General features: G+C 48.3%; 4 protein-coding genes across 7 annotated transcripts in view; 3 read left to right on the top strand and 1 right to left on the bottom strand.

Annotated features, from left to right (window-relative positions):
- Positions 1-15,160: 15,160 nt before the first annotated feature.
- SGK2 (serum/glucocorticoid regulated kinase 2) lies at positions 15,161-27,765 on the top strand (the record flags this gene model as incomplete). 3 transcript variants are annotated; one of them, XM_079945528.1, is made up of 12 exons in its annotated part: positions 15,161-15,196; positions 15,848-15,897; positions 16,403-16,460; positions 16,667-16,750; positions 17,651-17,779; positions 18,860-18,972; positions 19,268-19,304; positions 20,334-20,420; positions 22,829-22,924; positions 23,617-23,772; positions 25,583-25,672; positions 27,267-27,765. In XM_079945528.1, the coding sequence occupies 12 exons, from the start codon at positions 15,161-15,163 to the stop codon at positions 27,429-27,431; spliced, it is 1,101 nt and encodes a 366-aa protein (XP_079801654.1). In that variant the 3' UTR covers positions 27,432-27,765. The 3 variants fall into 3 exon arrangements, with proteins under 3 accessions (XP_079801654.1, XP_079801653.1, XP_079801655.1); XM_079945527.1 differs by having other exon boundaries at positions 17,648-17,779; XM_079945529.1 differs by lacking the exon at positions 20,334-20,420 and having other exon boundaries at positions 17,648-17,779.
- A 3,327-nt stretch (positions 27,766-31,092) lies between these two features.
- IFT52 (intraflagellar transport 52) lies at positions 31,093-66,018 on the top strand. Of its 2 annotated transcripts, XM_079945006.1 has the most exons (14): positions 31,093-31,265; positions 34,023-34,147; positions 34,823-34,910; positions 39,341-39,470; positions 39,764-39,839; positions 40,902-40,973; positions 45,015-45,141; positions 48,481-48,567; positions 49,863-49,931; positions 54,051-54,205; positions 58,111-58,198; positions 59,208-59,316; positions 61,408-61,553; positions 63,343-66,018. In XM_079945006.1, exons 1-14 carry the CDS (start codon positions 31,245-31,247, stop codon positions 63,388-63,390), a joined length of 1,341 nt encoding a protein of 446 aa, XP_079801132.1. In that variant the 5' UTR covers positions 31,093-31,244; the 3' UTR covers positions 63,391-66,018. The 2 variants fall into 2 exon arrangements, with proteins under 2 accessions (XP_079801132.1, XP_079801133.1); XM_079945007.1 differs by lacking the exons at positions 31,093-31,265; positions 34,023-34,147; positions 34,823-34,910; positions 39,341-39,470; positions 45,015-45,141 and having other exon boundaries at positions 39,785-39,839.
- Positions 66,019-74,788: 8,770 nt separating this feature from the next.
- On the top strand, positions 74,789-102,973 carry MYBL2 (MYB proto-oncogene like 2). The gene is made up of 14 exons (XM_079946165.1): positions 74,789-74,999; positions 78,690-78,783; positions 83,084-83,155; positions 84,043-84,135; positions 84,322-84,542; positions 86,547-86,709; positions 89,881-90,168; positions 92,890-93,309; positions 95,374-95,513; positions 96,990-97,089; positions 98,871-98,984; positions 100,312-100,416; positions 101,714-101,860; positions 102,442-102,973. The coding sequence occupies exons 1-14, from the start codon at positions 74,980-74,982 to the stop codon at positions 102,568-102,570; spliced, it is 2,106 nt and encodes a 701-aa protein (XP_079802291.1). The 5' UTR covers positions 74,789-74,979; the 3' UTR covers positions 102,571-102,973.
- A 7,706-nt stretch (positions 102,974-110,679) lies between these two features.
- The window catches only part of GTSF1L (gametocyte specific factor 1 like), a gene marked incomplete at its 3' end in the record, with an annotated part of 607 nt that continues 2 nt past the window's right edge, over positions 110,680-111,284 (bottom strand). Inside the window, 2 exon segments of the mRNA XM_079945213.1 lie at positions 110,680-110,712; positions 110,714-111,284. The exon segment at positions 110,714-111,284 is cut by the window's right edge and continues 2 nt beyond it. Of these exon segments, the coding sequence (XP_079801339.1) occupies positions 110,680-110,712; positions 110,714-111,145 (465 nt within the window). The 5' untranslated portion in view covers positions 111,146-111,284.

Below are 111,284 nucleotides of genomic sequence, written 5' to 3'. Positions count from 1 at the left end.
TTTTCATGATCCAACGTCCAGAAAACACAAGATGAATATTGTGCCATCACTGAAGAGAATAAAGCATTCTGTTTGCTATTAGGGGTCCTAAAGAACCTGATTTTTATTCTATTTTAAAGATAAAAAACAAAGGATAAAGATAAATGGGTATACTTGTCAACACTGAGAAATGTAAACAGTGGGAACCCCCTGAAAACAGTGTGAAAATGGCCTGATCCTTGACAGTTTATAAATGGTCAAGGGCAGAAAATTCAATGCAGCCTCTGGTTTTTAAAATAACCTCAGATTTGGGGGTGGGGAAATGTCAAGCTGAACAGTTAGAATTTCTTTTTTTTTTTTTTTAACATCTTTATTGGGGTATAATTGCTTTACAATGGTGTGTTAGTTTCTGCTTTATAACAAAGTGAATCAGTTATACATATACATATGTTCCCATATCTCTTCCCTCTTGCGTCTCCCTCCCTCCCACCCTCCCTATCCCACCCCTCCAGGCTGTCACAAAGCACCAAGCCAATATCCCTGTGCCATGCGGCTGCTTCCCACTAGCTATCTACCTTACTACGTTTGTTAGTGTGTATATGTCCATGACTCTCTCTCGCCCTGTCACAGCTCACCCTAGAATTTCTTCAGGTTCCCAGAGATAGTATGAGCTGATGGGAAAGTGGCAGAAAAATTCAATCACATCAACGCCTTTCTGTCAGCGTCCTTAATTCCTCTGCCCCACTGCTTTAGCCAGACTACTTGGCTAGAATACCAGCCATGGAGCTGTCCAAGAGCCCATCGTCTCCACACCTTAACCAGGAACTTATCTTACCGAGTCGATTTGTGCCACGGTTGACTGATGGTCGCTGGCTTCAGTGTCAACCCTTAGGGCTGCCCAGGAAGCAGCTGGAATTTGGAGGGCGGGTGGTGGATTAGGCTTGACTTCCCTTTTCATGCTCCTCAAACCTCCTACCCCATCACCTTCCTAGTTGTCTCAATAGATGTCCTCACCATCCATGTCACAGAGAAAATGGGGGTCCTCAGAAGGAATACCCCACCTTCCAGCCACCTCATCTTCCAGTCCCCTCCTACCTACATCCATCCTTCCTTCTTTCCTACTATCATAGCGGAATAATTGATCCTTCCATTTGTCCAAAGTTAATCGCCTACCAGCCATGGCTGCTATAAAAGGAAAAGAGGGGCTTCCCTGGTGGCGCAGTGGTTGAGAGTCCGCCTGCCAATGCAGGGGACGCGGGTTCGTGCCCCGGTCCGGGAAGATCCCACATGCCGCGGAGTGGCTGGGCCCGTGAGCCATGGCTGCTGAGCCTGCGCGTCCGGAGCCTGTGCTCCGCAGCGGGAGAGGCCGCAACAGTGAGAGGCCCGCGTACCGCAAAAAAAAAAAAAGGAAAAGAAACATTGAGTGATGAGTAGGGACTTTTGGAAATTTCAAACGTGATTGCAGAGATAATTCAATACAAGGGTTGAAAGATAAAGTTGATATTGCTGCAAAAGTGGAATAAAAAAAGAGATGAAAATGGGAAAGAATAAGAAAATTAGAGGACTAACTAGAAGTCCAATATACAACTAACAGGAATGCCATTAAGAGAGAACAGAGAAAACAAATTATATGAAACAAAAACAAACTTAAAAAAGAAAAAGGAAATTTCACAGACAGACAAATTAAAAAACCACACTGAATGCCCAGCACAATGGATGTAAAAGGAATGATACCAAGCCTCATTACGGTGAGATGTCAGAATAATGAGAACAAAGAGAAGATCTAAAAGCTTCCAGAGGGAATAAGACAGGTCACATCCAAAGGAACATGAATTATAGTAGCACCGAACGTCTCAATAGCTATGCTGGAAGCAAGAGAAAGGAGCAATGTCTTCATAATTCCAAAGGAAAATTATTTCTACCCTAGAATTCTGTACCCAGCCAAGCTATCGGTCAAATATGAAAGCAGAACATTTTCAGACGTACAAGGTTTCAAACTTTACTTCCTATGCACCTTTCCTCAGGAAGCCACTGGAGGGTGTGTTCCGTCAAAATGAGAGAGTATATAAAAAAGGAGGAAGATCCCAGGAATGCAAGGATATGTCTTTTCAACATAAGAAAATCAATCTATATAATATGCCACCTTACTAGAATGAAGGGGGAAAACATATGATCATCTGAATTGATGCAGAAAAGGCATTTGACAAAAATCCAACACCTTTTCACAATAAAAACTGTCAGAAAACTAAGAATAGAAGGGAACCTCCTCAACATGACAAATGGAAAGAATTAATATTCGGGGGTAGGAAGACAATATTGTTAAGACGTCAATACTACCCAAAGTGATCTATAGGGTCAGTGCAAACCCTAGCAAAATTCCAACGGCCTTTTTTGCAGGAATGTAAAATCTGCTTCTCATGTTTGTATGGAATTGTGAGGGGCTCCCAAAAGCCAAAACAATCTTGCAAAGGAACAAAGTTGGAGGACTCACACTTCGTGATTTCAAAACTGACTGCAAAGCTAATGTAATCAACGTGTATGATACTGACATAAAGGCAGACCTAAAGACCAATTGAATAGAACTGTGAGTCCAGAAATAAACCCATACATTTATGGCCAATTGATATTTTTAATAAATTTATTTATTTTTATTTTTGGCTGTGTTGGGTCTTCGTTGCCGCATGTGGGCTTTCTCTAGTTGCAGCGTGCAGGCTTTCTCTATTTGCAGCACGCGGGGGCTACTCTTCGTTGCAGTGCGCGGGCTTCTCATTGCAGTGGCTTCTCTTGTTGCGGAGCATGGGCTCTAGGCGTGCAGGCTCAGTAGTTGTGGCGCACGGGCTTAGTTCCTCCGCAGTATGTGGGATCTTCCCGGACCAGGGCTCAAACCCATGTCCCTTGCATCAGCCGGCACATTCTTAACCACAGCGCCACCACGGAAGCCCCAGCCAATTGATTTTTGATAAAGAGTGTCAGGTCCATTCAATAGGGATGAGAACAGGACAATAGGATTTCCACATGGGAAAAAAGTGAAGTTGGATGCCTACCTTACACTATATAAAAAATAGAGCTAAAACCATAAAACCCTTAGAAGAAAACATAGAGGTAAATCTTTATGACCTTGGAATTGACAATGGATTCTAGATGTGACACCAAAAGTACAAGCAACAAAAGAAAAAAAATAGATAAGTTGAAATTCATCAAAATTAAAAACTTTGGGGACTTCCCTGGTGGCGCAGTGGTTAAGAATCTGCCTGCCAATGCGGGAGACAGGTTCGAGCCCTGGTCCGGGAAGATCCCACATGCTGCGGAGCAACTAAGCCCGTGTGCCACAACTACTGAGCCTGTGCTCCAGAGCCCACAAGCCACAATTACTGAAGACCACGTGCCTAGAACCCATGCTCCGCAACAAAAGAAGCCACCGCAATAAGCCCGCACACCGCAACGAAGACCCAACGCAGCCAAAAATAAATAAATAAATAAATTTATTTTTAAAAATTAAAAACTTTTGTCTATCAAAGGACATTATCAAAAAGGTGAGAAGAAAACCTGCAGGGAGAGAATAGGTGCAAATTTTATATCTGACAATAGTTTAATAACCAGAATATATAAAGAATTCCTAAAACTAAACAACAAAAAGACAAGCGACCCAAATAAAAAGTGGCAGAGGACTTGACTAGACATTTCTCCAAAGAAGATACATTGACACAAATGGCTAATAAACACATGGGAAGATGTTCAACATCATTAGTCATTGCAAAAATGCAAATCAAAACCACAATGAGAGGGCTTCCCTGGTGGCGCAGTGGTTGAGAGTCCGCCTGCTGATGCAGGGGACGCAGGTTCGTGCCCCGGTCCGGGAAGATCCCACATGCCGCGGAGCGGCTGGGCCCGTGAGCCATGGCCGCTGAGCCTGCGCGTCCGGAGCCTGTGCTCCACAACGGGAGAGGCCACAACAGGGAGAGGCCCGCGTACCGTGGGAAAAAAGGAAAAAAAAAAAAACAAAACACAATGAGATACCATGTCACATTCACTAGGATGCCTTAATCGAAAAAAAAAAAAGAAAAATAATAATTGTTGGCAAGGATGTGGAGAAACTGCTGGTCGGAATGTAAAGTGGTGCAGCCACCATGAAAACTTTGGCTCTTCAAGGAGAAGTTTGGTTCCTCAAAAAGCTAAATATAGAATTACCATATTACCCAGCAATTTCATTCCTAAGTATATACACTTAAAAGATTTGAAAACGGATTATTTGTATGCCAGTGTTCATTGAAGCATTATTCACAATGGCCAAAAGGTAGAAGCAACCCAAGTGTCCACTGACAGATGAATAGGTAGACAAAATATAGATGAATAGGTAGACAAAAACTGGTATATCCATCCATACAATGGAATATTATTCAACCATAAAATGGGCTAAGCAACATGGATGAACATTTTGCTAAGTGATATAAGTCAGGTACAAAAGGACAAATATTGTATGACTCCACTTATATGAAGTATCTAGAATAGGCAATAGAGACAGAAAGTAGATTAGAGGTTACCAGGGGCTGTGGTGAAGGGGGAATTGGGAGTTACTGCTTAATAGCTACAGAGTTTCTCTTTGGGGTGATGAAAAAGTTTTGGAAATAGATAATGATGGTGGATGTACAACAGTGTGAAAGGACTTAATGGTACTGAATTGTCCACTTCATAATGGTTAAAATGGCAAATTTTATTTATGTAGATTTGACCACAATTTTAAAGATTAAAAAAAAAAAGAAAGAGGACACAGAGAAAGAAAAGTAAATACCATATGCTAACACATATATATGGAATCTAAAAAAAAACCAAAAGGTTCTGAAGAACCTAGGGGTAGGACAGGAATAAAGACGCAGACATAGAGGGTGGACTTGAGGACACGGGGAGGGGGAAGGGTAAGCTGGGATGAAGTGAGAGAGTGGCATGGACTTATATATACTACCAAATGTAAAATAGATAGCTAGTGGGAAGCAGCCGCATAGCACAGGGAGATAAGCTTAGTGCTTTGTGACCACCTAGAGTGGTGGGATAGGGAGGGTGGGAGGGAGACGCAAGAGGGAGGAAATATGGGGATATAGGTATATGTATAGCTGATTCACTTTGTTATAAAGCAGAAACTAAGACACCATTGTAAAGCAATTATACTCCAATAAAGATGTTAAAAAAAATAAAGAGGACAACATAGGATCCAGGAAATAGGACCTCCAACAAGGAGAGGGACAAAAAGGGAACTTCCCTGGCGGTCCCGTGGTTAAGACTCTGTGCTTCCACTGCAGCGGGCACAGGTTCGATCCCTGGTCAGGGAACTAAGATCCTGCATGCCACGCGGCATGGCCAAAAAAATTTAATTTAATTTAATTTTTTTAAAAAGGAGAGGGACAAAGGGAATTTCTAGAGTGATGGGAAAGGAAGGGCCAAGTTGTCAACTGAGCAGCTGCCCAGATGAGGACAGAAGGATGAAAGTCTCCAGGAAGGATGAGAAAAAAACAACCAAACAAACTGAAATCGATATATTATTGTATTAGGAGGCTATTTTCAACTCTATCAGAGTTTGAGAGAGAATTTATATACATGTGTGTATGTATGCAGAGGTATATGTTCAATATTTCAAGCCATCGAATGAGGCAATTACTAATTAACTTTAGGAAAAGCAGAAGTGTGTATTTGGATGAGCGAGATCTAAATATTGTAAGAAGGAAGTGAGAGAGTGGCATGGACTTATATATACTACCAAATGTAAAATAGCTAGCTAGTGGGAAGCAGCCGCATAGCACAGGGAGATAAGCTTGGTGCTTTGTGACCACCTAGAGGGGTGGAATAAGGAGGGTGGGAGGGAGACGCAAGAGGGAGGAGATCTGGGGATATATGTAAATGTATAGCTGATTCACTGTGTTATAAAGCAGAAACTAACACAGCATTGTAAAGCAATTATACTCCAATAAAGGTGTTAGAAAAAGAAAAAGAAAAAGAAGGAAGCCACTTGAGAATTTCTAAAAATGACAGATGGAGGAATCGCAGTATAATCATGCTATTTAGACACGTGGACGTGATTACCAAAGGAAGCAACTAAATCGTGTTCCTTGTCGGTGAGGAATGAGACAAGGAACTGAAGTTTTTCATTATCCACCTCATAGTCCAGCTTGATTTTTAAAATTTTGTACATTTATCACTTTCTAAAAATCTTTTTTCCTAAGAGAAAACTGGAGGGCTCATCTCTGGCCTGTCTGTGAACGATGTTGGCCCAAGCGTCCTGCGCCCAGCCCACTTGGGTAACAGGCTTTTCAGTCCAATGCCTGTTATTCCCTCGGCCTATGGATGAATCTGCAGGTGTGAGAGGGTGTGTGCAAGTGTGGGGTATTGGTGGGAGTAGGGACAGGGGACCAGATAAAGCACAGAAAAGTGGGCTGAGGAATGTCAAGGTGGAGGGAATATTCACGGAGGTGGGTTCCTATTGGTTCAGGCTCTCGTTTCCCCTTCTCATCCCTGAGAACAAACCTTTGACCTTCACACCCAAACTACAGAATCCAGCCAGCTGAGAGAGAAGAGACAGGGAGATTGGAAGGGGAAAGAAGAAGGAAGATGAAGATGGGAAGGGATTGCCTTACTGCAGTGGCATCAGGGCAGGGGTGGCCTTGGCTATTTTCTGCAGTATTTTGAGGGCAATGGGCAAGTTTAAGCACTGCCGATAGCCATGTCAGTTGGTACAGCTCGTTACGGTAATTTGGTAGATAGGTCAAAATTAACCCAGCACTCCCACTTGCGGGAGTTTATCAGACGGAAACACTTGCCCAAGGTCACAGGATATTAACACAAAGATGTTCTCTGCGGCCCCGCTTAGAATTACTGTGATTTTGGTAACAGTTTGAATGTCCATCAGCAAAGGAAGAGTGAATAGGAAATAGGAATGGGAAATTAATCCCACAATATACAATGTGATACAGATGTTTTTTAAAATGTTGTATGTGTTGACATGGAAAGCTGTGTGTGAGGGGAAGAAAGTGAGTTGCTGAACAATAGGTATGGTGCGGCCCATTTCTCTGGGGGGAAAATTGGTGCGATATGTAGATGAGGGCGCAGACAAAAGTCTGGAAGGAGAATCGCCGTTTTGTTAACAGCAGTTACCCCTGGCGATGAGATGGAAGGTGGGTTGGAGGAGAAGCTTACACTGTTTATTTCAAAGTCTTCGGTATGTTGGAATTGTTCCCTACAGTTTATGCAACACCATTATGTGGGTTGTTTTTTTTTTTTTTAACTGGCTTTGCGAGTGTGTGGGAGGAGGGATGTAGGGGAGGAGGAGCTTGGCAGAGCACGCGCAGCTCTGTCCAGAAAGGGGCAGGACCCGGGGCTCTGCCCTGGTTTGCTTGGTGCCCTTGGCCAGCCACCACTTCTCTCGGGGCAGGAGCCAGACACCTGCCGCTGTGTGTTGGCAGAGGCTGGGAATGAGGTGTGCAGGGTTCCTCCAGAGCACATTAGAGCAGCCAGTTTCTAAGGCACTAGAATGACTGGGAAATTGTTGACATTTTAATAAAAAGGCAGCGAAGGAGGCAGCATGGCAGTCAGACTCTTGAGTTGCCTGCTAAGAAGGGGGCACTGAGCGGAGGTTTTCTCACCTGTCCAGCAGGCCAGGCCCTACACCTTCCCTGAGTTAGAACCCTTGGTCTGGGCAGCTTCAGATTAAGCAGGAGAAAGCCTGGGGCGAGCTGAGCCCTGGTGCCTGAGCCTCAGTTCTCCAAAAAGCCGAGCGGGGCATGGGTCTCAACTCAGCCATGGTTCTCCTCCCAGGACGGCGCCCAGGCAGTGCAAGACCAGGTGAGCTCTGTGCCCTGGCTTTGGGTCAACACAAGAGAGTGCCAGAGATATCAGGTGATGAGGCTGGCTCCCCGCAGGGAATGAGCTGCCCCTCCCTGGATGGATCCACGATTGGGCTAATCCCAGAGGCGGGTCGTCCCCATCAGGGAGAGCTGTGCAAGACAAGCCCTTTCCATGGTCAGCTCTCCAGGCTCTAAGAGAAAGGGAAAGTGACTCCGCTGATGGAATCAGGGAAGGCTATGTGGGAGAGTCAGCATCTGAGCTGGAGTTGGAGGTGGGGGTCGGTGGAGGGGGGCGGAGGGAAGATTTCAGAGAGTGAAATGTGACAGTGTTAAAGGGACTTCAGAGCTCCCCCCTGTAAGGCAGAACACACACCGTCATCACCGATTCACATGAGGCTCAGGGAGCTGGCGTCGCTTGCCCAAGGTCACACAACTTAAGCTGTGCTGTACCTTTTTCAAAAGGGTCCCCAGGGCAGGGCCCCGTGGAGGAGCCAGTGGGGGCAGCCAGCATCGTGATTCAGGTCCAGCGGTTAATTAGTAACTGGAAAGCCCTGCAGCCAGTTCCCAGCCAGCAGGACTGGGAGGTTGAACTTCAGCTGGTTTGGGAGCCTGAGCGAGTGGGTGACAGGTCGCTCCTGACCAGGAAGGTTGTTCGGCAAGTCAGGGTTGGGTTTCAGGTCAGAGGGACCATGCAGAGAGGCCGGAAGGCAGAGCTGGGCACGGGACTGCTGCACAGGACCTGAGCTGGGATCCAGCCTTCTCAGGTGAGCGGCTCAGCCGTGAGCAGGGCACCTGCCTGCCGGCCTGTTGGTCTACCAAACTGGGGAACTAGTTACCTAGCTAATTTCCTTTCTAACTACCCTATGGACTTCTTTCCTTCCTAACACCCTCCTTGCTAACTCCCTTCCTTCATTTTTTCTATAATTTCCCTCCTCCCTTCCTTTTTCTTCTTCTTCTTTTTTTTTTTTTTTTGTGGGATCTTTAGTTCCCCGACCAGAGATCGAACCCACACCCCCTGCAGTGGAAGCGCGGAGTCTTAACCACTGGACCGCCGGGGAAGTCCCCCTCCATCCCTTCTTTGCTCCTTTCCTTCCTTCCCTCTCAACTAATTCTCTGCCTTCTCAGCTGCCTAATTTTCTTCCTTCCTCACTAACCCATTTCATCCTAACTTCCTTCCCACTAACTTCATTCCTTTCTTTTCTAAATTCCTAACTTCTTCCTGAAATTCCAGGCCATGGGCTTTGGAGTCAGACTGCCTGGGTTCAAAACCCAGTTATATCATTTACTACCTAGATGTCTCAGTCAAGTCACTTCGCCTCTCCATGCCTGTTTCCTCCTCTTTAAAACAGCAATGATGATAGTTCCTAACCCATGGCACTGCAGGAACAAAATAAGACCCAGTTGGTATGCACTGTCATTGGTATGTCATTGCTAGGCACTGGGCAGGCAGGCTTATAAAAGGAATAAATGACAGTAGAGTGAAGACAGTGTAATAACAGAAGTGGACCCAAGGAAGGGAGCTAGGGTTCATGGCACTGGGGGTGGTCTGGCGGGGCTTCTGGGGAAGGCGGGCGAGGACAGGTGCAAAGGTTAGCTGAGCAGACCAGATTGGTCAGGGGAGTGTTCCAAGAAGAGGGAGCTGTGTGACACCACCCGCACTCCCACCGCATTCAGCAGGTCCAGGGAGATGGGGGCAGGTGAGTCTAGGCTGGGGCAAGTTAGGGGGAGGAACAGGCTGGAGGGTTCACGGAGGAGCTTGGACTACCCCCCCCCCAGGAGTTTGCAGGGGTCTCTGTAGGTCTGAAGAGTCGGGGGGAAAAGTATCGATGTTCATTCAGCCTCTGGCCAGAAAAATCAGAGGGCAGTGGTACCAGGAGAGAAAGATGCTGAGAGTTTGCTCAGGTGTGGGAGTCACAGTCAAGGTGATGGGAGAGTGTGTTTGGGGGCAGCAAGCATGTCAAAGCTCCCACCAGGACTTAGTACCTAAGTATTAAGTGAACAGCAACACTTTGAGAATTTTTACACAGCGGTACAAAGATAAAAAGGAACGTAACCCACTGTCACCTTGGGTCATGTCCCTCCAGCCGTTTTTTTGATGGTTATTTGCATGTCTATACTTTCCTTACAAAGATGGTATTCCTGGTCACCTACCATTTGGAAACCTGCTTTTTGCCTTGACGTTGTATCACATGTATGTTCCCGTTTTGATTCACATAAGCTTGTATACCATTTTTTAAATAAATTTATTTATTTTATTTATTTATTTTTGGCTGCGTTGGGTCTTCGTTGCTGCGGGCTTTCTCTAGTTGTAGTGAGCGGGGGCGACTCTTCATTGCAGTGCGCAGGCTTCTCATTGCGGTGGCTTCTCTTGTTGTGGAGCACGGGCTCTAGGCGCACGGGCTTCAGTAATTGTGGCTTGCGGGCTCTAGAGTACAGGCTCAGTAGCTGTGGCGCACAGGTTTAGTTGCTCCACAGCATGTGGGATCTTCCCGGACCAGGGCTCGAACCTGTGTCCCCTGCATTGGCAGGAGTATTCTTAACCACTGTACCACCAGGGAAGCCCTCGTATACCATTTTTTAGCTGGGTAATTTTCCATTTTTTGTATGTACTATAATTTATCTTATCAGTTCATCCCTTGATTCATCAGTCAAATAGGTACTGAGCACCAGCCATATTCCAGGTTCTGATCTAGATGCTGGAGATTCAACAGTGAACAAGAAGAGTCTTTGCACTTACAGAGCCGATGTTCTAGTTCAAGACAGAAAATAAACAATTAAAGAGTTGCAGGATAAGGTGTCAGAGAGTGATGTCTTACACCGGATGGGGAACCGGTGGGACTTGTATTGCGGTGTGGCCAACCATCCTGGTTTGCCCAGGACTGTACTGGTTTAAGCACTGAAAGTCTCACATCCCAGGAAACCCCTAGGTCTAAGACAAACTGGGACAATCAGTTATGCACAATCAGAAAAGTCCTCTCTGAGAGGTGACATTTGAGCAGAGACTTCTGTGATGTTAGTGGAAGCCAGCCATGCAGACATCTGGGGGAAGAATTCTAAGCAGAGGGAAACGTAAGTGCAAGGGACAGGAGGCTAGAGGGAGCTCTGTGTGTTTGAGGAACAGCAAAAAGGCCAGACAGGTCCTAGCGTAGTGAGAGGGAGGGCCTGGAGACCCAGGTGGAGACGGAGATGGGAGCCGGTTCACATGGAATCTTGTTGACTGTGGTAAAGACTTTGGATCTGAATCCTAAGTGTGGTGGGAAGAACAATGGAGTTTTTGAGCAACAAAGTCACGTGATCTGATTTCCAGTTTTAAAGAGTCACTCTGGCTTTGGTGAAGAAAGATTCTAGAGGCTCAAGATAGAAATAGGGACACAGGCATATATACAATGGAATATTACTCAGCCATAAAAAGGAATGATATAGTGTCATTTGCAGAGACGTGGATGGACCTAGAGAGTGTCACACAGAGTGAAGTAAGTCAGAAAGAGAAAAACAAACATTGTGTAATATCGCTTATATGCTGAATCTAGAAAAATAGTACAGATTAACTTATTGGCAAAGTAGAAATAGAATTACAGATGTAGAGAACAAACTTATGGATACCAAGGAGGGAAGAGAGGGGTGGGACGAATTGGGAGATTGGGATTGACATATATATACTACTATGTATAAAATAAATAAGTAATGAGAACCTACTGTTTACTCAATGATCTGTGCTGACCTAAATGGGAAGGAAATCCAAAAAGGAGGGGATATATGTATACATATGACTGATTCACTTTGCTGTAGAGCGGAAACTAACCCAACATTGTAAAGCAACTCTACTCCAATAAAAATAATTAATTTAAAAAAAAAGAAATAGGGACACAGTAGGGATGCTAGGGCAATAATCCATGCAAGTGATGATGGTGGCTCAGGACAGGGTGGTTGCAGTAGTTTCTGGATATATTTTGAAGGTGGAGTCTAATGGGATTTCATGGAATGGAGGAGGGAGGAGGGTGCAGAGTTTCTAGAATGAATTCTGAGTTGGTGGCTTGAACTTTTGAGTAAGTGGTAGTATCATTACTGAGATGGATGTCAGAGGGAGGAGTAGTCTGGGGCAGAGTGGAAGGAATAGACTTTCCTTTTGGACATGTTAAGAGTGAAGCACCTCTAGGCATCTAACTAGTGAAGTGTCGGAGAAGCCAGAGTCAGGAGAGAAGCAGAACTAGAGAGATGAGTTTGGAAATCGTGGCGTTTAGTCGACACTTAAAACCATGAAACTGGTTGTGGTCAACTGGGGAACAAGTATAGATAGAGGCCGGGCCAGTGTTTCAGGGTAAAAAAGAGGGGAATCCAGTGGAAGATCTGAAGAAAGAGCAATCCACGAGGCAGGAGGGAAACCGGGAGATCCTAAAGCCAGCTGCGAAAAACAGGTTATGTCCTCAGAGACACTGACTTAGATGAGGACAAAGAATCCATCGCTGGCTCTGCCACAGGAGGTCATTGGTCCACTCTTCTGGAGGCATGATGGGATGACAGCCTCTTTGGAATGGGTTCAAGAGAGAAAAGGAGGGGGAGTGGGGACCAAGTCCAGACAACTCTCAAGGACTTTAACTGAGAAGCGAACATAGATAGCAGTGGGACAGTCTCTCAAGAGGGATGTAAGTTCCAAAGAGGGCGCTATTCCAGCCGGCGGGTATTCTGAAGTGCCCTACTGTGGGACACTGAGGTTATTATTATTTTTATTATTGTTTTCCTGTTCTAAGCAGTGCTCCTAAATGAAGCCTGCATCAGTGTCTCGTCATTGAAAAGAAATGTCCTTGTTCTAGGCATTTGTTTTGCCAACATGATATCCTGTCCATCTGTGTATTGGTTCAACATTTCTGTTCTTAAAAAATGGAGAGCTCTGATACTGTTCTTGGGTTTTCCTCGTATGACACCCCCGCTTCAGAGCCCACAGAGAACCCCCAAGGCCACTGGGCTTAGGTCCCTCCCTGACCAGCCGCCTCGGCCCCAGCTGCACAGATACCCATGCTGTGGTGAACTACAGAGGTCTGGGTGTGGCATGTGGTAACCACATAGAAAGTTCCAGAAGGGCAGGAGCTTAGTCAGGCCCTGTCAACTCCTTCATTCCCCAGAACGCCCCATGTAACCTCCGCGAGAGAGAGGAAGGGACCCTGTGAGTACCTGATTATCGCACCAGGCAGCAAGGCCTTCATGCACCAGGGTGCCACCGGGACCCTGCTTCCTGGCTCTTACACAGCCAACCAGCCCTGCCCTGGAGACAGCGGCCAGAGCCCCGGAGGGCCGGCAGGGAAAGGCCCAGAGGGCCAGGTGTTCAGCAAAGACCAAGGCCACGCTGACTGAGCCAGACACCCGGGCTCTGAAACACCTGCAGGTTCTTGGGAGGCAAAGGGCTCTCGGCTGCCACGGTGAGGTCTCTGGAACCTCATCTTCAGCCCTAGATGGTCTGTACCAGGCCTTGGTAGGCCCTGGGGAACATGTCTCCTCATAGACAGGCCCCCTACACACCCACACACACACACATATACAGCACACACACACAATTTACTGATATACACCAATATGAACACAGACACACAATGACGACTGTCACACACAGGTATCACACAGACTCACACTTATACACATACAGCACGTTAACATATATAGAGGTACACACTGCCATGTCCACACACTACACTACACAGAGACTCATTGAAGCACATCTCCACACAGTGAGAACAGAGAGTCACAGATGTACGGACACACCGACAAAATTATACAAACGTGGTCACATGGATGCACAAATACCCTGACATACAGGGACACACTGATACACCAGACAGACAGACACACTGACACACATTTCTGCACGAAACACCTGCACACACACTCCTTGCCCCACACTCTCACACGCATTCTAACAAGCCCCAGCATCGCCCGGGCTCTCTGGCAGCTGTCACTCACCGCCTTCCACCCACACCCCCCAGGGGGAGGCGATGTCCCCGAGGGAACAGAGGTCTTCGGTCCCTTCTTAAGCGCCGCTGGCTCCCGCGTGACATCAACAGCCCCCTTGCTGCAGCCGGGAGTTCCGAGCTGGGTGCCGGGGCCGGGCCGGCGCCAGGCACAGACACTTCGGCCCTTGTTGGGAGAACAGAGAGAGGCTCTCTTGTCCACTGACCATCCTCCGGCTCCAACCACTGGTTCTCCCCGCGGCCTCTCCTCAGGCTGTGCAGGTACGTGGGGCTGGGGAGGCCGGGGCCTGGCAGAGGGGCTGTCAGGGCCAGGCCAGGGGGGCGTGTGGGCTGTCTGCGGGAGCACAGACACGGGGCACTGGCTGAAGCCAGGCCGCACTCCCTATCTGGGCAGCTCTGTGGCTCAGGGCTCCACAGGGCTGGGCCATTCCCTCGCTTCCCCTGTGGTCCCTTTCTCAGCTCCCAAGAAGGCCAGGGGGTGATTGCTCCAGGGACCTCCTTATAAAGGCGGCTGGTCTCTACTGCAGCCCAGGTCCCACAGTAGGCCAAAGCTGTGGTCCTGGCATGCACAGTGCCCAGCAGCCTGCACGAGCAACTGGGTTCTCAGGTGAGATCTCGGTTCTTGGCCTTGACCTTCCAAGCAGGGATAGGGCTCTGGGGTCCTGGGCACGCTGAGCCAGGGCCTGGACATACCGGCCTCCCCCACCTTGCAGGCTGGGGGCAGGGAAGACATATGCTCCTGGCCACATAGACCATTGGTCACACTCTCCACTGTTTCATCTCAAATAGACATAGGTCAGTGGGTCTGTCCATGGCTCTGGCCCAAGGTCCCCAGGGCAGCTGCCCTTCCAGGGACATTAGGCAGAAGTCTCTGTGGCAGAGAGATAATAGTCAGCACAGAGCCCAGCCCGGGGCTGTCCACAGGGATCCAGGGGAGCCCAGCCTGCCCCTCACAAGATGTGGGAACCTAGGCAAGTCCCTTTCTGGGCCTCAGACTTCCCACCAGTGAAATGGGGGGAAGGGTTCAGACTTCATGCTCTGCAAGTCTCCTTCCAGCCTTGGCCACCCCAGATATCCAGAGTTGCCCTGGCTCACAGGGATCTTGCTGCCCTGGCCGTCCTCAACCCTTGAAAGGACTCAGCCTAGGAGGGGCCACCGCTGACCATCCTCCCTCTCCCTCCTGAGATGTTTGATGGGAGAGGCTGGGTCCAGGGGATATCATTTCTTGTCCCACGAAGGGGTTGCTGACCTCGGGCAGGTGTCTGGGTTGGGGAAGGGTGGAGAGGGCAGCGGTGCCTAAGGCCCCAGACAGGTGACACTAATTCCCCAACATCAGCTCTCTCATCCTGTTTCTCCTTGTGTCCCCAGAGCCCACCTGATCACTGTTACAAGATGGACTCTAGCCCGGCTGGGACCCCCAGTCTGCAGGTGAGTGGGTCTTGGTTCCCCCACCCACCACCAGGGGGCTCACTTCCTCCCAAGGCTGAGGAAAGCCCTGGAAGTCCCAGTCAGCCGCGTGGGCGGTCCCAGGACTGGGGGTGCCCGCAGGGGTCACTCTGAGCCCACAGAACTGGGACGTTTACAGGGTAAAGAGAGAAGAGACTTGGGCAAGGGCTTCAAGAAGTAAATGGGGTGGGAAATCATGGGATTGGCCCTGAGGACACCTGCGTTCTCATGCCAGTGGGGCATCCTGGAAGTCCTCGGATGGCTCTTCTCTGGGCTTCAGTTTCCTCACGCTCACATTTGGTACAACGGCCAGCAGCCTCCCAAGGCTGTTGTGTGAAGCAGGTGAGATGGTGGGTGGGTTGGCAGGTGGAGGGAAAGAAGGAAGGAAGGGAAGGAGGGAGGGAGGAGGGAGGGGGAGGGAGGGGAAGGGAGGGGGAGGGAGGGGAAGGGAGGGGGAGGGAGGGAGGCAGGGAAGGAGGGAGGAGGGAGGGAGGGAGGGACGAGGGAGGGAGGGAGGGAAGAAGCCTAATAGAGATACTGGAAAAGGAGCAGGACTTGGACCAGGGGAAAGAGAGGGAGCCAAGGACTAGGAACCCTCTGATTTTAATCACTTCTTTCTTTAAATGTCTCTAGCCCTCAAGGGCCAATGGGAATATCAACCTGGGGCCTTCGGCCAACCCAAAGTGAGTTCTCATCTCTCATATAACTTTCCTCCCTGGCTCCCCTCATACCTGGCTCCCCCCTCACCTTGGGAATATAATCCAATTCTCTGGCCCAGCGTCAAGATCCTCTGCCATCTGGGCCTAGGACCGGCGCCTAGCTTCATCTCCCACTAATTCCCCAGCCTCTGCCCATGCTGAGCTCTGTGGCTGAAGTATCCCCCAAAGTCTGCATTACTAGCAGCTCCCCACCCTCAAGGCCCTTCTCAGTCTTCGGAGGTCAGATTCCTTTGCCTTCTATGCTGTTGTGTCTGGTTTTCTCCCGGCCTTGTCTGTTCTTACACGATTGTGAGATCCCCAGGGGCAGGGGCCAGCCTTATAAGACCCTCCCGGCTGGGAGAACGTGGCGTTCTTAGAAAGCTCCCTGCCTTCTCCAGCTTCAAAGTTAAAAAGAAGCTCTGATTTGAACTAAAGCATCAAGTTTCCCAAGCTTGCAAATGCTGACCCGTGTTCCTCCCTCGTCCCCCAGTGCCCGGCCCACCGACTTCGACTTCCTCAAGGTCATTGGCAAAGGAAACTACGGGAAGGTGAGTGACCCGTGAGCATGGAAGGCCTGCGTCTCCCCTTCTCTGGCCTCTTCTGCCCCCTGCTGTTACCTGCACATGCAGAGAGGGAGCTTACAACCTGCAGAATCATGGGCGCAGGGCAGGGGCTGGAGGCCTGCACTGCCATCGAGAAATACAAAGCCTGGAGGCGTAGTCACCACGGGTTCTGCATTTGTCTTTCTGCTCAGGTCCTACTGGCCAAGCACAAGTCCGACGGGATGTTCTACGCAGTGAAGGTGCTACAGAAAAAGTCCATCTTAAAGAAGAAAGAGGTACCAGGGCTTGGGCCCAGGCATCTCCTCTCCTGCTTCTTGACGGCCCCCCGCCCCCAGCCTCAGGTGGCTTCCAAAGATGCGTCGCAACTCTGGGCGCAGAGGTGGCCCAGCAGGGGGGCCAGGTGGTGCCTGGGATGCTGACCCTTCTCCAGGAAGGCAGGCTAACCGCCTTACCCCAAGGGCCTGCAGGTGACCCGGCCCGGCTCTCTGCTTTCCCCTAAAGATTCAGGGCTCCGTGGTGGACCAGTCCTCTGCTCTGTCAGGTGCTGGCCTCCCCATCTGTGCAACGTGGGGATCACACTTCCGGCTCTCCAAAGGCGCTTCAAGCTACAGCCAACGGGGAGTTCTAGATACTTTGGCTGACTTGAGTCTCTTAACACCAGCTCCATGAGAAGGACAGAGCGGGCCCTGAGAGAGAACTGGATGTCAAGTTGGAGGACTCAGGAGAGGGAATTAATGTTAACAAGGACATCGAAGGGAAGGTGTCCTTCAGAAAGCTGAAGGAGGTGGCCTTGCAGCTGGCCTTGAAGCTAGGATTTTGATGGTCTGCAAACGGCATCCAGGCAGGGGGACAGCAACCAAGGCTGAATGTGGATAACGCTCAGCTTCTCCCTCTGCAGGATTGTCCTTGGGACTCATTTATGCGGTATTAACATAGCTTTGCTTACTGTCCCGGGGAGGGGGCGGGGCATTTGGATCCAGGGCTGGAGGTGCACCCACGTGGACTGGTCAGGGATGAGGTAGACCGCAGAGTCCTGGATACTAAGCGAGGAGCCTGGGCTTGGCTCCGAGGGCAGTGAGGAGTCACGGTGGGTGTTTGAGCAGGGGCACGAGAAGGTCCTGGGTGAGGTGGCCGTGTAGGCGGTGACGCGGCCCGTCTGTGTGACTCTGCAGCAGAGCCACATCATGGCGGAGCGCAGCGTGCTCCTGAAGAACGTGTGCCACCCCTTCCTCGTGGGCCTGCGCTACTCCTTCCAGACGCCGGAGAAGCTCTACTTTGTGCTGGACTATGTCAACGGGGGAGAGGTGGGTATAGGTCCACCTGGCGCCTTCCCTGCCCGGCCCTCAGCAGGAGTTTTCCATCCCACATGCTCATGGTGCCCCAGGTTCTGGAACAATCTCCCCTCATCCTTACAACAGACCCATTCTGCAGCTGAAAAAAACCGAGGCTCGGGCAGGTAACTCACTTGCTCAAGGCCACTCAGCCTGTACCCGGCAGAGCCAGGATTTGAAGGCAGGTCCATCGAACTCCCAGCCATCATCATGACTTGACTTCCAAGCGGACCTGCCCAGAATCCCTTCAGTGGACCTGGGAAAAGTCAATGTTAGAGGAGCTCTGTGGTCAGTATTTCTAATGCCCCCATCTTACACCAAAGACCACTGCATGGGAGTGACCAGTCCCTGTGGGAATGATCTGAGGCCACCTGGTGCCCCAGAAGCACAGCTGGGATAAGCTGGGCTCCCTCTTCTGCCTCTCTGATCAAGATGACAAGATGGCCCTTCTCAGTGACCCCAGATTTAACCTGTGTGACCTCGTGCTCCTTAGCCTGATGCCAAGAGGGAAGTTTTTGTCCTGCATCCCTAAATTCCCCGGTGGAGGTAAAGGGCTTTCTTTGCCAGCCAAATAGACCAAAGCAACTGGCCCGGGAGCAGATCTAACCTAGGCTCAGTCTGACCATCATAATCATTTTATCACCTGGGTTGGAGGAAAAGCACATCTTTGGCGCACCCGGGTTCACATCACAGCTCTGCCAATTACAGTACGTGACCTTGGGCAAGCCACCTGACTGCTCTGACTCTTCCAGTTTCCTTTTCTGTGAAACTGGCCTCCTACTTGATACCTGGAAGGTAGTCAGGAAGATTAAAGGAGATTAGAGATGTGAGAGGGTCTGGTTGGAGCCTGAAACTCAGTAGGTGGTCCACCCCTGCTAATTCATCTTTCCTGCTGACACTTTGCCCGCTCTGTGGGGCAGGGACCGGCATGCCCTTCCTTGTATGAGGACATTGCAGCTTAGAGAGTGGGTCACTTGGCCAGCTGCCCCCCACCCCACTCTCGAGGAGCTGGAGCCCCCCAGGAACCCGCTCACCTGTCTCCTCCCCCTCCAGCTCTTCTTCCACCTGCAGCGGGAGCGCCGGTTCCTGGAGCCCCGGGCCCGGTTTTACGCCGCCGAGGTGGCCAGCGCCATTGGCTACCTGCACTCTCTCAACATCATTTACAGGTGAGGCCTGCCTGTGGCTCAGAGCTAGGCCTGGCCCTTCTGCCCCAACAGCCAGGCGTCGTACGAACCCCCAGACCCTGCTGAAATCCTGGCGAACCTGGTCCTCTGTCTGAGGAGGAGGGCCCGCCAGCGAGTGGGGGCCCCCTCCTTCCTGAGATTGAGTGCCCATCCTCCTCGGGCTCTCCCTGTGCATCTCGGCATCTCCATGAAGATTCCTCTTGCAGGACCCCGGTCCCCAGCTCATGTCACTAAGCAGCTGTGACATCACAGTGCCCTTTTCTCTCGTTTTCTGCAGGGACCTGAAACCAGAGAACATTCTTTTGGACGGCCAGGTTGGTGGGTATGTGTGTGCGCGTGTGTGCTGTGTGCCCATGAGTGTGTGTGCACGCATTGTGCATGCGTGCATGTGGCTAGGGACGCATTCAAGTATGTGTGTGCATGTGTGCCTATGCCTGTATACACACATATATGTACACGCATATGCGTTATGTGTACACGTGGCTACGTATCCATGTGCGTGTACGTGTATACGGGGTGGGGGGCAGGGGTGGAGTCATGTGGAGGCTCGAGGATTTTGTAGTCCTTCCGTGGCATAGACTGTGTTCCCTGGAAATAGACTCTGAGATGGGCTACTGGGTGCAGAAGCTTCCTGGGGGACACTCTCAAGAGATCCACGTTTAAGGGGCTGAGGAGGCAGGACTGGGCAGAGGAAGCAGCTCGCCTGCCTTGTGGTTGCAAGTGAGGCGTCCTCAGCTGATCGTACAGGGGTGGGTGGGCCTGAGCTGGGATGACTCTTTGAACTGTTCCAAACTGAGGCAAGGAGGCTGGGCATCTGTGCCCCTACACTGACCAGTCATTGGATGGGGATTGCCCCTTGAGTGGGGGCATGACTTTGGATGAGGGCAATGGCCCAGCATGGGGGGATGCGTGGGACAGCTCCTAAAGAGGGGATCTGGACAGAGCCCCGCAGCATCCACTCACTGCTCTACCAACCACCCTCTCGCTCAGCTGCCACAAGGCATGCTTTCTGGGTCCCCAGCCCTCTGTTAAGGGGGCTGCTGCCACTAGGCCCCTCCAGCGAGAACATTCTGGAACTGCTGCTGTTGTAGGTTGTCGATCTGAGTTTGTGATGAGCTGGGGGTAGACAGTGCAATGCCATCTCCCCACCTGGCCCCTGTGCTGCTCTTAGCATCCAGGTTAGAAGCACTGAGTCTCTGAGTGGAGCCGCCAGCTCGTGCCTTTGCCAGGGACATCAGACCCCACAGCCGCTGCCCCAGATGTGGCATCTGGGCTTTGGGGATAAACCTGGGTATACCTTTGGCTCAGACCACCCTCCCACCCCTGCCCTCCCTCCTCTATAGGGACACGTGGTGCTGACGGATTTTGGCCTCTGCAAGGAAGGGGTAGAGCCTGAGGAGACCACGTCCACGTTTTGTGGCACCCCAGAGGTAAGCTAAACCTCCTGGGAGGCGCAAGGCCGGGAGTGGATGAGGCCACAGCTCCTGATTAGGGCCACCAGCTTATATCAGAGGGACTCACTTCTTCCACCCAAGCACTTCCCCGAGCCGGCTGTACACTCAGCCTTGGTTCCCTCCTCCGTGTCATGGGGGCACCAGCTCTAGGGGCTGCTGGGACCCGGCTGGTGAAACCCTGCAGTAGTGCTGTCCGATAGAAATAGAAACAGAAATGCAAACCATATATGCAATTTAAAATTTTCCAGCAAGCACATTTAAAAAGAAAAAAGAAAGAGGAGAAATCAATTTTAGTAATATATTTTATTTAACCCAACACAGGCAAAGTAGTATCATGTCAACATACAATCCACATAAAATTGTTGAAATACTTTATTCTTTTTTTTCCTAACTAAGTCTTTGATCTGGTATGCCTTTTATACTTATGGTCCCTCTCAGCTCAGCTCAGCCACATTTCAAATGTTCGGCAGCCATGCGTGGCTAGTGGCTACTGTATTGGACAGCACTGCCCTACAGGGTGAAGTCCATGTGCCACAGGAGGCCCTGGCCTGACAGTTAAGATCAAGGTTTGCAAGGGTGAAGACACTGGTCTACCTCCTTCTTCCAGCCACCAAGATCCTGGAGGGTTAAAATTTGCGAGTTTCAGCAGTAATTCACATACATCTCTCTGTCCTGCCAAGGCCTCCCTGCAGCTTTGGGGTTAAAAACCTTTCCTTAAACTCCTTGGACCTTGGGTCCAAAGGGTTTCCCAGCTGCTTAGACAGATGTCTGGATTGGGGGTGGGGGACTGAGGCTGCAGGGCTGGCAAGTCCTCCCGAACTGGCATGGGACAGGAGCTTAGCTTTTGTTTTTCTCCATGTGCTTGAGAATCTGGGTCTCAGATTTCAGCTGTCTCCTCAATTTGGTTTTAGGGGAGCTGATGGACAGACGGCCTCTCTAAGCAGGAGCTATTGTCTGTGTTTGGGTATGGCAGGGTGTCCTCAGACAGAACTGGCCTCCCAAAGCCTAAAAGCCCAGCCGTCCCTTCCTTGGACACTGCTGAGGCGAGGAGGGGATACGGCACCTTGGATTGTGTCGGAGACATGTGGCCCTGACGAGTGTCTTCCATGACTCAGCCACTGCCATGGTGCTGGGAGCACAGACAGGAGTAACCACAGTTGCTCCCATTGTTCAAGGGGTAACACATATGTTAGCATGTGTCCTTAACACAGCCCCTAGAGAGGGATTCTGCAGTCCCATTATGTGGATGAGGAAACCAAGGTTCTAGGAGGTTCAATGACCTGCTTGTGACCACACACCCAGTAGGGCTCAGGTCTGCGTAATTCCCTGCCCCTCTCCGCACGCACAGTCTCTCGAAGTGGCTTTGTCTGTTGCTGAGACCCCTTTCCTCAGTGGCAGAGACACCAGGCTAAGAGGCCACTAAGCCCTCGGGTTTGGCAGGAAGCACAGCTCTGCCTCAGGTTCTCTCCTTGCGCAAGGCACGCATTCAGCTGTCAGGAGGAACACAAGTGCCACCTCCTCTTTCCTGACTCCTTTCCATTCATCTGTTACTAAGATTTCCAGAGCAAGTATGTGCCACACTGACTTACACTTTATCCGTTAGTCTTCCCACTGCCCCGGGAGTATTCCCAGGGCTTTCCTAGTCCCAAGACACTGATTGGATGCTTTTGAGCAAATTCGATAAAGGCACCCACTTTGAGCAGACTAATTAGAAAAAGTTCCCCCTTTAAATATATGTCAGTTGGGACTTCCCTGGTGGCACAGTGGTTAAGAATCCACCTGCCAATGCAGGGGACATGGATTCGAGCCCTGGTCCGGGAAGATCCCACACGCCACGTAACAACTAAGCCCACGTGCCACAACTACTGAAGCCTGCACACCTAGAGTCTGTGCTCCACAACAGGAGAAGCCACTGCAATGAGAAGCCCTGCACCACAGCAAAGAGTAGCCCCCACTTACTGCAGCTAGAGAAAGCCTGAGCAGCAACAAAGACCCAACATGGCCAAAAATAAATAAATAAAATTTAAAAATAAATATATGTCAGTTGTCAGATGCACCCCTATACTAGGGTTATGGCTTGGTAAGTTGATCATAGCCAGGCTTGCAGCCCCTTTTACCCCTTTGGTTGGTACTTTCGTGTGATGCACAACACATACAACTGTACAGGGCAGTCCTGCCTGATCTCCTCTATGTCCCTAGCACACTGGCAAAGAGCCCCACGCAAATCAGGTCTTTGACAAATGGATGCTGAATAAACATAGGCACAGACAAGTAAATATCACAGCAGGATCAACCCCTGTTGAGCTTTTCCTCCAAGTGCCTTGCTTACAAATGGGGAGACGGAGGCTGAGTGTCTTTCAGATAAATGTATTTCCCCTCAACAGTACCTGGCTCCAGAAGTGCTTCGTAAAGAGCCTTATGATCGGGCAGTGGATTGGTGGTCCTTGGGGGCCGTTCTCTACGAGATGCTGCACGGCCTGGTGAGTGGGGTATAGCGGACTCTGGAAGAGATGGGGGTGGATCTGTCCCTTGTGTGGCCTCCTCAGGCTCCTTGAGGAACTGAATGAGCCATCACTCCTGTCCAAGCTGAAAAAAGATGATGCCAAAGTGAACACAAGGATTAGATATATTTTTTCAATAAAGTCAGTTCCGCACTTTACAGTATACCGTCTCACGTTACTCCTGTGGTGCCTCATGACAAGGAAACTGAGACCCGGAAAGGTCACAGTGCTGGCAGGTTGTGGAACCAGCCCCTGGACCCAATCCTAGGCTGCCTGCTCTTCTCATCTGAAAAATTACAACCTGTCTCAAAGGATGGTTGTGAGGCTGGGATGAAATGATGACAGGAAACTGTTAACTTTGCAAAGTGCAAAGTCGTTGCACAAGCTGGATTAAGAGACATGGGATAGAGGAGGCACCTGGGGGGTCCACAAGCCTCACACTGGTGGGGAGAGACTTCTCGGCCTTCCCAACAGCCTGTGCACTGTGCTGGATGCCCTTAGGTCTCTGTCTCTCTCCAATCTGCCATGTGAGCCATCGCAGAGACACAGGTCTGGCTGAATCCTTCCAGCTGCCCACTTTGCTCCAAGTGTCCCTGAGAACTGTGCCCACTTTAGCATGGATGGTCCTCCCGTCTCTCTCTCTCTCTCTCTCTCTCTCTCTCTCTCACCAGCCGCCCTTCTACAGCCAAGATTTGTCCCAGATGTATGAGAACATTCTGAACCAGCCGCTACGGATCCCTGGGGGCCGGACAGTGGCCGCCTGCGACCTCCTGCAAGCCTTGCTTCACAAGGACCAGAGGCAGCGGCTGGGCTCCCAAACAGACTTTGTAAGTGACCTGCTAGCGGAGCACTGGCCCCTCGTGGGGCTCTCAGCTTCCTGCAGAGGCAACCCAGAAGCAGTGACATGCATCCAGCTATTTTCTAAACCCAGGCACTGCTAATTCACGCATTTGGAGATGCACAGCTGCCTACTTATTTCCTTCATTCTAACGCTTTTATTCAACCAGTATTTATGGAGCACCTCGTATGTGCCAGGCATTGAGCTAAATGCTAGGGATTCATTAGACTGGGTCTCTGCCCTTATTAAGTTTATGAGGGGAAGGCAGGCAGACGAACACAAATTATTACAGAGTGTGACAGTACGATGAGAGGCCAGACAGGAATTCAGGCAGGGCTTTACTGGGACTTGTGCTATACAGCACGAGGGGGCAAAAGAAAAGTAACAGGTGCCCTTGCTTGCTCTCTGAGGGGGGTGGACTCATTCCTTAAATGGGGTGAGAGTAGGGGCAGATCTCTGGGTCGGGCAGGATGGGTGGCTTAGGTTGTCTGCCCACCCCCTTGGTGGTGGTGTGTGCAGGGCTCATGCCCGGTGTCCTGCTTTTGCTCCCAGCACCTCAGAAGTGGCAGTTGGTTTTTGGCCTTTTTGTATCTTATGGTTCATAATTTGTCCCAACTGTGCATGCTCCCTAGAAATTTGCTCTTCTAGCGTAGAAGTTGAGATGCATGGATTGTGAGACAGACTACATGGGTTCCTATCCCTCCTCTACCAATTACTAGGTGCAGGACCCTGGGCACATGGCTAACCTCTCTCTGTGCGCCTGTTTCCCCATCTGTAATAACAGCACCCAGCTCATAGCTCTTATGAAGATTAAATAATATATACAAACACCTAGGCCAGTGTCTAGCACGTAGTGCTTTTACAAACTGCCCTATATGCCAGATACTGTGAAGTGTAACAACATTTAGGGCATTTGCCTACCCATCCCTGGACAGCTTAAACAACAGGGCTTTCATGAAGACAGGTCCCCTCCTTCCCAGAGGAAATTTGCATCTTAAAAAATATGTATGATTTTTAAAATAAGGTATACATTTCCATAGATCAAAACCCAAAGGATATTCAGAAAAAGTCCCTCCAGCCACTGAGTTTTTTAAATTTGGGGGCAATGAGTGTTACCAGTTTCTTGGGTGTTCGTCTGGAAATAGTTTGGATCTGGCTTTGTAGCAACCCCCCGGGGGGTTTGATATGGAGCCAGAGAATCATTCTTTGAGAAACACAGGTAGAGAGAGGGTCCTGCTGGAACAGGTGGAAGTTCGTGCCAGCACTGGTTTGGATTAGGAGAGAAGTGGTGAATCACGCCCAGGGCTGAATCCTAAATTCCGGATCTTTGGGAAACTGCAGCTTGTCTTGGGGCTTTATTTCCCAAATCTTCCATAGTGAGTCGATTTGCTCTATTTCTCTGGTTAGAATTCTGGAAGAGTCAGGATGCACTGAAGCAGAATGGGGGACAGGGGGTCCCCAAGATCCCCTGGGGCCCCCAAGAGCAGGTCCTGCTGTCTTGTTCACTGACATACCTCTACAGCCTAGTATGGTACAGAGTAGGTGCTCACTAAATAGCTGTGGAATAAACAACTGCTACGAGGAGAAGGCTGGAGTTCGAGATAATGGCGAAGGGGAGAAGTCTAACTGCAGACACTCCTTTGTCCCAGGAAACCAGCCAGAACGGCAAGTTACCTTCCTGGTAAAGAGTTTAGGGCTTGACAACCAGTTGCCAATAGAGTTGGAGCTCCGAGGCATGTGAGGTGGGGTGGGAACGCCAATGGAAAGGGCTACTTCCGATCAGCACCTTCTTCCTGCAGCTTGAGATAAAGAACCATGTATTCTTCAGCCCCATAAACTGGGACGACTTGTACCACAAGAGGCTGACTCCACCCTTCAACCCTAATGTGGTAAGAGGTCTTCACATTCTAGATTCTGGAATCCCAGGGCTGATGGAAGCTTGGAGGGTATCTGGGGAGGGTATCTGAGCCCGCTGTCTTTCTACAGATGGGAGAACCAAGGGTCCAAGAGGCTCAGTGATTTGTCCAAGGCCACCCCATAAGTTAGAGGCAGAATTGGGTCTAGAGCCCAGAAGTCCTGGCCGCCAGTTCAGCTCTGTGTGAGGAGCCAGGCTGCACTTCTTTACTTTTAGCACCAATAACCCTCATCGCAGAGCTCTTTACAGTTTTTAAACCGCTGTGTCACGGAGCACCCCCAGACAGAGCCAAGCCCTGTAAAGATTTTCTCTCTCTGTTTAGCTTTTTTCCTTATAATAACAATGGCATGTATTCTTTCTAGAAAGTGTGTAAAACAGACGTTTAAAGCATCAAGGAGAAAAAGCTTATTATCTCACTACCCAAGAGAAAGCACCACTGGCATGTTTCCTTCAAGTCTTTTCTATGTTTTTTACATAGGTCACACTTCATATATATAAATATCATCTCTCCCCTCTTTCTTTTTGCTAAAAACTAAGTCATTATTTCCCTAAGTCATATAAGACATTATAAGTATGATTTTAAGTGGCTGTATAATATTTCAGCCCTATGTTGACAACATAACTTATTCTACCACATTCCTAATGGTGAACTTTAGGTTATTACCATTTTTTCTTTATCATAACGGACTGATGAATAGCTTTAAGTGCATATCTATGCCCAAGTTGTGATTATTTCCTTAAGATGGATTCCAATTGGGGAATTACCAAGTCAAAGAATGTGAATGTATTTTTACTTATTTATTTATTATTGAGATATAGTTGACTTACAGTATTACATTAGTTTCAGGTGTACAACATAGTAATTTGATATTTTTATACATTATACTCCATACGAAGTTATTATAAAGTATCACTATATTCCCTGTTCTGTCCATTATATCCTTGTAACTTATTTTATACCTAGTAGTTTGTACCTCTTAATCCCCTTCACCTATTTTGCCCTTCCTCCCACCCCTCTCCCCTCTGGGAACCACTAGTTTGTTCTCTGTACTGTATCTGTTGTGAACTTTTTTTTTTTTTTTTTGCGCGGTACGCGGGCCACTCTCACTGTTGTGAGAGGCTCCGGACACGCAGGCTCAGCCGCCATGGCTCACGGGCCCAGCCGCTCCGCGGCATGTGGGATCTTCCCGGACCGGGGCACGAACCCGTGTCCCCTGCATCGGCAGGCGGACTCTCAACCACTGCACCACCAGGGAAGCCCTGTTGTGCACAGTTTTTATGTCCTTGATTCATACTGCATTTATGTCACAATCTACTTCCTACCAGCAGCGTCTGGAGGGTTGGTGTGGAGCAGGTAGGGTGCTGGGGTGGGGGATGGAGGAATTGATAGATTGTTATTGGACCTCATGGAGTACAATGACCAATGTAAATGCATAAATAAGTGACAATTAAGTAAGGATGCCCGTGGGGCACTCAGAGGGGAGCATTAACATCTCTCTCATGGCTGTGGGCTCCTTTGACAGCTCTGACCCCAGTGTTCCCTTCTTATCATTGGCTTATATTCACAGGCAGGACCTGCTGACTTGAAACACTTTGACCCAGAGTTCACCCAAGAAGCTGTGTCAAAGTCCATTGGCTGCACTCCCGACACTATGGCCAGCAGTTCTGGGGCCTCAAGTGCCTTCCTGGGATTTTCCTATGCACCAGAGGATGATGCCGTCTTAGATTGCTAGAAGAGAAGCACCTGTGAAACCACTGAAGCCAGCTTGTATCTGTAAGAATTACATTCAGCTGCTAGTCACAGTGACCCAGAGTAACGATGGCTTAAATAAGACTTTTTTTCCCAGCCAATAAAAGAAGGGTGATGTTAGGTGGTCCAGGGCTGGTATGACAGGTTATCAGAGGCTTTCTGTATTTCTGCTCTGCCGTCCTTGGCAAGTGGCTTCTACTATTAGGATTATTATATTATCATAAGGTGGTGCTGGAGCTCTAACCACTGCTTCTGTGTCCTGGGCAGGGAAAAAGGAGGAAATGGCAAAAGGGCACCTTTATAGAGCTTCCCCAGAAGCCCCACCCAATGACTTCTGCTTGCATCTCAGTAGCTGTCCACCCTACCTGTAATGGAGGTTGGGATATATGTCTGATTAACTGGGCACATTACTCCCCACAATAACACAGGGGTCCAACACTAAGAGAGAAGGGGGAAATGTTGGGTAGGCAACCAGCACCTCTTTACCAGAGGGTCTCTTGGTGTTTGGAGTTTGATCTCAATGTGTAAAATGACGGAGATGTAACAAGCCTATAGGGTATCACCCAACACCCTCTTATTTTTCTATGTCGATGATGTCTTTCTTTGGGTGGGTGGATTGCACATTTGTTAGGTTTGTCTGCCTGGCATCTGAACCTCTTGCTATATTCAGGGAATCTCCTGTTTTATGAGCCATAATGAGAGGCAATAACTACCTCCACTTACAGTAGCTGAAAATACTAGATACTAACTTTCCCAGCCCACCCTGCGGCTCGGGCCAGGCATGTGGCCTCAGGATGCACCTGTGCCAGATTTTTGACTCAAGGAAGGAACTGGGAGCTCTCTTTCATGTGGTAGCTGCGGTAACAACACCCACAAAACGGAGCTCCTGGTGTAGAAGTGGCAACGATATAGCAATTGGTACTTATTGGCAGCATCAGTTTCCTCATCAGATCAGCGCTGCAGCATCATTCCTGTCATTCCTGGGAATCCTCGAGTCTTATTCTCTAGTTTTCCCAATGATTTTGAGAGATTCTGATCCTGTTAACCACTCCTTCTTTGCTTAACTGGTCAAAGTCAGCTTGAGAACATTTGCCTATGCTGAACCAGTTTCTGTGCTAGACTTTTTCAAGTCTCAGTTTTCATCAAAACAACCCCAAGGGAGCAACTATCCCCTTTTTACCAATGAAGAAACAGAAGTTGTACCTTGCCTGGAGGTCACATAGCTAACAAGGGCCAGAGCTGGGACTTGGAGCCATATAAGCTGACTCTGGGGCTCTCACAGGTAACCTTTGTGCTGGTCTGCCTCTCACTCTGTTAGATCCAAGCAGAATGACTTTCAAAATCTCTAAGGAGAGCCAAGCCGGGTTATGGGAAACGGGGTCTCGAAGAGGAGGCATTCAACTGGATGCTCATCGTCTGAGCCTGGCTGCCAAGTTCATGCTATGCTCTACCTCACATACCTCTGTATGTTTGGCAGGTCTAGGGCCATAGGGAGCCCAGGCTGGGGCTGGTACAGTCCTGGGGATTAGCCATTTCTAAAAGCAATACTGATTGGACGGAATGTGAGCATATAACACCCCATGAGTCCAGGACACCCTGCACTTATCTGATGGATCACTCTGCCTTATTTCAGTGCAACAAAAGTCTTTTTCACAAGCTTGTGGTTCATCACCTACGTCATGGTGGTCTCATTAGCTTTCTGATTTGTGAACAAGAGAAGAACTTTCTTACCATCAGTGTGTGCTGGTGATTTTACTGCCTTTTCCTCTTAACTCAGTCCCACTCTTTGCCTTACATTTTTGTTTATCCAGCCCCCTGCCCCAGGAATTATGGGGGATGAAGCTGGAAGACCATGGAAAACACACCAATGACACTGACACTGACCTACTGGGGATCAAAGCTGAGTCAAGAAGAGCTACTATTATCCTCTGATATGTGCTGTGAATTCTGAGCGAAACACTATGATTTCCATCTTAATAGCGTCTGCTAATAGACAAATGTGAACTGTGATGAGGGCGAAGCCAAAATCCCAACTTCCCAAAGCAAAAAGCAACAGAGCGTAGTTGTCAGAAATGTGATAGTATTGTCAAAGTATACAACCTTCTATGGGTTGTGAAACACGTAATGGTTCTATCTGCTCTAAGACTGTAACATCACAAAATTTTCACCAGGATAGAAAATAAAAATGATAAATTATGAATCTTGAATTGATCTGTTCAATATCAGAACAGATATGTTCACACCTCGGTTTCCTGAGCACATTCTGAGCTGCATGTGCATTATCTACAATCCTCACAATAAGCCAGCATTTAGAAATTATTAACCTGACTTTACAGGTAAGAAACTTTCACTCAGAGATAGTAAGCAACTTGCCCAAGGTCACCCAGATGGTACAAGGCACAGCCAGGAACTGAACTTGGTGGCAGCTGGTTCTAAGGCCCTTGCTCTGTCTACAACCTCCAACAGCGGAAGAAGTGCTCTGGGCAGCTACTTTTTTGGTCTTCTGGCAAAGCCTGACTGCAAACTGTATTCACCCAATTTGGTACCAAAAGACAGCATCCTCAGGAAGAGAAATCACAATCACTCTCTTCTTCACTTTTTAACTTTGCAGTCATAGTAGTTGTGAAAAAGCAACAGGAGTAGTGTGTGTGTGTGTGTGTGTGTTTTAAGACCCTAAAACTCCGACTACTCTGTACCCAATGAAGACTGTAACAAAAATTCTAAAGTCTCTGCTCACATCGGTTTGAGCCAGCGAGACAGCTGCATTGCACACACGTCCACGCTCCCTCAGGGCAGGCACTGAGCCCTCCCCTGGGGAGAAGGGTTGCCTGTTTGTGGTTATCGGCGTCTTGTTTCTCATTTTCACGGCGACAACAGGGCAAACCATACTTGGCGATGGCTCTTCCGCATAAGCAGTTCCTTCTGCCCAAATGCCCTTCCCCAACCCTTGCCTTAATGAACCATTCTTCTCTCACTTTTCTGCTCAACGGGGACCCCTGTCTGCCCAGCTTCGGCCTCTCACAGCTCCCTTAAAACAGTTTATATTTTTATTTTTTGGTAGAATCTGGTCAGGTCTAACTCGCCGCCAGGGGATGCCCAGAGGCTGGTTCACCTGGGCGTGGCACTGTTGCGCTCAGAGATGCGGGGCTAATCAAACAGAAAGAATTATCTCATATTCCCATCCTCACCACTACACCTGCCCACTCTCCTCCTGGAGGGCCTCCCCGGCCTCCCAGGGCGCTGAAACCCCCCTATAACGCGCGCAGTGCCTCGAGTCCCGCGTTTTAAAAAGGGCGACAGCGACCCACAACCGCAGCCGCAGCCTCAGCCGCAAAGCCCCGCCCCGCATCGGGCCACCGCTCTGCGCCTGCGCCCTTGGGATCAAGGCTGGGCCTTCCGCAAGCTCCGTCGGAAGCCTCCACTAGTCTCTTCCCTTAGGGACGAAGTTTGGGCCCTTGTGCCTATCATTTTTATCAGGCTTTAATGAGACTGGGTATTAAAGGAGAAAATGAAATGAGTTTATCTTTGGCCTAAAGTTAATCCACATTCTATTTGGATTTACCCCTCATCTAAAATAATGGTACAGTCCCACATTAGTCCCGCCCCCTGCCCCCACCCATACTTCTCCCTCCTCGCTAGCTAGGTAAATCGGCCTCTTCCGTCCTGTCGTCATCACGTCGCTCCGGAGGTAGTTCCACGCTCGGGTCCACGCCCTTCCAACGCGCAGCTTCACCTGCGCAGTTGCTAAGCGGCCTTGGATACCTGGCCGCGGGATGCTGGGCGGCGTCAGGTGAAGATGGTGGCCACTGGGCCTCAGGTAAGACGGACTCCGACCGTGGTGGGCCGGCCGAGGTGTTGGGAATTGGCGAGGGCCTCGCCGGACTGTCCTCGAGGCCGCTGGGCCCGTCTTAGAGAAAATCGAGGTCCGCTAGGGTAAAGTAAAAGTGGGGGGGGGGGCGCAGATATAGGCCCAGATCCCAGACCTCAGACTGGGCTCGAATCTAACTCGCCTTCGGCTGGGAGATGTTTAGTCATCCTGCTCAGTCATCCTTTAGTCATCCTTGTCCAAAGAGCATTGGACAAGAAACCATAATGTGACATCCTAGTTCCATCCCCTTTTTCTAGGAATCCTGCTCTTAGGAATCTGTCCTATGGCAAAAATAATTAATGGCAGAAGCAGAAATATGTACATTTCAGTAGGATCTACGATGGCAAAAAATTGAAAAGATGCTCATGAAGATTGAGTTTATTATGGCGTAACCACGCAACCACTAATCTAATCAGAAGGCAGAATACGATGTTGTATGTACACACTGTGAAAATAAGCATAGGCATGGATGGAATGGAACATGAAAAGATAGCTGTGGTGGGATCATGGGGGGATTTTTTTTTTTTAAGTGACAAAATGATTTGAAAGTTCAGCCTAAAAAATAAATATGTGGGACTAACGAGAAAAATTCTAAAACTTAAGAGTAATAAGAGAGATTAGCTCGTATCAGCACCACCAAGTATTATAACATACATATTATAAACCTGTAGTAATTAAAATAGTATGGAATTGGGCAGGAACTTACAGGCAGATAGAATATATAGAATTCATGATTTCAGTTTTTAGGGATTTATTATATAGGCAAGGTGGTATTTTAAATTAGCATAGAAGGGATGGATTGGTGTCAGGCAGCTTGCTAGTAATTAAAACAATAACAAAATTAAAGCACCAAAACAAAGTCCAGATGGACTAAAATTTAAGTCTTAAAAATTTTGACATCATAAAAGTACTAGGAGAAAGCATTGTTGGATGTATTTATAGTCTTAGCATGGTAAAAACTCTTCTAAAGGGCTTCCCTGGTGGCTCAGTGGTTAAGAACCTGCCTGCCAATGCAGGGGACACAGGTTCAAGCCCTGGTCCGGGAAGATCCCACATGCCATGGAGCAACTAAGCCCGTGCACCACAACTACTGAGCTCATGTGCTGCAACTACTGAAGCCCACGCACCTAGAGCCCGTGCTCTGCAACAAGAGAAACCACCGCAATGAGAAGCCAGCTCACTGCAAAGAAGAGTAGCCCCCACTTGCCGCAGCTAGAGGAAGCCCACGTGCAGCAACGAAGGCCCAACGCAGCCAAAAATAAATAAATAAATAAATAAAAACCCTTCTAAATATGTCATGCAATCCAGAAGCCAGAAAGGAAAAGATTAATGCTTTCGACTCTATAAAATTTTAAACTTTCTGTGTGGCCTGCAAAATTCAAGCAAACTAAACCAAAAAAACTACCAGCAGCTAAGTCTAAAGACAAATAAACTTATGGAAGTCTTTATTTAATGATCAATTAGAAAAATTTTAAACCCAATAGCAGAGTATATGAACAAGAAAATCAGAAGAAATACAAGTGGCCAATATAAACAGTGAAAGATGGCCATCTTACTAATTTCAAAGTGCAAATTAAAATAATAAGGATTTTTTTTTGCCTGTCTTATTAGCAGAGATTAAAAAAATTAAAAATAAGATTGTGTGGAAACAACTATATTAGCATTAGTGGAAGTAAAAATTAGTACAATATTTTGGAGGGCAATTTGGAAATAATTTACTTAGCTATTCAACAGGTAGGAATTTATTCTATAGATATGCAAAGTGCACAAAAACATCATGTTCAAAGATGATGTTTGTAGTATTCTTTTACTAGCAAAAATTTTGGGGAAAAAACATGTCAATCAGTATATGAGTGGTTACATAAATTTCAGTACATCCACAAAATGGAATGCTGTGCAGCAGTTAAAAAGAAAGTGGTAGATCCATATATAGTGACATGGAAAGATGTGAAAGATACAGGTTAGGTGAAAAAAGTGTGTTGCAGAATAGTGCATATGGTCCTATTTAGTAAATAAAACTATAAGTTACCATATGTATAAAGAGAATTTAGAAAACTATACCCCACACTTAACAATAGTTAGCCGTGAGGAATCAGGTTGGAAATATGGTTCCCCACACTGTAGTGTGATGGCAGGGCAGGGCCATGGAAGTGGGCTGATGGGAAGCCCAGGGTTTGCCTTGGGTTTCTGCAGCCATAATTTCAGCCTTTGAATTGTAGGGAAATTGTAGCTAAGTTGCAGCTGTGTACCTTTTTTTAAAATAGATTTATTTAATTAATTAATTTGTTTAATTTTTGGCTCCGTTGGGTCTTCATTGCTGCGCGCGAGCTTCCTCTAGTTGCGGCAAGTAGGGGCTACTCTTCATTGCGGTGCGCCGGTTTCTCATTGCGGTGGCTTCTCTTGTTGTGGAGCACGGGCTCTAGGTGTATGGGCTTCAGTAGTTGTGGCTCGCAGGCTCTAGAGCACGGGCTCAGTAGTTGTGGTGCACAGGCTTAGTTGCTCCGCGGCATGTGGGATCTTCCCAGACCAGGGCTTGAACCCGTGTTCCCTGCGTTGGCAGGCGGATTCTTAACCACTGCGCCACCAGGGAAGCCCACCTTTTCTTAATGAATTATAAGAAGTAGACTATTGGTTCCTTTTAGGGTCTTTCTTTTGGAATATTGTTTATTGTTTCCCTTTTCTCTGATCCCTTCTTTTTTCCATAAGGTGACCATGGAGAAAGAGCTTCGGAGCACCATTCTTTTCAATGCATACAAAAAGGAAGTATTTACCACCAGCAATGGCTATAAATCCATGCAGAAAAGACTTCGGAGTAATTGGAAGATTCAGAGGTGACCGAGTGAATTGTTTTCCCTTCTAAGTGATAATAACAGCCTGCTTATAACACTGAAAAGTCTTTATTTTCTTATGTAAAATAGATTGTTTAGGTGGGAGGAATTCCATTTAAAGGTCGTTCAGAAAAAAATAAATGATTATTAAAACATATCTTTCAAAACTTGGCAATTAGCATATTACTAAGTGGTCCCCCCAAATCACAAATCAAGTAATTATTCCAGTTATACATATGCAAGTTTTTAAGAGGTTAGAGGCTTTCCCCATATTTTAACTTGGGTCAGTACTTTAGGGAAAGGAAAAATGAAAATATCTGTGTGTGTGTGTTTGTGTGTGTGTGTGTGTGTGGTTTTTCTTAATGGGTAAAGGATGTGTAATCATACAAGCTAATGGTAGAGCTGATTGAATTAGTAGTTGGAGGACTTCTTTATGCTCTAGTGTGGTTTAATTTGGACACCTTGGCTTATAGGTAGTGCTTGAGCGCAGGCTGATGACTGGGGCAGACCTATTAGAGGGGATTCTCACTTTGGGAGAGAGGCTGGACCAGGTACCTCTAAATCCCTTCATTTCTGTGCCTCTGTAGCCTCTGATTCCATACAGTCTAGATGCTAAAATAGCTCATAAATTGGTTTAAATAATGGATCTAACACTTGCTTTTAAAATCATATTTCTAGCTTAAAAGATGAAATTACATCTGAGAAGTTAACTGGGGTGAAGCTGTGGATTACAGCGGGGCCAAGGGAAAAATTTACTGCAGCTGAGGTAAGAAATATCCATAAAGAAGAAATGTAGTGAGATAGTTAGGAGCATGGGCTCTGAAATCCCGGGCTTAAATCCCTTTTCACCACTTGACTGCCTTAAGGTGGTCACTTCGTCTCTTTCTTCATCATAGAGTTGTTGTGATGATTAACTGAGTTAATGCATGATAAGTGCCAGACACTTAAGTGCAGGCTAACTCAATATTAACCATACTTCTTTGCCATGTTTTTGCTTTAAAAATAGGAAAATTCCATTTAAAATTAAGCTGTTTTTTATTCTGTTTCATGGACAAAGAATCATTAAGTGTAAAACCCAAACAAAAATAACAAGTGTTGGGCTTCCCTGATGGCGCAGTGGCTGAGAGTCCGCCTGCCGATGCAGGGGACACGGGTTTGTGCCCCGGTCCGGGAAGATCCCACATGCTGCGGAGCGGCTCCGCAACAGAAGAGGCCACAACGGTGAGAGGCCCATGTACCGCAAAAATAATAATAAATAAATAACAAGTATTGGCAAAGATGTGGAGAAATGGGAACCCTTGTGCACTATCGGTGGAAAGGTAAAATGGTGCAGCCACTATGGAAAACAGTATGGCGGTTCCTGAAAAAATTAATAATAGAATTATATGATCCAGCAATCCCACTTCTGGATATATATATTCAAAAGAATGGAAAGCAGCGTCTCAAAGAGGTGTTTGTACACCCATGTTCATCACAGCATTATTCACAGTAGCCAAAAGGTAGAAGCAATGCAGGTGTCCACCAACAGATGATAAATAAAATGGGATCAATACATCAATGAATTATTACTCAGTCTTAAGAAAGAAGGCAGTTCCGGTACTTGCCGCGACATGCATGACTCTTGAGGACATTATGCTAAGTGAAATAAGCCAGTTACAAAAGGGCAAACGCTGTATGGTACCATTCATATGGTGTACCTAGATTAATCAAATTCATAGAAAGTTAAAGTGGTGGTTGCCAGGACCTAGAGGGAGGAGGGAGACGGAGTTATTTTGTAATGGGTATGAAGGTTTTGTTCTGCAAGGTGAAGAGTTCTGTAGATTGTTTGTACAACATTGTGAATGTACTGAACTTTACTGAACTGTACACTTAAAAGTAGTTAAGAGGGGAGATTGTATATTATGTATATTTTACCACAGTTAAAAAAGCAAAAAACCCAGAACATAGCAAGAGTCTTTCTCACAGAGACTTGGAAGTGCTTGGTGTTCAGGGAGGGTTGTGAGGAGGAGGGAGGGAGTAGAGGCAGGGCGGGGCTGGTGTGGTCCTTAGACTTAGGTGTCCAAGGTCTCCTTCTCTTACTTTGGGTGAGGCCACGGGGAGGGGTCCACAGGGGAGCATTCCTGTTGTCCTTTTTTTTAGATATTGGGGGTAGGAGTTTATTAATTAATTTATTTATTTTTGCTGCGTTGGGTCTTCGTTTCTGTGCGAGGGCTTTCTCTAGTTGTGGCAAGCGGGGGCCACTCTTCATCGCGGTCCGCGGGCCCCTCACTATCGCGGCTTCTCTTGTTGCAGAGCACAGGCTCCAGACGCCCAGGCTCAGTAGTTGCGGCTCACGGGCCTAGTTGCTCCGCGGCATGCCGGATCTTCCCAGACCAGGGCTCGAACCCGTGTCCCCTGCATTGGCAGGCAGATTCTCAACCACTGTGCCACCAGGGAAGCCCCTGTTGTCCTTTTTTTTCTCAACCTGACTGCAAGGCCACCCTCTCATCTGGGAGGGGCATGGAGGGAGACATAACTATTTAATCAGGTTAATTGAGAGGAGGAGCAGGGATTATCACCGGGAATGTGGAGGTGACCAGCCACTCCTACCCCATGAGACCCCTCGGAAAGTACACACAGCGGGCAGTGGCCTGCAAAGGCATGCTGTTGGGCTTTGGTCCCACACTCTGATAGTTTCTCTTCCACCTCCCTTCTCCAGCTAGGGAGGAAAGAGAGGTGTCCCCGTCTGGGCCAAGGAGCAAGCAGCCTCAGGAAAGCCGGGGCATCCAGAGAGGGCCAGAGACCCATGCCTGGGCCTTCTTCCAAGAGGAGATGAGCGCCAGGCCAAACCTTTTTTCAGGCTTTCAGGGATGGGCAGCAGTGGCTTCCAAAAGACAAGGGTCCCTGGAGCGGCAGATTTTGTTCTTTGGAACTTTAGCCTAATGTTCTGTCACCAGACCAGACCAGCCCCTGGCACCATGTTTTCTCTTTAGAGTTGGAGTGAGGCGGGAAGGAAAGGGAGAAAAGCGTTTAGCTTCTGCCTAAGAACCAACATCCTCTTGTGTTTTTATGCTTCCACTGGGCTGATTGTAGTGGTCAGCAGAGGTCTTCATCCAGGGCAGAGATCACCGCCTTCCTGGTCATCGTTGCTGGTCCCTGAGGACTCGTAAAGGTTCAGTTCACACCTCAAGGGCTATGTGATCCCTCTTTGATGTTGTCCTCCAGAAACTTCTGTGACAGAACAGACATCATATGTCTGACATTAGATGCAAGAATCAAGCTAGAGGCGAGGCTGAATTCACAGTCTTCCCCTGTTTCCCACCTCACCTCCACTGGCTCATCACACTCGCTTAGTGGTGGTATTCAGTTATCTCCAGCAGCCCACGCCATGCTTCCCAACCCCGTCAGATCAAGGGCCACCTTATTACAAATGCCCCTTTATCATACTGAATTGAAAAGCATAGATAATATAACTCATCACCATTTGAAAAAAAAGTTGATGCTCTAACTATATTAAAGGGAGATGATTTATTAAAAAAATACGAATTTCAAATTGTAAATGTATGGGCATATATACTCTAGAAGAATATGTATGTTTTAGTATGTTAATCCTTGAACTTACATGCAGTTAGAACACTTCTTTACATTTGCCATTTTGAAACAAAGGCTAAATGTAAATCTGAGTATACAGAATCACTGTGAATGGGACAGCCTGTTGTGTGGAGTCCAGAATCAGTGAAGTTTTGTCTCATTTGGGAGCAAGCCGTCTTGGCGATGTTAACTGTTGCACTGTATTTTCTATATTTAGGGGATTGGGGGAGAGAAGCAAATCCAGGTTGTGTGCAAGAGGAAGAGGGCCGTGCTGTAGCAGAGCTGCTTTGGGACAGTGGTTTCCCAAGTGGGATGCGTGTGATGAACCACTGGGGTGCCAGAAGGAAATTATTCATATCTTTATCATCCTTAAAAATGTCCTTTTGGGGAGTTTTTGTTTTGTTTTTGGCCACGCCGCGCGGCTTGCAAGATCTTAGTTCCCCAACCAGGGATTAAACCCGGGCCCTCGGCAGTGAAAGCGCAGAGTCCTAACCACTGGACTGCCAGGGAATTCCCTGGGGAGAGTATTTTGTAATGATATAAATATACATACTTTCTATACATATTGGAGCGCACATTCAAATTTTTTCCTGATGCGGTGCTTGAAGAAAGTTGAGAGACTGTTGGTCTAGACCGCCCACCCCAGGTGTTCTTAGGCTAGGTCAACAAAATCAGCCCTAGATTTTCTTCTCTCCCCAGCTTTGTGAAAGCAAGAGAGCTTTCCAAGAGATAGGTAGACAGCATGCCTTTCTTATGTGGTTTGATCAGTCAGTGACTTGAACAGAATTTGTCCCTGAGAGATGGTATGAAATGCCTTTATCCTGATATCCTTGGCTGGCAGTGAGGAAAAGTATGATCTCTATCAATAGTTTTCAAACAGGGATGGCTTTGCTCACTCCACACCCCGTCCCCCAACCCCAGGGGACATTTGGCAACATCTGGAGACATTTTTGATTGTCCGGAGAGGGTAGGTACAACTAGCATCTAGTAGGTAAAGACCAGGGATGCTGCTGATTGGAGGAGACCTGTGAGCTTCCTTTAGCTAATAGTTTTCCACTTTTAGTTTGCTGTCCAGATAGTCAGCTTGGAAAATGTCATTTCAGTTTGAGTATTTTGGAACTTTATACTAAAGACAAGTGTGGAAATCCTACACAGAGAGTAAATTTTATATTATCTTAATATAGATTTACATTTAAGTGCCTTTATAGATTTGAAGTTGTTTCTTTTTCATCTAGTTAAGGTCTTTTTTTTTTTTTTTTTGGCTGTGTTGGGTCTTCGTTGCTGCGTGCAAGCTTTCTCTAGTTGCAGCAGGCGGGGGCTGCTCTTCATTGCGGTGCACAGGCTTCTCATTGCGGTGGCTTCTCTTGTTGCAGAGCACGGACTCTAGGGCACACGGGCTTCAGTAGTTGTGGCGTGTGGGCTCAGTAGTTGTGGCGCATGGGCTTAGTTGCTCCATGGCATGTGGGATCTTCTCGGACCAGGGCTCGAACCCGTGTCCCCTGCATTGGCAGGCGGATTCTTAACCACTCTGCCACCAGGGAAGTCCCTAGTTAAGGTCTTATTCATAGTAGTTTGGATAAAAGTCTTCAAGGTATATTCATAGATTGTTTCTTTTTCTTTGTGTAGTTTGAAGTCCTGAAGAAGTACCTTGATGGCGGTGGAGATATCCTTGTAATGCTAGGAGAGGGTGGGGAATCCAGATTTGACACCAACATTAACTTTCTCCTAGAAGAATATGGAATCATGGTTAATAACGGTAATTATTATTGTTGTTTTAATAGAGGCAGTAATTTCCTGTTTATTATTTATATCGCAGTCCTCTGGGCCTAACAGTACAGTGGAAAAAGCCCTGGGCTGTGAGGGTGCATGGTCCAGGATTCTGGCCTCACCGGCAGTCTGAATTTTCTAGTGCTAGGCTTCTTCCATTTATAAAATGAGAGAGATTGGAATATAGTTCCAGGATTCCTTTCAGGTCAAAATTTGTATGTGTCTATAATATCAAACTTACTTCTAATCTAAGAAACGCCTTCCTCTCTTTTTCCCTTAAAGATGCTGTGGTTAGAAATGTATATTATAAGTATTTCCATCCTAAAGAAGCTCTAGTTTCCAATGGAGTCTTGAATAGGTAAGCATATTGAAAACAGAAATGACTTTGCCAATGACTCTCCCCTTTCCTACGTGACTCTTCCCTTCTCCCTCTCACACATTCTTTTCTCTGGCCCTTTTTCCTTTCTTGCCTTTTCTAAAAATTTTATTATATCATAGTTTATTTTATTATATTACTTCTCATCCATCAAATTGCATTCCTCCCATCTTTTGAAACCTTACTCCACATCACCTTTTTGACGATTAGAATATATTCAGTTGCAAGTAAAGAAAACCCTATTTGGATGGGATTAAACAATACAGAGACTTTATTGATTCATGTCATTGAAAAGTCGAGAACTAGGGCAGGCTTTGGGTATGGATTGACTATAATATTCATAAGGTCATCAGGGCTCCAGTTCCATTTCTCTGCAGTTCTCTTGGCTCTGCTCTCCTGTTGTGGGGGAGCTGACTAGTTTTAACAGTTCCCAAATTTGTATCCTCATGCCACACCATTTAGGGCAAGAGCATATGCCTTGGTCCCAGCATTCCCAGCAATAGTAGACCTGGGGTTTGCTGTGACAGAAGGCATAGAATGCCCTGGTGGCACACTTATGTCATATTCTCCACCCCCCGGAACCTAGGATGAAGTCAGTTTTTTCTCATCCATTGGATCCTAAAACATAAATTAAGAGCTTTGAGAAAGTGAGAAATGAATGCATGAGGGGGCAACAACAGGGGCCTTCTGGGAGCTTTTCCCTATATTCCAAATGATTCATTCCACACTTGAACTTGCCAGGTACTCTGCTCGGTCTGAAGATAGAGAGTCTAGGACACAGGACTAGAATGCGGGTCTAGTACATATATGGACCTTTCCCTCAGGACTCAAGAAAGAGGAACTGATTCTTATATTTTCATGTTCACTTTTGCAGGCTTCCCAATAGAGCTGTAGGTGTGTAGGAGTACCTTTATTTGATTTTTAAGAATGGTATTTTGAACAAGTCTGCACAATACTTGTATCTAATTCATAGTTACTATTAATGAATGGATTGTGAAATTCCTAAAATTTTTTGTTTACTAGATTTTAATTTTTTTCTTCAAGGGAAATTAGCCGAGCTGCAGGGAAGGCAGTGCCTGGAATCATTGAAGAGGAGAGCAGTGGAAACAATGCCCAGTGAGTGTTTTCTGAGGCCACCTGAAGAGGGCGTATTTGCCATTTGAAGAGTTTTCTTTTTCAAAGCGAAGCATTTTCATTTCTGATTACAAAAGTAATTCTCACCAAAAACCAGATTGATCAGTTCAAAAGGAAGAAAATAGAAGTCCTCCGGCGTAAATCCATGCCCCTCTCCCCAAAGATAATCCTTCTTAACAGTATTTAGATTTTTTTCGGGAATTCTCTGGCGGTCCAGCGGTTAGGACTCCGTGCTTCCACTGCAGGGGGCATGGGTTCAATCCCTGGTCAAGGAACTAAGATCCTGCATGCCGCACTGTGTGGCCAAAAAAAAAAAAAAAAAAAGGTATTCAGATTTTTAAATTTTTTTTCATATATAAAAATAGAGTTAGGTACTTTATCCTTTTTATGACTGGATTAAACTGGATGTATCCTAATCTACTCAATCTCCTATTATTGAACATTTAGGTAGTTTATAATATTTTGGTTTAATAATACCACCTAACATTCATTGAGCACTTACTGTGTCACAGGCATGTATTATTACCTCATTTAATCCTCACAACAACCTATAAGGTTGTTGACAAGATAACAGTTTAATTGCCCAAGCTCACTTGACTAGTAAGTGTCAGAACTGAGTTTCAAACCTAGGCAGTCTGCTCTAGGGCCTGTACTCTTAACTTCTTTTCCTTACTGTTATTATAAACAGTTTTATATTATCATAAATAACAAAGCACAAAGTAAATGTCTTTGTATGTACAATTTGTGCACTTAATGCTAATATCTTAGTAGGCCAGATTCTTAGCATTGCCAAATGCGATGCATTGCCAAGTCACCCTCCAGGCTTTTGTAACATTTACAGTCCCTGTGAACAGGCCCCTTTTCCCTCTCTTGCCAGCATGGAATATTCTGTTGAAAATGATACCACTTTATTTTAACTTGCAATTCTTTTTTCTTTTCTTTAATAAGTTTATTTATTTTTATTTATTTTATTTTTGGCTGCGTTGGGTCTTTGTTGCTGTTCGTGGGCTTTCTCTAGTTGCGGAGAGCGGGGGCTACTCTCCGTTGCGGTGCGCGGGCTTCTCATTGCGGTGGCTTCTCTTGTTGGGAGCACAGCCTCTAGGCACGTGGGCTCTAGAGCGCAGGCTCAGTAGTTGTGGTGAACGGGATTAGTTGCTCCGCGGTATGTGGGATCTTCCTGGGCCAGGGCTCGAACCCATGTCCCCTGCGTTGGCAGGCGGATTCTTAACCACTGCGCCACCAGGGAAGCCCCAATTCTTTGATTATTATGAATGGGATGGCTTTTAAAGTCTACTGGCTGATTGTATTTATTCTGTGAATTTCCTGCTCACTGCTTTTTTGCCTGTTTTTCTATTAATAGTTTGTCTTTTCTTATTCAATTATAAGACCTCCATGTGTTGCAAATGTTTTTCCCAGTTTACCTTTTTACTTTGGGGTATTTTGCCCCATAGAAGTTGAATGTTTTTATATAATTAAAGCATATTACAAAGCTCTAGTAGTTAGAATAATGTGATACTAATACAGAAATAGTGAAAAATAAATTAAAAAATTAGAATCAGATCCAAAATATGTGGAAGGTAGGGGTTATTAGTTTATAGTTAAAGTGACATTTCAAATTATTGGGGAATGAATGGTATAATTTTTTTTTTTTTTTTTTTTTTTTTTGCGGTACGCGGGCCTCTCACTGTGTGGCCTCTCCCATTGCGGAGCACAGGCTCCAGACGCGCAGGCTCAGTGGCCATGGCTCATGGGCCCAGCCGCTCCGCGGCATGTGGGATCTTCCCGGACCGGGGCACGAACCCATGTCCCCTGCATTGGCAGGCGGACTCTCAACCACTGTGCCACCAGGGAAGCCCTGGTATAATTTTGGCTAATCATTTGGAAAAACATTTCCATTTTCATGCCACGCCCCAAAATATATTTCAGATGGATTAAATCTTTAAATATTAAAAATGAAACCATAAAAAGCACTAAAAGAAACTATAGGTGAATGTTTTGTAATCTTAGAGTACAAAAGACCTTTCTTAGTATGAAACCAAGGTAAAGTCATAAAGAGGAAAATGTATAGCAACATATATCATAAGTTGACATTTTTGACATTCAAGAATCACAATCTGATTCTTGGTGAATAAGTGAAAGAACTGTGGACTTGGAGTTAGAAGGATTTAGAAGTTCCTGACTTCATGCCTTACTTGCAGCGTGACCCAGGGCAAAGTAACTCTTAGCTTCAGTTGCCATATCTGTGTAATGGGGACAGTATTAATCTTACAAAGTTCTTGGGAAACTCCAGTGTGGCAGTACGTGTGGAAGTGCTCTGTAAGATAGAGGGCATTGTACCTTACCTGTGATGTGACCATCATTACTTCCTCAGTAGTTGTCGTGAAGGGCAGATGGCAGGTTGCTAATTTCCTGGGTCATCCCGGAAGCAGCACAGTGTCTTGGGAGGCTTTGAGGTGGGATAAGCAGTCCTGCTTTGTGCTTTGAAATATCTTGACCTAATGGAGTCTCAAGCTCTCATTTAGCCCCATTTTTTATCATGTCCCTTTTTCCCTCTCTTACTCAGCCGAAGCCGCACTGACTTTGTTCTAATTCCTTAAGTATGCCAAGCTCTGTCTCACCTTAGGGCCTTCACATGTCTGCTCCCTCTTCCAGGAATATACTCTCCCAGCTAATCTTACTCATTCACACTTGGTTAGAAAAACTCCTGTATTTGTTTTGGGGGTGGGTGTTTAACCTTATGCTTAAAGTCTTATCAAAATGTCAGTCTGATTGATTTCTTAGTAATAATGAAAGAAATAGAGGAGTGTAAATAATAGCTTGACAATTTCTGTCATATAATCATTCTACCTTCCTCCTTAAGAATGATCTCCCTTGAGTGCATTTGGGGAAGGTGTGGGGAAGAATGTGCCCTGACACCCACAGAACTGTTTCTCCCACTTACCTTTTCTTCCTCCTTGGCAACTGCTCATTTTTTTCTGTTCTTGTCCTGGAAATCATGGGCTGCACCCCCCTTACTGGGATACTACTGGGGTAGGGGCGGAAGGAGGAGAATGGGGAACATGGGGCAGGTACCACTTCTCAACCACGATGAGACACAGAAATCATAGCGGTAGGTGAGACTTTACTGAAGGGATGGGGAAAACTAACACTGGAAGGAAATAATTTAAAACTTAAGCTAAAAAGAATGGTCTAAGAGAAAGGAAAATTAAAATCTTCATAAGGAACTCGTCATGGATATTCCCTCTGCCCATTCCCCCTCCCCCCTGCCCCGGTTTCCAGTTGTATGCTTTGGTTTTAAGATTCTTGTTTCTCCTTTCTGAGGACACTTCCTTCAAACAAATACCTTTGCAGAGCTCCATTTTTCTTTCACTAAAACCCTAGCCCCTCCTGCAGGGGTTGACCTCCTCTAGGTCTGCACCCCACCCTTATCCCCTCCATCCCACACCCTTTCTAGGAGTACATTGCCCCAAGTACTGATTCACTCAAGACACTCGCAGTCTTTGCTAGGACAGTGGAGAGTAGAGGAGGGACTCCAAAGCAGGTCTGTGTAAAAGTGTCCAATGTGGGATAAATATATGCCTCTATTGATAAATATAAGCACTCAACAGGTAGCATACCCTTCTGATGACAGATACTCATTCTTAGAGATAACATCAGTCAAATTTATAAGGGAGAGGAAAGTATTTACATCTAAGACATTGTTACACAGAGCAGGCTCATGTATGGCTCTGGTTCAGTTCTTAGATGAGGCCCCCTCTTCTTCCTCTTCCTCCGCTGGGGCTACTTTAGTTCTTCCAGTTACAGTCATTTACACGTACGATTGTAAATTGTTAATTTATACTCACATTTCTTAAAATGCTTTATTAAACCTGTAGCTAGAGTGATACTAATTTTAAATTAACAAACCAAAGCTTATAGAATATTTTCTGTTTGTTTGTGACTTGCTCAAGAAACACTGAGATTACCTTCAAAAATTTTTTATTCATTAAAAAAAAACCTTGAATATTTCTTTATTTCTTTCAGGGCTCTCACCTTTGTCTATCCTTTTGGTGCCACATTGAGTGTCATGAAACCAGCAGTGGCTGTTCTGTCCACAGGCTCTGTCTGTTTCCCACTTAACAGACCCATCCTGGCTTTCTATCACTCGAAGGTACAGCCTTTCTTAGATAAGGGTGGATATGTAATTTTTATTACTGAAATAGGAAGAACTACTTTAGTTTCCATGGGGTTTCATATATTTTCTCTTTTTTTTTTTGGCTGCGCCACTATGTGGGATCTTAGTTCCCTGACCAGGGATTGAACTCATGCCCCCTGCAGTGGAAGCTTGGAGTCCTAACCACCGGACCACCAGGGAACTCCCATATTTTCTCATTGGTCTTCACAATAGTCCTGTGAAGTAGGATTTCAATGAACTACCTTTTACTTATGGGGAAACAGTGGATTGTCCAGTCATTGATGGAATCAAGACTATACCTAGCTCTTATTCTAGATCCAAAGCCTTTCCACTGTAGCATGAGGCCACTGTAGTATAACTGTCTCTGACTACCAGCTCTCACCCTCAGTATAAGAGAATCCATTCAGAGAAAGGTTGAGTTAGCAACCTATACCACAGTGCACAGAATTGTGCTGCTGGTATTTTAGTGTGTCCCAGGAAAACATGCCAGAAGACTAGTTGTTCAATTCTCATCCTGGAAACCCCACAAAATGTGGGAACAGGTGGTCCCAGAGGACACAGCCGTCCTCATTATCACCCCACGTATCCACTGCCTTTTAATTCATGTTTGCTGAATTCACCTTCATCTGTCTACCAAGACTTGGAATTCACCAGCTGACCTCTCAGTTTTTCTCCAGAGACTTGCATGTCTCTAGCTACACAAGATTCTGTTTTTCTTTGTGGGACCTAAGTATTACTTTTCCCTCTCATATTTAAAAGCTCTGACGTCATTTTTATTAGGAAGTAAATAAATGTCTACGCTGTGTTTGAAAGATGATATGTAGACAAAATTGGTATAGCTATTAATGCTAGTTAGTCTCTTCTAAACAGCAGGAAATACTGTTTTAAAATTAAACTGTTATTGGACTTCCCTGGTGGTCTAGTGATTAAGACTCTGTGCTTCCACACACAGAACTAAGAACACACAGAACTTAGTCCGGGAACTAAGATCCCGCATGCCCCACGGCACGGCCAAAAAAACCCAAATTAACATGTTGTTAAATGATTCAAGACGTGGAAATAACTGTTTACATTAAATGTCTGTTTATAGGCACAAAAGTAATGAGACACCATCTTAAGGGGCCTCTGGTAGTATAATACTAGAACTGTTATAATTATTTGATTTTCTAACTGTGCACAGAGATTTTACCTGGCTTAATCAGTGGATTTTTATGGGGCATCTGTTGGGTACAGAATTCTGTGCTAAGTGTGGTGATTCTTCTAGAATGCATGAGATTATCATGTGCTCATTGCCTAGCTATTTAAAGCCCATTTTCTCCTCCCGATAGGCTTTCAGTCCTGCCTTATAAACACAATCTTTCAGAGACGTTGTTGCCTGTCACTCTTGTTGGTGAGATGAAGCAGTGATCCCAGGGAGAGGCTCCATCTGGAACCCATAGCAGCGCCAGGCTAGCACCGGGGCATTCTGCCTCCTTGCCCAGGGCCATTGCCTTCCTTGAGCTTATCATGGTCCTTTCTAGGTCTTTGGTTTACTGGGATAGACTCATTAACATTGAAGGAGCAAATTGGTCCTTGAGTAGACATACTCTTATTTAATTGGAACAAATTATAGACAGATGCTGGAAAAGGAAGCTGAAGACAATGGTAGAATCAGTCAGGACAGAATAAAAGGATTAAAGGACGATGTATAATCTATTTGAAATAAATGAGGTAGGGAAAAGAAAATACAGTTGACTCTTGAGCAGTGCAGGGGTTTGAGGTGCCAGCCCTCCGCACAGTGGAAAATCGTGTGTTACAGAGTCAGTCCTCTGTATATGCGGTTGTGCATCTGCGAATTCAACCAACCACGGATCGCGTAGTACAGTACTCTTTACTATTGAAAAAATTTCGCTAGTAAGTGAGCCCATGCAGTTCAAACCCATGTTGTTCAAGGGTCAACTGTATACTAAGGAAAAGATAATGTAAATCTGACTGTGAGTAGAGGTGTAGGTATTTACTCACCTACAGGATTTCAGATCGCAGCCCAGTTCATTCAGTCACGTCCCTGCTATTTCTATAGAATTCCACCCAATTCACTTCCTATTCTCAGTAACCTATCTGTTTGCAGTGGTTATGGTATAGTAATCGTATTATTTTTCCTCTGAAGCATTTGCTTTTAACGTGGGACAGGTCAGAGTTTGTTTTGCAAATTTTGTTTTATTTACAGAATTTGTGCATTTGTAGCTCAGCAACTCTGCTTAGGTGTCATTCTTTCCCAGTGTGGTTGCAGTTGTGCCTGTTCTCTGTATGCGATGTTGCTAGAAAATCTGATTTCATTTTGTGTTTTTAATATTGCACTGTTTGTTTTCTCATTACAAAAATAATATATGCTCATTGTAGAAAGTTTTTTAAATGCAGAGATGCACTGCTCTGAGGCAGCCCAGGCTGACGTTCTGATCATTTTCTCCCACTTTTGCTTGTGCCTCATTTCTGTTTACTTGCCTCACAGGCTTTAAGCTCCAATAGCTGTACAATTGATGGTACACTTTTTTTTTAGCCTAATGTTATGACAGAAGCATTTTCCCATATTATTGAGAAACCTTTCTAATATATAATTTAACAACTGGGGGAGGTTCCATTATTCTTAACCGTATTTCTGTGGGTGGACATTTGGATTTGTTTCTAATCTTTTGTGATTATGACTATAAAGTTGTGCAGAGTTTTTGGTATATTTTATACTGCTTTGTTGCGTTTGTTGACAGTTTCAGCAACGTTGTGTCAAAGAAGTTACTTCACTAAACCTGACCAACACTGTTTATAGTCATGTTTTTCTTATTAATCTGATAGGAAAAAGTACTTTGTTTTGTTTTTTTAAAATTACTAATATTAAAGTTTTTATTATTAACCAGTTGTTTCTTTTGTGAATTTTTCATGCTTGTGGCTTGGTTTTCTGTTTGGATCTTAAATACTGTTTTTTGGTATTCATAAATGTCTAAATCTTTATAGATTATCTATGGATTTGTCTGTTTTTTCCTTTAAGATTATGATATTCATTTATAATTTCACTAACAATGGGAAAATACTGTCGAACGAATTCACACTGCTTTCTGTTAATGTCAAATTGAAGGGTAAAGAAGTGTCTGAATTGAGAAGCAGGTTGCAATATAGGCGTTGTGGTAATTGACATTTCTAGACCATTAAAATACGCAAGTGAATTGGCACTTCTTAGTATATAAGACATTTGCTCACGTGGTTGTAATGATAAGTGTTTGGGGACTGAAATGCACGTGGTACATTTTGGGATCTGAATATCTGACACTGCTTTGTCATCAACAGAACCAAGGTGGGAAACTGGCAGTGCTTGGCTCATGTCACATGTTCAGTGACCAATATTTGGATAAAGAAGAAAACAGCAAAATCATGGTAAGCTCTTCTCTTTCATCTAATGAATAATATGTATGATTTTCCTGTCATTAAAAAAAAAAAGTACTGCTGCGTTCATCTAGTCATTTAAAACCAGCTATTCAGAACCCATTATACACCAGGCACTAAGGATACAAAGATGATTCAGGCATAGTCTCTGCTCTAAAAAAGTATATAGGACCCTGAGAGAGAATGTGAGAGACAGAGAAGTAAATCCAGAAGGACGTGGCGAGTGTTTCTAAGCACACCACCCTGGGCTGGGAGCCACCCTGGAGAAGTGGGGAGGAGCAGACCCAAGCCGGGCCTCCCGTATAGCCTAGGAACTCAAACTTTCTTCGAAAAGCCACGGGGAGCCCTTGTAGAGTGTCCAGAGCCTTGGGCATAGTCAGATCTGTGAATGCAGAAGATGGAAGGGAGAGGGCAATCTGGAGCCAGTTAGGCTGGCAGAGAAGGAGCAAGGACCTGAATGAAGGCAGGGAAGGTGTCAGTGGGGGGAGGGGCTGGCCAGCACAGTGGGATTTAGGAGGGGTTATGATAGGACTGTCCCTGATTGAGGCGGGGAAGGAGGGAAAGGCATGGCAAGTGCAAAGGAAACATGTCCTATGAAGGGTGACGGGGTGCAGGCCAGAGCTGGATGTTGGCGTGATGCCGGTGACTCACTCAACCAGAGGGAGAAGGTCCCACTGAGCTTTCTCATTAATGAAATAAGTTCCTTCAGCCTTAAGGATTATTGTCTTATTGAGAGATTGATTTAAGATCTCGTTTCTGGGAATTCCTTGGCGGTCTGGTGGTTAGGACTCTGCACTTTCACTGCCGAGGGCTTGGTTTCAGTCCCTGGTTGGGGAACTAAGATCCCACAAGCTGTGAGCTGCGGCCAAAAAAAAAAAAAAGGATCTTGTTTCTGTAGAATCTACACGAAGTTCCAGCGTCTTTATCACATTCTGGGGGCATCTTATTATATTGTACTTTTTAAGTCCAGACTGTCATCAGCACATTACACAGGGATTGTTTCAGAACGATGAACAAATTTTAATAAATTCTGGCTGGTGATTAAAGGTTAGAGTGCCCTAAGATAAATGATAAATTTCCAATAATAAAAATGGCACTAGGGTAAGGAAGACTTTTCAGTTTTCATATTATTTCACCAAGATAAGGGTGGCTACACTTTTTCAAATCACTGGTGGGTATTCTCTTTCCCTTTATCATTTTTCCTGATTGGTTTAATTCCCTAGTCCTGCCCTCAGCTTTCTCAAATAACCAAATGGGTAATTCTGTGTTTACTTTTTTTAATTTAGGATGTTGTTTTCCAGTGGCTCACAACAGGAGACATCCACCTAAACCAGATTGATGCTGAGGACCCAGAGGTAGGAGGTTGTGAATCATTAAAAAAAAACTTTGAAATGAAAAATGGGTCCAGCTTCTCAGCACCACTTCTAACAGTTCCAAAGGAATATCTATCTCTTACTTTATCTGTTAGACAGATGGCAAGAAGTGATGCTTTTTAAATTTATTTATTTATTTTTGGCTCTGTTGGGTCTTCGTTTCTGTGCGAGGGCTTTCTCTAGTTGTGGCAAGCAGGGGCCGCTCTTCATCGCAGTGCGCAGGCCTCTCACAATCGTGGCCTCTCTTGTTATGGAGCACAGGCTCCAGATGCGCAGGCTCAGTAGTTGTGGTTCACAGGCCCAGTTGCTCCGCGGCATGTGGGATCTTCCCAGACCAGGGCTCGAACCCGTGTCCCCTGTATTAGCAGGCAGATTCTCAACCACTGCGCCACCAGGGAAGCCCAAGGAGTGATGCTTTTTGGCAAGACGAAGGCCATGTTGTAAAAAAATAATAAATCAATGAATTATATAATTCGTCATAGAGTTCAGTGGGGTGGGAGCCTCTCTCTGTATATGTAATAATTGGAATTTAATTTATGCCTTCTGGCCCAAACTTTCAGAGTCAGTATCTGTAGAGAAATACTTCTTTCAAAAATATGAAGGGTAAAAAACTAATTTTTTCATGAAGAAACAAAGATCATCAGAATTTAAGTTTTAAACTCTCATTTTGTTGCCTTTAGGAATAACAATCCTAAGGGCATTATGATAATACTTATCAGACAAATAAGAGTGGTGAGACCAGCACTGGACTAGGAACCAGTAACTACATTCTGGGTCCCACTCCACCATGAGCCCTGGGACCTTAAGCAGGTTATTTCGGACCTTTTTCATCTTAGTTTTCTCATTAGTTTTGGGAACACTAATACCTGTGTTCTTTGTCTCACAGGATAATTGTGAGGCCTAAATGAATAGATGTAAATTTACTTGTTAAACTAAAGGCTGTAAAAAGGGCTATATATCTATCAAGACGTTAAAAAAAAACTCTTGTATTTATTATCTACCAAGCACTGTATATCACATACTTCCACATAAATCATCCTGTTTAAACCTCACCACAGCCCTGGGAGGTAGATGGTCTGATTCTCATTTTACAGATGAGGAAACTGAATTCTTCAGGATTGTAATATGCCCAAAGAGCAAGCAATTACAGAGCTGGGACTCAAACCCAGGTCTCCTAATTCAAAGTCTACTCGTTCTTCCTTTAGTTCTGTGTTTCTTAAACTCTGAAATGTCAGGAAAGTGATTTCTTGGCGATAGGTAGCAGGAGGTGGGCAGAGGCCATCAGAAATGGCTGCCCGCTGACTGCTCCTGCCCTCAGCTGAGGACTGACTTCTCTGGGAAACCCAGGGGCTGACTAGGGTTAGCAAACGCGAGCGCCCTATGTCTAAAATACTCCCTTACCTGGAAACATTAAGTGTGGAGCTATTTTGCTTAAATTTCTCCTAAAAAGTGATGTTCGCCCCCAAAACAGAAGAATTGGGGTACAGCCAGGAATTCGCTTTTCAGGTCTCACAGGACCCAACTCTGAGTGGACGGCATCTTTGACAGCCGCCAATCCTACTTAGAGTGTCGTGGGTCGAGGGAAGCAGCACTAAGAGGTGCTGCATCTGCTCCTGTCCTGTGTGGCCACTTTGCTCCTGCTAAGTTTCTGTCATTCCTGTTTTCTAGCTGAGGAAGCTGAAGTAAGTAAATTCTTCAAGGTTCCCACTTCGATTAATACCTGCTCAAGCCATTCTTAATGCCCACTTCAGGCTGATTCCGGAGCCTGAGCCTTTTCTACTGCTCTGTTGTTCACACTCCACCACGTGTGACACTGGGCTGGTTCCAAAGGGAAGAAGCATCAGTAGAAACCAGAGGAGGGGAGTGTTGTTAAGGCCTTTCTCTAAAACCGTGCAGTTTCGTATATCTTCCAGTTGTGAGACCTGGTGAAAAACATTCTTTGTATTGTAAGGCTTTGGAAAGTAAAACACTGGACCCGGTAACATTGTACAGTAAGAAATTCTGAAAATCTAAACTTCCTGTGATTTCACATCAGATCTTATTATGTTGGAATGGGTTTCAAACCCAGACAATAGCCCAGTTTCAAATGATATTTAATAAAATAATAGTCTGATAAAGAGCTGAAGGAATTTACATAACAAGTTTTAACCTCAAAATCTGCCAGGAAGTCATGAAAACCAGTGGTCTTGGGAGCACTCTTTTTATTTATTTTTATTTATTTATTTATTTTAACATCTTTATTGGGGTATAATTGCTTTACAGTGGTGTGTTAGTTTCTGCTTTATAACAAAGTGAATCAGCTATACATATATCCCCACATCTCCTCCCTCTTGCGTCTCCCTCTCACCCTCCCTATCCCACCCCTCAAGGTGGTCACAAAGCGCCAAGCTGATCTCCCTGGGGAGCACTCTTTTTATGTTTCTGTCTGGACATCTAAGTCCTTGCTACTTGTCTGAACCAGGATTTTGTAGCAGGCTTCTGTGCGGAGCTAAGAATCAGCCACGGGACCTTTGGGATTGCTGGGCCCATACTTACCTCTGTGCCGTGACCCGAGTGTGTGTTCTGCCGTAGTCAGCGCCCTTGTTACTGCTCTCACCTTCATCCCTGTCCTGTTAGAGGGCTGAAGCCTCTACAACAGCCAGATAGTGCTAGGAAGGGCATTGATTTGTTGACGCTTCTCCCTTGTTTCTTGTCTAAAAAAAAAGTTTGAGAATTGGGGGAGTTTTCGACACTTGGGATATAGGGAAAAGTGAGCCTGTTTGTCTTGACGTCTCATTTCCGTCACGCTCAGGCACGTTTCCCCAAGTGCTGGCTCTGGAGAATGTGGAACAGTATGTTGTGGGTGACTTCAGAGACCAGTTTTTAAAACTATCACCAAGTTGGCCTTGTTAGAAGTCAAGGCTAAATGCAGTTCAAAGGGAAATTAGGAATACACAGACTCCTGGTTGCCAGCATGCATTTATTTAAACTTCAATTTATTGCTCGACTAGGTAATGCCTTCACATAGTTTGGAATTCAAAAGCATACGCAATGAACAGTCTTCCTTCTGTCTTTGCCCAGCCACTTGGTTCCCCTCCGCAGTGACAGCAGTCTTAGCAGTTTCTTGTATGTTCTTCCAGAGAGGTTTTATATAGAGATGGATACGCATATGTGTGTGCTCTCCTTCCCCCTTGTTTTACCCAAATGGTGCTGTGTACGCTTTGTATATACACTGTCTAGCAGCTTGCTTTTCACAGTTACCAGGATGTCTTGGAGGTTTTTCTGTACGTATTCATAAAGAGCTTTCTTTCGATTGTTTTTTGTTTTGTTTTTTGAAAACTGAATTTTCCATTATTTGTACTGTGGTATATTTAACCAGTCTCCTATTGATGGTTATTTAGGTTTTCCCGGTCTTTTACTGTTACCAGCAGACAGTACATGTCATCATTAAGGGTTCTCAGCAGTGCTGCAGGCATGTCCTTGGCTAGGTGAGAAGGGCTGGGGTCTAGTGTCCAAGGAGGGGTTGTCTGTGCTGGGGTCACAGGTGGTTCGAACACAGGACAGGAGAGAAAGCAGAGTGTACGGCCCAGATGCTAGTGGGTGGAGAGAGGATAGATGTTGAAATGGTAGCTTGTGGACTTTCTTTTATGATTGTGTCTTTTTTCTCACTGATGTAGAAAATAAGATCATCAGCTAAAATTAAGAGATAGAAAATCATATTAGATGGTTGAAGTGACAGAAGGAAAGTGTTGCCTACGAGAATGGGAAAAGGGAATGAACTTGAGAATTTAGTTGATGGCTGAGCACTCAAGATCAGTGTGTAATGAAAAGGAGACCAGTCAGCAGGGTTGTGCGTTTCTCCAGCCATATTCAGCTGTGTGCGGACCAGCATGAATCATTGCAGAGCTGGGTTTTGTCAGCGTTGGGGATTACCCAGGTGACCTTTGTCCTTCTTTCCACCGAGAGTGGCTTATTTAAGCTTTAGTTGTCAGTGATCATGAACAGTGAGATGTCTTAGCAAGAGAGTAGAAATATTGCAAATTTAGACCTGAGGCGCTGGAGACCAGACAGAGTAAATTCTTGCCCCTGCTATGCTGAAAGGAACCCTCTTGTGGCTTTCAGATTTCCGACTACATGATGCTGCCCGACACGGCCACCCTGTCCGAGCGGCTGCGAGTGTGTCTCCAGGAGGGCGATGAGAACCCTCGGGACTTCACCACGCTCTTCGACCTGTCCATCTACCAGCTGGATACCACTTCCCTCCCCAAGGTCATCAAGTCAGTACCTCGGCTCTCTCAGCTGCTCTGCACGCCATTGAGTGTTCGGTTTGAAAACACTAGCCTGGGGGCGGGAGTTAGGGGCACGGCAATTGCGGTGTGCAAAACGTGTTCTCAGACCTGTGAGGAGGTTGGCCGAGACAGCTGGGAGTTTGGGGCGGGGCTCAATACAGAGGAAACTGCTAGCAGTTGTCAGTTCCTGCTGTGTTCCAGGCTCTGTATTGGACATTTAGAGAAACCAACTTGTTCCGGTTTGCCCAGGACATTCCTGGTCTGAGCACAGGGAGTCCCACGTCCCAGAGACCCCCCTCAGTAAACCGAGGTGGGCAGTCACCCTGTAAGCACTCCACACTGTCCCTTCATTTAATACTTTCAGTGGTCCTCTGAGTTACCTGCCTCACTTCCAGCTGAGGAAACTGAGGTTTAGAGAGGGAAAGGATTCTCCCACGGTGGGAGCAGGGATCTCAAGCCAGGCCTGAGTGTCTTTCAGGCCAGTCCTTGACTCTGTTTCATGCCGGCTTTGTTGGTGGTGTTCTGCATCCCTAACAACAGGGGCAGGGCCTAACACTTTTTGAGCATCTCTGGCCTGGCACAGGATCTACATCTGGATAAACCAAAGGCTGAAGGCACAGCTACAGATGATTGTCTAACGTCCTGGCCCTGTACTTATGTTCAAGGTCATCAAGCACTCACAGAGCTCTGACTGTGCTGAGCACCGTACCTAAAGTGTATGGTTTTATGGAGGAGACAGACAAAAGCTGTGATGCAAGGTTAATCTAATGCTAAATGTGAAATGTAAAACTGGAGGCCATGGCATAGTGAGGAAAGAGAATTCGATTCTGACTGGGGTGAGCAGGGAAGGCTTTAAGAAAGAGGTGCCGTTTTAGCCAGGCATTGAGGATTTCAAAAAACATTTCTGGGTGACTTATGTCTGCTTGGCCCTCTGATGGATGGCGCACTTTAAGGGGTGAGAGGATTTCAGGAGATGGTTTGGGGTGTTGGGAGAGAACATTCTGCAGGGAGGTTGCTTTCTGAGCAAAGGCAGGGTATGTCCAGGCAAGGAAGTTCATTCCTAGTTGCCATTTGAACTGCATTTAGCCTTGACTCCTAACAAGTACCGTGTTAATTTTTTTATGTACGTTGCTTTATCATGTACTAATCACAATACAGTTATTATCCCTGTTTTACGTATGAGGACACTGAGGCACAGAAAAAGTAAGCGAGTTGCTTAAGGTCACGCGGCTAGGTTTTGGTGGCACCTGAATTTGCATCCAGCCGCTCCTAACCCTGAACCTGGGAAGAAATTATCTGGAGATTTATTACTGTAGGAAGTTAGAGAGTCTCTGAAAAAGAGGACAACACTGACACCCCCAGAGCTGCCGAGGCATCTCTGTCACCCCCTCACCACCTGCAGCCTGCGGGTGGCAGCCAGGTTGTAAGTCCTGCCTGCACATTTGGCTCTTCATTTGCACTTTGGTTTTGAGCTCTGATGTTCTCCTTCTAACTCAGGGCTTTTCTTAGGATAACAAAAGTTCCATCAGGCAGCTCCACTGGCTGCTTCCAGTCCGACCGGCTTCTGCCGTTTTGACTTGCTTCTCTCCTGATGCAGGTGGGCCAGGCCATCACGACCATTCTTCAGTGTTGAATGAGGGACCGATTGGAACTGTCTGCTATTTTAGTGTCGGCAGAGTCAGGTGGTGGATGTTTCAGAGGCTTGGACGGCTCCTTTAATTGTATTTGTCTTTCATACCACAGCAAAGGGCAGGAGTTACTGGTTTACAGTTTCTGTATGGAGCTCTTAGGTATTTTTATTCACATGTAACAACTTTTGAATGCAGTTTCTCTTTTTGAGTAAAAATTGCATTCGTCATTAAATATTTATGTCAGCTGTAGGGTATTGCTCTGAAGTGACTTCATTTGTCCAGCCGGTCTTTATTGATGCCTGTGGGGTGCGAGGTAGAGACAAACAGTGTGGCGGTCCCTGCCCTCAGAGTTCATGGTGGAATGCAGAGTGAGACATGGGCGGTGAAAATGCACCACCAGAGGTCAGGCCAGAGTATTCTGGAATATAGAGCAGCCCCATTTCACAGATTTGTGTGTAGCAGTGGCATTTATTCTTGCCCTTTTCCCATATTGATCATCTTTCTGAATTAGGTTTTGCTTGCTTTTAAGATTAGCTTCTCCACCCATTCCCCACCGCCATCAAGTACATGTTGGCTACTAGTAGGAGGACGATTTGGGCAGGTGGTGAGCCGAGTGGAGAAAGGGAAGACTTAATGGAATTTATTTTATTACTTACACAGGGCTTCAGCACACTCAGCTCTACCTAGGGACAGAAAACAGAATGTCATGGCTAGAATGACCAAGGCCAGGACTTGGCATCAGGGTTCTTTGTGTGTGGGTACTAGAACCTTTAGCTTAGAACTGCCTCTAATTCTGCCATCTGGGTAGACTGAGTCGTGGGGCTTCTGGTTGGCAGGGATTAGCCAGGTCTGAGTTCTTGACCTTGCCTTTGTTGCTTCCTAAGCACATGACCTTGGGGAGCTACTTCAACTCTATACCTCTGTTTCCTCTTCTGGAAGAGATTACACCCACTGTCCAGGGCTGTTTTGAGGATTACATTAAGTAAGTGCCTCCCACAGGGTCAGGCACAGCACGTGGCATGTGGTAGATGCTCAAGAAAAATTATTTCTCTTCTCTCCGTGGGGATCATCTGCTCATTGCTAGGATAGACGCTCCCCAAGCATCTTGGACTAGTGGAGGTGGTGGCGGCATAAGCTCAGCTAGCCATCTTTCTGCGGTCATAGACCTGTCTCCTTTCTCAGAGCACCCCTACAGAGAAACAGTCATGAACTTTGTCCACACCCCTTGGCATTTGCTTGCTTAGATGAATTTTGAAAGGCCACAGATGAGCACACAATTTAAGTTGGGTGAGTGAGTATATTTTAATTTGCCTCATTCCCAGAGGAGGTCACAGAGCTTGTACAATCTATACCCCGATGCAGAAGGTCAAATTAAGGTTTGGGAGGACGGAGGCAAAGGGGAAGCCGCAATAAAAAAACTACCGTGGGGGAAGGTCAGCCCTTGACTCCATTAACTCCTTCGTGCCGTTCTCACTCCGCCACAGCTGCTCTGGCTGCCCTGCTGTTCCGTGAAAATGTCTCGCTCCCCTTTCCCTCTTCTTGCTCTGGCCTCTGCCTGGGACGCCTCTGAGGGAGACTGCCTGACCTGCCCCTCCCCTCACTCAGGGCTGCTCTGGCAAAGCCCCACTCCCTGCCCCTTCCCTGTCTCTGTCCCTCTCTCCAGATTTGCTTTTCTTCCTAATGCTTATTAATCCCTGGCATCTTGGCTTTTGTTTATTGTGTGTCTCTCTTCCGCTAGAATGTCAGTCCCATGAGGGCCTGCCTTGGTCTCTTTTTTCCCCTGCTGCCGTACTCCTGGCAGATAAAACTGCCTGGTACACAGTAGGTGTTCAGTAGATGTTTGTGGAGTGAATGAGCACACAGAAGTGCATATCCTGTGGATCTGTTCAGTCGCCAGAAGCAGACTTCAGATTTGACTCCTGTCTCTTGATGGTGAAAACAAATAAGGAAACACAGTGAGTTACAAGATTCACGGTGTCCAGTGGGTAAAAATTAAAAGCCTATTTAGGAGAAGCCTGACAGGAAACTTGAATGAACTTTCCCTTCAGTTCTCAATAAAGTCATGCCGTCTGTTGCAGTAGAGAAGATTCCTGAAAGGATCATTACGTTATGTGTAACAATACATTTTGTGTGATTTTTATTTTTTTTGCCAAAGTGCTGAGCCTCCTGATCGTTGGAGACGAGCACCGTGAGATCAGTTAGACATGCTTTGCATCAGTGTCTCATCTTGATTCCTGCTTTTTTATCTTCTTCTTAACACAGGGCTCACGAACAGCTAAACGTGAAACATGAACCTCTCCAGCTCATCCAACCTCAGTTTGAGACGCCGCTGCCAGCCCTTCAGCCAGCGGTCAGTGGGTGTGTGGGGGGCATCCTGCCGCGGAGCCCCACTGTTTGCCCCTCCCTCACCAGCTGGCCTCGTGTGGGGCTGGCTTCCTCATGGGGTCATGTTTCTCTGGCTCAAAACATGCATAGAGACCAAACCTGTTAGTATTCTACAGGGACTTCCATTTGGTGTAGTTCCCAACTGAGGAATCACGGGTGTGGACCTCTCTGGCTGTTAAACGTTTCCTGTCTTGTGGGGTTGAAGGGCATGTATGAGAACACCTGGCTGAAAAGGAGGAAGAGCTTTGTGCTAGAAAGCTTTGAGCTCTCCAGGCAACGGGCACTCAGATTCACAGCACAGTTCTAAGAGCCCAGGGGACAGTCATGTGTCTATAGGTTATTTTTCAACATTCTAGTCCAGTGTGAGTTCCACTTGCCTTCAAAATTGTCTTATCCCACCACATTCTGGAAGGTTATGAGCCAGTTGGCTTCACCTTGGTAACCTGAAAATCGGCCACAGTGGAAGTGTTTACAAAACAGGAAATGACAAATGCTACAGATGAGGCCTCTTGTTTTGAGTGATAGCTCAACATTTATCAGCACACCACTGCCTCATACCTGCAAATTCTGGCTATAGGTTCAGCACTTTCTACATTAATCTACATCTGTTTCCCCAATTTCTGTCCCTGAAGAACTCATCATCAGATGAGAAACGACTCATGCAGTCAAGTGTTCAACACAAATTTGCACAAAATGCAAATAAGCCGGATAAGCCCCAAGCTGTGTGTCCTTGCATGAGTTGGTACATGCAAGGGCGCTGGTACATCAGCTTGGCGAGTTTGGTGGCTTGCTTGGAGCTGGTTCTACTGGGTTGCTTGCACTGGGCCGCCGTCTTGCTTGCCGTGGCCTCATGGGTTAGGGCGGAAGGAGGTGATGGGCGCTGGGCGGTTCTTCGTCTTATTTTCCTTACATCTCATCACCGTCAGTTATGGCTTTGGATGCGCTCTTTCATGAAAGACTTTATTGCCTTTTAGGTTTTCCCTCCTAGCTTCAGGGAATTATCACCCCCTCCGCTGGAGCTGTTTGACTTAGATGAGACGTTCTCCTCTGAGAAGGCCCGGCTTGCTCAGATCACCAATAAGTGTGAGTGTGGTCAAATTCTTGTTTGTTTTCTTTTGTGAGTTTTATTAAGTTGTGAATTTCTGAGGTTTGCCGTGAAAGAAAGCGTAGCGTTTGTTTAGGGAGAACAGAATGTGAATGGAAGTATAAAAGCACAGTTTTTGTTTATTTCATGTGAATGATGTGGCTTGTTTCCCTAGGGGTCAGTTAGCTCAGTGAGCTAGAACATGGTGCCAGGCAGAGGCCAGGGTCTCAGCTTTAATTCCTGTGTGTCTTTAGTTCTGACCTGTTGGGTGACCCCAGGATGAATTCTGACTCTGGCTGCCTCTTAGCAAACCTAGGCCATTGGTCACAGGAGCCGTTGAATAAAAAAATTCAGTCAGGGCCAAGAGAATTACAGAGACTTCAAATTGGAAGGGATTCTAGAGAGAGTCAAGTGTGCCCACCCTGACCCGTGGGTGAGGAAATGAGGCTCCGGGCTGCACAGCTGCAGGGTGAGTGGTGGTCCCGACTCTCAGCCCCGTGCTCCTCCTGACATGCCCTTCCTCCAGCACAGCAGGTGGGCCTGCACACATGGATTCGGAGACAGAAAATTGAGGCAGTGACCCCACTCCTGGGAATCTAACCTAGGGAGATAAATGAAGGTACACAGATGACTACGACATTACTTATTAAAAAATAAAATACGGTTGGCCTTAGTGTTCACTCACAGGGAAATGGTAGTAAATTGCACCACATTCAATCAGTGGGACAATATGTAGTCATTATAAAAGAGGCTTACAAAGGCCAGGGGGTGACACTGAGATTCCTAAATGAAGAAAGCAGATATAAAACTGCACTTAGAGTAGGATCCCAACTATGTGAACATCTATATGTGCTCAAAGACCAGAAAGGAATGTGCAAAAATGAAAATAGTTCAATGTCAGACACCTTTACTGCATCTCTGTTCCATGCCAGGCATTGTGGTAGGTGCTAGGCAATCAGAAATTAGCAAGACCTAGTAATTAGTCCAGTGGGAATAATAGACCTGTGAAGGATCAGACCCTTTGACCATGCGTTTCTGTTTCTAGTGGTTTATCCTGCAGAAATCCTAGTAGAAACGCATAACAGAAAAGATATAGAGATATTAATTGTAGCATTCAAAAAGTAGACAACAATAGTCTAATAGTCTATCAGTAGGAGAATTGGTTTAAAAAAATATGAGACAAAGTGGAATATTATACATCTGTTAAAAGAAAGACGTGGAGCATAAGCTTTGACTGGAATGTCCATGTTACATTGTTAACTGATGACAGCAACTTACAGAACTATTATAGTTTGATCCCCTGTTTTTACACATATGTAGACATGTAGACATACATGGCAGTAATTACCCTAGGAAGTATTGGTGGGGTTAGAGCTAGAGTGAGAGAACACTTCTATCATAACTTTAAAAATGCAAATCAGAGGGGAAGAAAAGAAATTACAGTATAGTGTAAGTAGGGCAGTAATGGCTGTCCATCCTTGATACAGGACTGGGGATGGTTACACAGAGAATTATGGATGATTTTTTGTTTCTTTTATTTCCTTTCCTATAATATTGCTATAGTAAATGCTATTTAAAATACCCCTGGGACTTCCCTGGCAATACAGTGGTTAAGACTCCACGCTTCCACTGCTGGGGGCGCGGGTTTGATCCCTGGTCAGGGAACTGAGATCCTGCAAGCTGCGTGGTGCAGCCAAAAAATTTTTAAATAAATAATATAAATAAAATAAAATACGCATATGTCCTTCACATAATGATCCTTGCGGCAATCAGAGAATGGTACTTTGATTCCCCGCTGGTGGGTCCTGTTCTTTGTAACGTAGGAATGCCAGATCTGGTGATAGCGAGCCAGAACCTGGCTAGCTTTATTCTAATTAGGAGTGTCACACTTTTGTCCTAATTTACAAAAACAGCACATCAGAGATCTCTACAGTTTGTCACTGTTTAAGTCCTTTGGTCACATTACCCAAGGGAGAGGTGAGTGATCTTGAGAGATGTAGGAACCTGACAGGGATACCCAAACCACAGTAAGTCTGTACTTGGGGAAGGGCAGAGTCACGGGTGAACCTAACTGCCCCAGCTGTGCTTAGGTACTGAAGAAGACCTGGAATTCTACATCAGGAAGTGTGGTGACATCCTTGGAGTCACCAGTAAACTACCAAAGGACCAGCAAGATGCCAAACATATCCTCGAGCACATCTTCTTCCAAGTGGTGGAATTCAAGAAATTGAACCAGGTACAGAACCCAGAAGGCCCACTCAAGTGGGAGTCCTTCCAGTGGTGATATCATCCATAAACTGGACTTCTCGTGTTCCATGCCATTCATTCTGCGGGCATTACACTAGCTACTAGGTGAACAAAACAGATGATGTTCCCTGCACTTCTGGGACATATATCTAGCTGGAGGAGACAGTAAACAATAAATGTAATATATAAGTAAATCACATAGGATGCTAGGAGATGATAAGCGCTATTAAAAGGTAGAGCAGGGTCAGAGGGATCAGTGTGCTGAATGTGGTGATATTAAATTAAATAGGGTGGTCAGGATAGGCCACGCTACAAAGCTGACATGGGAGCAAAGACTTGAAGGTGTTGAGGGAGTTGGCCATGGAGATAGCTGGGGGACAAGTGTCCCAGGCAGAGAGAAGACCTGTGCAGAGTCCCTAAGGCTGGGCTCTGCCTGGCTTGTTTGAGGGACAGCAGTAATGCCTGTGTGGCTGGAGATAACTGAACCAAGGATGGAGCAGCAGGACGTGAGGTCAGCACCTTATGTTAGAAATCATCTTGCCCAGGGCTGAGGACCAAGAACTTAAAAGTTATGCCTGGCCTTCATCTTGCGTATCCCTGGACAGGATTTCTAAAATTAAATGTCCAACCAAGGTTGGTAAATGGGCATTCATTTATATACTACTGATGAGAGAATAAGCTGGTTCCACTTTTATGGAGATATTTTTTATAATATCGTTCAGAAGCCCTAAATATATATATATATATACCTTTGACCCAGCAATTCTAATGCTTAGAATTTGTCTTAATAATATAATCCTGGGATTTCCCTGGTGGTCCAGTGGTTAAGACTCCACACTTCCACTGCAGGGGGCACAGATCCAATCCCTGGGCGGGGAACTAAGATCCTGCATGCCATGTGGCGTGGCCAAAATATATATACATATTCTGAATGTGTGCAGATTTACCAGTCAGGATGCTCAGTGAAGCACTGTTTTAATTGAAGAAAAACTCTCATCAGTAGGGAACAAGTACCTAGGGTGCATCCATAAGATTAAGAATGTTTAGAAGGATGTTTAAGGACTTAGGAAGACATTCATGATACAGTGAATGGGGTGGGGGGAAAGGACTATAAAACAGTATAAAGAGAATGTCCATCTTTCATACACACACACACACACACACGATTTTAGATGCTGAACAGAAAGACTGATTAGGATCTGAGCCACTACTGGTGGGAGCTGGCTCTGCTGTGTACTCATACTATAATATATGCCTCATATGTGCCGGCCTGGTGCTAGATGTCAGGGCTGTGGCGGTGAATGCTGTCGTTGCTGTCTGCCTGAGCTACGTGCAGTGAGCGAGACAGGAACATCTGGGCAATTAGAGTGCTCTGAGATCAGTACCAGGAAAGCAACTCAGAGGCAAGGTATTGGTATACCTGCTCAGCACTGAAATGTGGGATGGGGGCCAGGTAGATTCCCAGCAGTACTTACATTGGTGGCAAGGCAGGGTCAGGCCCCTAAGGCCAAGGTAAGAAGTCTGGTGTGGTGTCTGCGTCAGTACCTTCAAATGTATTTGCTCCCCATTCATCATGGTGGGTGGTGGGCTGTGGTCAAAGCCCTGTCCTGGTCATGAAAACTTAATCCTCGGGCTGGATTTAGCCGTAAAGCCCAGAGATTAGCTATGTGTCCCAATCAATGATGATTTAGAATCTCTAATCAAAGTCCAAAACAACAAAGAGTTCACATTTCAGGTTTTGAACTGAAATTCTAAAATTCTCTTATTCCCTCATCCAGGAACATGATATTGATACAAGTGAAACGGCATTCCAGAACAATTTCTGAGGACCAAGCCTCTTCAAGCATTTTCTGCCTCCAGATTCTCTCTTTATAAACTCTTTTTGAATTGTCCCTCAATTCTTTATCAAAATTGTCTATAGTCTTTCTTCTATGAGCTGTGGAAGGTCTGTGCATCTTCTATAGTGCCCAGAGAGGGATAACATTTCTAACTTCTGTAAGGTATGTTCCATTTTTTAAATTAAACCTGTTTGAATCTGTATTTTTATAATTTATGCATCAGTCTTTCATTGAAGTCTTTTCTTTCGACTCCAGTTCTAGATTTGAGTCTCTTTTATCAGAAGCATAAATAACTCTCAAGCTTATGAATACTGTACAGCTTTTGGACTAGCTCAAAAGGATAGAAAACAAACAACCCACAGTCTGTTTGCCCCACTGTACCTAATGAAAAAGGTAAAATAGTTGATAGGTATCTTCTTTACATAGCTTACTCACTCCTTCATCTCCCAGCTGCACACAGGCACAACCATTTGGAGGCTGTTGCCTTCACCCACACTTTGTCCCTCTCCTCTGAGCTCCTGCCACTCAGTTCTATCATCGTTTTAGGTTATAATGCAGGGCAAAATGTGATCATCTGTCCCAAGGACAATGGGAGAGACTGTACCTGCTTGAATGGAGCAGTTGATGTGGAAATGCACAGCATTTATGCATTGTGCAAATGTACTGGATACACTGGGAACCAGCTTTGGGGAAAGCCTGAAAGCCAGATAGAAGATTGCAAAACCACTGCCAGTGTGTAAGGGGTATGGTGCAATGGGAATAGCTTAGCTGGTGGGTTCTGTAAAGATAGAACTTTGGAAGGAAGGCCCTTAGGGGGAGTGTCATATAACTCCAAGAGGAATAACCAGAGTGCGGATTTAAGATGCTGTTGTAGGAAAGGTGGCATTCTGAAATAGATTTGGTCTGGGCGTTAGAGGTCAGGTTGGCAAGATTTTGAGCCTGACTGCCTGGGACAGTGGTGGAGTTTTTGGAAGACGGGGATTCTGAAGCGTGAGCTGTTGCAGAGCATAGGAGCCAGCTGAGACAGTGGCAATACGTGCAAGTGGTAATAACCAGTAAATAGCTAGAAATACCTAACTAAGGCTTAGGAAAGGTGTCCAGTCTCAAGACCTGAGTTGTTCACATGGAGTTGGATAATTGAAGCCAGGAAAATAGTCTGTCGAGGAATTAACATTTTTGGAAGTTCATTTTTTGAAATTTGTATTGGAGTCTAGTTGCTTTACAGTGTTGTGTTAGTTTCTGCTGTACAGCCAAGTGAATAGTTATACGTATACATATATCTCCTCTTTTTTAGATTTCCTTCCCATTTGGGTCACCACAGAGCATTCAGTAGAGTTCCCTGTGCTATAGTAGGTTCTCATTAGTTATCTATTTTATACATTTTTGGAAATTTAAAACCTTGGGGAGAAAGGCTCAAGTCACATCCTGAATTTCAAATGATTTTTTCATGTTAAGGCTCTGTAGGCTTCCATTCTCTGACACTGAAGCCCTAGTGCAGGGCTTATTCAGAGTAGCCAAGCCAGAACACAGTGTTAGGGATGGGGGAGGCCACTTTGCTCAAAGGGCAGACCTGGGGGCCAGCTGAGAACAAGCAGCTGTGGAACAGCAGGGAGTGTCATGGAAATGTATTTGGAATACATTCCAAAAATGTGCTCAACAATTACCTCCCATCCCATGTGCTCTTCTCTTACACTGTGGTTTTGGTTCTCCTGCCATTGAGAGGTGAGATCTCCGTTCCCTCCCTCTCAATCTGGCACTATGTTACTGACACTGTGACTTCTGAGGCTAGGTCATAAAAGGCTATACAGCTTCTGCCTGGTTCACTTGGGGCACTCGGAGCCTCCATACAAGTCTGCGGCCACCTGGATAGGCTACGTGGATATGCCACGTATAGATGTTCTGGCCAACAGCCAGAGGTCCCAACCTGTACGAGCATCACCTGCTAAACACGTGAATGAAGAGGACTCCAAACATGAAGTCACCCCTAGTCTGTTGAGTTGTCCTAGTTGAGTTCCCAGACATCATGGAGCAGAGACAAGCTGTCTCTGCTCTGACCTTCCTGAATTCCTGACCCACAGAATCTATGAACATAATAAAATGGCAGTTTTAAGCCATTAATTTGGAGTAAACTGTTATGCAGCAGTAGATAACAATTTTGTTATTGAGGTAACACTGGTGTATAACATTCTGTGTTTCATGTGTACATTTCTACTACTCTATTTCCTACAGTGTGCTCACCACCATAAATTTAGTTTCCATCTGTCACCACAGTTGATCCCTTTTATCCATTTTGCCCTCCCCCCTGCTTCTTCCCCTCTGGTAACCACTACTCTGTTCTTTGTATCTACGTGTTCATACCTACAATTTTATTTTTTATCTTTTTATAAATTTATTTATTTATCTTTGGCTGCGTTGGGTCTTCATTGCTGCGCGTGGGCTTTTAGTTGCAGCGAGCGAGGGCTGCTCTTTATTGTGGTGCGCGGGCTTCTCATTGCAGTGGTTTCTCTTGTTGCAAAGCATGGGCTCTAGGTGCGCGGGCTTCAGTAGTGGCACATGGGCTCAGTAGTTGTGGCTCGCAGGCTTAGTTGCTCCGCGGCATGTAGCTTCTTCCTGGACCAGGGCTCAAATCCGTGTCCGCTTCATTGGCAGGCGGATTCTTAACCACTGCGCCACCAGAGAAGTCCCATACCTACAATTTTAGAAGGAACTTTTTGGATCTGAATCTAATCCAACTTCCCTTTCCAACTGGGACACAGAGGACTAGGGAAACCTAGGTCCAGAGGAGCACTGCCTGCCTGCTAACCTGGAGCTTCTCCCCCCACACTACTGACTCGAGAAGGTTCCTCGGAGGAAGCAAGGCCTGTCCTGCCATGCGTCAGCTGCTTTTTCCCCTTCGTCTATGGGTGACTGTGGCAAGGATGTATGTTTTTCCCCAACTTCTTATGAAAAACTTGAACCATACAGAAAAGTGGTAAGAATAGTACAATAAACACCAGTACCCACCACCTACTTTCAAAAGTTAACATATTGCGATGTATACTTGATGTGTGTATAATTTTTCTTACTGAACATCTGAAATTAAACTTCAGACATTATAATACTTTACCCCTTAATATACATCAGTGTATAACTACAAATACCATTATCATACCTAATATTTAATATTTATTCAGATGTCTCCCAACTGTCCCCAAAATGTTTTATAGATGTTTTTTCAAGCCAGGATCCAGTCAAGTTTCACATATTTGATTTGTCTCTTTAGTTTCTTTAAATCCAATACACAGTCTCCCTACCTCTTTCTTTGGTTCCTTTTTCTTTCCTTTTTTTTTTTTTAAATGACATTGACTTTTTGAAGAGACTAAATTAGGTGTCCCACATTCTAGATTTATCTGATGTCTATTAACTTGTCCCTTTATCTCCTTTATTTCCTGCATACTGGAAGTTAGACATAAAAGGCTAGCTTTGAATTAAACATTTTTGGCAGGAATATTTCATAGGTGATGCTATGTATAATGTCAGATTGGTCCAGTATTAGTGAAGTTAAGTCTAAACAATTGGTTAAGATAACGAGCAGGGCTGTTTTTAAATTCAAACATGAGCCCTTTATCCCAGATGCTGTTCACCTACGTGCACATACTTTTTCTGGCACATAAACCACTTGAGATGAAAAAGTTAAGTAACTCGAACAAGTGTTTCAACTTCACTCTTTAAAAAAAAACACACACATACACACAAAACAACAATAAAGTGGTAGTACCAGTCCTAGCAGGTAGCAGCGGAAAAAAAAATAGTTGGAGACTTTGTTGAACTCAAAAAATCTCTCATCAGAGAAATGTTGGTATCAAAACGAAGAGGAGGGGGCTTCCCTGGTGGTGCAGTGGTTAAGAATCCTCCTGCCAATGCAAGGGACACAGGTTCGATCCCTGGCACGGGAAGATCCCACATGCCGTGAAGCAATTAAGCCCACGTGCCACAACTACTGAGCCCACGTGCCACAACTACTGAAGGCTGCGCACCTGGAGCCCGTGCTCCGCAACAAGAGAAGCCACGACAATGAGAAGCCTCCACTCACCACAACTAGAGAAAGCCCGCGCTCAGCAATGAAGACCCAACACAGCCATAAATAAATAAATAAATAAATAAATAAATTTATTTAAAAGAAAAACGAAGAGGAGGGACTTCCCTGGTGGCCCAGTGGTAGAGAATCCACCTTGCAATGCAGGGGACGCAAGTTCGATCCCTGGCCTGGGGAACTAAGATCCCACATGCCACAGGGCAACTAAGCCCACGGGCCACAACTACTGAGCTCTCACACCTCAACTAGAGAGTCCGCGTGCCACAAACTACAGAGCCCACGCTCTCTGGAGCCTGCACGCCACAACTAGAGAGAGAGAACCCGCACTTCCCAACTAGAACGAAGCCTGTGGGCCGCAACGAAGAGCCAGTGTGCCACAACTAAGACCCTATACAGCCAAAAATAAATAATAAGTAAATAAATATTAAAAGAAAAAAAAAGGGCTTCCCTGGTGGCGCAGTGGTTGAGAGTCTGCCTGCCGATGCAGGGGGCGCGGGTTCGTGCCCTGGTCCAGGAAGATCCCACATGCCGCAGAGCAGCTGGGCCCGCGAGCCATGGCCGCTGAGCCTGCGCGCCCGGAGCCTGTGCTCCGCAACGGGCGAGGCCACAACAGTGAGAGGCCCGCGTGCCGCAAAAAAAAAAAACAAAAAACGAAGAGGTGATAACATAATGAGAGAGATGTATGGGTGACAAAGGGTCTCTCCTCCCCCAAGAGCACGGAGGAAAACTTGAAGTATCTTATGATAGATCATAGATCCATTGTGTGGCTTTTGCTAAGTTACTTTTTATTCATAAAATCATATGTGAGACGTTTTCAAACTCTCCCGTAAAAGGTCCTAGAGCGCTACGTATGCCTTAAGGAAATTTAAATTTTAATTTAAAAAATTTTAGGTAATACGTAAGCACGGGGCTGAAGGATGTTGAAAGAGAATTTCACCCTCTTTAGCCATTCAGTTCCTCTTTCTGCAACCAATGTTATTAATTTCTTCCGCTGCCTTCAAGAGACAGGAAGAAATATATACTTTAAAAAGAGTAATAAATCTTGATTATACCAAATTTTAACACGAAGCCCACTAATGATTCATCCTAGGGTTGCGCTCCTGCAGCTCACAATGCGAGAGAGAAATTAACCTCGTAAGAGTTGCTGACGGTGACAAATAGCGTGAAGGAAACTTGCAGTGTCACAGGCTTGTGCAGGGCTTGCTGAGCCACACGGCGAGTCAGGGACGGCTCGAGGTTGAAGGGGGTCAACCGGGCTCCGAGCCGTGACCGCCATAGTGTCGGAGGCCGGCGACGTACCTGCCCTGCTCCCTCTCCTCCCCCAGGCCTTTCACCCGTCCTCTCACGATCAGGATCCCAGGGAGTATGGCTCAGAGGGCGCGGGGCCGGCAGGGGTCACCGGGCGAGACCGCGTCGCGGGGAAAGTCTGCGGGAGCTCCACAGCCCAGCAGCCGGGATCCAATCTAACCCCAAACCCGCGCCCTATAATGACGTCAGGCGGTGCGCCTCCCGCGATGCCTCGCGCGGAGCCGGAGCCGGAGCGCGCGCCTGGAAGTGGGCTGGCTCTGGGCGGAGGCGCGGGCCCCGCGGTCAGACGGCCTGGGATCTTCGGCCTTTATTCACTAGTTGGACCCCTCGAAAGAGGTCACGTCTCTTGTCCCTGCTCACTGTGGGCGGCGAGAGACTGCCAGGTGGACTCCAAGGCCTGATTTTCCCTCTCCATCTTCACAGAGGTGGGTGATGTTACCTTCAAGTGCGGCCGCGGGGCCTGGCCGGGCTGGGCCGTGCAGGTGGTTTCCACCCGCCTCTGGACTAGGCCTTGGTGTCCGTCGTTCGTTCCCTCCCTGAATTTGTGCCCTAACTCCTTAATCCGCGACTCCTTCCAGCTTGATTGCTGAACTGCAAGTGGCCATGTTACAAAAGGAAGAACTAAATGTTTGTGAAAGCTGATGCCCCAGAAGGCCCAGGATAAGAAGTCAGAGGTGTGGGCTGGACGTGGTGTGTGTATTAAAGCAGTCCAGGATCCTGGCTCTTCTCTTGGAGTCTCATACCCCTCATCAGGAATGCAGGAGATTTGCATTAGTTCCCCGATTGACCAGGGATGGAACCCGTCCCCCATGAAGTGGGAGTGCGGAGTCCTAACCACTGGACCGCCAGGGAATTCCCAGAAGGTTTCTAAGAGACCAAATTCTCACCCTTTGCGATTGCATAAATGAGGACACAGCTGGGGCGGGCATGAGTCTGGACAAGCCCACGCAGGGTTGATTGCCCTGTTCTGTGGTCAATGACCCCACACTTCTCCCAGTGATTGAAGAGGGACCCCTAGAGTCATGCAAATGGAACATATCCATCACTCCCCCAAAACGTCCTCGTGTCCCTTTGTCATCCCTTCTCTACAACCATTGTCACTTTAGATTGGTTCTGTCACTAGATTGGTTTGCAATTTCTGGAGTCGTGTGTAAATGGAATCACAAAGTGTGTACTCTTTGTCTTCTTTCAGCCTAATTATTTTGAGATTCACATTGTATAAGTAATTCCTTTTTATTGTCAGAGTGGATATATTTGTTTTATATCTATAATTTGTTTATCCAGTTACCTGTTGATGGACATTTGGGGTGTTTCCAGTTAGGGGCTATTACAAATAAAAGTATGTAAAAGGCTCTGTGTGAACATGTGCATTCATTTTTCTTGGCTCCATATGGCTGGGTCATATGGTAGGTGTATATGTTTTTAAGAAACTGCTGAGCTGTTTCCAAAGTGGTTGTACACTTTCACATTCCACCAGCAGTATTGGAGAAGTCTGATTACTCCCCATCTTCAACATTTGACATGATTAGTCTTTTTGGTCAGTGATTGTAATAGGTGTGTAAATCTCATTGCGGTTTTAAATTTGCATTTCCCAAATGAAATAGTATTGAGCATCTTTTCGTGTGCTTTGCCCCTAGATATATTTTGAAGGTAGAGTTTGAGGGTAGAGCCAATAGGATTTGCAGATGGGTCAGATAGATGATGTGAGAGAAGAATCAAAAATGACTTCAACTCAACTCTACTCAGTGCTCTGTGGTGACCTAAATGGGAAGGAAATCTAAAAAGAGTGGATATATGCATAACTGATTCACTTTGCTGTACAGCAGAAACTATACTCCAATAAAAATTCTTTTTTAAAGTCAAAAAAAAAAGTGACTTCAACTCTGGGCAGTCTGAGTACTTCCTAATATTTCTCTCCTTGATATGCACTGGCTTTTCCCTCTGGCCACCTTGCAGATTCCTAAGTCACCCAGCTTTGAAGAGCCTTCAGTGATCCCTTTGGTTGATAACCACAGCCCCTGCCTTTATCTTTGCCCTGATAGATCTAATTTTCTGTTTACCCATTGTCTCTCCTATCACCTGGTGAGGTTCTAGAGAGTATGGATGTTGGATTGTCTCCTGATGACTAGCTCCTGGTGCAGCCCAGCCTCAGTCATTTCGACATATTTTCACAAACTGTACTCTCAATTTACATTTCAAAGGATGGGTGCTTTGCTTCAAGCCACCTGCCCACTAGCTGTGTGATCACGGCAACTTAACACCTGTGTACCTCAGTTTCCTTATCTTTAGAATGAGGAGCTTACTGATTGACACCTGCCTCTCATAGTGATGAGCATTAAATGGAAAATGAAGGCAAAGCTCTTAGTATGGTGCCTGGCCCATGGTGTCTTCCCCAGTAAAATCCAGCTATTATTTTCTGACCTGAATGTTTTGCAGGTCCTTTGCTGGAACTCAAATATAGGTGCTTTGCAAATAGTTATTCATAAAATCTCAATCTTTTGAGAAGTGGGCGAGGAAATTTCTCTGTTGAGGTCTGATTTCTTGAATCAGTTAATTGAATTGCTTCCCTGCATTGGGATCCACCCTGTTGTTGAAAGTTTCCCATTTCCACTGCTGGTTCTGGACCTCTCATGCCTCTGGCCACTTACCTGCTGCCATGACTCTGTCCTCTACACTGATGCCCTTGGGGGTGAGGCAGAAGTATCTTTTTTTTTAAAAACGTTTTTCTTTTTTTCCGGCCGCACAGTGTGTCTTGTGGGATCTCAGTTCCCTTCAGGGATTGAACCTGAGCCCTCGGCATTGAGAGCACAGAGTCTTAACCACTGGACCACCAGGGAATTCCTTGGGCAGAAGTATCTGAAAAACATTCCTTTGTTTCAAAATCTCTTTTGATGGTCCCTGTAAGGCACAATCGAAACTCTAGCATTCCAAGTTCCCCCAGTTCTGTGCCTTCCTAACAACTCTCCAGCCCAAATGTTAGTTTTAACATTTCATTCATTCAATTAAAAATGTGTAACACCCCTTCTGTGAGTACCTGCCAGGAGCCAAACATTATGGTCAACATCTGAAGCTGAAATGTGAATGTGGGGCTGTCTGCTCTTGAGAGAGCAAGTAAAATTATGGGCAGAGGAAGTACGGTGGTGGGAGGACAAGGGTGAAAAGGGAGGTGCTCAGTAAGTGGAGGGGAAGACGCCAGGCAGAGGGACATATGATCCTACTTATCATTTATTTGTGATCAATCCGTGTTTGTTTTGTGTCCAGGCTTATGCTGCATCCTGAGCATTTAATAGATTTGATGCTGCCTTCCCAAGACAGGGGCAGGCCCTGCGTCTGGAACCTGGGGTGGGGCAAACTGTGGAATGACCAAATGACTGAAGCCTCCCTGTCCAAGGAGGGTATGTGCAGGAAAAGGTTCCTGGTAGAGTGCAGTCTATATGTTATCAGTCCTGAGCCCAGGGACCACTCCCAGCTGTGGCTGCACCCAGGACACTTGGAGTCTTCTCTCCAGGGGTATCTGTTGGCATGATGGTAACTGGAGAAGACACACTTGTGCAGATAACCAGATTCCATCTGGTACCAGGGTGACCTCCCAGCTCTCTGACTCGCAGCACTGACTCCAGGCTTCTTAGACTCTGATATGGACAAAGAATATCACCTGCCACTTCAGTAAACAAAGGATGTTGTGGCCATCAAGCCAGCAGCCACTGCAGCCACCCCTGATGGTGTGCCCTGAGGGGATTCAAGATGGAGAAAAATAGGATACTGGCCCTAGATAGTTAAGGTGGGTATCAAACAAGTAATTTCAATAAGCTCAGACTCCTGCATCTTCCCACACATAGAAGAGTGCTAAATTCATTAACTTAAGATGTCTGGTTTTCTTTAATTAGCAGTAAACTTTTGATGTTCTGACTACTTGGGGTTTTTTTGTTTTTGTTACTGCAAAAACTACTATATATCCTGGCTCCTCCCTTACCTCTTCGGAACAGTCCCTCAGCTATCTGAGATGCTATATCCCAGGCTTAAGTCCTCAGTAATACTGCTGAATAAAACATAATTCTCAACTTCTAGGTTGTGCATTCTTTTTCAGTAGATAAGTGTATTGGTCAGCTGGCTAGCAACTGGAGACAGCCGCTCCCTGTCTCTTGCCTTGGGCAAATACCTTGCCTGAGCTGGTAGGTCCTGTCTCTCTCCTGAAATGGGACTAATAATCCATGTGAGAGTGTGTGCTGTGTGCAAAGCAGCTTCCTAGACCTCAAAGGGCAAGCATGAGAGCAACTGAAGAGTTATAATAACAACAAAAAGTAATATAGTGCTTATTATGTACCAGAGATTATTCTCAGTGGTTTACATATATAAGTTTATTTAATCCTAAAACCATCCCACAAAGTAGGTACCAGTGTAGTGATTAATAGCATATACTCTGGAACTAGACAGCCCAGGCTTAAATCCCTTCTTTGCCATTTACTAGCAGTGTGACCTGGGGGGAGGCCTGTGTCTCAGTGTCCCCATCTGCCAAAAGAAGAGAATACTAATACTACCTCATAGGGTTGCTGTGAGGATTAAATGAATTAAAATGTATAAAGCATACAGAACAGTGGCTGGCACATAGTAAAAGCAATCTAAGTCTTTGATAACTCATTTTTATAGATGAGAAAACTGAGGCACAGAGAAGTTATTTGCCTATGATCACGTAACTAGTAAATGATGGAGCTGGGAATCAAATCCTAGGAAGTCCGGCTTCAGAGCCTACACTCTTAAATATTATGCCCTAGCAATGAAGAGGGGATGGACATCTCCACATGAATTACTTTAGGAGGGAAGTGGGTGGGGGAAGCCCTGAATTAATTGATGTGGAAGCTTCTAGCAAGTATAGTAAGATGTCAGTGTTCCTTCTGTTGTGGTAAGTGAAGTTTGCAGCAGTGGGCTGGACTGTCCCCAGGTGGCCAGAAGTTTCTGGAAGAGGGGTCTGAGGCATAAGCGGGGGCTAAGAGGTTGAGGTTTAAGCCCATCTCCCCAGGCTCCTGTCTCATAATTCATTTACCCCCCCTTTCAGCACCTGTCTTGGATGTGGGGTGACACTCGGGAGGTACTTGGTAAATGGCAACTTAAAATGGAAAATCCTTGCTAAGCCTCTAGGAGTTTAAGCATGTGGTAAACTGAATTCAGTGCAACAGTTGAATTCTGGGCCCTGGGGATACTGCTGTGAATTGAGGGGCCACTTGGACCTTAGCAATCCCATAGTTCAAATGGGGAGACGCACGAGTCAACAAGCAGGTTGTGGGCCATGGACTCTAAGGATAAACAGGAACTATTCGGGTGGGAGGGGTGGGAAGTGTACTGGGCCCGAGTAAAGGCCAGGAGGCTGCGAGTTTTCTTTGGCTGGGGGCGGTGGGTTGGGGGGTGGGGCGGTGATCTGGCAGAATCCTATAAACACCTGATTACAGAGTATTTTACCCTGAGGTAGAGGACCTAGATTTTAAGTTCTGGAGAGTCAAGATCAGGTTTGAATTCTAGGAGGCTCACTTTTGGCCGCCAGCAGTCAAGCTGAGGAGCTGGAGCCATTGAATTCGAGGCTGGAAAGGAAGCAGGGAGATGGTTTCGAGGCACAGACCCGGTCTAGGTGGGGGTGAGGGGGCCGCTTTGAGGTGGGGCTGTAGGGACGCAGGAGCAGCTTGGACTAGAGCTGCCCCTTTTGCACAGGTGGTTTCCCCGGCCTGACTCTCCCATCCTTGCGGCTCACTCCCTTTCTTCAGTCTTTCCTCCAGGGCCGCCCCGATCAGTCTTGGCTCGAGCCAGGCCTCAGTCACCTGGCTGCCTGTTCGGAGCCACACCCACGCCCTCTCCCTGCCCTGGGGCTTCAGGGCTCTGCGCAGGTGCGGTGTTCTTCGGCTCTCCGGCCCCGCCCCCCGAGCACGCCCCGCCCGCTGGCCCCGCCCCGCGCACGCCAGCCCGCCCGCGCGCCAGGCCCGGGCGGCGCCGACGCGCTTGGCGGGAGATAGAAAAGTGCTTCTGTGCGCGCCGGCGGCTACCGCAGCCCCTGCGAGCAGCGGCGGGACCTGCGGCCACGCTGACGCTTCGCAGCGCGGCCCCGGGGCCCGGAGCGGCCGGAGAAGCCCGCACCCTGACCCCGGCCCGGCTCCCGCTCCGGGCTCAGCCGGCGGGCGGGCGAGCGCGGCGCGGCCCGGGCCGGGGGGATGTCTCGGCGGACACGCGGGTGAGAGGAGCCGGGAGGCTAAGGGCCCCTCCCCCCCTCCCCGACCTCCCCCCCAACCCCGACCTCTGCCCCCACCCTCGCCGTGCCCTTCTGAGCCGGGCGGGGGTGGGGTCCTCAGGAAACGCAGTGTCCTGTGTCGCCCGACGCGGGGAGACGCGGGGGGTGCGCGCGAAGCCGGGGTCTCACGGGGGCCCCTCGCTCGGCTCCCTGGGCCTCGGAGCTGGGGCGGGCGGGTCTCCTGGGACCCGGGCCAAGCCCTGCATGATGTCATTTTGTCTCCCGCCTAATTGCGGGGTGGGGGTGGGACGGCGGTGTCAGCTGGAAGGGGCTTTACCGGTGAGGGAGGCGACCCCTGGAGAAGGAAAGTGATTTTCCAAGTCACGGCGAGCGGGCGGCCAAAGCCTGGGAGACTGTTGTCGTTCAAGCCTTTTGGGGTTCAGATTTGCCGATGGCCATTTCTTAACATTCGGGGAAACACAGAACCCCAAGTTCCCTCCCTCGACCTAGGAAGGATGCAGGGGCGGGGGTGTTGACTTTTTGGTCCCCCACCACCTGGGTTGCGGACCCCAGCTCGTTTTCGTTTCGGAGACCTGTCTTCCTGTTCCACATGAGGGGTTTGGGGCAGCTGAGGTTGAAGGCGAGGGGAAGAGAGACTGATGTGTATCGAGACCGCTCTGTGCCAGCAGCCCCTGGGGTGGAGGCAGGAACTGCGGTCTCCATCTTACTTAACTCGCCAGAGAATGAGTAGCAGAGTCAAGCCAAGAACCAGGTCTGTGGGCTCCAGGTCCGTGTCTTAGACCTGTGCACCCGGTGCCTGAGCTCTGGGCTTTTCAACCAGGCAGGGAGTCACGGAGGACAATGGGATTCTGCCCTGTTCCCTCCCTGGATTCATGCAGCCCAGATAACTTCAAACCCCACTTCAGATGGTGTTTGCCTTCTCAGGCCCAGCATATAGACCTGAGAAGCAATCGTTGCTGGCTTTCCCTAGAATTCCTTTCAGCAAGGAAGCATCTGATCCCTGGGCAGTGTTCAGGCTCAGGGTGTGTCTTCCTCAGGCCACAATTTCTCAGGGCAGCTCCAATTCCCAAGGGTTGTTCTGGGCAGGCACTAGTCAGGCCCTGAATTTCTGGTTCAGGAAGTGTTAACTCCAGGCAACAACCAAGGCCCCAGACAACCCCCAGGTCCTCTGCTACTTCTCCCCTGGGGCTCAGTGGAGGACCTCCCCCACCCCAGCCAGGTGAGGGATGAGTTCTGTACCCTGGAACAGCATTCAGTTTGATTCTCGGCGACCCGCTGTAACTCTCCTCTGCACCAGTGCCCTACTTCCTGCTCAGCTTCTGACTCACCCTAACTGGAGCAGAGCCCAGCGCATGAAAGGGCATAGAAAGGGTGTGTTGGACCTCCATGTGGTTGCCACTACTGACTTAGCCTCTGCTTTTCCAGCTGGGATTACGAGATGAGGACTGGAAGGTGCTGGTTGGAGCCTGGCTTAGTGGAATTGGCAGGTGGCATAACCCTGTGAGCCTCAATGTTCACATCTATTAAATGGGGATAATGAGAATGCATGTGAAGTAGACAGGCATCATCGTGTTGGTACTAGAAGTATATTACCTCACAGAACTCTCCCAGCCGTCTGAGCTGCTCTCCCCATTAAATAGAGTATTTTGGAGCACCAGAGAGTGTTACACAGAAACAGTCTCTTCCTCAAAGGAACATTTGCTGAGCTTCTGTCAGAAGCTGGGTGCTGGAGAACCAAAGGTAGTTTCTGTCAAAACAGAGTCTGGGGGGCAGTTGATGTTAAAGCCAGCTTCCTTCTGTTATTAGCATCTTGTAGAGTTTTTTGCCTCCTACTTTGCGATAGTGGAGGACCCCATGAATTGGGTTGGGAATGACAAGACAAGGCTGAATTCCAGCTCCTCCTATGACTGGTGTATTGCTGGGTTTAGAAATCCGTCTGTCCCTTTCCTAATTCTAAAAAGTTTACTTGTATTAGCATTTCTTATCGACTTAGAGGCAGCAGTTTTGCATGTTTATTCATTCCTATGTCCAGCCATTCCCAGAGCAAACATTTCTTAAGGCATTTTGATGCTACCCCCCAAAGGCCCTACAGATATGAGGTGGTGCTGACCTCTGTCCAGGTTGTCAAGGAGACAGGCAGTTGCAGCCTAAGGGCTTATGTTATGAGACGGGAGGATTTCCAATGTGCTCTGGGGAATGTAGGTGTGATTAGGAAGATGCTGAGAAGGGGAAAGGAGCGTCGCCCCAGAAGGAAGTCCTCTTCCTCTTTTGGAGAGGCCTGTGCTTGCCTTGCTTGTTTGGAGACGTGTAGGCGCTTTTCCCACTTAAAAATGCCTGACTTCGGAATGTCCCTGACAGAGGTGACCTAATGGAGTTGGGAGGGTGCTCTTGTGAGCCCCGGACATGCATGGGGGTGGATAGCATGATCTCCATTTTTGTAACTATTAAACCTAATAAATAGGAAGATTTTGGACTAACTTGGAAAATTACCTGTTAGAAAATAAAAGCATCCAGAATTCAAAGTTGCTTGTACTCTGATTTTTAGCTCCATAAACTAGACCTATGTGTAGGCAAGGATTGAGAAGGGGTATGCAAAAATGGACATAGTTACTGAGATAATGTATTTTAAATGGTTTTCTCGAACAATATTTCTTAAAATCCTGGTGCTTGATGATTACATACATCATCAGCTTTTTTTTTTTTTTTTTTTTTTTGGCTGTGTTGGGTCTTTGTTGCTGCATATGGCTTTCTCTAATTGTAGCGAGCGGGAGCTACTCTTGGTTGTGTTGCGTGGGCTTCTCATTGTGGTGGCTTCTCTTGTTGCGGAGCACGGGCTCTAGGCACGCTGGCTTCAGTAGTTGTAGCACGTGGGTTCGGTAGTTGTGGCTCGCGGGCTCTAGAGCACAGGCTCAGTAGTTGTGGCGCAGCGGCTTAGTTGCTCTGCGGCATGTGGGATCTTCCCGGACCAGGGCTCGAACCCGTGTCCTCTCCATTGGCAGGTGGATCCTCAGCCACTGCACCACCAGGGAAGCCCACATACATCATCAGCTTTAATCCTTAAAATACCCGTGCAAGTTGAAAAATTTTTGTTATTTAAAAGAAAATTTGAAATAGGTATCTGGTGTTGAATATAATATTCTTGGTGAAATCTTTTCTCTTTAATAAATTTATTTATTTATTTTTGGCTGTGATGGGTCTTCATTGCTGCACACGGGCTTTCTCTACTTGCGGCAAGTGGCGGATACTCTTTGTTGCTGTGTGCGGGCTTCTCCTTGCGGTGGCTTCTCTTGTTGTGGAGCTCCGGCTCTAGGTGAACAGCCTTAAGCATTTGTGACGTGCGGGTTCAGTAGTTGTGGCTTGTCTGCTCTAGAGCGCAGGCTCTAGTAGTTGTGGAGCACGGGCTTAGTTGCTCCGCGGCATGTGGGATCTTCCTGGACCAGGGCTCGAACCCGTGTCCCCTGCGTTGGCAGGTGGATTCTTATCTACTGCGCCACCAGGGAAGTCCTTGGTGAAATCTTAACTTCTTTTTTCTTGTAGCTTTTGAAATCATTAGAGTGTTAACTGAAAATGAAAGAGTAAAGAGGTCATGGCCACAATCCACACTGTCCGTCCATCATGTAGCAGCAGGTGGAGAGACACATGTCCTTGACCTTTGGCTTGCTTTCCCTGCAGTGAGGAGCTGGATGAGCTGCACTACCAGGACACAGATTCAGATGTGCCGGAGCAGCGAGATAGCAAGTGCAAGGTCAAATGGACCCACGAGGAGGTGAGTGACACCGAGGGGCAACTGCAGGGGTGGAGGTGATGGCAGCTGGGAGGCTGGACCAGGAACAGAGCCTGGGTTGTGTCTGCCTGATGCCCCGACCAGTATGATGAAGAGGAGGAGCTGATGAAAGAAGCAGATGGGGGAATTCCCTAGCGGTCCAGCTTTAGGACTCGGTGCTTCCAGTGCTGGGGACCCGGGTTCAATCACTGGTCGGGGCAACTAGGATCCCACAGGCTGCATGGTGCGGCCAAAAAACAAAAAAGAAGAAGCAGATAGGCACTCTGGTTCTCCCTGATGATTCTTCTCAGAGCATTCCTGGACATTCTCAGTATTGAGGACTCTTACGGGGATGCGTCTCTCAGACCTTGGGGTCAGCAGTTGCTGTTGTGTCTCTTGAAAGCTGGTGTGTTCTGCATCGTGGACTTTAATTGTGCTTCTTGTCCTTTAACTGCTGGGAGGTTTAGCCAAATCTGCAAACCCCCCTTCATTATCATTTTTAAAAAATCATTGTATTTTGTCTGCGATAGCAAGCTCTGAATTGATTTTATTCTTTAATCAAGCTTATGAAGTATAATTTATATACAGTCAAATGCACCTTTTTAAAGTGAACAGCTCCAACAGTTTTGATAAGTGTGTATTACTCACATAAGTACCACCTTGATTGTCCCCGGAAGTTCCCTTTGTGGTCCATCGTTCCTGGCTCCAGGCAGTCGCCCATCCAGTGTCTCTCTGTTTGATCGTTTTGCCTGTTCTCGAATGTCCTACAGATGAAATCATACAGCTCTGCTCTTTTCTATCTGGCTTCTTTTGTTCAGCATAATGTTGCATGATTCAGTAATTCGTTCATTTTTTCTTCCTGAAGAGTATTCCATTGTATGGATAGACCATAGTATGCTTCCCTTGTTGATGGGCATTTGGGCTGTTTCTAGTTTTTGGCTATTGTGGATAGAGCGGCTGTGAAAATTCTTGCCTAAGTGTTTTTGAGGATTATGTTTTCATTCATCTAGAGAGGATACTTAGGTACGCTCATGGTGTATGTATATGCTTAGTTTAGAAACTGTCAGGTTGTTTTCTGACTTGGTTGTACCGATTTAGACTCCTACTGGCCTTATCTTTTTATTCTACCTCTATTTTCCTGTATGTGTTTAGTTTTAAGTCTTTTTTTTTCTCCCCCTTACTGTTTGAGTTGTGAAACACTCTTAAATCATAAAAGATGTTTCTTCAGAGGAGTGCTAAGCCAGCCTTTTCTGTTCATCCCACTGTGGACCAGGGACTATATTCCACTCTTGCAGGCTTAGAAGAACAAGCAAGATGGGGTCCCTACCCCAGAGCATCTCTCTGTCTGGACCATGCCCAGGCCCGTGGACATGCTGTGGCCATCATGGTGCTGGCAAGACCGGCATCTTTTTTTTTCTTTATTTACTTTTGGCTGCGTTGGGTCTTCATTGCTGCACATGGGCTTTCTGTAGTTGCTGTGAGCGGGGCCTACTCTTCGTTGTGGTGTGCAGGCTTCTCATTGCAGTGGCTTCTTTTGTTGCGGAGCACGGGCTCTAGGCTCATGGGCTTCAGTAGTTGTGGCATGTGGGCTCAGTAGTTGTGGCTCGTGGACTCTAGAGCACAGGCTCAGTAGTTGTGGTGCACGGGCTTAGTTGCTCCGCGGCATGTGGGATCCTCCCGGACCAGAGCTCAAACCCATGTCCCCTGCATTGGCAGGTGGACTCCAAACCACTGTCCACCAGGGAAGTCCCAAGACTGGTGTCTTTTGTGCTCACTGTGGTGTCTCTCCTGCCTTATACTAAGCTTCCTAGACGTAGGAGGCACCTGTAATTGTCGAAATGCCTTTTTTTTTTTTTCCTTCTCTTTCTCTCTCTCTCTTTTTTTTTTTTTGGCCTAGAGCCTTGTGGGATCTTAGTTCCGCGACCAGGGATTATAACTCGCACCCTCAGCAGTGAAAGCGCAGAGTCCTAACCGATGGACCACCTGGGAATTCCCCAAAATGCTTTTAGAAGTTGAGTTTACTGTTGTCTGAGAAGTTAAGAACAGTTTCATGGAGTAAGGATTTGGAAATTCAGCAGTCAGGTGTGCAAAATGGTGGGTAAGTCAATAGGAAATGGGTTACAGGTGGAGAAAAGCAAGAGGCCCCCCCCCCCCCCCCGTTTGGCTGGAGCAAAGGGTCCTTAAAGAGGAAGCGTGGTTGATTAAGATGGAAAGATCGAATGGGGTCCAATCCCGGAAGGCCTTGGACTTCGGACTCAGAGATGTAGGCTTGTTCAGCTGGCAAGGTGAAGCCATTGAAGGTTTTTGAAGCAGATGCGGGACATGACCACAGCTGGGCTCCAGGGAGCTAGTCTGCTGTGTGTAGGGTGGGTAAGGGATTTGGGGGCAGCCTGAAGCTGAGGGAGTTGGAGAGGTTGCTGTGCCGGGCAGGTGGGAGAAGATGGCTGCGGAGGGACAAGGACAGTGCAGGCGGGAGTGGACAGGTGGAGGGGGCCCATGGGGTCCGGCAGGAGCTGGAGACGAAAGTGTCCCCCACGCAGTTGTCGGGGAGGATGGTGGTGCTGGAGATGGACACAGGGGACATGGGCGGAAGGCAGGGGTTGGCCTGGCCAGGTCGGGCAGGCAGCAGGGGAGGGCAGGGTGTCCGGGGCTGGCTGTGTGGCCGTGGGCTGGCTCAGCTACAGGATTTATGGGGACTTTGTCCAGCCGATGCTGGGCTGTGCCCAAGCTGCAGTTGAGGGTCTGGATTTCTCTGGTGGCCTTTTTTTCTGTCCAGGAGAGAGAGAGAAAAAGAGAGAGAGAGAGAGTGTGTGTGCGTGTGTGTAAAAACACCTAATGTTAAGTGTACCATCGTAACTATTTTTAAGTGTACAGTTCAGTACGTGAAGTATATTCTCACCGTGCAGCAGGTCTCTAGAACTTTGTCATCGTGCAAAACTGAATCATTAAACACTTAATTCCCCCCTCTCCTCCTCCTAGCCCTTGGCAACCGCCTTTGTCTACTTTCTGTTTCTATGATTTGACTGCTTCAGATTCTTCACAAGAGTGGACTCATACGCTGTCCTTTTGTGTCTGGCTTATTTCGCTTAGCATCATGTCTTCAAGGGTCATCCACGTTGCATCTTGCAACAGAATTTCCTTCTGTTTTAAGGCTGAATAATATTCTGTATGGATATACTACATTTTCTTCTTTTTCTTTTTTTTGATTGAACCCAGGCCCTTGGCAGTGAAAGCGCGGAATTCTAACCACCGGACCGCCAGGGAATTTCCTACATTTCCTTTATATGTTATAAGATATTAAAAAATTGATTCGATGGAAGAATAGTTTACATACAATCAACTACAACCATTAAAGTACAATTCAGTGAGTTTCAATGGACGTGCTACCATGAAACTCCCAGCACCGTCATCGTAGAGCGCTTCCATCACCCCAGGCATTTCTTGCTCCCTTTGCTGTCCATTTCTCCCTACCACCACCCCTGACCTCAGACACCACTGACTATCTTTTTGTCCCTATAGCTTAGTTTACATTTTCTAGAAGTTCTTAAGCGCAGAATCATGCAATGTATACTCTTTATGTCTGGCTTCTTTCCCTCATCACAATGATACTCTGATTTCGTGTTGTTGTGTAAATCAGTACTTTATATTCAGGAGAACGTTTTAACAGGTACTGTTTTCCTTCCCTTCTGAGTGCGCTTGATTCTGCCCATGTCCCCCATCTCCAGTGCTGGGTCACTGTCGTCTCTGGCCCAGGTGCCTGTAATGGCCTCCTCTCGTTCATTCTGCCCACCTGTAGCCCCTTCTCCTGCAGCTGCCAAAGTGAAGTTCATAACAAGCACATTGAACCGTGACCACCCACTGCTTCAGTGCATCAGTGGCTTTGCATGACGCAGAGGCCCGAATCAACCCTGCTTGTGGTCTGGCCCCTACCGTCCCCTCCAGAATCCTCTTGCATCCCTCCTGCTTGCTTCCTGCATTCTAGCCTCACTGGACTTCCTTGGGGCCTGTCCCTTGGATCCCCCCAAATAGGCCTCACCATCGACCTCTCCGTATCCCCCAGCACCTTTCCTTTTGTTTGAAGGAGGCTTTGATTAACATCTGCTTCCCTCCAGACTTTAAGTCCCATAAGGTTGGGCAGCTCCGATGCTGCCCGCTGCCATGCCTGGCGTGCCTGGTGTGTAGTAGGTGATCATTTCATGACTGAGTGGATGAGAGAGGCTGTTTCCTTTGGGGAGGGCTCCGTCAAGAGCAGCTCTTTTCTGCACACGTGTAGCTGAGCCCTCTGTCTTCCCGGTTTTGGCAGGATGAGCAGCTGAGGGCCCTGGTGAGGCAGTTTGGACAGCAAGACTGGAAGTTCCTGGCCAGCCACTTTCCCGTGAGTGCAGCCCCTCTGCGGCCCCCTCCCCCAGGACAGTGGGCCCAGGACAGACTTTGTGTCAAGGAGAAGAAAGGGGGGTTCCTTGCCAAGTCCCCCCCAACTCTCCCAACAAAACAACCTTCCAGGCTTCCTAGGCCCTTTCTTCCCAAACCGGAATCCAAGGCACCCTGGTGTAAGCGTCTCCACGCAGCAGCCTCCGTGTGCCTGGGGGTCTTGGGCTCTGTGATCATGAAATCAGATCAGTGACGTATTTGCATTTCTTCCTGCAAGTCAGGAGCGAGTTGGTGCTCGGTTTCGGTTTCTCAACCGTGAGACTGAAACTGAGGGGAAACAATACTTGAGCAGGCTCCATGGTGAGGCCCCTGCCGAGCTGGCTGTTGCCACCATGTCCAGCATCTAGAGGCTCCTGGTGATGCGGGTCCCCCTCAGGTCCCCCACCCCCGGCACTGCAGGTGTCTGGCAGGGAGGGGATGTGGCAGGAGCTGCTGTTGGCTTATTTCCTGGCTCATCGGGCAGTTCAGGGACCAAGTCACCAGACCCTCGTCACCTCCCCCTCCTCCATGTGATCTGAAACCTTCAGGGAGATACTACCCTCCCAGAAGCAAGCAAGGATCCCTGATGTAGCCTGCGGGCTGGCACGGGGCAGCCCCCTTGTGTTAGGGCATCTGGTGGTGGCTTCCCACATGGTTCTGAGTTTGCCTGATTCCATCCGGGCCCTCTGGTAGCACAGGGAAACCATGCGTGTTCCGGCCCGTGGGCAGGCAGTGTGTGGTGGTGCAGGGAACAAGACAGAACCCTGCCGAGGTGTCCCCTGAGCCCAGTGTGTGTCCAGGGTCCAGGGCCACCATCCCAGGAGTTCTCACGGGTGCCTGTCCTCTTCCCAGAACCGCACTGACCAGCAGTGCCAGTACCGGTGGCTGAGGGTCTTGAATCCAGACCTCGTCAAGGGGCCATGGACCAAAGAGGAGGACCAGAAGGTAATGCCCAGGACAGTGCCTGCCACGTGGCGGGCCTTCACCCACCCCCGGGAGTCAAGGGACTGAGGCTGCCCTGGGTGGTGGCTGGGCTGTCCAGCTGGACCTTGGGTGTGTGACATCCCACTGGTCGGTGCTGGGGTGGGGAAAGGGCCGGTCCCGCCAGCCTCACAGCAGCTTTCCCCCAAGGTCATCGAGCTGGTCAAGAAGTACGGCACGAAGCAGTGGACGCTGATCGCCAAGCACCTGAAGGGCCGGCTGGGGAAGCAGTGCCGCGAGCGCTGGCACAATCACCTCAACCCCGAAGTGAAGAAGTCCTGCTGGACGGAGGAGGAGGACCGCATCATCTGCGAGGCCCACAAGGTGCTGGGCAACCGCTGGGCCGAGATCGCCAAGATGCTGCCGGGGAGGTGAGCTGCCTGCTGGGGCCTTTGCGGGGATGTTCCAAGGCCCAGTCCCGATTTCTCTGGAGTTGTTCACTTTTCCCAGAAGCGAACGAGTCCTTCAGATTCTTGACGGGGTGGGAGGGGATAGGGCAGGAGGGGCAGGGGGGGACCCAGCTGCTTGGAGTCTGGGACAGGGAAGGGAGAGGGGCCTGGGGGCCTCCCATTCACTGTGCAGCCTCTCATCTGGTCCCACTTTCGGCTCTGTGCCATCCCTGCCCTCTGCTGTGGCCGGGGTGGCCTGGTTATTTTTTAGAGAATAAACCTCTTTCCTCCTGCCTATGAGGTCAGGGCCAGGATCTGGACGTCCGAACCACTGCCTGTTTCCACCCTACTCTTCACGCTGGGCCTGGCCCCTCCAAGCCCTGGGCCTCTTGGTGTTCTTCAGGGAGCATTAGGACGACTTGGCTCCATTCTTGCTAGAACCCTGCTCCAGGGTCAATTCCCAGTCTCCTAAGTTGCTCACTGCTCCGCTAACTGCTTTCCATCTTCTGGAAACTTATAAAAAATCACTTACTCACCACTGTCTTCTACCCTGCTCTTTTCGTCTGTGTGCATTTTTACCTTATTTTGTTTCCTTTCTTTGCCATGGCATTGCGGTCCTGGGAAGGAGAGGAAATAAAATGGCAGATGGTCTCTTTCCCCTGGAGTCTGGAATCATCTGTTTCCAAAACTCAAACCGGAGTGTGTTATCCTTTTGGCATTTCTTAAAACACTTGGGTTGAGGACTCGAGCCTCTTTCCCGTGTGGCCAGCCTGGCCTGGCTGATGCCACCAGCCTCGCCTTGGTCTGCCGTCACCCTTGCTCATCTTTGGGGCCTTAGCTGCTCCGACCTCCTCTCTCCCTTAGACACGGGAGAGCTCTTTTCTGAGCACGAGCGCCCTGTGCTCCTGGCAGCTTGGATGCCCTCTAACTTGTACCCATGATGTAGCCAACACGCTCTCATCCTTTGGTTCTCAGTGGGGACGTTATTTCCTCAGGGAAGGTTTCTCTGTCCTTTCCAACTGTGGTCAGTCCCTGGCCACCTCCCCACCGTGCCCCGACCCCTGCGCAGTCAGCACTGCGTCCTGACAGCCTTCAGTGGGAATGAACAGAGATCCAGACCCTCCTCTTAGACTGGTGGCTCCGTCAAGCTGCTATTCTCTGTTCACGGTTCAAGGGAAAAGCACTCTGCTCGGAAACCCAAAGAAGGCAGCGCCTCTGTGTGTCTGCACTTCTGAACTGCTGTAGGTCTGTGGGCTCTGAGGCTGCTGAGCCCCCCGTGCTACTCACCGTGATGCTGCTGTGTGCTTCTGTAGTTTCGTACTTCTTTGGGCTTCGTACTGCTGTCTGCTCCTACTGCTCTGTTACTCTGTCTTGCGGTCCCTGTCTGCTTCTCTCCCTCCACGCTTCCCTGACTCCTGTACCACTGTGCTACTTCCTGCTTCTGTAGTGGGGGTACTACTCCTGACTTACACCATATATGTTTCCTCTTTAATCTTCAGCAAGTGATGGAGAGTGAAGTAGTCTTTTGATTCTCCAGATAAAAAAGCCAAGGCTCAGAGTGGTCAGTAGTGGATCCTCTGTGCCCTCTTTGGCCATTTTCTGTCTGTGGGACGTGATCAGGGCTTGTGTTCCAGGTCACTGAGCCTCAGGACAGGGGCCACCGGCCGGCAGCTTGCTTACGGTTTCTACAAATGCAGAGTGAGTGGGAAAGGGAATGAGAGTTCCCAGAATGTTTCAGTGTTAGGATTTTACCCTGTAGGCTGAATAAGACCTTTGCTTATTTCTCAGAGGTGTGTGGAAATACTCCGTAAATCGTTACAGGCTGCAAGCATGTCAGACTTCATCTTAGAGCTAAGAGCCCTTAGAACTCCTCAGGCTGAACCCGCATTTACAGAGGTGGGAGCTCAGCTCAGGGAGGCTAGTGACGCACCCGGTGGCGCACGGGCCCCAGTGCTGGGGTCAAAGATCCCCGGTTGGCCCCTGTAGGACAGACAATGCTGTGAAGAATCACTGGAACTCCACTATCAAGAGGAAGGTGGACACGGGAGGCTTCCTGAGTGAGTCCAGAGACAGCAAGCCCCCCATGTACTTGCTGCTGGAGCTGGAGGACAAGGACGGCTGCCAGAGTGCCCCGGCCTCAGAAGGCCAGGTGAGTGGGGCGGGGATGTCAGGCAGCTCAGCCACTGGGCTTGGGCTAGCTGGTTTGTTTTCATGTGTATCCGATGCCGTCTCACCAACACCTATTCCTCCTTTTTCACCTGTTCCATGGCTGTTCCTTAATCCTACAAGAGGTTCTCACTGTGGCCTCACATCTCTCATGAGGGCCTTTCCCTGTGTCACCTGTGCCCATGCTTGGTGCTCATCTGTCCACAGATGCAGGATGCCAGAGCTGACGCCAGGTGAAGAAGGGTCAGGTGGGGAGGTCCTCAGCCTCCTCCTGTCCTCAGCAGCTTCCTTCCTACCCGTTGCTCTTTCCAGCCTTTTCATACTAAAAGCACATTTGCAATTCTAAAAAAAATCAGATTTGTTGAGGTACAAGCACATACAGTAAAATTCACTGTGTTTCATGTGCAGGTCTGAGTCATGACAGCTTTAAACAGTCCTGTGGCCACCACCATAGTCAACACACAACCTCTCCATCACCCCCATATTCTTTCAGCCCTTCCCCCATCCTTAGTCCCTGGCACCCTTCATCTGTTTTCTGTCTCTGTAATTTTCTAGAAAGTCACACAAATGAAGTCATATGGTGTTACATTTACAATTGTTAACATCTCCCATCCTACACTCCAGAGCATACTATTTTTAAAATGGAAGTATAGTTGATTTACAATATTATAGTAGTTTCAGGTGTTTTTGGTTATTTTTGAACTATCTCATATGATTTATTCTTAAAAAACAAAGATTTGAAGCACATGTGTCAGAGTATGAAGATGGGCCGTTGCTGGGTACATGGCAGGTGACACGCTTCCTCTACACTGTTTCCCAATCTTTTCTGTAATCGTGAACTATTGAATAGTTCTTTTTAATGCTCCACCTTTCCTTTTCCTGCTGGCCAGATTATAACTGTTCACTGCTCCAGTTCTTCTGCAACACCCTGCTGGAGCGTTATATCATGTTTTTGCCTCTCTTTCCGGATTTTTCAGCTTCAGAGACTATTCTTTGCTTCCCAGATATGAGAGCATCTATGCGGTAACAGTTGAAAAAGCTGTAAAGTGAAACGTAAAAGGACTTCTCCCTCCTGTCTGGATTCCCCATGGGTCCCCTAACCAGAGGAATTCACTTCTCAGTTTCTTGTATGCCTAAGTAATATGTTTTCCAGGCTTTTACTTCTGATTAAATAAAAAGCATCCGTGCCCCAGAGAGAAACAATGTGCGTCAGCAGACACGGAGAAGTCGTCTTTCAGGATAGGGCAGAGTGGACAGTAGTCTCTGAAAATCCTCCTTGGCTGAAAGTCATTTCCTAGACTCTGTTTTCACCCCCCTGGCGCTTTGTGTCTGGGAGGCTGGCCCTGCTGGGCCAGGGGGAGCTCCAGACCTTGATCCTGAGCACACAGGTCAGGTTACAGTGTGGGTTTCAGCCTCACCCACTCCTCTCCACTGTCATTTTAATGGTTCTATTGTGCTGGTAATTTCTTTAATTAAGGTTCACCTGACTTTTTGTTGTTAGAAACAAAACTTTAATGTTGTCCTCGTAGCTAAATCTCTGCTCGGTTGTCTCTTGGGAAATTCCTAGAGGTAGATAGATACATTCTTTAAAAACGATAAGGGACTTCCCTGGTGGGCCAGTGGTTAAGATTCCTGCTTCCAGTGCAGGGGGCCTGGGTTCGATTCCCTGATCAGGGCACTAAGATCCCCCATGCCGTGTGGCATGGCCTCCCCGCCCCCCAAAAAACAAAAACAAAATAGATGTTAATACATTTTGCTAGATTGCCTGCCAGAAAAGGTCCACCTGTTCTGTGTGTATGGGACTGCCTCACTAGTCAGTGCTTGCAATTATAAATGATAAGTACTGAACTTGATTAGAAATTGCCACACTTTTTCCAAAGTGACTGTTTTCTGAAGTGGGAATCACATGTTGGTAGCTTTTAAATAGTATTCATAGCATTCTTCCCCTCCAGTTATAGCAGTTATAAGGTTTTAATCCAATCTGCTCTTATCTCCTTTTCTTCCTTTGCTTATATCACAAACCATTTCCATTCTGTTCACTTGACAGCAGTGGCAGCGGTAAGTACTAATTAGGTTGAAAGGTTTTCACACAGTTGTTGATCTGTGCGCCCTCCCTGCTCAGTAAGCCTCAGTGTCCTCATTTTATAGGTGAGGACACTGACCCTCATCACAGGCTTGCCGGAGCAGGGAAATGGCAGAGCTCTGTCTGCATCCAGAGACCACGTTCCCCCCCACCCCGTTAACACTGGACCGCTTCTCGCGCTCGACCAGGCCTCTGTTAATCACTTGTGCTGTTTGCAAGGCTCCTCAGGGGCCGTCAGGTCAACGAGTCAAGCTTGTTTCGGAGGTTCTGCCAGGAGAGCGATTGCCCTAACGATCTACCTCTTTTTCTTTCTTTCTTTCCTGTCACAAAGTCAGTCTCAAAAAAAAAAAAATTAGTCTCCACTCCTTTTTCAAACTTTCATTTTGAAATAATATTAAGTATACAGAAAAGTTGCAAGAAAACTGCTCGCCTGTATCCTTTACTGGGTTCATTAACATTTGTCAGATTTGCTTTATCTTTCTCTATGTACATTTATTTTTTTTAAAGACCCTGTAGTTAATCATTTACTTAATGGCTGTGGCATGCGGATCCAGGCCCCCTGCAGCGAAAGCCTGGAGTCTTAGCCGTCGGACCACCAGGGAAGTTCCAATATGCATATTTTTTTAACCTGAGTTATTTGAGAGTTGATTCCATACATTGTGCCTTTTATTTCTTAATACTTGAGTGTGTGTTCCTCAAAATAAGGACATTCACCTGTGTGACAACAGTACGCACTTGGAATTTAACATTGGTGCGGGGACTTTTGACTAACCTACCGTCTAGATTCCACTTTTTCCTGCCCGTGATCCAGTCCAGGTTTAGACACTGCTTCGTTGTCATATGTCTTTCGTCTAATTTTATCTGGGATAGTTCATCAGCCTTTCCGAGCCTTTCACGATACTGATGTTTTTGAAGCATAAGGTAGGGCTAGTTATGTTATAGACTGTCTCTCAGTTTGGGTTCACTTGTGTTTCCTTATTATTAGATTCGGGTTGTGCACTGTTAGCTGGAATACGGCATAGTTTATATCTCATAACGAAAAATCCAAACCGCGTGCCCTGTGCCCACCAGGGAAGTCTCGTGACCGGCTGGCCCCCGGCGTTCCCTGCCCTGAAGGAAGAGGAGAGCAGTGAGGAGGAGGCCACGGCGGCTGCCCCCTCCCAGGAGCAGGAGCCCGTCCCCACAGAGCTGGATGGAGTGCAGACGCCAGAGCCGCTGGAGGACTTCCCCAAGCGTGAAGACCAGGAGGGCTCCTCGCCGGAAACCAGCCTGCCCTACAAGTGGGTGGTGGAGGCCGCAAACCTCCTCATCCCTGCCGTGGGCTCCAGCCTCTCTGAAGCCCTGGACTTGATCGAGTCGGTAATGTTGGTCACGGCGCTTCACAGTGGGCCCCGAGCACCCCCAGCAGGGAGCACTTTCTCTCCGTAGGCGTCCGTCCTTCCGTCCGTTCGTTGTCTCGCTGATGTGGCTCAGCTGGTGCCGAGTGCCCAGCCCAGCACCAGGGCCTGGTGATGCCAAGATAGTGGCTGTGCAGCGCCTGCCCTCGGGGAGCTCCTGCCTCACCTGTGCAGCGCAGGGTGGGCTGGGAGGGCTCGCGGTGGAAGCCGTGCGACAGAGTCCTCGGGGCTGAAGGGGAGGGTGTTTGAAGCGGTAACGCAGCCCGGGTGGGCACTGGTGTTTGTGGCAGCACGGGTGGTTGGGTGTCCCTGGAGAGGCCCCTGGGAAGGGCCAGGGTTTGGGGCTGCAGTGGTGAGCGGGTCCTGATTGCTCAGGTACAGCTGCCCCTGGGGCCGCGCTGCCTGTGGACTGTGCCCCTTTGGGGAAGGCACCCCGGTGCGGGGTGTGACCAAGGTGGGACCTCCCAGGTCCATCAGCCAGGCCTGTGGTGTGAAGTGGGTTTTAGGAGGTGGTGGGCAAGAGGCCGGCGACCAGGGGTAGAGGGGTTCAGTGGGCAGCGCCCATACTCACCTTCCCACTTGGGCTTCCTCCTATTGGCTGAGAATATTGATGTTGTTTATTGAGCATTTGCTAAATACCAGGCTGTGGGTTTAACACATAGTCCACACGGTATCCTGTGAGGGGTGTCCTTTCTGTGTTTTGCAGATGAGACTGAGGCTCAGAGAGATCAAGTAAGTGTACCCAAAGGTCAAAGGTCACACAGCAAGTAAGGTCTTAACCATCATGCTGTGCTCCACTGTCCTGCCCAGTGAGCGTTTGGATGGTGGGGTGGGTCTCAGGTGGGCTGTCTGCTCAGACCCTCTGGCTCTGGGTCTCACCTCTTGCCCCTAGTGGCTGGGACTGTGGTGTCCCCTTCACTACAAGGGATTTCAGGGTAGCCATGCGTGTGTCAGTCTGTTCAGCAAATAGCTCCGGGGCCACCGTGGGCTGTCACTCCTTTGGGCTCTGAGGAAGGGTTGAGATGAGAGTGGGCCCACTCTGCACTGCTGGTGCCGGTGGAGTGGGTGGTGGACTCAGCTCAAGCTCAGAGAGGTTAGGAGGCGTGTCCAGTGTCACACAGCTGGCGAGTGCCGAGCTCGAGCTCTCCACGATGACCTTCAGCGACTGATGGGGAGCGATAGTAGTTGCAGAAACACTGCCGTCTGTCTCTCCGGGCAGTCCTTGTAGCATGTGCTCTGGTCTGTTAGATGCCATCCATTCCGGGCCTCTCCGAGGTTGGGGTTGGCTGCTGGGAGGAATGCCTGGAGACGGCACAGCTCTGAGCCGGCCTCCACCCTTAGCAGTGAACTTGCCAGGCTTCTTTGAGCTCCAAGGACCAGAAATAGAAATCACCACTAGGGTCTTGGTCCATTCAGGGCCAGACCTCCAGGGACCAGTGGAAACTTCTGTATCCAGAAGCCTTTGGGCTGGGTTGTAGTTTACTGGGCAAGGGCAGAAAGACGTGGGCATGCCTCTTAGAATTGCTCTTGGAAACTTAGTGACTTCAGGACGATCACACCCTCTCTGACCTGGCTTCCTCAGTATGAGAAGGGAAAGTAATGCTTCTCTAGCAGGGTGGCTGTGGGGTTGGAAACAGTGTAGGTGAAGCACCCAAGGAGGCGCTGCGATTGACAGGGTCATGGAGCCCAGTGGTGCGCTCTGGGTACGTGGCTGGCAAATCAAGACCCTTCAACCTGCTCACGGCCTTGGGCCCAAAGCCTCACTTCCAGTTCTCTGTTAAGGAAATAGCTACAAACGCAGGAGAAGATTTACATCCAAGATGTTCATAAAGATGCTATTTTTAATTTTTAAGAATTAGGGGGGAAAACCTAATGTCCTATAGAAAGGGGACAATTATGTAACATGTCCAAATGATGGTACATTTTACAGCCCTTAAAATTGTTAAAAGTTGACCTTTTTTCACTATAATAACAACTAATATTGATAGTAAATATTAAACTCATAGGTAATAGAATGAGGTGCAATCATTATTCCAGCTTTACCGAAACTTTAAAGGGAAAAAAGAAGTTAACTAGAAATGATTTGTACTAAAGTTAGAAACATTGAAAATACTAAATATTTAGGGACACATGTAAGTGGTAATTGATGAACAAACGCATAAAGATGGTAAATTCAGGCCGTGAAATCCTGCATGCGGGCAGAGGGTGTGCCAGGTGGACCTGGCGCTTTAGTGACAAGGTTTTATTTCTTAGGCTTATTGATGGGTATGTGAGTTTTCTTTGTGCTTTTTGTATATCTTAAAAACGCACAGAACATTTTTGTAAGTAACAGCAAGCAGCCACGGGCACGATGTGACTTCGGTTATGTTTCCAAATACAGATACAAAGAAGGATCTGAGGAAAGGCAGGCCAATGTTAAGGGTGATGGTTTCTGGGCTGTGGGATCATCCTTTTTTTTTTTTTTTTTTTGGCGGCTTGCGGGATCTTAGTTCCCTGACCGGGGAACGAACCCGTGCCCCATGCAGTGGAAGCGTGGAGTCTTAACCACTGGACCACCAGGGAAGTCCCTGTAGGCTCATGCTTGATGCTTGTGTATTTTCCTTTAACGAATGAGCCCTGTGGTATATGAACCGGTACAAAAGCAGAGCCGTTGCAGTTATTCCTAAACCCCCTCTCTGGGCAGGACCCCGATGCCTGGTGTGACCTGAGTAAGTTTGACCTCCCCGAGGAGCCGTCCGCAGAGGGCAGCATTGGCGGCAGTCCGGTGCAGCCCCACCCATCGCAGCAGCAGCAGCAGCAGGCCCCGCCACCCCGCCAGCCTGCCGCCGCTGTGCCCAGCGTGACCGAGTACCGCCTGGATGGCCACACCATCTCGGACCTGAGCCGGAGCAGCCGGGGCGAGCTGATCCCCATCTCCCCCAGCACTGACGTGGGGGGCTCGGGCATCAGCACGCCGCCCTCGGTGCTCAAGCGGCAGAAGAAGAGGCGAGTCGCCCTGTCACCTGTCACGGAGAACAGCGCCAGCCTGTCCTTCCTGGACTCCTGCAACAGCCTCACCCCGAAGAGCACGCCCGTCAAGACCCTGCCCTTCTCGCCCTCCCAGGTGCGTGGACCCCACCCCGACTGTTCTCTGGGTGCGGGTGACAGCCCCCCTGTGCCCAGTGCTGGGGACCCTGGAGGGCAGAAACGGGCCTGGCCCTGCCCTCATGAAGCGTCCGTGCTGATGGGAAGACCAGTTAATAAAAAAGCACCCAAATAAACGTGCTGAATGGAGTAAAAAAGGCGGCTTCTGGTACTTCGGGTGCATCTAGTCGGGGAAGGGTGTCAGCCAGGGCTTCTATGAGCAGGGGGATTGCTGGAGCTGGGGGCAGAGGGTGATAAAAGGGCCGAGAAGGGAAGAGGACTCGGTGTGTGTTAAGAGTGAGTTTGCTGAGCACCGATTTTATAGCAGGTTTGCCAGCCCTGGGGAGCGAAGGGGCTGATGACAGCCCTGCCCATGAGAGGATGGCTGGGGTGGGGGACTTGGTGGTCACCATGTCCTGAGGAAAGGGCTGTGGGAGGAGCAGTTATTGAGTCGCTGAGGGCTTGTTGTGTTGAGTACTGCTTCCCAGGCTCTGTTTGTAATAGACACAGTGCTGGGGGGAGCCTGGGGGCCCTGTCTTTCCTAGTGGTGAGGGAGGCACTCAGAGTGGTGTCCCAGGTGGGGGTTGCTGACCGATTGATCGGCTTGAATAAAGGCTTGGAGTCAAGGGGAGAGCAGAGTGTGGTGTGAAGTCCAGAGCTAGGGCTCACGGACGGGGGGCAGGAGGACTGATGGGGACAGGAGGAGGGTTGAGGGATGGGGGCTGGGGCCTCGGAGAGTCCTGGGTACAGCTAGGGGGTATGCACTGCGCTGGGGGCTGTGGGTGGGGGATAGACTGGAGGGGTGGGGCAAGGGGGGGGCAGCGGCTTTGGGTCTCAAGGGTCTCCTCCCTCCTGTGGGGACGTGAGAGAATGAGGCCCAGTGGTGGCATGTTTCCAGAGGCCACCGTCTCTGCTGTAGAAGGACTGAGGCCAGGCCTTTGTATCGGGATGTCTGGTGGTTCTGCAAGGTGCCCTGTGTTAGTTCACTTGGGCTGCCGTGACAAAGAACTGCACACAGAGGGAGTGGAACAACGGACTCATTTTCTTAGTTCTGGAGTCTAGAAGTCCGAGAGGGTGTGAGCAGGATTGGTTTCTTCTGAGGTCTCTGGCTTCTAGGTGGTAATCTCCTCTCTGTGTCTTCAGGTGGTCTTCCTTCAGTGTCTGTGTCCTAATCTCTTTTCTCTTATAATCTCTTCTTCTTTTGTAAACTTCTTCTAAGGACACCAGTCTTATTGGATCAGGGCACACCCATGTGGCCTCATTTTACCATAATCACCTCTTTAAAGGCCCATCTCCAAATACAATCACAGTCTGAGGTACTGGGAGTTACGGTGTAAACGTGTGAATTTGGGGAGAACACAGTTTCGCCCATAGCAGGCCCCCCGTGAGGGCTGCTGGCTGGAGAAGGAAGACAGCAGGGCTGGAGCTGCCCAGAGAGCAGCCCAGGGTGACGGGGTGCAGCTGCCCTGCCCAGGGACCCTGCAGAGGGCAGTGGGCCTGAGGGCTGCAGGTGGCCCTGAGCTGCCAAGGGCACCTTCAGGGCAGAGGGGAGAGGGTGGTGCTTCAGATCTGGGTTTGAGTCCCGCCCCTACCTCTAGCACTCAGCGCGAGAATCCAAACCTCTCTTATCTGTAAAGGGGGATCGTGATCTTTACATTTCAGAGGATCTGTGAAAACTATGTGAAATTCTCAGTGTGCAGTGCTCAGCTCTGGTGTGAGAGGGTGTGTCTAAGTGTTGATGTCACCATCTCCATCATCACTGACCCGCCTGTCGCAGTTCATTTAAGAGCTACTTTCTTTTCTGAAAAGGAGCTGCTCTAGGTCAGCTTCCTTTGCCTTAAGTACACCGTCAGCAGCACGTTGGGGGGTGGGAGATGGACCTCCCATCATCCTGGCAAAGCGAGGATTGGGTGATGCCCAGCCTGGGGTCTACATGGACCTGCTCAGTGGGTCCCTGCCCATCTGTCCTGGCCTCTGCTCTCTGGCGCCTGCCGGTGGGCTCTGAGGTCATCACCTTGTCTTGTTTCCTTTGTCTTCCTGGCAGTTTCTGAACTTCTGGAACAAACAGGACACACTAGAGCTGGAGGGCCCCTCGCTGACGTCCACCCCCGTGTGCAGCCAGAAGGTGGTGGTCACCACGCCACTGCACCGGGATAAGACGCCCCTGCACCAGAAACACGCTGCGTGAGTGCTGTGTCCCCACCCCACCTGCACTGGGCCTGCCCCTCCCCAAGCAGTGGCCGGCCTGGCGCAGGAGGTTCTCTGGGGGAGGGACCCCTTGGAAAACCGCCTGAGACTCTGTTACAGGAAGGCCGCCTCCTCCTGGTCACCACACCTCTTCACTTCCGTCAGGGTAGTCTGCTGCTTCACCTCTGTTCTAATTCTTTCTTTTTTTTTTTCTTTTTTTTGGCCGCGCCGCATGGCTTGAGGAATCTTAGTTCCCTGACCAGGGATTGAACCTGCGCCCTCGGCAGTGAAAGCACGCGGAATTCTAACCACTGGACCACTAGGGAATTCCCCGTTTTTTATTTTTTAACTTGCTGGTTTTCTAATCTCAGAAATGGAGAGAGTCCACACTGCCACGAAAAATTTAATCTCTGCATCCTTTATAAGTTTCAAGTGCAGATCCGCTGTGTTTGAATAGCCCTGCGTGGAGGACAGAAGGGCCCCCGGTTCTCTCGTCTCTCTGGTGCTTAGTCAGGGGAGACGGCCGTGCCCCGCCTCCCGTGTGTGTGAAGCACAGCGTTTCACCTCCAGCCTGTACAGGTTGTTTACCTGCTTCTGTGGAGGTGCTCTCACAATAAGTTTCCTCCCTTGTGTCATCGTGACTCTTGAATTCCAGGTAGAGAGAGTTACCTAACTGGTCTTCTGCTTGTTACACGTGCCGGGGAAGAAGCATTGCTATTTATGTTTCAGCAGTTAAGTTGTAATTCAGGAATCAGTTCAGGAGTTTTAGTTCTTGTAATGATACGTAATTTCAGAAAAGATGTATGAATCGCTTGGTCAGAAGTCAGTCTCTCAAGAGTTGATCTAACATTTAACATAAGTAGGCTTCATGAGAAATGATTCTCCTTTCAAGCCGAAATCCTGGACTTCAAATCTAAGCTCTTAAACATAGGCTGGAAGCAAGAAAAAGAATTGATACTTAGATAACGTTTCATGAGAAATGATTCTCTATTCAAGCCAAAATCCTGGACTTGAAGTTCTTAAACAGACAGCTGGAACCACAAAAGGAGTCGCTGCTTCTCCGGAGAGAGGTTGGAGAGGGATGCGGTCTTCCTGGATCCCCACCTTCCTCGCCTCCCCCTTCTCTCGCTGGTTCTGCAGTGTGGCCACAGGCCGGCCTTGTTTTATGGAGAATCCTAGTGACAGCAGCCTTCTCAGTCGTTCTTCCAGCCTTTCGGGTGTGCTGGACCCTCTCAGACCCTTTCCCGTTTCTGAGGATAGCCCTTCCTCTCAGCCCCCGTAACTCCCTTCGGGGGTGGGGAGGTGGGTGTGTGGGCAAGTGTGATGGGAAGAGACTGTGTCCGGGGGTGGCCTCCCTGCTGCTGAGGCAGAGGTCTGGTGGAGGGCGGTGTGGGACTCACGGGCAGCCTGCAGCAGAGCAGCTGGTGTCTGCCCCCAGCCCCGTCGTGAAGCCACCTCCTCTGTCCCCGGCAGGTTTGTAACCCCAGATCAGAAGTACTCCAGGGATAGCACTCCTCACACACCGACCCCGTTCAAGAACGCCCTGGAGAAGTACGGACCACTAAAGCCCCTGGTACGTGGTACGGCCGGGCTGGTCCTCCAGCCATTTACAGTTCACAGGGCCCCGTCCCTCTGAGATCTCATTAGATTCTCCCAACAGCCTTGAGAAGTTGCAGATACCCTAGTTTTACAAATGGGGCCCCCGGGGTGGAGTTACCAGTTCATCAGACCTCTCTCGAGCAGCTGCCACGTGCCAGGCGGTGCTGGGTGCTGGAGCCACGGTGGCGTCCTGGTGAAGCTGGGAGTTTGGGGTGGTGGAAGCTGGCATTCAGCATGTAAGTGCATAAATGACTAAATACTCAGCACATGGCCATGCCAAGTGGAACATGGGCAGGAGTTGGGACGGAGAAGGACCTGCTCGGGCGCTGGGGCTGGTTCAGGAAAGTGTCGAATTGCTCCTCAAACCGAAGCCTTTTGACCAACTGCCCGTCCTTTGCAAAACACGGGAAAGCACTCGGGTGGGCTGGAGATGGCTCGCCAGTGAGGAGACACCTCCTGGCGTGATTCCCCAGCAGTGTGAGAACGGCCCTTCTCCCCTGACTCTTCCTGGTTCGCGGGACGGTCCTGCTTTCCCCAAGGGCAAAAGAGAGAGCTGGCACCCCGGGTTTTCTGAAATAGGCTGTGTCTTAGAAACCAGCTGAAGGTGGGAGAAAGGCAGGTTGTGGAGAAGCATTTCCTGTGGACAAAGCCTGCAGCGAGCTCCCCTCCGTGCTCACCACGTGGGGTCTGGGTGGTGGAGCCGTGGTCTCCCCATGCTGGGATGCAGCTGGTGGAGTTGCACAGGCCCCAGGCCAGGCCCCAGTCAGCACTGCCCTTTCCTGTCTGAGTGGGGTTCGGCTCCCGGATACTAAGAGGTCTGCGTGCTCTCCAGGCACAGCTGGAGGGTGAATCTGCCCTTGGCAGCGATAGTTCAAGTACATGGGGGCTTTTATTATTATTTTTTAAATAAATTTATTAATTTCTTTATTTTTGGCTGCGTTGGGTCTTCGAGGCTGTGCGCGGGCTTTCTCTAGTTGTGGTGAGCGGGAGCTACTCTTTGTTGCTGTGCACAGGCTTCTCATTGCGGTGGCTTCTCTTGTGGAGCGCGGGTTCTAGGCGCATGGACTTCAGTAGTTGCAGCACGTGGGCTCAGTAGTTGTGGCTCGCATGCTCAGTAGTTGTGGCGCCCGGGCTTAGTTGCTCTGCGGCATGTGGGATCGTCCCAGACCCAGGGCTCGAACCCGTGTCACCTTCATTGGCAGGCGGATTCTTAACCACTGCGCCACCAGGGAAGCCCACATGGGGGCTTTTAGAGTGACTTCTCGGGTGTTACTGTACCCTACACCTGCTGCTCAGTAGCTCTCTCCCTCCCCTGGTCTCTGCCGCCTGAGCCCCCAGGCCCGAGAAAGGGAAATGGAATCAATGTCCCCATTACTGTGGGACTGAGGGGTGAAGGAGTTAGGGTTTTGAGTGCATCCAGGTTCTAACCTCACAGCTGTGTGGCCTTGGGCTGGGGTCTCGCCCTCTCTGAGCCTCCATTTCTACCTCGTGGAAGAGGTAGACAGCTATTTCCCCGGGTTGTGTGAGGTTGGCTGTGGTCAAGTGGGGACAGTCCGGGCTGTGCGGCTCTCGGTGAGCAGAGGCCAGTGTCCCAGGCAGGACAGTTAGTGGCCGTGAATACTGTGTGTGAGGCCAGTGTCCCGGCACTGGGCCTCCTCCCTGCTTTGCCTGGGTCTGCCCCGCCGCTCCCGTGAGCAGGCTCTGCCTGTGTCCTACGGTCTGGGTGCAGGGCCTCACTCACATCCCTGCCTGTAGCCCCAGACCCCGCACCTGGAGGAGGACTTGAAGGAGGTGCTGCGCTCTGAGGCCGGCATCGAGCTCATCATTGAGGATGAAGTGAGGCCCGAGAAGCAGAAGAGGAAGGCTGGGGTGAGTGGCTGGCCGAGCGGGGAGCGGGTCTGGTAGACATAAGGCACCAGGGGAAGTGGAACTGTGGCCCCGGCCCTTTGTTCCTGCAGAGTGGTTGTCCGTGAAACCAACCAACGTAAGGCCTTGGTGCCTGGGACCCTTCCCTCTTCCCCTTTGAACTGGTGCCTCACTTATTCAGCACTGTTTGGACCCCTCTGAAGCGGGCTCTGGGCTGGGGGTGGTCGTCAGAACAGTAAGCAAGACCCAGAGTGGTCGCTCCCTCCAGGAGTGCAATGGGTGGAAACGGCAAACACCCTAGTGCCTCAATACATACAGTGTTACGGGGGTAGAAAGGGCACAAAGAGGATCTCAAGGGAAATCCTTGGTATGGAGCCAGCCAGGTGTCCTGGCTGCATGAGCAGGTGGGGGACAGCGGGCTCCGGTGAGGTGGGGAGCTGCTCTGGGCAGGGCTGGGCCGTACTGGACAAGCTCTCCTGCCGCCGGGCACGTGGGGTTTCCCAGCAGCAGGTGGCTCCATGTCCCCTCTGTCTTTGTGCCCCTTTTTGTGCCCTCCTGGGGGCAGGGAAGACGGGAGTGTGCCGGGGTGGAGGGTGTGTCTTTGTGCCCCTTTCTCCCCAGGTGCCCTCCTGGGGGCAGGGAAGACGGGAGTGTGCCGGGGTAGAGGGTGGGTGGGAACGTGGGTGGCCAGGCTGGGAGGGACCCACTGGGCTGCGTCCCTGGGCGTGTACGTAGAGCATGGCCGGGACCCTCCGTGGCCTCTCTGTGTCCGAAGGTGGTTCTGAGCCGCGGTGGCACCTGTTTGGGGCACAGTGCTGGGTTGGGGGGTGAGTACTAGTCTCAGAGCCCCTCCCTGGCATTGGAGCTGACCCCTGGCCTGCTTATAGGAAGTGCGGGGGTGGGGCTGAGCATTCCTTTAACAGCCTGTGTCCTGTGGGGTCCCACATCTCCGTGTCACTCACCGGCAGGTAGGTGTTTTAGCTGTAACTTGGCTGTTTAGGGGAGCGTTTCGTGCAGTAGAGACTTGGGGGCTGCACTTGGTCCCTTTGGGGATGAGGTTGGGTGGAGGGTGGCGTTGGTGTCCTCGGTACCAACACTGAGCATCTGGCCGGGCAGTCTGCTCTGTGGGCAGAGTCTGCAGCAGGGCCAAAGTGTCCCGGTCCCCCCCCCCCCGGCCCCCAGAAAATCCTCGCCAGCCGGGCATGCTCGAGGACTCCCCTGCACCAGGGCCTGGTTCTGTGACCAGGGCAGCTGGGGCAGGCGTCATCAGGCGCTGGTGGTGACCCAGGGGAATCCAAACGCCTGCCCTAAGCACCTCCTCCTCCCCCAGCTGCGGCGAAGCCCCATCAAGAAAGTCCGCAAGTCCCTGGCCCTCGACATTGTGGATGAGGACGTGAAGCTGATGATGTCCACACTGCCCAAGGCTCTGCCTTTGGTAAGGGGTCTGGGAGAGAAGCCATCCTGTGAGGCCACCTGCTCCTCCCCACCCGAGCTGCAGGAGGCTGGGGGGACAGAGTCTTCCTGGGGGCCTTCGCCTCTTGAGCCCTTTAGCCTGGAGAGGACCCTGGAGGTGGAGTCCGGTGATTCTCAGGCTGGGCTTCCACGTGCCGGGCTCAGCAGGGAGGGCGCAGCTGGGCATCACCCCCCTGGCTTCAGTCCAGACAGCCCTGCTTGTGTCTTTCACAGAAAGGTTTGTTTGGCAAGAGTTGCTTTGCTAGAACCCGTTTGACAGCCGTGGTTTCTGAGTCCCCAGCGCCTTCCCTTGCGTTCTGCTGCCGAGGGTGACCCAGGAGAGGGTTGGTGACGTGCCTCAGGGCATAGCCAGGGGATTGGGGCACCTCAGCTCTGGCATGGGTGCTTCCCAGTTCCCAGGCCAACCTCCAGCAAGGGGGCTGCTGCCTACACAGAGCCTGGGCCCCAGAAACCATGCCATGCTAGTGATCCCTTGCAGCAGACAGTGGGGTGAGCCCGTCTCCCACGGGTAGCAGACAGTGAGGGCTGTGGCAGAGCTCATGAGACAGCATTGCCTGACCAGCTCCTGCAGGGGCGCCTGCTGCTCTCGTAGCCCGTGCAGACAAACCTCCCTTTGGCCAGGCATCCCCGCCAGGCTGGGGACTCAGTGCCCGCCAGCCAGACCAGCCAGCATCACCTTGGGCAAGTAGAATAATTAGCAGAAAGAGAAAAAGTTAGGGCAAGTGGTTAAGAGCAGAGGAGGTGGAGTGGGAGGCCTAGGGTGAGTCCTGACACCGGGCTCTGGTCTCTGGCATCTCTTAGGTCCCTGAGCCTCAGGTTCTTGCCTGTAATGAGGGCACTGAGCCCAGTAGGCTGTTAGGAGGGTAAAGGCCGGTCCGGGAGTCCTGGGGTGCTTTGTGCAGCTCCCAGTGAGTTCCAGTCGACGCTGGCACCTCTGGGTGTTTCTGGTCCCAGGAGAAGCTGGAGCATCTTCGTCTCCACCTGGGACGGGGAGGAACCAGATTCATGTAGAAAGGCACCAGCATTATTGGGCGTTTACTAGGTGCCAGGCTCTGAAACAGGTACTTTACAGCTGTTTTCCTACTGAATCTTTAAATGAATTCCCATCTGGAAGAGGAAACTGAGGCTTAGAGAAGGAATATCCTGCCCAAGATCCCAGCAGAGGTGGTGGTGCTGGAATGTGCCTGCTGTTTTGTTTTCTCCTTCCCACAAAGAGCTCATGGCAAAACGTTGAGCCTGCGATTTGGTTTTGGTTTCAGCCAACCAACATCCCACCAGGCTCCTCTGGCCTCACCCCGTCGGGCAGCAGAGAGGACAGCAGCCTGCTCAACGAGGGCTTCCTGCAGGCCAAGCCCGAGAAGCCGGCGGCCCAGAAGCCCCGAGGCCACTTTCTAACTCCTGCCCCTGTGAGTGCATCCTCCTTGGACCCTTGCTCTGTGCGCTTCACACCTCAGGGCCTTTGCACAGGCTTTGCCTCTTCCTGATTAACCTGGGCTTCACATCTCTGTCCAGACGTCACTCCCTCAGGGAATCTGTGTACTAGAGACCACGCCCTCCACTAAGCCCCCCGCTTCATGATGTGGCCTCACTCGTAATTAAGACATTGTCTCTGTGACTTCTGTCCTTGAAGGCAGGTGTGCCCTGCCTGCTCCTCTCACCATCTGCACAGGTCAACCCCTCTCTGCTCCTCACCAGCCTGCGTGGCTGTAGCTTTTCCTCAGGCGGAGGCTGGTGCCGCGTAGTAGGGGTGGGGGTGGGGGGGCTTGTGTCCTGGTCTAGCCTCCTTGCTCTACATCTGAGGACTCCCAGAGATGGGAGTGACTTCCCCAGGTCCACCAGGAAGGTGCAGTGAGCACAGAAAGACTTGTGGCTTCTAGAGGGAGGGAGCGTCATAGAAATGTCCCCACCCCTCCCCGACCAGAGTCGCCAGGCTTCCCTGGGAGCACGCTGCCCCTGCCTGGATGGTAACCCTTTTGCCTCCTCCCAGATGACCAGTGCCTGGAAGGTGGTGGCCTGCGGGGGGACCAGGGACCAGCTCTTCATGCAGGAGAAAGCCCGGCAGCTCCTGGGCCGCCTGAAGCCCAGCCACACATCTCGGACCCTCATCTTGTCTTAGGGGCTTGGCAGTCACGAGCCCATTCTCATGTTTACAGGGGGCTGGGGGGCCGAGTCTAGGCTGTGAATTTGAGAATCACACAAAGATGACCGCCTGCAGGGAGCCTTCTGCTGCCGGCCCCTCCCCAGACTGCTCAGGTGGAGACAGAGCAGGGCCACCCACTGTCCTGTCTCCGAGTCCGGCTGCAGCTGCGGGCGATTCCTGGTGCTAACAGAACAAAGTCCCACCTCTGAGCTGGCCCAGCCCTCCCCCCGGTGCCACAAGGAGCCCCGTTAGCTTCCCCCAAGCCCTGGTCAGGCCTGGCCTCATCTCAGACCCCTGCTTAGGACAGGGGATGCGGCCAGCGTGCTCCTTCCTTCAACCAGTTGTTACATTTTCTTGAAAGAATAAAAGTTGTTTTTCTCCTGTGCTCTGGACCCCACCTTCCTCCTGAATCCTGCCTGTGGTTCCCTGGTGACAGTGCTTCCCTGGTGACTCTCCTTAGGGCCCTGAGGGATGCGGGGACCGGGGCCCTCATCCTCAGTGCAACCTTGTCTGCACAGCCCAGGCCTGGGTCTCTGGACTCTGTTGCCCCCAGGGACCCAATGTGCTGGAGGCAGTTTTCTCTGTACCCAGTGGGTGTTTCTCAGAGCTCTGAGGACTTGGGGAAGGGGTGGGGCAGTGGTTGGCCCTGGCCGTGGGTGGTGGTTGGCTGAAGTGGCCTGTGATGAGCCCCACCCCCAGATCAGGCTGGTAAACAAGGAGTGACCGGCAGCTGGGCAGAACCTTCTGGCCACGGTGGCCCTAACTTCCCACGGCCAAGGCAGCAGTTCCAGCCTGGGCTCTGGACCCTGGTCATGGCCCAGTGCACAGACTGTGGCACTTGACTGGTGGCCGGGAAGAGTCCCTGGGGACTGAAGAGGGGCGTGTGTCTGATTTAGAGGGGTCTAAATCAGGGAGTGATGTTTTCAGCAGTGGGGTCCATCGGACGGGGCATGTGACCATCCCCGGGGGCTGCGGTCTCAGTTCACCGCAGGACGGCATCTGTCTGGGCAGCCCGGTATCCACACCCTGCTTCAGTGCCTCTGGTTCCCAAGGAAGACTTGGGGGCAGGTCCTCTTGCCTGGGGTCCCCAGCCTCTAAAGAGAGGACTGGGAGTTAGGACGCCAGGGTTCAAGTCTGCCTGACTGACACAGCCCTGTCCTGTCGGCTGCACACAGGGTTCTGTGACTCAGCATTGAGCCCTCCCCAGGCAGCCCCCATCGGTCACACGTAGCCAAGCCTGGTTCAAGCCTGGCTGCGTCCTGGTCCCCGTTTGAGACCCGTGACGGGCCTCTACCTTTCCCACCTGCTTCCTGCCCACGTGGCTGAGCTGGACACTCCAGCCAATCCCATGGCTGGGCCATGCCAGCTTCACGCCCCTGTGCATTTGCTGATTTCTTGGCCTGGCCGCCCCTCTGCCCACCTCCAAATCCCTTCCTCTGGTGACCCAGGCGCTGTCACTGACTGCTCCCCACAGGGCAGTTGGCATTGATGGGTGACCTGCCCTGCAGTGAGGGTGGGGGCAGGGGGGTACCTTTGTCTCTAGGAGGTCATACTGTGTGGAACACCCACGTCAGACCCAGATGCAGCGTGCCTGGGGACCACTTGGGATTCCCCCCACCGGGGTCATCATAAGCTCCTGGGGGTGATTCACAGTGGACTGGCCTGCAACCTGCCAGGGGCGTCTGCCCAGCGACGCCCTCCCCACTGTCCTCCCCACCCACTGGGGCTTTACCCTGAGGCTCTTACCTGTCCCCCAAGCAAGGTGGCTGCGGTCACTGCAGACCTGTTAGCTTGCCCTGGGGCTGTTCTCTGCTTTGTGCCTGAAATAAACACGCATCCAGGGTCCCTCCAACCACTGCCTCCCCACCCCCACCCCCGGCTTCGGATGAGGCATGGTTCTTTCTGGTGTTGAGGATACGAGAGCAAAAAAAAAAAAGAAAAATACCCCACCCGACTCCACCCCCAAACAACCTTACTCTTCTGGAGCTTAGACTCTAGAGAGGGCAGACAGATCTATATATAACATGCCAGAGGCAACAGGGGCTCCGAAAAAAACAGCAGAGGAGCAATAGCATGGGGGCTGGGCTGTCTGCTAAGAGGCAGGTTTGAGAGAAGGTCTGTCCACCGTGTGGACAGGGAGGGAAGAGCCCACTTGGGAAGGGTGGATTGGGTGCCACCGCAAGGGTGCTGAGGGCCCCGCTTGTGGTTTGACCATGAGGTTGGGGACCACAGTGCTCCAGCGGGGCCGGCAGCCTGGGGAGCTTGACTATCCCCGCTCAGCCGGAGCCCGGTGTTTTCCAGGCCAGAGTGACAAGCAAGAGGGAAATAGCCAGCAAGGAGCCGAGGTGCCCATCTAAACGCCCAGCAGTGAGAGTGATGGATCGTATGGCATTCCTATTTTTTTCCCTATTTTGAATTTATGTTTTGTTTCAATTAGGTTTTGGGTACTCGCCGAAAAGCTGGGCTGTTAAAGCCTTTGCAAGGATGGTGCAACTCTATCGCCACCTGGTGGCCATTGGCGTGTTTGCAGCAGCAGGTAAAGTGAGCCATAGAAGTTTCTTGAAGTGCTTGGTAGGTCTTTGAAGCATTTTTCTGATTTTCAGGCCCCTTCTTCAGCATCCATCATCAAGCAGTTGTCTGGCCTTTGCTTGAACTCGTCCACTGAAGGGGAGAGGTGGCTCTTACTTGGCAGCCAGCTCCGTTGTTGGACAGCAATTGCGAAGATAATGATGCTTTTACCCAGAGAAGAAAATGTCCCCCTTGTAATATCAAAAGCAATAGGAAAGCTGGTGGGTGGGGAAATCAGGCTCTCAGGACAGGTAGCCGATAGGCCAGGATAAGCTTGGGAGTATGATTGCTTGAATGAGCCACTTTCTCAGCAGACCCCAGTGAGAAGATTTTCTATCTTCCAGCTATTTCCAGAGATCACCAAGGCTCTGATGCAGTCATGACAGTGATTTAACCCCCTCTAAGATAGATTTTATGTTTCCACCCTTGGCTGGATGTGTTTGAGAGCAACTAAAGCTGAGTTTCGATGTGAGTTGAAAATCGAATTTTTCACTGATACAGACCAGTGGTCTCAAGCTGGTCAGGACGCTGTTTTGTATATTGACTAGGGCTGACCTATAGGTATTTGGGTTACAGTACGTAATGAACGGGACAGTCTGACAAAGACAGGTACAGAGCCTGAGTCTCAAATGCTCTTCAGAAAGGCATGGGGGATGTCCTTCTCCCTGAGTAGCAGGCCTGGTACCCAGTAGGTGCTAATTGATACCTCATCCTGCCATGATGTGATGTGGCCAAGAGGGAAGCCTAGGGCAGCTAGGACTAGACGAGTAGGGAAGCCTTCATGGTTTTTTAGTGTTGATTCCTAGCTTAATTCTTCTGTGTTCAGGGAGCAGAGTCTCTGTGACTTCAAATCTTTGAAATGTGTTGAAATTTGCCTTTTCTGGTCAAGCATATCATCAATTCTGTCAGTGTTAGGCACTGGGAAAAAACGTGAGGTCTGCAGGCACTGGTGGCGGTGTCCCTTTTTTCTTTTTTCTGCTTTTTTTTGTGGACCTAGATTAGCCAACCCCCAAATGACACATGATAAGAATGTTGTTTGAAGCCACTGAATGTTGGAGTGGTTTGTTACACAGCATTAATGTGACAATAACTAGCCGATAGGAAGGTAGCTTGTGTCAGCTAAAGAACCCTGAGGAAATGAACAGTGCACGGTGGGCTCAACAGCGTGGAGGAGGAACTTAGGAGACCAGGAACTTTGTTGGAAATAAGTGGGAGGAAGGATTCCGGAATCCAGAGCCATTGTGACAATGCCTGTGTCTTGATTGTTACCCAGGACACCTGGCAAGCTTTCCAGGGGTTTCCTGGTAGCCATGGATAAAGCTCTGACTTTGGATCAGACAGACCTGGATGTGAATCCCAGCCTGGCTCTTTCCTGCTCTGAGCCTTGGAGTTCTTGGCTATAAAATGGGAGAACCCTTAACCTTCCAGAGTTATTGAAGGGGTTGGGTAGAACACTGGCACACACTTGGGGCTCAGAAAACATGGGCTCTTACGATATTATTACAAAATGCTTTCTCATTTCTTTCTGTCCACAAGAACCCTGCAAACGAGAAGATAGTGTCCATGTTTCAGTTGACTGTTCTGAGCAGAAGTTACTAGAACGTGGTCAAGTCAGGACTTGAGCCCAGTTAAGGCCAGCACTTTAGTGCCCTGTTTCGTGTAACCATCTGTTTCGTAGCCAGGGAATCAGAAGCAGTAGAGAAAGCATCTACGTTAGGTATAGGTTCAATTTCTCAAGACTTTCCATGGAATTTCAACATACAGGACAATACACAGATCCCAAGTGATCAGCTGGATGAATTTTCACAAAGTGAACACACTCAGGTAACCAGTATGGTGATTGAGAAATAGACCATGACCAGCACCCCAGAACCCCCCTCCCTACCCCACCAAGGGTAACCACCATCCTGAATTCAAACACCATCGAGTTATCTTACTTTTTCCAAAACAACATTGTGTAAACTGAATTTCGCTTTATGTGAAACTACCCGTGCTGACTGGGTAGTTATAGTTGGTTCATTCTCATGACTGTATTGTGTTTCATTGTGGGACATTTCCATACTATGCCCGTTTCTCCTGAAGGACAGGTGGAGTGTTTTCAGGTTGGCATTATAAATAGTGCTGCTGTGAACAGCTGTCCTCATCTTTTGGCAAACTCACGTACATATTTCTGGTTTCTACAAATTTAGGAGTAGAGCTGCTGCGGATCGGTTCAATTTCATTAGGCTACTTGCCACTTACTAGCTTTGTGAACCAAGGCAAGTTAATGAGCTTCTTTGAGACACTTTTCACGTCTGTATATTGGAAATAAAAGTACTTTCCCCTCAGGATTGTGCCTGGGACAAGGCACCTGCCCCAGGGTCGCCCCCCTTTCTTTCCTCCTTCCTCTGCTGTGCCAGAGCCCCCTCTGCCTGAGCACATGGCTTTTCTGCCAGGCTCCTCCTTTGCCAGGAATCCTCAAACATGAGATTGGAAAGTTCGCCCGCTACCCAGGGCTGCGGGGCCTACCTTTCCCCAGCCCATTCAGCTCTGATTCAATCACTGGCACCCAGCCCGGCACTGGCTTGCTGTGGTCACTGTCACCGCTCGCTAACAAGTGTTTTTTTAATTTATTTATTTTTGGCCGCCCTGTGTCTTCGTTGTCACGTGCCAGTTTTTCTCTTGTTGCAGCGAGCTGGGGCTACTCTTCGTTGCGGTGCGCGGGCTTCTCATTGCGGTGGCTTCTCTTGTTGCGGAGCACCACCTCTAGGCGCGCGGGCTTCAGTAGTTGTGGCTCGCGGGCTCTAGAGCACAGGCTCAGTAGTTGTGGCTTACGGGCTTAGTTGTTCCGCGGCATGTGGGATCTTACCAGACCAGGGCTCGAGCCCGTGTCACCTGCATCGGCAGGCGGATTCTCAACCACCGCGCCACCAGGGAAGCACTCAGCAAAACTAAGAAATTCACATCAGTAGAATGCTGTTAACTAAACTACAGGCTTTATTTGTATTTCACCAAGTTTTCCACTAATATCTTTTTCTGTTCCAGAATCCAACCCAGGATACCACATTGCATTCAGTATATATATATATATATATATATACACATACACTATATACATGCATATATAGTTTATCTTACTATCTCTCTTATTTTTATATAAATTTGAAATCTTCTATAATATATATTTAAAATATATATTGCATATAAATATATATTTATATATTTAAACCTCTTAATTAAAAATATAATATATAATATACATTTGTAATAATATATAATATACATTTGTACATAATATATAATATAATATATATATGCTTAAATTTTTAAAAATTGAAGTATAGTTGATTTACAATATTGTGTTAGCTTCTGGTATACCGCAAAGTGATTCAGTTTTTTATATATATATATATATATATATATATATATATACATATATTCTTTTTCATATTCTTTTCCATTATAGTTTATTATAAGATATTGAATATAGTTCCCTGTGCTATACAGTAGGACCTTGCTGTTTATCTATTTTATGTATAATAATTTGTATCTGCCAATCCCAAACTCTGAATTTATCCCTCCCCCAATATATATTTTTATAATATATCTAATATATTTTATATATTAGATATAATAGTAAATATATTATAAAAATATATTAAAATATATTTTAAAACTATTTTTATTATGGAAGATTTCAAATTTATATATGTATTTTTAAAACTTTTTATTAAAATAGATAATATATGTAATTTATATAAAATATATAATATTGTATGATATATCTTTATATTAAAATATATTAAAATATATTTTAAACTATTTTTATTATGTAAGATTTCAAATTTATATAAAAATAGAGAATAGTAAAATGGTAAAATAAACACATTTATATAAAAGTAGAGAGAATGTAAAATTTATTCTTTACTCAGCTCCAACAATAACTAACTCATGACCAATTTGTTTTATTCATTCCCCAAACCAAATTACTCTTTTTTTCCTGGTCTTGTTTTTTTTGTTTGTTTGTTTGTGGTACGCGGGCCTCTCACTGTTGTGGCCTCTCCCGTTGCGGAGCACAGGCTCCGGACACACAGGCTCAGTGGTCATGGCTCACGGGCCCAGCCGCTCCGCGGCACATGGAATCTTCCCGGACCGGGGCACGAACCCATGTTCCCTGCATCAGCAGGCGGACTCTCAACCACTGCGCCACCAGGGAAGCCCTCCTGGTCTTGGTGACCTATAGTTTGCAGCTATATGCCCTACACACCACTTTCTTATTTCACCTACTTCCTGTGTGGCAATTCTCTAGTCCAAGCATTTTATTAACCATGAAATTTCAAGGGCCAACACCCAGAACTTCTCCTTTTTTCCAAGAAGAAATCTTTATGTAACACTTTGTAGAAACAGTTGAAGGGACCAGGGGTGACAAAGTTATGAGTACTTAAAAAAAAACTTAGCAGTTAAGACTTCCTTCTGAAAAATTTCAAAAGATTTAAGTCTTTTGCTGTTTTAGAAAAAATGTGTATTTTAATTTTTTGACCAGATGATGCATTCAAGTGTGTTCATATATAAAAGTTACTATAGGTAAAAACTCTCTCTTCCCTGTCCTGCAATCACCTAGTTGTCTTCCCTGGGGCAGCTGACGTTAGGGAAGAGGGCAGCACATATTTTCTGTAAGGGATCAGACAGTGAACATTTCAGGCTTTGTGGGAAGACCCCTGTACTAATGTACCCTTGAAGAGAAATTCTATGCAAGTACAAGCACATCCTTACACAGTCCTCTTCCACAAATCTACAAAAACAGTGACATGGACTTGGCTTTGATCAGTTGCAGTAGGGCTTGGCATACAACAGACCACAGGCCAAATCCAGCCCATCACCGGTTTCTGTAAACAGTTCTGTTCGTGGTCTACATATTTCCTGTGGCTGCTGTCATGTTACCAAGGCAGAGCTGAATAGTTGTGACAGAGACCATATGACTCGCAAAGCCTGAAATATTTACTCTCTGGCCTTTTATAGAAAAAGTGTGCTCGTCTCTGAGTTAAACAACATGTCTTAGCCTTTCCACGTCTTACGAAAGAGTGTCCTCGCTCTTTTTTCACGGCAGCATACTATTTCATCACCTGGCGGCACCATAATTTATTTCATCAGATACTCCCAACGGATATTTAGATCAGTTCGGACCTTTTGCTGCTACACATGATGCTGCCATGAATACCCTTGTTCTTACCTCATTGTCCACATGTGTGAATATATTACAGGATGAAAACCCAGAAGTAGAATTACTCCATCACGTTGATAATTTTTATAGCTATTGCCAAATTGCCCTCCAGCGAAGTTTACCAACTTACGTTCTCTTACCAATGTTATGAAAGTGCCCATTTTGTCCCATTTTTGTCAGCAGAGTGTTATTAAACCTATCTGTTAGGTAAAAAGGAGCATCCCACTGTAGTTGACTTTGTATGCCTTTTATTCTGGTGAGTTGCATCTCCTTTCATGCATTTAAGACGCCTGCATCTCCTTTCTGCGGCTGGCGGTTTACTCTCCTGGTCTGATGATCTTCTGGCGGGGGGGTCAGGGATGGGGTGTGGTCCTCTCTCTCTGACTCTCTCGCGTCGATTTCACAAGTAAGCTTTTGGGGAACAAAAGTCTTAAGGACAAACATGGGGTGGGAATTCGTGCTATCTACATTCCAGACATCAGAGTTGGGGAGCCAGCGGGACACTGGAGGGGTGTTTCCGTTCTGCTCTGAACTCGGAAGGCTGAACTTCAGAGGGCTCAAGCTGTCCTCTTCCTCCACTGTGCTTCTGTTGACACAGGCAGCCTCATGCTCCTCCAGCTTTTTGATGGGGAACACGTGGCAGGCGTTGTATTTGCAGCTGGCCATCTTTTTAGCTTTTTTGGGGTTCTTTCTCCTGCATGATGCCAGGTGGTATTGAAATCTTCTGAGTGGGATTCGGTGTTGAGGGTTGTAAGGGCAAATTTGTAAGGCTTCTGGCTCCATGGGAAATAGTTCTTGAAGCAGAGGAGTCCGATGCCCGGAGTCAGAATGAAACGTCCTTCGTGGAAAAGCCCTTTGGTAAGAAAGACGGAGCAGTCCTCTGCCAGCGTTGGCCCTTGGAGCTCTGTTGGCGCATGTCAGA

This window comes from Stenella coeruleoalba, assembly GCF_951394435.1.
Source record: "Stenella coeruleoalba genome assembly, chromosome: 15".
Taxonomy (NCBI): domain Eukaryota; kingdom Metazoa; phylum Chordata; class Mammalia; order Artiodactyla; family Delphinidae; genus Stenella; species Stenella coeruleoalba.
The sequence above is the reverse complement of the archived record's forward strand: the minus strand, read 5'-3'. Positions and strand labels throughout refer to the sequence as shown.

What these genes read in the sequence shown, in the direction of transcription:
- IFT52 (XM_079945006.1), top strand. Translation starts at nt 31,245, where the DNA reads ATGGTGGCCACTGGGCCTCAG. An exon ending in AAAAATTTACTGCAGCTGAG is followed by an intron (nt 34,911 to 39,340) that starts GTAAGAAATATC and finishes TTCTTTGTGTAG; the next exon opens with TTTGAAGTCCTGAAGAAGTA. An exon ending in TCCCTCCCCAAGGTCATCAA is followed by an intron (nt 54,206 to 58,110) that starts GTCAGTACCTCG and finishes TTCTTAACACAG; the next exon opens with GGCTCACGAACAGCTAAACG.
- MYBL2 (XM_079946165.1), top strand. Translation starts at nt 74,980, where the DNA reads ATGTCTCGGCGGACACGCGG. An exon ending in CTGCACCAGAAACACGCTGC is followed by an intron (nt 95,514 to 96,989) that starts GTGAGTGCTGTG and finishes TGTCCCCGGCAG; the next exon opens with GTTTGTAACCCCAGATCAGA. An exon ending in ACGGACCACTAAAGCCCCTG is followed by an intron (nt 97,090 to 98,870) that starts GTACGTGGTACG and finishes CCCTGCCTGTAG; the next exon opens with CCCCAGACCCCGCACCTGGA.